Raw genomic sequence first — 137,185 nt, forward strand, 5'->3', positions numbered from 1 at the left:
GACAGAAGACCACCCTCTACCACGCTTATGGGTTCTGTGGGTCAGGACAAAGCACAGTGTGGATGACCTCGCTGCTCCACGATGTCTGGGGCCTCGACGGCAAGTCTTGAAAGCCAGAGTCTGGAATTTCTTGAAAGCCTTTCATGCGGGCAGTGGTGGCTGTCAGCAGGGGCCTCAGGTCCTCTCCATGGGGTCTCTTCGTGAAGCCAGCCTGGGCTTCCCGATGGCATGGTTGCTAGTTCCCAAGGGCTAGTGTCCCCAGAGAAAGTGAGCCAAGTGGAAGCTGCTTGCCTTTTAAGGCCTAGCCTCAGGAATCGCATGTAACTTCCGCCACTTTTTGTGGATTGAGGCAGTTCAAAGGGCATTCAAGGTCAATAAGAGGGACCGTAAAGAAGGAGGGTTCTTGAGGGGAGCGCATTAAGGTCACATTTCAGAAAAGCGTGTGGGATGGGGTGTGTGGGGATGTGGCCAAGTTTGGAATACCCAACGACGTATCACAGGAGCCTAGAGCTACTGCCGTCCTTAGTCAAATGTTGAGGCCATCTACGAAACGGGGCCAACACAGAGGAAAGCAGAGCAAAGAGAAGGAGAGCCCCTGGATCCAGTTGTACCTGAAGCTCGACTCACCTGCAGATGGTCTTTTTCAGGTAGTGAGCCAATAAACACTACTTTTCCTTTAGAGATCTGGGTGGGATTTCTATCATTTGCAGCCAAAAATGTCCCAAGCCACTTACAGACTGTAAGCACGAATAAGCTTGGCTAAGGCAGGACTCCAGCGGTTAGCGGCATGAAGCACTCGCCCGTGCTTTGAAATGACAGGTTTTCCTCTGCTCTTGGCTAACCAGAGTCCCCAGGCCAGCACCCCCAGTACGAGCCTGCCATTCCCTTTAGAGGGCAAGAATTGATGACAGTCCATTTTTTACTTGGCTCGGGCTTTCCCAACCAAAATGTTCCCTTTTGCCACGAGTGCAATACAGGGTAGCATCTGGAAAGTGCTATCCAAGTGACCCAGATCAAGGTGATGGTCAGCACAGGAGAGAGCAACCCTGGGGCCTGGAAAGTTCCTCCAGGCTGGTCCTGCAGGGAGATGCCAGGCCTCGGGCAGAGAATAACAGCGTTGTAGCCGGCATCTACTCGGGGCCAGGCACTGGTGTCTGTCCACCTTGCTCCCAATCTTTGTGGCAATCCTGCAAGGGAGGTCTCATGTTACAAAGGAGGAGACAGAGGTGGAGAGAAGTCGCGCAACTAGCCCGAGATCCACACCAGGAAGCTGTGAAGCCAGACGTGTGGGTTTCTGACTGCCTGAATTCTTTCATGCCAAGCTAGTGGGGCTGGGAGGAAACCAGCGCAGGGCCTTCTAGGCGAGGAGGACCACATGCTTGCCTCTGGGAAGGGAGGGAGGACCAGCAAGTCAGTCACGTGGCCAGAGCACGGAGGGGAGAGGCTGGTCACGGGAGCAGATGCTGATGAGGGGCTTGCAGGTGGTCAGAGAGGCAAGGACTGGCATCCTGCCAAGCCCATTCTTTGGTGACCTGTGTGTAAACTGAGGCCGGGCCCCTCTGAGCAGGTTTTCAGCTGCTGGTTGGCGGCTGCTGACCGGCTCCTGCTTGCCGGCCTCTCTGGCACTTGGCTGGATACACAGAAATGAGTCACACCCTGGTGCTGCCTGAGCCCCTCCCTCTTCCTGGGGCGCAGGCCGCCTGCCAATCCAAAATAAGCAATGCATGGCCCAGGGGTCAGGATCTGGGAGGGAAGGAGCCCTGGGATAGGTGCTAGTGCTGGGAGCGCCTCGAGTTTTGCAGGGTGGACCCCGGTGGGGGCCCTGGTCATCAGAGGCCTGTCCTGCTGCACAACGGCAGGGGACTGAGGTCCAGGGCCAGCCATGCCTCCAGTGAGCCATCTGACCCCGGCAAGTCCCTTCCTCCCGACTCTCGGTGGCTCCTGTGTATAAGATGGGGCAAGTCGACACCCGCAGTACGCGGACCTCCAGGCCCCAGGCTGCTGGTCGATCTTCCTCCTAGATCCTGGGCGCTGGGCTGCTCCCGTCTGACCTGCCATCAGGGAGCCATCCTTCCTTTCTGTTCTGCAAACGTGCCCGTCTCCACCCCGTGACCCCCACCCGGAACTCAACATGGCTAGCAAGCGTCAAGCCTCAAATCCAGGGTGACAGAGTGACCCAGACGGGCATCACGTGCTGGGATAGGACCCAACACAGGAAGTGTGGCCCAGAAGCACCCTTACAGTCGGAGTGGGACCCTTTCCAGAAGTGGGATGTGGCCTCATGTGTCAGAGCTGCTGGGGAAGGCAAGGCAGGATGTGACTAATGTCGGCCGTGGGTGTGACAGCCGCAGCCTCATTGTCAGAGCAGAACAAATGCAGCCCCCCGCCCGCTCCCCTGCCTGCTGCCTGCCCAGCCCTGCCCTGCGTCGGGTCCCCCTCCTCCCTTGGGGTGTACAAACCCACAGAGCCAGGCACTTAAAAATAGCATCCTACCCGAAACGTGGGCATGAGACGGAACTCCGGAAAAGGAGAAAGCGTCTCCTCCCTTGACTTGGAGCACGTGGACTAGGAGCGAGCGGTGCCTGGCACTGACAAGGGGCCTCTCTCCGTGCCTTCTGTTCCGCGTGGGGAAGGGAAAGCCCATGTGGTGAGCTCCCCGTCCTGAAGCCAGCACCACGATTCCATAGGGTGGGGTGTCACTGCTCCCGCCCAGGGCCACTCTGCACCCCAGCCAGCCGCGAAGGAGGGGCTGACCTTGAGGAACAGACACCGGGAGCTACTCATTTCCTACCTTCCTCCCTGACGGTCACCCCTGGTGGTGACCTTGACCTCTCCATCCAGCCTCTCCTGTTGGGTCAGTGACACACCTGATTGCATTTCCTGCTGTATGGGTTTTTTTCCCCTCAGCATTGTTGATGACACCAAGAAGCCAGAAGGAGCTAAAGCATTCAAAAATAGGGGTCAATCAAGGTAATTATGGCAAAGGCACCAAAGAATACGCCGTGGTCTTCCAGAAACATCTTCAGAATGCCCCATTTCTTTGAGTCTGAGACACTGTCATTTGTCACCGGATCACCCATCCCGTAACCCCCTTCAGGGGAGAGAGAGAGAGAAGCAGCAGCTGGCACGTTTCTTTTGACAATGATTCTAAAACACATCCCTATTTCAGAAACATCAAAGTGTGGGAAAATATGCAATCTGGTGAAACGGAATGATTTGGAGAAAATGTTCTCGATACATTTTTAAGTTTAAAAGAAGTGGGTTAAGCGACATCACGCCCAGTCCTCAGAAAAACGAGCACGCACATCCAGACGTACGCTGTGCTCACTCGGCAGTGATCCCAGTCTGTGAACCACGCGAGCCTACAAACAGGCCCGAGGGACACGGAACACAAGCTAACGGCGTGTGTCTCCGGGCACCAGGGCTGTCAGCACTGTGGGTTCTCTTCCTTGACGTTTTCTGCACTTTCCGATTTTCTGATCTCATAGTCACGTGACTAAAGTCCCAGGGGTTCCTGCTCCCTGCCACTGTCCACGGGTCCGCGCTTACCTCTGCTGAACTCCCTACATCGGGGACCCACTGGGGCTCATGATCACATGTGGCGGCAGGAAATCCTTCCTGTTGCCATTCTGCAGATTGGAAAACTGAGACTCAAGACAGACTGAGCAATTTTCCCCGCCGGGCTGGAGCCCAGTTTCAAGCTCTGGTTAGCGTGAGTCCAGAGCAGAGGCTCCTAACTGTTCTGTGCTGACAGGAGCCTCGCTGCGGCCCCTGCGTCTTCATGCCACGGGGCGTCTAAGGACAGTGCCACCTCCCCACTGGCCAGGAAGGGAGGCCTTCTGTAGAGCCCAGAGAGGGCCCCTCACGTGGCTACCGAAAGGCTGGGAGCTAGGGCCGGAGCCCCCCTCCCCAGCCCCTTTGGTCCTGAGCCACTAACGTGTTCTACGGGATAAAATGAACACAGTCAGGCTGAGAAAACCAAGACCCACCCCAGCAGCCCAGGACCGCAGGCCCTCTTGGAGGCAGATGTAGGAAACGGATGCTCCCACAGCCCCACGCAAGGATGCTTCGGCAAGCCCCCCGCACCCCTTTTCACGGTGTCTTCTCGTCTGGCTGAAAGGAGTCTCCAACCTCCCCAAGAGATAAACATTCCTGACATCACTTCTTCTCAGCTGGGCAGCCGAGGGAGCAGCTGGGAGCCCTCCAAGCAGGGGGTGGGACCGTGCTCATTGGCTGGAACTCAGCTGAGAACCCTTTCTCTAGGAGACCCCAAGAAACCGTTCCAAACAAACAAAAGGCTGCTGGGGAAACTGGTGGCCGGGAACCCAGGGCAGCCGGTGCAGCCCTACAGAGAAGGATGGAGTCAGCAAATCCCAGCGTCGCTGGTCCTGGGCATCGCCGCCACCCGCGGAGCTCCTCCAGGCGCCAGGATGTGCATCCATGGCAACCATCGCAGGGGGGCAGGATGGTCCCATTGTCCGGGAGATGGAAGCTGAGGCCCCGAGAGGTCAAGGACACCGCCACAGCCAGAACGCAGCCTGAGCTCCGAACGATGCTCTCCCAGCTCTGTGAAATGCCCCTCGGGCCTCAGACTCCTTTGGAGACGCCTTCAGAGACACCGCGGAAGCCGTATACCATCCGCTTTTTAAAAATGCGCACAGGCTTTTGTGCAAAATGTGGTGGGTCAGTTCAGGGAGGTTAAGCGCTCTTTGGAGGCCTTTGATAAGAATCTCCACCAACTGTCCAAACACATTCACCGCCACCCTCGCCTCCCTGGACCAGCACAGTGCTCAGGGACGGGGGAAGGATGCTCGTCTGCGCCTGCGACCGCAGCCTTGACGGGGAGAAGGACCCAGAACTGTGTTGTCCCTGTAGTGGCCCTATGCTCGCAGGACCAGGTCTTTGCCCAGTGGGACCCACACCTGCCCCCTGAACATTTCTGGTTATTGGGGGCCCCAGTCTCACCATTTCTAAACTTGTAAGACCCGTGTCAGACGCCGGACCTCTAGAATGCGGCAACAGGTATCTGTGTTGTCTTAAGCTCCGGAGTCTTGTGCGTTATTTGTTAGAACAATCACAGGGAGTGAAGGCACCGCCCCCCCGGAACAAGCATTTGGGGCTGCTTTCTCGGTTTCCTCACTCAGGGCGAGCAAGTGCACAGGCCTGGAAGCGTCCCCGGAGGACAATTTCAGCTCTCCTTCCAGAGCACGCCAAGATGCCAGGTGACCCCTAGGGGATCGGCGGGCTCCATGCGAACCCGCTGCGGCCGCACCGCCGCCCCCGGGAGAAACGGCCACTGCTCGTAGGCACCAGACACTTGCAGGCTGCTGTACCCACGGTCCCCGAGCCCCAGAGCAGCCCGTTATGCAGAGAGGAAAAGGGAGGTGCAGGGAGACGGAGTGGTGTGCCCAGGGCCGTGTAGCCGCGGACCAGCCCTAGCCCCTGGGCTCTCCCAGCGCGCTCTCGTTTCTGACACAGCCAACCGTGAGTGAACCCAGACACAACGACGGCAGCGCTGGCACCGTCACCACAGGGCCGAGGAGGGGCACGGACAGCGCCACGCGCATGCGCAGGGAGGGAGGAGGAGGAGGAGGCTGTCGTGGAGGCGTCGGCCCCTTGGTTGTCGGTGGCAATGGGCCAGTGACAGTGAGATAATCTCGGGGGAGGGCTCCCTTCTCACCACAGACAGCCCCTCAAACCTCCCAGAGGGGCTCACGGGGACAAAGAGCCAAGTCCCTTCCCTCCCTCTGGGAGAACCGGCCGTGGGGTTAGGAAGGCAGAGAGTGCCCGCGACAGGTCGCAAAGTCCATCCGCGCCGGCAAGGAGATGAGCGGGGCGGACGGGGCCTCGACAAGACTGGAAGGTGCCCAGGGGGTCGTCTGGGCTGGCCATGGGTGCCCAGCTGTGAAATGCCCGATTACAGAGCACAGATGTGACCGGAGGCTGGGTCTCTCGGAGCAGGACGGCCCCCACGAGGGGGGTCAAGGCTGATGACAGCCCGGTCTGTCGCGAGAGGAGCCCCACCCCGCCCTCCCCGCAGGCAGCATGGCCGCACGGCCTTGTGGTGACACAGCTGGGGTCGGACACATGGCAGTTAGAAATCTGGCACGACGGCATGGGACTGCTGACCTCCCGAGCCTCGCTGTCCTCCTCCACAAACAGAACCCTTCTCGCGTTCCGACTTCCAAACACTCCGCACGTCCATGGACTGCAGGACAGGCAGAAGGCATATCCTGATGGGTCAGGGGCCATCACGATGGCACTAGTCCCCTTGTTTGTGGTTACTTTCAGCAGGGACATGGGACACAACCTAGCCAAGGAGCCCAGGGGCTTCAGTGAAAGATTTCTTCTCCTTAAAATTGATACACAAAGGGGGAGCCTGGGAGGCTCAGTGGGTTAAGGCCTCTGCCTTCGCTTCAGGTCGTGATCCCAGGGTTCTGGGATGGAGCCCCATATCGGGCTCTCTGCTCAGCAGGAAGCCTGCTTCCTCCACTCTCTGCCTGCTTCTCTGCCTGCTTGTGATCTCTGTCTGTCAAATAAATAAAATCTTTTTATTTTTTTAAGATTCCTTTTTTTTTTTTTTAATTTGACAGGCAGAGATCAGAAGTAGGCAGAGATGCAGGCAGAGAGAAAGGAGGAAGCAGGCTCTCCGTGGAGCAGAGAGCCCGATGTGGGGCTCGATCCCAGGACGCTGGGATCATGACCTGGGCTGAAGGCAGAGGCTTTAACCCACTGAGCCACCCAGGCGCCCCAATAAATAAAATCTTTTAAAAAATTGATACACAAAGAAAGATCATCTTTCTCCTTCTGTTGGAAGCTGGATGTGATGCCCGGAACGGCTGCACTCACTTGTGAGCATGAGGAGAACCAGCACGAGGTCAAGGCTGGCGCCCCAAGAATGGCATACTATAAGGACAGAGGAGGCCGGGTCCCCAGTGGTGTCTGTGAGCCACAGCATAACCCACTCTGGAGCCTTCCTATCTCAGGACTTTTTGGCTTTTTAAGCTGCTAGTTAGCGGGTTACGTGGGTAACGCCACATGCTAATGTCAGAAGCATGCATGAATGGTGAATAGAACATATTACCATTAAACTTTATCATACACTTGATATAGAAAGACGTAGTCAAAGACAGGTGACCAGAAATACGAAGATGTGCGAGTCATACAACTGTTCTCTACGGTGGCCGTCCACTCCCAAAGGCAGGCTGGTACGTGGGTCGGCTGGGGGATCCCCAATGGCTCCTTTGCCTCTTTTCTCATCTTCTAATTAAGAAATTAACCTCATGTGACCCCCAAATTCTCTTCCAAATCAAGTCTTTCCCATCCTGGGGCTTGCGGTGTGTTCTAAGGAAATATTAACAATACTTTGGGAAAAATTCCTCTCCACAAGCATGAGGATAGAAACATAATTACACAAAACAGACCATCTCTGATAGACAAGATGCTGTACTAATTGGAGAAATTGGCGTGGTACCACCATCTTTACAGAAGAGAAGGGAGACCTTCGGACGAAGCATTGCAAAAACTTATTTGGGACGTCGGAACAACCATCAGCAAACGTTTAGCCAGTGTCTATGCAAGGCGTCCATCTAGAGCTGGAAACCCAAAGTTACAAACACGTATCAGACCCAGTCCCCGTTCTCAGGGAGCTTAGAATTTAGCTCAGGCTCTAACAGACGCGTGTCGGTGGGACTGACCTTCCCTTGGGATGTGCTAGCACAGCCTTTGCGCATTTCATAACCAGGCTCGGCTCTGATGGTTCCGTACAGATGTCCGTGTGGCGTGCTGTCCCTGCATGGAAGAGAGAAAGTCTCAGCGCCAAGGAGCCCATGCGTGAGGAGAACCACACACATGACATGTGGACCAGTGGTTTAACGAAACACCAGCTACAGAAACAACTCTTCAAACAAGACCGGAAGCGGGCGTCAAACACACATGGCACCCACAAGCGCGACACACGTGCGGTGGTCCACACGCGATGGTGAGGCTTCCACTTGGTCTGGAAACCTCTGACATGATTAGGGCCACACAGTGGCCAGGACGGGGGTCCGTGCTGCTGGCTGTGTGCAGAGGGAACTCAGCCTCTTCACCTGCGAAAGCAGGACCAGGAGAAACCATACAAAGTACCCAGCCTCCGGCAGGTCCCCACAAGGGCTGCGAGCTCCATGACACCAGGTCACCTGAGCCGAGTGGAAGGGACACTCCACGAGGACCTTCCTTACGATCGGCCTCCAGCTGTGCCATCCTGGAGGGGACAGGAGGAGCAGGACTGGGGACCAGGAAGCCTTTGCTCAGGTCCTGCTCTGGCAGCATCTGCTCTTTCCTCCAGGCCTGACGGCCTCCTCTGCCAGGTGAGGATAAGGATCTATTGATTTCAAAGGCATGTCACAGGGTTAAATGAGGCATGAAAGTGCTTTGTCCCCTGGCATTTCTGCCTTTCCTGCTTTGGGTGCCAAAACCTTTAGCTTGGCCGTGCTTGGCAGGAGGCACAGAGTGAGACAGCCTTGAGGCCCAGCTCCGCACTCGCTAGCTGCCTGTCCTTTAAAAGTGACTTGAGACTCTGGTCCCTGTGCACCAAACCCAATGGATAAATGACAGCAGGTGTGATAACATCCTGTTGTTTCTGTTCCGTGACACGGAAATGGCTTGGGCCAACCTGGGGATTTTCTGTGCTGTGCGCACACACACACACGCACACCACGCACACACCACGCACACACACACGCACACACACACACGCACACCACGCACACACCACGCACACACACACACACCACGCACACACACGCACATACTCACACCCGCACACACACGCACACACACACACACGCACACACCACGCACACACACACGCGCACACACACACCACGCACACACACGCACACACCACGCACACACGCACACACACCACGTACGCACACACACACACACCACGCACACACACACACGCACACACACACCACGCGCACACGCACACACACACCACGCACACACACACACCACGGACACACACACGCACACACACACCACGCACACACACACACACCATGCACGCACACGCACACACCACGCACACACACACACCACGCGCATACCACGCACACACGCGCACGTGCACACACGCACACGCGCACACACGCACGCACGCACACACGCACACACGCGCGCGCGCACACACACCACACGCACACGCACACATGCACACACACGCACACACACACCACGCCCGCACACACACCACGCACACACGCACACACACGCACACACGCACACACACACACCACGCACACACTCACACACGCACACACCACGCACACACACACGTACACACACACGCACACACCACGCACACACACACACGCGCGCACACCACGCACACACGCGCACGCACACACACACGCACACACCGCACACACGCACGCACACACACGCACGCACACGCACACGCACACACACACACGCACACTAAGGTCAGGGGCCTCACTCAGCATCAAGAGCTCGTTCAGAGTCCAGGCGACGCGCAGTCTTCTCCCGCTGGCCGTCCCCACTGTTTCCAGCTCCAAGCCTGGTGTGGGACCCCTACCTTCATCAGGACACAGGAGGAAGATGCTCCTACAGGGGCCACCAGCCCCCACTTCTTGACGCCCTGCTGAGCAAGATCTCCTCTCATTCCCCAGCCACCTTTTGAAGCAGAAACTTCTACCTCCATTTTGCGAAGGGAGGGGGGCACGGGAGACACACTGCGAGCTGCGGGTGAGAGCCAAGACGAGAATCTGCTCCCTCCGACCTCCGCGGCAGCTCCTGCCCTAAACCTGTCTGGTCCACCAGAGGGAAGATGGCTTTGGGAAGGCTTCCGTGGGCAAGCCACGGAGTTGGCTAGGCACCAACAAGGGAGAATTGTGGGGCGGGGGCTGCTTAAAATAGCAGAAAGCTGCTCTCTCTCAGCTCTGGAGCCACGAGCCCAGGGTCAAGGTGGTGCAGGGTCTGTCTCCCTCTGGAGGCTCGACGGGAGGTCCTTCCAGCTCTCAGGGCTCCTAGCCTGTCGTCACGTGACCGTGGCCTTGTCTCCTCTTCCGGAAGGGCACCAGTCCGTGGATTGGGACCACCCTCGTGACCTTGTCTCCGCCCATGAGACCTGCAAAGACTCTGCTTCCAGATAGAGTCACATTCACAGGAACTAGGGATAAGGACTCCAAAAACGTCTTTTTTGGGGGACACGACCCCTAACAGAGACTGTGTCAGCCTGCTGTCTCGGGGAGGGATTACAAAGGACCACACCTGCCCCCTTCAGAGGCACAAAGACGTCTTCTTCCAAGATCAGGCCCCACCCCCCACCCCTGCTCCCGTGGCCTCGGGTCAGCCTTGCCTCAGTCGGGGCCTCAGACGCGCCTTTCTCCTTCCTCACACCCGCTGTCCGCCAGACGCCGCTGACGCGGGGCCTCGTCTCTCCTCGGCCCGCCTGAGGGTTTTCTTGGACACATGAATCCCCAAATCTGTCAGAGACGAAATGGTTTCCATGAACGGCCCTGCTCCATGTGGACCTTACCTCCACCCGCAACCTTGCACTTGCCGCCCACGTGGCCCCTCAGCGCTCAGGGCTCCTCCCCGGCCCAGCACCGGCAGTGGTTATCTGTCCCCAGGTGACACACCTGTGCAGGCAGGGTCCCTTCCCTGGTCCTCACCTTTGTGACGAGGAAACTGCTCTTGGGGGAGCAGCCCCGGGGCAGGCGGCTTCACGGCATAGGGGTGGGGTGAGCTAGAAGAAACATTCCACCTGAGGACCCGAACGCCACCTGCTAGTGCTTACTGAGCACCTGCTACGCCCACCATCTCCGAGTCAACGAGGTAGGAGCTCCTGGCCCCCAAGCCAGGGGCACCTAGAGCAAAAGCCTTTGCTGCTTGGTTCTTTCGGGGGTGGGGGGCAGAATGCAATCTTCTGGGATGTCACTCTGAAGACGCAATTTGTTATGTTAAAGGACTTTAGCAAGATTGCTCCGGGTCCTAAAAACTTATAAAACAGCAGGATAAAATGTGGTTAGAACCACCTGGCTCCCTCGTCTTCAGTAACAGCTCGAGCACAAGAAGAGAGGACGTGCATCTGATTCCCATCAACCTCTGAAGCCACCGAGGACACCGCAAGCCGAGTTCATTTGGTGCCTCTGTGCCTTTGCAGGGGCCTGAAGTTCTCATGGGCGGGAGGCTGAATGCGCGCAGGAGACAGGGGAGGGGATCACGGCATTGTCCGACCCCACACCTTCATCCCCCTCATCATTCCCAGCATCCCCACCCTCAGACCTTCCCCAGGAGCAAAGGTATGTTAATTTGTGCGGCTGCAGAACCCATTACCCCAAACTCAGAGGCCGGAAACAGCACCCACGTAACAGCTGGCAGCTGCCCACGCCAGAAATCAGAACACACGCAGCCTAGGGTCTCTGCTCAGGGTCTCAGGGGCAGAAATCAAGGTGCCAGTGGCTGGGTTCTTGCCAGGGGGAGAATCTGCTTAGAAGCACAAGCAGGTGTGGCAGAATCCACTTCCTTGAGGCCAAAGGTCTGAGCTCCCTGTGTCCTCTGCCGGCTGGAGGTCAGGGCCACCTTTGCTTCCTTCCCTTATGGCCCTGTCTGCTTTACAAACAGTGCTGACATGTCCCATCCTCCTGACCCTTCTGACATCGCCGACACCCCCTTCTGCCACCAGCCAGAGAAAACACTCTACTTCTAAGGTTCACCTGATTGGGCCAGGCCCACCCAGATAATCTCTTCACTTAAATTAGTGTTTGGATAACCAGGGGCTGCGAATCCTGGTGGAGGGGAGGAAGGGGAGGCATCCTTGGAATTCTGCCTACCCTGGGAGGTCTTACAGGGAGAGCTGCAAGAGAGTCCCCTTCCCCCATCTCATGGCAGGGAAGGACCATCTTACTCCCCCTCTGGTATGAAATGGCACTTTCTGGGGTGCAGAGGAATTTGTAGAAATTCGCCCCTTACCCTGAAAGAAAAAACAAAACAGACCTGGCCTCCGAGGGGAAACACAAATATTTGTATTGAACAAGCCTGTCTTCTGCAGACTGTGGGGCAGGCCGTCCATTAGGTCACACTTGGTTGCCCAGATTTTTTTTTTCCTTTTTTCAGGGCATTTTAACGTGACAGGATATCAGAGATTTTCAAAACTGATCTTCTGAATGAAGCACAAGTGACCCAATATAGCAACTCTTCATTGCTGGGCGCAGATGACCCCAGCAGCAGCAGTAGAGCCCCGCGAGGGTCCCCACGCTCTCAGCACACAGGTTGTGGGGGCCCCAGACAGCACCACCTTTCCCTCACTGGTTTGGGCTGGTGTCCCCCCAAAACCCATGTCTACCTGGCACCTAGGAACGTGACCTTATTTGGAAATGGGGTCTTTGCAGATGTGTGCGCACTAGATGAGGTCCACTGGATCGGGCGGGCCCTGAACCCAAAGCCTGGGGGCCCTGCGAGACAACGGACACTTGGGCACAGGCATAGGAAGGCTACATGGAGATGGAGGCAAAGGCTGGAGTGGTATGGCTACAGGCCAAGGCGCACCAAGCTGCCCCACCGGCCCTATGATTCCAAATATCCAGCCTCCAAGGCTGTGAAAGGATCCATTTCTAAGGCTTCAAGCCACAAAGTTTGTGATAATTTATATATGCAGCCCTAGGAAACTAACACACCCACTGTGTGTGTTTATGTATGTATTTATTAATATTTTGGTTCTTTATTACAGAGAGAGAGATCACAAGAGGAGGAGAGGGGAAGGGAGAGGGAGAAGCCGACTCCCCGCTGAGCAGGGAGCCCCATGTGGGGCTCGATCCCAGGACCCTGAGATAAGGACCTGAGCCGAAGGCAAACGGTTCACCGACTGAGCCACTCAGGTCCCCCAGTGTCTGTGTGGTTTTTTAATATAATCCTGACTGGCTATAACCCTCCCTCTATTATATTACTCCATCCATCTTACTTTATCCTGACTTCTTTAGAGCATGTTAATTTGCAACCCTGGTGTAATTAAAAATAAAACTGGGCTTCAAAAGCAAACACCTCATATTACATGTAAGAATAAACTCCAGGGGTGCCAGGGTGGCTCCGTGTGTTAAGCATTCCATTCTTGATTCAGCTTGGATCATGGTCTCAGGGTCATGAGGTCGAGCCCTGCCTTGGGCTCTGTGCTGAGTGTGAAGCCTGCTTAAGATTCTACCTGTCCCTCTGTCCCTCTTCTCCCTGCTTGTGCATGAAAGCATGTGTGCTCTCTCTCTCCCAAATAAATAAATAATATACTCCAAATGGGTTAGGGATCTAAATATGAAAAAAATGAGATCCTATACATAATATAAGAACACACATGCTCTAGGGAGGGGTTTCCTAACTATAACTAAAAATACAGATGTAATAAATGATCATATAAATACTTTTTCAAGATAAAAACACCATAACTAAAGTCAAAAGCAAGAGACAAACTGGAACAGAATATTTTCAACATAAATCACAGATAAAGGGCTAGTAACTCTAATACATGAAAAACTCTTAAAAACTGATGTGGGGGCACCTGGGTGGCTCAGTCTGTTAAGCATCCAATTCTTGGTTTCAGCTCAGGTCATGATCTCACGGCTTGTGGGATAGAGCCCCATGCTGGGCTCCTCACTCAGCTTGATTCTCTCCCTCTGCCCCTCTCCGTGCTCATGCCCCTCCCCCATCTCTCTAAAACTAAATCTTTAAATTAAATAAATAAATAAATAAATAAAAATCAACAGAAACAAAGATGCAAAACCTGATAGAAAAATGGGCAAAAGACATGAACAGGCAACTCATTTCAAAAAAAAAAAAAAAAAAGATACAAAAATGGCATCCACATCTGGGTCTCCGACCCTTCCAAAGACTCTGAGTCCCTGCTGTAATTTAATAACACTGTTTCTGCTCAAACCAGACATAGTGGACTCTGCTGTTTTCATTTTGTTTCATAAGCAGAGGCTGTTTCCAGATATCAATCCACCTCAAAGCACAAAGACTTTCCCGCCTACAGCGTCTCCAAAAATTTCTTACACGGACTGTGGAGACAACGGTGTGGAAGAGGAGTTCATGGATGTATTTTCAGGCAATCACAGTTTTATCACAACAGGAGCACTACCTTCCGGGGTGAGCACCTTGAAGGAGGGAGCGCTACTTGATCGGGCGAGCTCTGGTGTGTTTGCTTAAAAAGAATCCTCCCATATTTTAGAGTTACCCCTCCTCACCCAGACAATAGGTTATCTGCCTTTGGAATGTGTTTTTCACCTGGACTTGAGTCTGGGTGTGTCCTGCGTCTTGAGCCGTCAAGCTGGGCAATAAAGCCTTGCCTGGGATGGCGCTGGGAAGAAATCCAGTTCCTGCACGTTAGCCCTGCTTGTGCTTCTCAGAAACACCCAGTGGATCTAGAGGAGGTAGATCGGGTTTCAGCCTGGTGCAAGGCCCGGGTGAAGCAGAACTGCCTTTCGAAACTCTATCAGCAAAGCACAGAAACAACCTGAATGCCCAGCTATAGGGGATTAGTAGGAAACATGGCAGTGCATCCAAACAACAGGATTCTGGGCTGCCCTTGAAAAACGGGACTTAGGAGAGAATCTGTGACATGGGAAGACCTCTGCGATATGTTGTTAAATGGAAAAAAGGAGATCGCAATGCGGAGAACAGCCCTATTTTTGCGGAGGATACCACTTCTGTAAAAACAGGTGTGCGTGAACACATGTGAATACAACAGTGTTTAGAGGGATGTGTTTTAGAATGCTAACGTTGGTTATGACTGAGAAGTGAGATTATTTGTGACTTCTATATTGTCTTTTAGCAAGATATAATCTCTATACAAGGAGTATGTATTACCCCATAATCAGGCAAAATAGCACTAATATATATGTATATTATGACTTATATGTATATAAAACCCTGAATTTATTTGCTTTTAAATAGTCCATTAGAAAAACGCCCCTGTGCCGGGGTGGTGTGAGAGCAACCGATGAACCATGGTTAGGGAAGCTGGGCGACAGGGACACAGGCAACCACTATACCAGTCAAATGACTTGGGTGTGCTGGAGAACTCCCACAGTAGACAGATAAGCAAAACACAGAAAACCAAAAGCAGCAGGGAATTAATTGTGGGCTTTTAGAGATATAACTGTGATGTGAGAACGGGGAAAATGTGAAAAATGAACAAACACACAAAAGAAATAGGGCTCGGGACTTAGCGAGGACCCACGAGTCCCTGGTGGTGTGACCTCTCTAAGTCTCGGCTTCCCCGGCTGGGAAGGAGGAGGGAAGGTCCCTGAGCTCGCGCAGGCCTGGGATCCGGACCTAAGCGATTATTGTGGGGGTTGCTCTTGGTCCAAAGAAGCAGGCTACATGCCTGAAAGCCAAACCTCTACTCCCCAACGTCATTTTCAAATATCAGGGTGACGGGGGTTACCCAAGAGCTAGCGTAATGCAGAGTCCCAGACCTCAGCCCCTGGGAGTCTGACTCCACACCTGGGGTCAGGCTAAGGAATGTCCATCTTAAATAAGAGCCCAGGGCAAGTCACCGCTGTGGAAATGCCGCACCTAGCCAAAGGTCAAAGACATCCAGGAAAGCAGGTCCTCCCTGGAGGTAAATGTGCAGCTGTGTACAAACCGCGCCAGGCACGAATGGGACGACCGCCCATTTACGACTCCAGGTGGACTCGGTCAGCAAAGTCCAGGCTGGGAGAAACCGGCTGCCACATATGCGACCAGTCTCTGGTGTGCAGAAATAACGAACAAATGACAGCTCACCTTCGGGCTTTCCTCCGGGACGGACAGTCTGGGCACCTGACAGGCCAGGGCGTGGCTCCCACACACACCAACGGCACGGCCCTGGGCCCATGGTGACTGGGCGGCATCTGTAAAATGGAACAGCAGCAGCTCAGAAGCCGGCTGAGAGCTGGGGCGATCGCACGAGGTGCTCAGGAGCTGAGACACCGGGAGAGGCTCCCGTCAGTAAGAGTAGGGACCTCACTTCTCAAGGCCGGCATGTAAGGGGCTTGGGGCCCTAGTCTTCTGTCTCAGAAAGGTGGGGCCTTGGACAAAGGAAAAATGAAACTCAGTAGGTGTCTCCAACTGGAGGCCACGCCCACCCCTCATTGAACCCTTAGGACCCCCGCACCCAGCCTGTGTGTGTATGTGGTCCCTGACTGTTCGGGGAGCTCTTGTCTTAAAGGGAGTCTCCACCCTAACCCTCTTTTCATTTTCCTATCACAACGTGGTCTCGAGGCTCCTGTTCTAGGGTTGGCTTGTGAACGAGTCACAAGGGAGAAGTGGGGTGACAGGGGCCCGGTGGGGTGCGGGCACTGGACCTGGAGTCCCGGCGGCCGAGCTCTGGCCTCAACCCTGGTCCTGCCGCTGCAGCAGGGTCACCAGTGTCACCGTTCCAGCCGCAGGAAGTCATCCCAGGCACATCACACCTTCATTGCAAAACTCATTTCTTTGGGGCATTTGGGGTGAACTCCCAGTCTCTCCCTGTCTCTCTTTCTCTAAAATAGTATTAACGTATATTCCATTCCAGCTCTACGGAAAACATAGACATACTGTTCTGCTCTAGACCTAGACCGTGAGCTCCCGAGGGCAGGGCCCACGGCACTGGGAGACCCCGGCTGGAGTTAGGCACGTGGTGGGTAAGTCCACTCCTGGGCGTGAACCTGCTCTTCCACTCAGCGTCTTACTGGGAATCTCTCCTGGTCTCAACTCGTGGCCTGCTTCCCTTTTACCTAGAACGCCTCTGATGGTGTGTTGGAACGCCGTGCTGTCTGACTTACCCCACGCCGGCCCTCCAGCCCCCTCCCATGGATCCTCAGGCCCCCCACTTTGAAGGCGGTGGAGAAATGTTCAAATCCCACTTGAAGCCAGGGGTCACCTTTTGCAGACAGAAGGAGAGAGACCAGCTCCCTCAGAGCTGGAGGCTGTTTTAGGGAAGGAGCCCAAGGTGGGAGGGAGGGCAGCAGCGGGCTAAGAGAACCACAGCCTCATGGCCAGCGCCGAGGGACTGTGCTGGGAGGGGCAGGCAGGTCAGCATCCGCTCTTGCCTCTGGGAGGCTCCCGGCTGCTTCCCAGGAAGAGGACAGTAGGCCAAGAGAAAGCTCCTGCAGGCGCGTGGGCTATCTGCTCTGGAGACGGGAGTGCAGGCCGTCTGTTCCTTAAAGCGGAGGAGCTGGGCTTCATTCCTCTTGGAGGGGCCCATGTCCTTAGCGGGGTCTGGTCCTGCAGGATTGCGATTCACCGTCCGTGGGGCTGAATCACACGGCGCTGCAGAAGCGTCCAGGCGGCAGCTGTGGGCAGCCGTAGCAAACGACCGCCGGCTGGGGTTTCACACGACGGAAGTGTTCTTCTGCAGTCGGACAGCCGCAGGCCTGTGCTCCCTCCACAGGCTCAAAGGGAGGGTCCTTCCTCCCTATGCCTCTGTCTTCCGTGGTGTCCCCCGTCCCAAGTCTCTGCTTGTGCCTTCCTGCTACAAGGGACACTGTCAATTTGATTCTTACCTAAAGTGTATCTGCAAAGACACTATTTGCAAAAAAAGTCCCATCCTGAGGTTCTGGGTGGACATGGCCTCTTGGGGACCTCACCGTTCCAGCCAGTACAGGCATTCAATAGCAAATAGCACACCCAAAAGTGGCAAGAAGGCAGGAGGAGGCCTCCTGGTACATGTGGCTCAGTTGTCCCAGCAGTCCAGAGCCCCTGTTAGCCCCTCTGACACCCACTGCTGGCTGGGAGTGGGGTCCTGGCTTCCTTCTACTGATGGAGGCCTGAGTGAGTGGCCGAGGTCCCACAGCTGGCCGGAGCTGGGACTGGAAGATGGATCAGCTTGATGACCTGGGGGCTTCACAGCCTGGCTGGGCTGTCACCTGGGATGTCTGGGGCTGTCACCTGCTTGCTGGGATGTCTGGGGCTGTCACTTGGGATGTCTGGGGCTGTCACCTGCTTGCTGGGATGTCTGGGGCTGTCAACCGGTTGCTGGGATGTCTGGGGCTGTCACCCGATTGCTGGGATGTCTGGGGCTGTCACCCGGTTGCTGGGGTGTCTGGGCCTGTCACCCGGTTGCTGGGATGTCTGGGGCTGTCACCCGGTTTCTGGGATGTCTGGGGCTGTCACCTGGATGCTGGGATGTCTGGGGCTGTCACCTGCTTGCTGGGATGTCTGGGGCTGTCACCCGGTTGCTGGGATGTCTGGGGCTGTCACCTGGGATGTCTGGGGCTGTCACCTGGATGCTGGGATGTCTGGGGCTGTCACCTGCTTGCTGGGATGTCTGGGGCTGTCACCTGGATGCTGGGATGTCTGGGGCTGTCACCTGGATGCTGGGATGTCTGGGGCTGTCACCTGCTTGCTGGGATGTCTGGGGCTGTCACCTGCTTGCTGGGATGTCTGGGGCTGTCACCTGGGATGTCTGGGGCTGTCACCTGCTTGCTGGGATGTCTGGGGCTGTCACTTGGGATGTCTGGGGCTGTCACCTGCTTGCTGGGATGTCTGGGGCTGTCACCCGGTTGCTGGGATGTCTGGGGCTGTCACCCGATTGCTGGGATGTCTGGGGCTGTCACCCGGTTGCTGGGGTGTCTGGGCCTGTCACCCGGTTGCTGGGATGTCTGGGGCTGTCACCCGGTTTCTGGGATGTCTGGGGCTGTCACCTGGATGCTGGGATGTCTGGGGCTGTCACCTGCTTGCTGGGATGTCTGGGGCTGTCACCCGGTTGCTGGGATGTCTGGGGCTGTTACCCGGTTGCTGGGATGTCTGGGGCTGTCACCTGGGATGTCTGGGGCTGTCACCTGGATGCTGGGATGTCTGGGGCTGTCACCTGGATGCTGGGATGTCTGGGGCTGTCACCTGATTGCTGGGATGTCTGGGGCTGTCACCTGATTGCTGGGATGTCTGGGGCTGTCACCTGCTTGCTGGGATGTCTGGGGCTGTCACCTGGGATGTCTGGCGCTGTCACCCGGTTGCTGGGGTGTCTGGGGGCTGTCACCCGTTTGCTGGGATGTCTGGGGCTGTCACCTGGGATGTCTGGGGCCGTCACCTGGTTGCTGGGATGTCTGGGGCTGTCACCCGATTGCTGGGGTGTCTGGGGGCTGTCACCCGTTTGCTGGGATGTCTGGGGCTGTCACCTGGTTGCTGGGATGTCTGGGGTTGTCACCTGGGATGTCTGGGGCTGTCACCTGGTTGCTGGGATGTCTGGGGCTGTCACCTGGGATGTCTGGGGCTGTCACCCGGATGCCTGCTCCTCTTGTCACTGGCTAAGAACCCCAGAGTGGCTCTGGGAAATCTGCCCAAGGAGTGGAGAGGGGTCATGGATTGGGAAGCACATTTTCTTCTTCTCCCTAGCGTGGCTCTGCAAAATCTGTTCAACCCTGAAGTCCCAAGGCTGGGGAAGGTCCGGTCCGGAAGTGCCCAGCGTCCTGGACCGTGTCCTGAAGAAATCGGCGCACGGATCCGGTCCTTAGTCCCGCGCGCTGCCGAGAACCCGGTTGAGCTCCGCAGGGCGGGGAGGGCAGGGCAGGGCGCGCCCCTCGCCCCCGGCTCACAGGGCTGTGAACCAGTGAGCCCGCGCGCGGGTCACCGACACCCGCACGCGGGACCTGCGGGCGGGGGGTGGGGTGCGGGGCTGCACGGGGCAGCGGTCTCCGCACGCACGGCCGCCGCCGGAGGGGCCCGGCCGCAGCCAGCAGCCCGCAGCCCGCAGCCCCGCAGCCCGCAGCCCCGCACCGGCCGCGGGCGCACCTGCGCCGCCCCGGCTCCCCGCTCGCGGACCGGCGGCTCACAATGGCTCCCCGGGGGCGCGGCTCGCACGGGCGGGCGCCGGCCGGCTCTCCGCTCACGACCTTCTCGCGAGCCCCCGGGGCGGGAAGGATGGCCCTGAGCTTCCGCGGGGACGCCCGGGGCTCAGAGAGGCCAAGCGACTCGGCCAAGGTCACACAGCGTCGCGGACGGGGCGCCGGGGCCCCACTGCAGCAGCTGCGCGGGGACCCTCGCCGGCTCCCGACGGGGACGCCCCGGAGTCGCCCGGGAAGGCGGGACGCCCGGCTTTCGCCTCAAACAATGCTCGGCGCAAATCTGCGGGAACAAAAGCGAGCGGGAATCCGGCCCGGGTTTTCCGGCGCGCCGGCCCCGCCGGCCGCCGAGGGGCGGGCCGGGGCGGCGCCGGCGTGATCGACAGCCCCGAGGAGGCGTGGCCGCGGCGGGGGCGACTGGGATTGGGGGCCCGGGACAATCACGGGCCGAGAGGGGGCCGGCCGAGCCAATCAGCGGGGGGGGCGGGCCCGGCCGGCGCGGCTGTCGCGAGAGGCGGCCACCCCGCCCACTTGCGCCTCGTCCCGGCGCCCGTCAGCAGCGAAGGCGGCCGCGCTCGGCCCGGATCCGTCCGCGGCGCGGGGAGAGGCCGGAGCGCGAGGCCGCGCGAGTGCGGGCGCAGATCCCTCCGCCGCCGCCGCCACCGCTGCCGCCGCCGCCGCCGCCGCCGCGCCCGCCAGTCCCTGCGCGCTCCGCGCCCGCCCGCCGCTCCCGACGCGCCCGCCCGCCGCCCGCGGCCTCCGACCCGGCAACGGCCGGCCGGCCCAGGCGCGGCGGCGGCGGCGGCGGCGGCGGAGGACGAGGAGGAGGAGCCGCGGCCGCCGCGGGCGGAGGAGGAGCGGGCGGAGGCGGAGGAGGGGGCATGGCCCGGGCGGCTCCGGCGGGGGGCGGCCCGCAGTGACAGACCCTGCGGCGCGGGGGGAGATGGGGGCGGCCGCCTCCCGGGCGACGACGACGACGACGACGACGAGGAGCGGCCGCCGCCGCCGCCGCGCACCGGCCGCCGCTGGGGACGGGCGCGGGCCAGGAGCCCGCCCGTGAGCGGGGGGCCCGCGGCCGCTCGCCGCCCCCGGCCGCCCCGGCCGCCCCGGGCCCCCCCGGCGCCCCGCGCGCGCCCGCCCGCCGGCCCCTGGCGGGGGTCCCGCCCGCGCCGCGCGCCCCCGGCCCCGGCCCCGGCGCGGCCCGCGGCGCCCGCCCGCCCTCGCCCGGCCCCGGCCCGCGCGCCCCCGGCCCCGGCGCGCCCCGGCCGCCCGCGCCCCCCGCCCGCGCCCGCCCGCGCCCCCGGCCCCGGCCCCGGCCCCGGCCCCGGCCCCGGCCGGCGGCGGCCCCCGGCCCCGGGGCGCGGCGCGGCGCGGGCGGCAGCATGGTGGAGAAGCGCTGCCCGCTGCAGAGGGACGGCGTGTACCGCTGGTTCTCGGAGCTGCCGTCGCCGCAGCGCGTGGAGTTCCTGTGCGGCCTGCTGGACCTGTGCATCCCGCTCGAGCTGCGCTTCCTCGGCTCGTGCCTCGAGGACCTGGCCCGCAAGGACTACCACTCGCTGCGCGACTCGGAGATCAAGGCCAACAACCCGGCCGACCTGGGCAGCCTCACCAACCTGACGGACGAGGTGGTGCGCAGCAAGCTGCTGGTGTCGCTGGCGCTGCTGGGCTCGGAGCAGCGCGAGGCGGCGGGCGTGCTCTACCGCACGCTCACGCACATCGACTCCATCATCCACAACTACGGGCTGCAGCTCAACGAGGGCCGCACGGGCGATGAGTTCCTGCTGCTCTTCACCATGGCCTCCAACCACCCGGCCTTCAGCTTCCACCAGAAGCAGGTGCTGCGCCAGGAGCTCACGCAGATCCAGAGCAGCCTGAGCGGCGGCGGCGGCGGCGGGGGCCACGGCGGCAAGAGCGCGCTGCCCACCTGCCCGGCCTGCCACAAGGTGCGCGACCCCCGCCCCCGCGTCCGCGCCCCGGGGCGCCCGGGCCCTGGGTCGGGGGGAGGGGGGGCTGCGGTCGGAGAGCGCTGCCCCTTTGTGCCTCTCGTTCTCGCGTGCTGTGGTTGCAGGCGCGGTGAGGCCTTTGTCCCCTTCCTCGGGCCCCGGGCGACCGATCCGTCGTGCTTGGTGTCGCCCCGGCTCTCCAGGCCTGGTGTTTCTTAGCGGGAAGGGAGGGCGCGGTGGGGAAGGGGGCCTCCGCGGGTGGCGTGGGCGCCGTGCGGGGCCCTCCCGGCCCGCCTGTCCTTTCCCCCGGTGGGCCGGGTGCCGCCGCGGGGCAGGGGGCAGGCCGCCGCACCCGCACAGAAACACGTCCGCAGCCTTGGACGCGTGCGGGCTGCCCGGACTCCCGGGGTGCTGGTCTCTTAAGGGATGTTGGGTTCAGGGCTCCGTCTCCAAACTAAACAGGAAGGGCCTTGTGGTCGTCCGCTTGGAAATGCGAACTTTTGGCTACATGTTTTGAAACCTTGTAAACACCAAGCGTTTGGGGCTCAAACTCCTTTTTCACAGCCCCCGGGACCTAGTGCCAAAATGGTGCTCAGAGAGAACGGGTTTCTCTGACCCGGTGTGGCCTGTGTTCAGATGACACTGGGACTCTGGGGGACAGCCTGCAGTCAGGACCCGTCGGGCTGAGTGCCTTTCTCCGTGTCAGAGCCGTTCTCCTGGAACCCTTGGCTCCTGTCCCTTTGCGCTGCTGGGGGTCAAGCTGTCTCAAGCCTGGGCCGTAGCTCTTCTCCTCCAGGGTTTTCTTCTGAGATGTGGCTGTGCCGTCGCACTGGTTTAACCTGTGTCTTGTCTTTCTCCGGCGAGGGGGAGCTCCGGGCCAGTGGCTGTTCTGTTCTGTTGTTTTTAGCGTGTGTTTAAATGCCGGTGTGCACCTCACGGTGTGCCCTGGTCGAAGAGCGGTGTTCCAGCTACCACAGAGGAGGCGCAGCGTCCTGGTAGGCCCTGTGGCTGGCTGTAGGGTGCCAGTGCCGTGTCCCCTGCTGGTCTCTCAGGCCCCGACGGTCAGCTGCACAAGCTGCCGGCCTCCTGTCTGGGTTTCCCTGCGCCTGTTCAGCTCTTGAAGGCGATTCTTTGTGTCTGCATGTCCACCCCTTACAGAAGGGGAACACGGCGATGATGATCTTGGTGACGTTAGACTGAAAACGTGCTTTATGGGAGAGCCCTTCCGTCAAGTGAGAAATCCCTCTGATGACCCCAGGGGCCAGCCTCCCCCTCACTCCTGCCCACGCACTCGGAACTGGTCACTGTGTGACCTTGGCCAGAGTCCCGCCTCCGCTTGGTGTTTCCCTGTGGAGTCGATGGCAGGTTCCCTGCCCCCGGGCCTGTTGCAGGGCGACTTGCCGTCTCGCGTGACGTCCCCAGCAGATGTGCAGGGGCTGCTCCCTTCTCTGCCAGGTCCAGCCCCTCTGGGTTTCTGTGGAGGAGTGCTGGCTTAGGCGAGGCCCGTCGTTACAGAATGGAATATTTATGTCTCAGAAGGTTCCTGTTTTCTAAATTGATTTTTGAATAGTCACTTGGAGCTGGCTGTGTTTTTTCTTCATCCCTGGGAAACTGGAGAATTCTGCCTGACCCTTACTAACGGCCTTACGGTGAGTAATCTTAGGGCTGTTCCTTCCCTGGTTCAGAGCAACCGCGGTGTCTAGCCCTCCCCACGCCCCTCTGTCCGTCTCGTCCGTGTGACTCGGTTGCTCTGGAGGCCTGGCGCCCCCTCTGCGGCTTCCTCTGCTGAAATCGAACGTCCGAGCGGCTTCCCTTCTCGGGCTCTCGGGGTCTCACCTGTGCGGCGCCCCTGGGAGAGCAGCCCCGTTGGAGCCCCGCTCGCGTCTGCTCTGGGGCCGCTGTCCTTCTGTCTGCAGCTCTGAGCTCAGAGCCCTCGTGTTTGTCCTTTAGGGATAAAGACACGGGGTCGATTTTTTTCTTCGCTTTGTTTAAAGCGATAGTTCTCATAACCATGTTTTCTGAGAGAGTCACGATTTGCAATCGCATCTCCCAACCCTCACTGTATTATTTGGTGATTTTTTCTGCTCGGCAGATGAGCAGAAGGCGTTTAGGGGAGTGAATGAGGTGAATACACGTTTTCACGTCCGGAGAGGGAAGCAGTCGGCGCGGCCAGGCTGATGGTAGACGGCGGGAGCGCGGCTGTGCTCGCCGGCGCACGGGCACCGGGTGCCTTAGCTACGCGGTTTCTCGGGGTTCGGTGTGAGCCTGTGATAAAGGTCGCCTGGGACTCTCCCTCTCTTCCTAGTTAAGTAAAAAACTATACTTTGGGGAAAAGTTTAACTTTACCCTTTGCAGTCTTTTCTTTGTGTAAACAATCATGGATTAGAAGTACATGCTCGTATTTTTTTCATTTTCGAGATTTTATTTTTTTTTTTAAAGATTTTATTTATTCATTTGATAGAGAGAGATCACAAGCAGGCAGAGAGGCAGGCAGAGAGAGAGAGAGGGAACAGGCTCCCTGCTGAGCAGAGCCCGATGCGGGACTCGATCCCAGGACCCTGAGGTCATGACCTGAGCCGAAGGCAATGGCTTAACCCACTGAGCCACCCAGGCGCCCTCGAGATTTGATTTTTAAAACTCATAAAACTCACCCTTTGAAAGTGTACATTTAAGTAGTTTTTAACGTACTGACAGACTTTTGTGACCATTCAACCGTGTCCTTCCGGAACATCCTCATCACCCCCCAGAGAAACCCCATACCTGTCCCTGACAGTCCCTCCCCTCCAGAGAAACCCCATACCTGTTGACAGTCCCTCCCCATTCCCGCTCCCCAGCCCCTGACAGCCAGTCCTCTGCGCAGTGCATTTGCTTGTCCCGGACGTGTCGTGGAAGCGGGCTCAGCCGGTGGGTGCCCTTCCGCGTCTGGTGGCGCTCTCAGCATCATGTTCTCCAGGTTGACTCCTGGGGTAGCGTGTGTCAGTGCTTCTCTACCTTTTTAGGGTTGAGTACTGTTCATGGTGTGGGTAGACCCCGTTTTGTTTCCCCACGTGTCCGTGTACGGACACTGGGGCTGTCGCACGAGCTTATTTGCGCCCCCTGCCCCCACCGTGGGTAATAGGCGCTTGCTCTCCTCCCTTACCCCGCACACGGAACCAGTCGTCTCTGGAGCGTCGTGCACACTTGGCCGTCTGAGGGACCTCCTGGCGGTGATGCGAGCCTGCCTGGGGGGTGCGGGCGCCGTGCAAACCATGGCTGTGGGTGGCGGGGAAGGCGCTGCTCTGACAGTCGAGGCCTGGCGTGGTCTGGGGTCCACATCGCGGTCTAGAGCTGGGTGGCCGCGTCCGCCGTCGGGCAGGGTGGCGGGAAGCTGCCCCCAGCCTGGTGTTTCAGGATCCTCAGGACAAGGGTCACAGCCGGACACCCACTCGAGGATCTTGCCGGGGTGCGGAGCCTCTCTGAAGGGCTGGTGGTAGGGGCCCCCTTGCGGGGGGTGTTCTCTGGTGCCCACGTGGGGCGCTCTGGGGTAAGCGCAGTGGGAGCGGATCCCCGGAGCAGGCAGCTAAGCAGGGCTGGCCCAGGGTGGGTGGCGCTCTGCGGATGGAGATCCTTGGGTTCAGAGGTGGAAGCCTGGTAGTTAGTGCGTGGGTTGCCATGTGAGGTCCGTGTGGCCCCTTCCGGTGCTGCCGCTGACAGTGCCGTGGCCCTCCCCGGGCAGGACTTTGTCTGGACCGCTGGTGTCCGGCTGGTGTCCTGGAGGAGCTGGGACCTCAGAGCACAACGGGGGAGCTCCAGCTTCAGCCCTTGTGCTCTGGCTGTGGAGGAGGGCGCGGGCCGGTGGGAGGACTCAGGCCTGCGCTCACGGCTCAGTCTGGCTGCCTTTGCTTCCTTGGCTTTGCTGATGACGCTCCAGGAGATGATGTCCTCCCGCATTCCAGATGCTTCGTTTTGGGCCGGCCTTTATAGGCTCCCGGACTGCCCTCTTTTGATGGTGCACACATGGTAAGATCGCGGAGACGCGCTGGCGTGCACGGTCGCTCGGTGCAGGGGCCTCCCGTGGTGGAGACGGCGCTCCTCAGCAGAGGTGCTGGGAGCTGGTGCCCACCGGAGGGGGAGCCGCCCCCTGTGACATCAGGACCCCCATGTGCGCTGGTGCACTAGGGCTGTGTCCGACTCTGCCGAGGCTCGCGCTCCCGCTGCTGTTCTGGAGCGCAGCGGTGGAAGCCACAGGTCACCTGTCTGCCTCTGCCAGGTGCCGTGGTGGTGTCCCTTAACGCGGTTAGAACACGGTTACAGACCCACGTCTGCGCTTGCCGAGTTCCTGAGGCGCTTGACCTTTACCTGGTATTGGGCTCGGGTTTGCACACTTCCCCCTCCCTCCTGCACACTTCTTTACCTGCCCTTTGCACCGAGGACATCTGAGATTGATACATATTTCCCCCCAAATCAACAGAGGCGTCTTAGGGCCTTAGCGGCAAGCTAGCAGAGGGGACGTTTTTGTTGTTCAGTTGGTGGCTGCCAACTGCCCTGCTAGTAAGGAACAATTTCTGTTACATTTAGGGAAAAATAGTTTCTATATAAGTGCGCTCTTTTTTTCCCCCCTGCCTTAGATGGATTACATTTCAGAAAAAAGATCCTTTGGAAGTTTCTTTCTTTTTTTCTTACTTATTTACTTACTTATTTTTGAGAAACCACCATTTAGGACACCAGTTCTCTTGTGAGTTTGGGACGCGTTGCCACCAGCTCTCGGCGAGTGCACAGGTCACTTGAGGGATTCTGGTTCTGGACTCTGGCCCGCCCTGTGCCCTGCAGGGATCAGTGCCCGCCAGGTGGCTCGCCCCGGGCTCCTTGTGGAGCTGCTTCCCGTCGTGGTGCAAAGCCGTAGTCAAGAGCCTCGTGGAATACGTTGATTCGTCTCTTCTCTTTTGCTAGCGCAGCCAGAGTTTGTTCTGTCACTCTTCGCTGGATGGATGGGCGTAAGATAGGTTCATTCTGAAAGTCTGTGTCGCCCTGAGTTAGGAGGCCTGGGGTTCTTCAGACTGAAGACCAAGGCGAGACTGAACACCTTTCCCGTGACAGACACGCTAGCAGCCACTTGCTAGCGGTGACCAGGGCTTAAGGAGGTGGGCCTTCACTCGCCGTGGGGCCCCCAAGGACTGGCACAGACTTGGGGTCCTATCCCAGCAGCGGCGAGGAGCACTCCGGGCCTTGGGGACGCTTCTCACCGAGTCTTGCCTCTGAGTGGGGTTTGGGATTTTAGGTGAGTGTTTCTCAGGTCCATAGGAAAGTCACAAGCCCCTGGAAGGTCTCGTGTGTGCCCTAACCTTCCTCCTTTCTCTCCCGGGTCTGAGACAGAGCGTTCTTTTGGTCGCAGGCGAGTCCCTCGGTCTCTGTTTTGGCCACATCTTCCTGTTTCCTCAGGGGCGGTGCTCGCTCAGGTGTCTGGACTTTGCTGTTTCCTGCCCTCCCTGCTTCCCCCACCTCAGTCTCTGACCTCTCTGTTTCCCACCTGGCCCATAAATACGGCCATGGTTCCTCCCTTCAGCGTTGTCCGCCTCTGTCAGCCGCTCCTGTCCCGTCGTCACCACGTCCTGCCCAGCCAACCTCATTCCTCCTTGCCAGGGGTGGTCCCGTTTTCACAATCTGATGTCTGTCCTTCTGACATTTTAATGCACAACCGTGGTTCTTCTAGAACATTCTGTGCACGTATTTAAATAATACAGGATCTTCTGACGGGTACCCTTGTGCAAGCTGCCCCCGCCCCCCAAAACGGTGCACCGGAGCCCGCTCCCCTTCAGCCTGTGCCTTGGTTTCCTGGAACCTGGTTTTTGCCCCCAACTTCTTGTTAAAGTCTGTTTTTAGTAAAGGGAACTCAATGATCTCTTTAAATTAAAAAAAAAAAAAAAAGATAATCAGAGATAAAAATTGATAAGATACAGAAGACTATTCAGTGAAACATCTCCCTTTCCCCCACACATTGGAGAAGCACGTGGGACGTTTCCAGGTGTGGGCGACGTTCTGTCCCTTTACTTGGGTGTTGGTTCCTGTGACATCACCTTTTAAAGAACGAGATCTCCCACCTTACCCCGGTTTGTCCCTCTCTTTGTTCCCTGTAGAACCTTCCGGAGAGACTTGCTTGGTATTTACAAATCGCTGCTTGGCGTCTTCCTCCTGACCCAGGTGTGTGCCCTGCTTTCTTGTCCTGACAGCTCTGCTGGACGTGCAGTCCGCGGCAGGCCGTGGACCGTCTTTCTTCTGGTTTCTGGCCAGCTGTTGAGGGAGTCCCTACCGGTGGACGTGTGGTTCCCGTGTTACTCTTTCGAACAACTCAGTCATTTGCAGATTATGTTTGTGTCACCTGTATGGCAGGGTGTGCGGCCTTCTCGAAGCCTGGAAGTGGGGTTCATGGTGGACCAAAGGGTGGGAGCCTTTGTAGTGATTTTGATTTTGGACACTGTGGGGGCCCTGCCTCCGGCGCCCCCACAGCAGCGTGTGTGAGTGCCTGTCGGCACGCCTCCGAGCAGTTCGGGCTGTGTGAGCTCCCGCGTCCCCGTCCCCGCCGGCGGCTGGCCCTGGCTGCGGGGGTGCCTCTCGGGGGCTGCGGTTTGCTTCGCGGCCCCGAAGAGTGAGGTGGGACGTTCAAGCTCTGTGTTTCTGGCAGGCTCCCCACAGCCTTCGCCCAGTGCGCTGGAGGTGCTGGTCTTTGCTTTGTTGTCAGGAGCTCGGTAAGTCTCAGGGAGATTGTCCTTCGCTTGTTGGTAGAAGTGCGAGAACTTCTTTTCCTGCCTGTCGACGTTACCGTGCAGTTCCTCTTTATGGTCTCGCGTGGCTTCCGGGGTGCGCGTCATGGTCACACACGTGTTCCAGCTCGGGCCTCGCGCAGGCTGCCGTGTGCGTGGTGGTCGGCCTGGAGGAGGCGTCCCCGAGCGCCGTCTGGCCCGGAGCTCCGGTGGCTCCTCATCTTCGGTTCCACAGACCCGTCTGGAATTTATCTGGTGGGAGGTATGGAGCGAGGTCTGTTTTCCAAAAGAAAACCCAGTTGCCCCAGTGCCACTTGCTGGAGAATCAGCCTTTTCCCTCTTGTGGCCGAGGTGACTGGACGGGCTCCCAGCTGCCTGGTCCACGGCGCGCTGTTCAGTCCTCCCCTCCCCTCGCTTCTGTGGGCTCCCACGCAGGGCAGTGCCCGGGGGGGGAGGGTGCTCTTCTCTACGTTTAAGCCAGTGTGGGTGTGGAGGTGCCTCCCCAGATGCTGGCGGGCAGGAGACTGAGCGAGGCCTGAGTGTCCGGCGCACAGTCCCCCCGGTCCGTGCCCGGCACTGCCGGTGTTGCTCTGGCTTCTCTGAGCGTTCTCAGGGGCTCTCGGCCCTCCCGCCCTTCGCATGATAGGGTTCTCACTGACGAACCCCAGATCTGCATGCCCAGCCAGGCCCGAGCTCCAGCGGGAGGGGCCAGGTGACTCGGGTTGTCCAGAGGCAGGCTCCCCTGTCCGTGTGCGCGGCGGCTCCCCCCCTGCCCCAGCCGGAAGCCCAAGCCTCTCCTCCGCCTGTCTTCTCTCCTGGTCCTCCGTTGGGTCCTCGGCAACTCTGCGGGCTTCTTTTCTGTTGACGCCACCACGACCCGAGTCAGTGTTTCCTCTCTGCCTGTCCCCTCTCTCTGTGTCTCTCCCCATCGCACTTGACATCATGGTCCCATATGTGGCCCACCTCTGTGGAGGCGGGCTTAGCTTTTGGGCCATGTGCCAGAGAGCCAGGGCGTAGATTAAAGTCGTTTTCAGGGAACAAGCACAGCTCTAGCCTCACGTAGCTTCATTCCTTCCCCCGAGTCAAGAACGCATGCTGGCCGGCGAGTGAGTGACCACCTCCTTTTAAGAATTAAGCTGATGTCATTGTTTAAGGTCCACAAGAAATAACTTGTAGCTGTTCTGTTGGGTCTTTTAATGAAATGATCCAGAAACTTTAGTACCCTAACTCTTAGAAATAACAGTGACGTGTCCAACTTCTCATCATGATCAAGACCCCTGGTCTGGCCTAGTCTGTTATGACAACCTGTCCCCCGGTCTGGGTCCAGTCTCCTATGACAGCCCATCCCACAGCATGGGCTCCATCTGCTCTGACACCCTGTCCCCTGGCCTGGGTCCAGTTTGCTATGACAGCCCGACCCCTTGGCCTGGGTCTGGTCTCCTAGGACAACCTGTCCCCTGGCCTGAGTCCAGCCTGCTGTGACAACCTGTTTCCTGGCCTAAGTCTAGTCTACTATGACAAGTTGTCCCCTGACCGGAGTCTAGTTTATTATGGAAATCCATCCTCCTGGCCTGAGTCTAGCCTACTGTGACAACCCGTCCCACCTGGACTGGGTCTCGTCTCCTACGACAAACCGGCGCCCCTGGTCTGGGTTTAGTTTATTATGGAAATCTGTTCTCCTAGCCCGAGTCTCGTCTCCTGTGACAACCCCTCCCCCCGGCCCTGCTCTTAGCCTATTGCAGCAGGTCCCATGGTGTCCCTGGAATGGTCTTGGTCTCCAACGTGCAGGTCTTGGTGTGTCCGCCGCCTGTCTATACTCACCCCGTCTGTGCCTGAGGTCCCTTGTGTTTGCTGTGGTCCCTCGCCCCCGGGTCTTGCAGGCCTGTTCTCAGACAGGACACCAGGTACCTGGGCCCCCCCAGTTCTTGGCTCAGACTTAGAAGCCTTCTGTGGCCGGCTTCTGTCCTAGACCTTGTCGTCATACTCCACTGAAGGTGGGTTTCATTAAATGTCCATCACTGGATTTGACTTACTTGGGGGCAGAGACGGTCTCTTTCAGTCCAGAGCCTCGCGGCCCCGGCCACCCAACAGGGCTGCGTCCTGAGCATCTACGGAAGCCGAGTGGGCAGGAGGTTGGGTGTTTATGAAAGGCCGCTCTAGGGGAAACGTCCAGCAACACCTGTTAGTAAGTGAGTCTTCTTATTGGCGTTTGTGCGTGTTTCTCTTAGCCTGACATGGCGTTGGGCTCTAGTGGGTTTTTAATATCCAGATTTTACTTTGTTATTTTTCAAAAGTTGGTGTGCGGATGCTTCCTGGGGGAGCAGCGCTCTGGGAGCCACAGTTCCCGTGGCGGTGCCCACGACACGGAAGCGCTCTGGGCGCTGGAGAGGCGCGGGCCGACCGGTGTGCGGGGCCCTGCCCCCGGCGGCCGTGCTGTGGGTGGGCTCCGCCGCCTGTGCCGCCGCACTCCCGTCCTCTCCTGCTTCCGGAAGAGTCGCTCGTGCTGAGCCTCGGGGTCCGAGTTGGCCGGGGAAGGTGACAAGGCCGGCAGGTGTTCCTCGTGCCGCCCGAAGTGTAGCGTGGCCGCCGGCAGCAGGGACAGAAGAGTGGTCAGGAGGGAGCGCTACGGCGTCGTGTCCTGACTGGGACTTGGGGTAAAAGCTTCAGTAGAATTGCTAGAAGGAAATTACATGCTCAGGTTTCTGCGTCACGGCGAGCCTCATTAAAATGTGCGCGCGTGGGAACGCCTTCTGCAATCACAGCCCGGACTAGAAGAAATTACCGTGCGGAAGGAGGAGCCTTGATTGACGGGGAACAGGGTCCCTCCTCGCCTCTCTTTTGGGCATTTCCGCAAAATACGAAATCTCAGGACCAGTGCCACCGGCCTGAGCCCGATCCGGTCACTCGTCGAGTGTCCGAGCGCGGGCGGCGCGTGCGTCCAGCTCGGTCACGTGGAGCCGCCACAGGGCGGGCGCCGGGCCGCTGGGTGGCAGCGGTTTGCTGGAGGTGACGCGGGAAGCGGCTGTTCTTACCACCGACGGGCAGCCAGCAGCTGCGTCCCAGCGTTTTCCCGTCTTTGTGAGAAGTGAAGGTGGGGCCGTGAGAGGGCGTCCGGGGCCCTGGTGGCCCGCGAGCCCCCGTGCTGCGCGGGACCGCCACGGTGTTGTCACTGTCCAGAGAGCCCGAGGGCCGCCTGCGCCGCCGCGGTGCCCCCTCCTGCCCCTCCAGCGGCCTGTGGGGGTCCTCGCCCTGGAGCCCTGCGCGCGTCGTGTGTATCAGGTCGGTTGTTTCCGTCTTCGGAGCGCGGTGAGCGTGTCGAGCGCCAGGACGCTCCTGTCCCTGCCTTTTCCTGGGCAGTTCCCAGCCCCCCCCCCCCCTAACCATGTTTTCCTCTGGGCGGTTGTTTCCGTGTCGGTGAGTGTCGCCGTGCTCGCTCCTCCCTGAAGTCGAGTCCCGCAGTCCCGCTCCGGCTTTTGGCTCCTGCGCGCCCCAAGGTCGGGTGTCCGCGGTGGCAGGTGTCAGCTCCCCATGGTGCACCCCCGGGATGAGCACTGCGACGTGTCGCGCAGTGACACGCGCACCGCGACCATCCGCCTCCTCTGGGCTTCGTGCTGTGGTCATCGCCAGCTCCTTGTGCACGCGACACCCCGGTGGGGCTGAAGCGCTTTCTGCTTCCTACGAACGTGGGTTCAGAGATGAAGAAGATACGGGCGCCCGGCAGGCTCAGCTGGGGACGCGTCTGCCTTCAGCTCGGGTCACGGTCCGGGGCTCCCAGGATCGAGTCCCGCCTCGGGCTCCCTCTTAACAAGGAGTCTGCTTCTCCCTCTGCTGCTGCCCCCGCTTCTGCTCTCTGTCAAGTAAAGAAATAAAATATTGTTTACAAATTGAGAAAATACAGTCTTGTGTTCGTCCACGGTCGCTCTTCTCGGCACGCTCCGTCCCTCACCAAAGAGCTGTTTGTGGCTCCGGCCCTTCAGTCCGGGAAACTGTCATTCAGCTTTTTTGGAGTCTGAGTCCGTGGCTTAGAGATTCCCTTGGTCTTCCCTCAGCCGAGAATGTTTTGCTTCTGCCTGTGCTGCGATGGGCACCTGCCCCGCCCGTCGGAGTCTCTGTCCATGGGCTTTCTCCGACCCTGAAGGGGGGGAGGCCGTGGCTCTCTGGTGGCCGCCGTCCACGTGCCTGTCCCCAGCGTCTACCGGCCTGGCTACGAGGCGCCCGAGTGCTGTGGCTTGAATCTGTCATGCTTGGTGTTCTTTGAACTTATTGGATCTGTGAGTTTATGTCTTTTACTAAATTTGAGAAATTTTCACTTAAAATTTCTCCATAGTTGTTTCTGTCTCAATGTCTCCTTACTTTTGGGACTCCCCCTGTAGGGATGTTAAAGCTTCTTCTGATACTACGCTACAGGTCCCAGAAGGTCTTCTTTCCTTCTCCAGTTTTTCCTCGCTCGCGCTCTCTCTGTCTATCCTTTTTTTTTGGATTGGATACTTTCAGTTGATCTGTCTTGAAATTCTCCGTCACCTGTTAATTCTAGACTGCTGTTCAGCTCATCCAGTAGATTTTTTTTAGTTCATACCTTTTTTTTTTTCATTTTAGAATGTCTGTTTAACTTCTTTTTTATGATTTAAGGCTTTATTTATTTATTTAGAGCAGTTTTAAGTTCATGGATAAATTGACCGCCGTGATCCACCAGAGTCTGTGGTGCCCGTCAGGTTCCCTCTCGCCGTCATCCGGGTTCTGGGTGCAGACAAACGTCCCCACCGTGGTCCCTCGTAGGGTATTTCACTGTCCTCACAGTCCCCCGGGCTCTCTACCTGCTCACCCCCGTCCCCCGATATTTCTCCGACTCCGTACTTCTGCTTTTCCCAGAGTCATCCCGGTGAGGTCACGGGGCTCAGACTGTCGGGTGCGCGTTGCGTTTTCCCCAGTGCCTCTCCGGGACCTGACGGCTCCTCTCCGGCCGCTGCGCCGCGTGCCTGCGTGTGGACGGACGCACGCGTCGGGTGTCCATTTGTGTGTCCCCGGCCGCGGCATCTCAGCGGCTCTGGGATCGCCGCGTGTTGAGAGTCTCCCTTTCTCTCCTGAGTGTCCGTTTGGTTCTCGGATCACAGATGGTTCTTTTCCTCTGCTGAGCTCTGTTTCACCGGCCGCGTCAGGCTGCTCGCCTCTGGTCCTGGCGTCTGACCCGCCTGGTGCCCGCCCTGGTGCTCCTTGTGCGGGTCACGCTGTTCCCTTACGTGTCTGCGAGTTGGGGATTGCTCCTTGAGTTCGTGAACGAGACACAGTGGAGACTCTGGGTTGTGTTTGGTCCTGTTTGCTTTAGCAGGCAGTGAACGTGGCCCGATTCTGACCCCGGAACTGCCTGCCTCCGCCGTCGGCCGCCGCAGCCTCTGCTGTGAGCCTGCCTTCTGGTCCCGCCCCACGTGGGCCTGTTTCAAGGGCTCACGCAGAGGTGTGGGCAGAATTGATATGCAGAATTACACGTGTTCCCTTTCTCCCCCCCCCCCTTTTTTTTAAAAGATTTTTATTTGTTTGAGAGAAAGCAAGAGCGTTTGCGGACAGGTAGGGGAAAGGGCAGAGGCAGAGGGAGAAGCAGACTCCCCACTGAGCAGGGAGCCTGATCTGGGACTCGATCCCAGGACCCCGGTTCAGGACCTGAGCCCAGGGCGGCCGCTGCACCGACAGAGCCTCCAGGCGCCCCAGGCACGTTCCCCTTCTAAGGCACTCTGGCGTCAGGGGCTCCTCCCTCACTCTGCTGCCGGTCTCGGTTTCCAGAATTCTGATCTCGGGCTCCTGGGATCAGCAGGACCATGGAGCTGGAGCCACGCTTCAGCTTCTGCTTTTCCTGGTGCGTCTGCAGTGCATGAAACCCACCCAGTGCATCTCTGTTTCCACATGTAGAGCTTCCTCTGGTTTCCGCCTGCTTTGGGTCACGTTCAGTTTCTACGTGGTCCGTAGCGTCTGGTCGTCCAGAGGAGGCTGGTCCGAGTACTCAGCCCTTCTGTAGAACCACGTGCTTCTGGTCCCCGCGTGTTGCGGTAAATACGGGCGGTGCACGGTAGGAAGGATGAACTCTCTGTAAGCAAGTATAGCTGGGAAGGAGGGTTTTACAGTAACTGTGACATTTGTCCTTACAAAGAATGAGGCTCTGTGTGGAGGAGAAACGAGCTGGCTTGGTGCCTCGAGATCAGAGGGCCGTCGGAGGATGTGAGGGTTATCGGGGTGGTCGCTGGCTTTTCTGGTCCGGAGTCGGGAGGTGCTGAGGCGCTGGGAGTGAGCCGGAGGGTGGAGTGTGGCAGGCGGCGCGGGCTGTGGTCCCGCTGCTGTCACAGGGCTCCTGTGTTTACATACCAGTTCCTGGCGGATACGGGGTTTTATATCTGCGGGAGGAGGTTAGTCTTTCCTGTCCGGTCCCGCTGAACCCTTCCTGGCCTGACCTTTCCCCGTGTGGCGAACCGTGGACGCCTCGTCTCCGACTCCCGGTGTGGCTCTGCCTCGCTCCTGATGCGGTCCGGTCAAGACTCATCACATGGACTCTGTGGCTTCTGTGGTGTGTGTTACTGATGCTCTCTGGACCTTTCATGCGCTCTTGCTCGCATCCACATGCTTTCTGGTCATTTCAGGCTTGTTTTAGTGCTTGCCCTTTTCCATCCTCGACATCTGGACACTGTCTGAACCGAGCTGTCATGGCCAGTGTCTCCTGGGGGTCCTAGAGAAACCGTCATCCTGCGCTGACAGCCCGGAGCTCCGAGCCGTCCATCTCAGCAGTTGTGTGTCACGTGGGGACCCAGAGTGGTCATCACAGCACTTACCTCTCAGTATTACACACGTGGCCAGTTTCTCAAAGAAAACCCCGACACTGAAACTCCTGTCGACCAAAATACACATCCCAGCAGCACTGGGCACACTTCCTCAGTGCCAGAGGTCTTGACGGTAGAAGCGACCTGCGGCCCATGCCTCCCGCTGCCCTTTGGAGGTGGCATGTGTGGAAACCGGGCTCCGCTTTAGTGAGCTCCGTGCGGCGGGGAAGGGGCTGCAGCCTGGGCACCCGAGGCTCGAGCTAGTGTTCACATCTTCCACAGCAGGCTGGTCGCACAATTTAAGTGTTTCTGGAAGGGACTGTCTGTATTCAGACACGGTGTTGCCCTCAAGGTTGTTAAGACTGGGTTGTTCCCATGCAGTTGTGCCTTTTTAGTGTCTGTCCCTTGTTGCTCCTTCCTCTAGTAACCACTGGTTTCTTGGACTCCCCTGTCCTCACCTTAAATCTGCTGCCTGTTCTCTGGAGAACACGCCGCACCTGTTGGCACACCATGTTTGGAGTGACCGAGATGCTGCTCCTGTGGCTGTTTGGGGGGAAGGGCCTTCCTGCCACACCTGCTCCCCAGCTGGGCCTCTGGCCTGAGTCCTGGGGGCTGTTGGTGGAGCACCTGCTACAGGACAGGCTCCTCAAGAGCCGCTTCCTAGGTACTAGCTGCTCTAACCCTGCCCAAGCCGAGGAAGTGCGTTGGGGTGCTGCTTTAACCCCTTTCCGTAGGTTTGCGTAGGTGAAAATACTGTCTTTGGCCAACTAGGGCCCTTCACTTTGAATCCAGGCTGAGTCTGCTCTGCAGGGTCTCTGGGGCGGGGGTTCTGGGCGCTTGCGGAGCTGTTTGGACCTGAGCCCTCCTCTCACCGCACAGGCTCTAGTCTGGTCTGGGCGGGGTGGGGGGTGCCCTGCGGTCTGAATCGGTAGGAGCTTCCCAGGTGGGCAGGTGGAGGGCCGGGAGCTCCAGGAGAGGCCGCCCTGCTCTGAAGGCTGCTGTTTTACAGTCACTGTGCGGGGCTCGTGTAGCCAAGTACTCGGTACCTTTGCTGAGGTTTGAGCAGTAATCTTTTTCTCTTTTTTAATGAGTACAGCTCCAGGGTAAGAAATTTTAAAAGGAATGTTTTTACGTGGAGAATGGTTTCTGGTTAGCACTGGCTTTCACTTGGGCTAAGTCAGCAAATAGCTTTCACTACTAAACTATCTATTTTCCTTTTCTGGTTTTCAGAGACACATAATTACTATTTTAGTAAGATGCTTACAAATCACTTTTCTTTTTGATTTCATGTATTTTTTCCCACTGAGTTAAAAGTATTTAACAGATGATACTCTTTCTTGTATGGAGGTGGGTTGCTTGGAAAACAGACTGAAAATAAATGAGTCCATGTGTCGAACTCTGGGGCTCAACACTCCGGAGCCCATGTCTGAGCCTGAGGGCCCAGGCCCCACTGCCCCTCAACGTTTACAAGCTTTGGGCAGGGAGGCCTTCTGCCTGGGGGCCCCACACTCTCCACCCGGTGCCCGGAAGGCCCTTCCTCGGCCTGGCCGGTTCCTTCTCCGGTTCAGCCTTCAGCCGAGAGACCCTGCATCATGGAGTCTGTGCCCTGCGCCTTGGAGCTTCCGTTGTTGTCGCCCGTTCTGTCCCCACAGCCGGTCCCCTGGCCGTGTCTGCCCCGCCCGCCTGGGCCGCTCAGCCCCTCAGCGTGAGCCAGTTGGTTCTAGAAGCCGCTTCTGTTTTCCTGTGTTGTGTTCTTTTCTCATAGGAAGTTACTTACACTGAGACTTAGTAGCCTCTAACTTGTGTTTCCAGTTCTGATAGTAACTGTTTCTTACAGAAGCATTAAACAGAAGAATACTTTTTAGAAAAGAACCCAAAGATAGTAAGAGCTGTCAGTATTGTGGTGTATTTTCTTCTGTCTTCAGTGCTTGTGCGCACGCACCAGTGACCCCTTCTGCCTCGTTCCCAGGATCCGAGTGTGAGCGTTCCCGGAAGCCTTTTGTTTTGTAAAATTATCTTTTAAAGGACACACAATGTTTAATCATATGGACGTAAGTTTATTTATGTGTTTAGATATTAATCTTACTGGGTATTCCCATCGTTTGTAGATACATATATTTTGCTATTTTAAAGCTAAAACGAACCTCCTTGTGTACAGACGTTTGACTGTATCACTGATTGTGTTCTTAGGGTAGATCGTTCCCAGATGGATTAGTCGATCCAGAGTTCCTGGACTGGCGTAATAAACCTAATTTGTGTGAAGAGTTGCCCCGTTTTGTCCTTGCTGGTTGGGGCTGAGGTTGCTTCCCCTGTAACAGTAGGAACATTGACTCTTACGAATGTTATGTCAAACTGTACTTGAAATGATACAGAATCTTTCCAGCTGCCGTGTGCTGGTTCTGGGATCGGCGATCACTGGTCATGGTGCAGTCCATGTTGCGGTGGCCTGTCTGTGGAGAGAAGGCAGACCCCAGCTTCCGGTAAAGGGCCATGGCAGGTGGTGGCTGTAGCCACAGACCGTTGACTGCTGTGTGCTCAGGGAGAGTCAGCCTTGAGGAAGCAGGTCTCTGCTGGGACATCGGAGGTGTGTGCGTCTCTTCCAGGTGTCCCCACGGAGCTGGTGTCCGCCAGGGCGCTCGTGCTTGTCCCAGCCAAACTGACGGCCCTGGGGACAAGAGCAGCCAGTGTTACGTTGAATGTTGACTGTTTGGTGAGCACACTCCTTCCAGTGCCTTTTTTATATGAGGTACGTGTCGTTATCCCCACTTTGTGCTGGGGGAGACTGGACTGGAGCCACATGGATCCTGGCCACCCGTCACAGCCAGTAGGGACTGCTGGAGCCGGCGCTGTGGCCTCTGTAGGCGGGCCCTGCTCTCCCTGGCTTTGGCCTGCAGCAACCACCGCATGAAGCTTAGTCCCTGCGGGGCTGCCCCTACTGGTCCCGTGACCTTGGGGAAACTCCTGGTGGGCCCTGTGGCTCCTCCTGTGCAAGCGGTAAGGATTGCAGGGGTCGGGTGGCTTGGCGTGGGTACAAGCAGATCGTCTCCGTGACGGGAGCGCTGTGAGGTGTGCTCACACTCTGGTCGCTTCCATCCGTTGACCTCTGTGGTCTCTTCCTGCGCGTTCACGTCCTGGGCCTTCCGCGTGCACCAGTGCTGTCAGCTGAGCTGCTGTCCTCACGTCCCCTTGCGGGCACAGCCCGGCTCCCCATGCCATTGGCGGCCCCGTTCGCAGCTGGGTGCACAGCGTCGTCTGTCGCCCAGCCCTCGGGAACGCGCTTCATCGTTACTGCGTGCCTCGCTGCAGGGGAGACCCTCACGGATGTCCTGTCGAGTGGGTTTGGGTGCATCTGAGGGTAGACTTTGGAACTGCTGACTTCATGTGGGGGCGCCGGCCGTCGTCTTTTGTAGGCGTTCCCCAAGAGATTGTTTGCAGGGGGCGCGCCGTGGAGAACCATGCCCTTGGGGATAAGTACCCGGGCTCTCCCGTTGCCCGCCGCAGTGCCTCCCGTCTCTTACCCGGATTACTGAAGGCTTGTCCCCACGGCGGCGCGGCTGGGACGCTGAGTCTTTGGATTTTCAGCAGAGTCACTGTTGCTCTGCCAGGTTTTCTTGAAAAGTCCCCAGTATTACCCAGATGTTGAACGTTTGCACGCTTGCTGTCTGCTTTGCCCTCTGCCTGCCTGTGTCCCACCGATGACTTTGAATGATCTTTAATGAAATCGATTTTTAAAACTGAAACCTTTCTGCTAACAGTTGTGGTCCTGGTCCCTGAGTCTTTAAGTGAGTTTTCAGCGCAAAGCCTCAGGCAGCCTGTGTTGCTTTGGTCTCTTTGGCCAGAGCCCAGCACTGAGAAAGCCTTTGAGGAAAGCACCTCTTTGAGGGAGCGGATGGACAGGCAGGAGCCCCGCCGCTGGCCCCCCTCACATCGCCAGGCTGACGTGGTATGCTTTGGTGTCTCTGTCCCTTACCCATGGAAGCAGCCTCGGAGCTCATCGGATCTAATCTGCGCAGCGCTGGGGTTCCGTTGCGCGTTTTGCCCAGGGAGGGGTTGTTGGGCCTTTGCACGTTCTGACCACAGCGAGCTGCTTCACCTTGAAGGTCTTGCAGGGCCAGCAGTGCCTGAGAGGAATGCAGAGTCTCAGGCCCGCCTGACCTTCTCGGTCTAATCCTGCATTTCAGAAACTGCGGAAGCATCGTGCACACGGCCGTGCCGGCAAGAGGGCTGGCGCTCGGAGCTGCGACACTGGCTCCTGGCATCCCAGGGCTGGCACTCAGGCCCGTTCCTGCTCACTGTGCAGCGGCTGGTGGGCCACGTCACTCCCTGGAACGTGTGCCTCGTGCCCCAGAGTGTGCTCCGGGGGCTGAGGGCGCTCACGCTCACGGCCCTGTCCGTCCTGTGTCGGCGCCAGCCAAGTGCTCTGCCAGTCGTGTCATGTGTCACTGAGAACGCACACATTCTGCTTTGGAGTACAGGTGCCGTTTTTGTCTGGTTCATCCTGATTTCGCTAGAACTTGGGGAGATGGTCTGGTTGTACAGACACCCGTGAGGCGCCTGTGTCATACCAGGCCCTGTTCCAGACGCAGAGGCTGCAGCAGCCAGTAAAACAGACAAGAAGTCCTGACTTCATGGAGGTTGAACAGGTCCTCACTGAGAAGGTCACACAAGTGTGGACGTGACATCCGTGAGGGGGCCATGCAGATACATACGGGGTCTGGGGCCGCTGCAGGCAGAGCCTGGCTGCCAGGCCCACCCAGGTGGCCATAGTGCATTCAGTGGAGGGGAGAAGGGAGAGTTGACAGGTCCCCTGTAGGTCGTGGCAGAAGCTGTCTGGCGGTGGGACGCTGGTCCGCTGGTCCCGGGGGCACAGGGAGTGTCCATCCGTGAGAAAGCCAGGAGCTCACCGGACCGAGGGCCTGGAAGTGACGGGAGCGGCTGGGCGGGGCCGGCGCCGGGGAGCATCTTGTCGTTTGCCCTTTTGGCTACGGCAAGAGGCGACATTTGGAACTGATCAGGTCTTTATTCTCGTGTCCATCGGGCTCATGACTGGTGCTCTGCTTGTGAGCGTGAGTCACGGAGCATCTGGGTTGAACGGCGGAGGTCACATGGGGCAAATTAACTTAACCAAAAATAACCCCAAACACAGCATTTCTGGGAAATGCAGGGGAAGACCGCTTTCAGTGTAAACAGAGGAGCAAAGTCGGGAGAAAGGCTTGTTGGAAAAAGTGAGCATCTGGAAAACTCAGAAGAGACGCTCTGGTATAGCACAGTGGGGTGAACACATGCTTCCCTCCCGCTGCTTATAGTCTAGAGTTTTCTTTGGCATGTTTGTGTTGTTGCCATGGCCTGGGCTTCCGTACTGTGGCTCCAAGGCTTTCCCCTTCTCCTGGGAGCCGGGGCGCGTGGACCTCCACCCTTACCTTCCCCGTCAGCCCACGGAAGGACGCGCTTCCTGCCCGCACCGCTGACACCTGGTCCTCACAGGGGCTGACCAGACCACGGGCCTCCGGTGCTTCACACCCAGGCCGAGGCGTCTGGTGCATGAGACAGAAGAACGCTGCGGCCGCTGTCCCGCTCTGCTCTGGAAGTGCTGATGGTTGGCGGTGGGGGACCCGCACTTGTGCCCGACCTCGGGGGTTCCGCACGCATCAGGGTTGAGAACCACCTGTCCCATGCAGCTGTCCGCACCTCGTAGGCTGTGCTTGCGGTTGGCGTCCTGGCTGGGCTCCCCTCTATCCCCACCCCTGCTTCTACCCCACAGAGGCTGGTTTTCTGTTTGGGGCTGGTTGGGGCGCTTTCGGCGGGCGTCGGTGTGCGCCTGTGTTTGTGCGGGACCGGTTTGTCACCGGGGGGGCCGGCGCTTTCATGGTTGGTTGTCCAGACAGCTCAGCCTCGCTGTCCTGCGGGCGAGGACTCCGCCGTGCTTCCCAGGGCAGCCCCGGGAGCTGGAGGCTCGTGTGGGCCAGGCCAGACCCGCTGGCCTCCGCTGTGCTCACGTTCCTCCAGGAGTGAGAATGTTAACCTCCTGGGCTGTTTTCCCAAAGTAATAGCTCCCGTTTGAAACTAGGAACCTTGCTCTTTCTGTAATTACTTGTGACTGTTGCTTCTGTTACCTTATTTCAAAGGAAAGAAGTTCATTTTTGCAATACTTAGACCTTTGGATGAAACCTTGCCAAATGTGAGGGAAATAATCCAATTTAGTTAAATGACAAAAGTAATTTAAAATTTTAACTGTCTTGATAACATCTTGGTAATGTTATCTGAAAAAATTGACTTTTATTTTTTTATTTTATTTTTATTTTTTTTTAAAAGGTTTTATTTATTTATTTGACAGAGAGAGAGAGACAGAGATCACAAGCAGGCAGAGAGGCAGGCAGAGGCAGAGAGAGAAGCAGGCTCCCCGCTGAGCAAGGAGCCCGATGCGGGGCTCGATCCCAGGACCCTGATCATGACCTGAGCTGAAGGCAGCGGCTTAACCCACTGAGCCACCCAGGCGCCCCTGAAAAATTGACTTTTTAGAGGAGTTGTGGATGGTTAGGATTTATTTCCTTGGGATATGTGAACTTCCACATTTAAGTAGACTGTGCTGGGCGGCTTTTCTTGTGTGGCGTAGGACCTGCCGTTCCTGTGCTGTGTGCGTGTGGGGAGGCTTCCTGCCGTGGCTCGGCCGTGCCGGGTGGTTGGGAGGAGAGGGGCTCGCCGGGGGCCCGCAGGGCGCTGCTGTCGCTGCGCTGCAGGCTGGCGGCCTATCCGGCCCCTCCTGCTGGCTCTGCCTCTGCTGTCCTGGCCCTCCGTGCCCGCACTGGGCTCCCAGGCTCCGACCGGCCGCCCTGTGCCTTCCAGGGAGCGAAGCCACGGATGACAACCAGGGGCCCGCGAGGCGCGCGTCCCCCGCGACCGCATCAGGACGGAGACCAGCAGTCACACTCATCTGCAGACCTTGCCCCTCCTCGTGTGTAGCTCAGTGTTTCTCACCCTCTCAGACTCACACCTTTCTTGATAAACTTTAAAATCTTAACTTTCCTTTGAAGTTTTTACATACTGAATTGTGACTGTGAGGAAGTCCGAGCATTGGCCACTTTCAGTCTTACAAGTACTAGATGAATGTTGGCTGTAAACGTTCTAGCTGCTGATCCTTGTCAAGAAGGAAACATGGAGGTTCTTGCCCCCGCCCCGGCTCCGGGGGTCTCGTGTCTCCTCCGGGGTCACCGTGGCTGACCGCCTGCCGTCCACTCCCAGCGTGTGTTCGAGTCGCACTGCGCACGGGCGGAGAGCGGGGGTCGGGGCAGCCTGTGTGAGCTTGGCGGGGTGCCGCAGGGCGCCGGGCACCTGCCGGCCTCCGTGTGGCCGCAGCTCTGTGCGCAGCTGTTCCGGGCTTTCCGCCCTCCTCCTCGCAGAAGCTGCCGCCGTGAGCACCCCCCGCCCGGACTCGTCTCACGTGTGGGAACTTTGTGGGACGGATTCCTAGACGTGGGGTTGTGGTGCGTTCGGATGTGTAGGATGTGTACCCCATGTCGGTCGAGTTGTAGTCCCTTCTTGACTGCTCTTTCAGAGCATTTTGTGGCTTGTTCAAGATTTACAGGACAGCGTTAGGTCCAGCTGCACAATTAATTTTATAGGGAACTCTTTGATCTGAAGAAATGAGAGAGAAGGTTGGGGATCAGGTGGAGGAGGTCTATAACTCACGGAGTGTGAGACTCCACCTGCCCCGAGCGGGCGCGCGAGGCAGCGGCACGGCCCCGCGGCGACGGGCTCTCCGCCTGGCTCGCTGTAAATCTCAGCGGTGAGCAGGAGACGGTGACGTTGTTGTCTTCAGCAGGGAGTGCTAATTGTTACATTGTCGTGTCAGGGAACGGTTATCGTGATGCTATCGTGTGAGTGGCATTTTATAGAAAAAGTTTTTATGTAAAATTGTTATATGCATGTTTTACGTGAAAATGGAAACTGTCAGAAGCCTCTTACTCCCAGGAATGCAATCATTGCACATGGACCGGATGGAAGAAAATAGGAGTTTCCTTGTCCTTCCAGGTGACGCCAAGAACCGAGGCCCCGATGGGCAGCGCGGGCGCCAGCCTGGAGAGCGCGCTCCACACGTCGGTCCACTGCACGGAGGACTCGCCGCCCAAGAGGACTGTGGGGAAACACGCCAAAGGTGAGCGCGTCGGTGTGAGGGCTCTGGGGGAGGAGGTGCACCGGGCCGGGGAGCACAGATGTTTGTGATGCTCTTTGGTTAAAGACTTGGAGAGCTTTCCTCAGCCGCAGTGTTTTTTTGTCAGGTTTCTCTACGTGGTGCACATAATATGTGAACATTCCTCTGCTGTGAAAGTCCCAAATACGGGTGTTTTCTCGGGGGAAAAACGAAGGTTGTTACACTGTCCTCCCTGCCTCACACCACAGAACTCCTAGGTTCCAGAGCAGCACTGTTCTGCGGAACTTTCTGCGGAGACCCGGGACGTTCTTTCGCGGTACTGAGTCTGTTGCCGTCAGCCACATGTGCCTTTTGAGCACTTGAAATGTGCCTCATGCAACCAGGGACCTGGCATTTTATCTGTATTTCCTTTCCAGTGGCAGCGCGATAGCTCTGCGTGGGTCAGGGCCACCCTCCCGGGCAGCGCGGCTCTGGGGATGACCGAGGGCATATGTCACACGAGGCTGAGTCTCCTTGGTTCCTGGGCTGGTGGGACAGTCACAGCGTCTCACTTACCATACAGTGTAGGCTGAGTGTCAGTGACGCGTGGGGCTCGTGAGGGCCGAGGTGGCCCCACCTGGGCCCTGGGATCAGGAGGCCTGGGGCACTGGAGGCCACTCACTCCCACCCTCCCTGGCCTCTGTTCTCCGTTTGTCCGTGTCTTGGGCACAGTGTGCCTCACGGGTGCCTCATTAATGCTTCGTTTTCAACATAAAGCCCCACTGTGACGAGATCACAGAGCCGGACGTCCCTGCCTCAGGTCCCGGTTAGCCTCCGCACTGCTGCCCTGTGCCCGTGTGAGGAAGCCCGCGCTGGAAACTGAAACCGAGTCCTTGTAGCTCAGCTCCGGGGTGGGGACGCCGTTGAGAGGACGCCCTCCCGGGTGGGTAGTTGTCACGCAGGCTTGGGGACTCTTCTCCCCCGACATTGCTCTTGTCCTTCTCCCTTAGACACGTCGCCCTGGGGCACAGTGTCCTTTGTCCCTCGACTGTCCAGCATGGGACCTGCATCCTCTTCGTGTCGGGGGAAAGGCTTCCTCTTCCGCACAGTGCTTTTTCCTTGAGACATAATTACCAGGACCCCCTCATTCTGTCTTCTAAATATAAGCGCAAGATGCGGGACTGTTCCCTCGGTCCTTCCCCTGTCCGCGGGCCGTGGGACGAGAGCCCGTGGGTGAGCCGGGTTGGCAGCAGCTGCGGCGAACCGAGCCTGGCGGGTCAGGGTTGTGAGTTGTCCTCCGTATTCTCCATGGAGTGGTTCTAAGTAAGAAGTTTCTTCTGCTCGGAATTTGGCGAGCACGTGAGGTTGGTTTTCTTAGTCACGCTTCTCGTGGTGCTCTGCCGGGCCTGGGCGGTCGCTCTTGGCAAAGCCTGAAGTCACTGCGAGTGTTATTCCTTTAGAGTTTTCTTGCTGTCTTTTCTGTATTCCACTTGGGGTTTGATTTTTCCCTGCTTCTTTGGAAGTCCTCAGCGAAGAGAGAGGTTGGACCGAGGTGTGAAAGTTCAGGGGACAGCACCGAGACCCCCGGAGTCTGACTGCTCTCGCCGGGTGCCGCTCAAGGCGGCGGTCGCCCTTCCCTGTGCTCTTCACTGTGCGGAGTTTCAAGCACGGGGGTAGAGGGACGAGGACAGTAGTTGCCAGCGTGCGGCTTCAGTAGCAGGTGTGGGCCAGCAGGCAGCACCGCCTGCCCTCGGAGAGCTCAGAGCTTCCCCCAGGTATCGCGGCCCACTTCGCAGACGCGCAGGGGACGCCGGTCACGAGCAAGACGGGGTCGAAGCCACTTCCGGTGACGCTGTCCGCGCAAGGAGTGGTGGGAGGGGTCCTGTAGCTGGGCTTTTGGGTCGGAGGAGGTATGTTTCCGAATTACCCCCGTGCGAGACTGAGTATGGCAGGAAGCGTAATGACGCCGCAGACCACTCTCCAGACCTCTGTCATTCCTAGCACTTCGGGATTCCTAGGAGCTTTTGTGTATGTAGGTTATACCTGTAGGTGTCTATCATATGAGGAGTTAAAGCTGGGATTTTTTTTCCCTAAATAAATGCTTTTTGTTGGGTGCCGTTGTGGTTTTGTGTTGGTCGTGTAGCAGCGTTGAGACACAGGGTAACATCAGGTCTTGTCCACCACGGAGAATTGGAGTAGGGGTTCTGGTAAGAGGCGTGGCAGTAAAACCTGGCTTCTAGACTAGTGGTTGGCTGCCTTCCTGGGGCAGCACCGGAGACCGAAGGTGCGTTTGCAGTGGAAGCGTTTGGGTAACTTTGTCCATTCACTCTTTCAACATTTTATTAAGACTTTGAAACCTACAGTAAAGTTCAGAGGATTTTACAGTGAACCCCTGTCTTCCGGATCCCATGATTTCATTGTATTTTACCTGCTTCTTCCCTTAGCTGTCTCTCCATTCATGAAGACTTTGCCTTTTTTTTTTTTTTTTTTCTTAAGACATTGCATTTTTTGGTCCATTTTAAAGTAAGTTGTCCTGTAGCCTTTTTTGCTATTTGCTTGCACCATTACTTTTTTGAAGACTGGTTGTTTGCAGCCTTCCTCAGCCAACAAGCTTCATCTGAAGGGCAGAACAAAGTTGTTTGAGTGATGGTTCTTTGTCCCCTGAAGACAGGGTGACTTGGAGAGGAGCAGCCCAGCTGACCATCCCACAATGGCTTCTTTCAAAAGCAGCTCTGTCCGTGTCTCCGTCGAGGAAGCATCCAGAGATGCGCATCTGTAACTTTTCAGGCCTTACCTTGAACTCCCAGCTGACCGCTTGATGAGGGGCACAAGAACTTGCCGTCTGCTCAGGGCTGTACCGAGGCCAGTGCGTGCTCACCAGCAAGGTCAAGGCTTTTAGCCTCTTGATAATCCGTGGATGGCTGGAAATCAGCTGCGGCAGGAGTATTTATACCTTGGAAGTGGGTACAGGCCGCAGACGAGGTGCTGTCCCACAGCCGGCCGTGACGCATTGTGCAGAGGTCCCCTGCAGTGGCCCCGCCCCCCTGCCTGTCCTGTCTGCTGCGGTTGTGTCCCTGCTGTGTGTGCCTGCAGTGCAGCACCCGCTGGGGGCTCTGGGAGGAACAGGTGGTGCTCTGAGACCTGTGAGCCCCGCACCCCAACTCTAGCGCCCTCCTCTCTCTGGCGGTCATGAGAGGTCACGACAGGTCAGCCTTCGTCTTCGCTTGGCTGACTTTCCCCCCCCCCACCACTACCACTCTGTCCTCTCTTGGTTTCTTTCCATTTTGAAACCACGGACCATTGTGCCTCCAGAAGCGCTGGGGCGGCCTGCTCTGTTGCTCCCCTGGTAGCGCACATGCTGGTTCTCCTGCCTCTTCGTCTGCTCGTTTCCTGCGAAATCCCCTCTGTCTGCGCCGAAACGCCGGTGCGGTCAGGGCTCCTTGCCGGCGCGCACTCACACTCTGTTCGAGTGTCTTCTGTGCCGCTGATGACTTTGAGATCGGAGCGATCTGTCAAAGACGGAGCGATCTCTGTCCCTTGCCCGGACTCCAAATCCCTGTGAATATTTCCATCAAGGTGGCCCGCTGGCGCTTCTGCCCATGTGTCCAGAATGGACCCATCCCTCCCGTAGTTTCCAGTATATGCGATTGTTGCCGACCTTCAGGCGTTGGGAGCCGCACCTGCAGGGCCACCCCAGCTCGCTGCCCCACACGAGCAGACGCGTCCTCAGAGCCCCGGCAGGTCTGGCTCTGCGGGCCGTTGCTGCGGCTGCCATCCTGATTCAGGCCTCCGGCCCCTCTGCCACCTGTGGGTTCTCCTGTCCACTCCGTCCCCTAGCAGGGACCTGCACTACAGCTGGACCACAGTGTCCTTACATAGGAAGCTTGTCACAGGGCTCCCCGCACTGAACAGCATGAGGTGCCCCTCCGTGTGTGTGTGCACCTCGTTGGTGTCACACAGGCCCGTGAAGTAGGGACCAGTCTTCCTTTTGTTCAGGGATCCAGTAACTGCCCAAGGTCACTAAGCTGGAAGGTGTCTCGTCTCTAACAGAACCCATCTGACAGCAGAGCCCACGTGCTCACCTTGACCTGCCTGGAGGAGGCCTGCTGTGGGGTTTGTGGTCTGGCCTCCTCCTGTCCTCGTGTCCCTGCTCTGGGCTCTTGTCACTCCTCGGAATTGGTGGCTCTAGCCGTGAACAAACTTCCTTAGACGCCCTGCGCTGTCCTGCCTGGGCCTTGATCACCACATCCCTCTGCCCGCATGGGCTCTTCCCTTTGAAGTCCAGCTCACATGTCACTGCTGTGAACTTTCTAAGTTTTGTGTCACTTTTGGTTAGTGCTGTCCCTAGCACATACTAATGTTGAATAAAATGTTTGCCCTAATATTTAAATAAGTGAAAACTCCTTGGGCCCTTAGGTTCAAGTGCCGTATCGCTAACCCTTCAAGTAGAAGATGCGTGTGTTCGTTTCCTGTCGTGCTGCTTGACGCGTGCCTTGTGTCAGCGTCACGTTTTCCAGATCACGCAATGCACTACTCGGGTTCCTGTTTATGTTTTTGGAGAATTCACAAGCCAATCAATGCAATGTAGCTAGATGATTAAAAAAAGTCAAAAACAAATCAGGGAAATCTTAAATAAAAGGTGATGGGTCTTGGGAAGGTAGCGGAGAGGAGGCAGCGCAGGCTGATCGGCAAGTAGCGGAGGCTCCGGTTTTAGCAGGAGCTGAAAAGCCGCTTCTGAAAATGACCCCCACTAACCCGGACAATCAGATGGAAGGGAGACGCCCGTCGGTATTTGAGGAACATTATTACTCAGCTGAGACTTTTAAGAATATAGTTTTACAGTTTTTAGATGAAAACTAGATCTTAGTTAAAAATTTAAGCAGGAAGCATCTTTTTTTTTTAAAGACTGTATTTATTAGGGGTGCCTGGGTGGCTCAGTGGGTTAAGCCACTGCCTTCGGCTCAGGTCATGATCCCAGGGTCCTGGGATCAAGCCCCGCATCGGGCTCTCTGCTCAGCGGGGAGCCTGCTTCCTCCTCTCTCTCTCTCTCTGCCTGCCTCTCTGCCTTCTTGTGATCTCTGTCAAGTAAATAAATAAAATCTTAAAAAAAAAAAAAAAAAGACCGTGTTTATTAGCACACAAGCAGGGGAGCGGCAGGCGTAGGGAGCGGGCAAGGCTAGCTCCTGCTGAGCGAGGATCCCAGTGCAGGAAGCAGTCCCAGGACTCTGGGATCGTGACCTGAGCTGAAGGCAGAGGCTTAACCCACTGAGCCACCCCGGCGCCCCTAAGCAGGAAGCATCTTAAATTATTCTGATTCCGTTTCTTTAAGTAAGAAGACGTTGAATCCTTCTGTGTAAGACTCGGGAGAAGGTAGAGTTTGTGCGGGGGCTGGTCTTGCATCTTCTCCCGCAGTCCTGACTGTGATGGCTTGTAGCGTCGTCTGGGTAGGTTTTGAAGTGGTTTCCTATGTGGGGCACATTGAAATTAAACTGTTCGACAGAAGATTTACTTGATGGAAACCAAGTAAAGGATCCATGGCAGGAAAGTGTCAGCAACTCCGTTTTTTCCAGAAGAGTGGAGGGTAGAAAGGAAGATGTTTCAGAGGAGTGACTCGTTCGTGGAACACATTGAAACTGTTATCTATAGGTGTCTGAGATCAACATGTCAGTGACTTCACAGCTTTTGTAAATCACTTGAAGATGCTTGGGGTGACCTTTAGAGCAGTCTGGACTGGGAACTCCCAGGACTGCAATCACAAGAGTGTTTCTGGTCCTGGTTTTGTCGCTGCTGGCTGAGAGAACTTTGGGTCTGGCTCAGCCCGAAACCATCTGCGACTTTTTACCAGCCCCCTCCCCCATTCAGATGCACAGTCCTGTTTCAGGATGTTTCGAACCCCTGGCTTGGACCGCTCGAGCAATGCCCGTGTCCTTCCTTCCCACGCAAATTCCCTCCTGCCTTTTCCAATTACATCAGCACGCTGGTTTTTGAAATTAGGTATTGATCCAATTATAAAAGTGGTCGTTGGGTGGAATTAGATGTTTTATTGAAGGCCGTGCGGTCTGACTTGCAGGACCGGAGGCGGATTGCTGGCGTGTGCCGTGCATGAGAGAAGAGTGAAGCTGAAACAAACGGTCTTGAAAGGAGACCGCCCGTCCGCTTTGCTCTCTCAGTTCAGCACGAGCGAGCAGGCCGGCCTGGACTCGGCTGCCCTTGCCTGGGCCCTATCAGTCCTTGAAAGACGTGCCTGCGTGCAGTCCAGACCCTCGCCTGTTTGCCCCACACAGGAGCCCCCCTGCCTGCTCCACCTTCCCAGTGCGCCTCTGGCTGCGGCCCGTCTCTCGGGGAGTCTCCGTGCGCCGTGCGAATCCCCGTCCCTGCCCTGTGGGTCGATTTCCGGCCCCCGCACCTGCCGTGGCCGCTTGCACTCTTCAGAAAATCACGAGACTTCTCTGTGCCAGGTGGATGGCCCTCTGAGGGACTGACCGGCGCAGCGTGAGGCAGGGCTCACTGTCCTTCAGGAGAGAAGGGGGTCATGAGCAGATGTTTGCGTGCATATGGGAACAGGTGCCCTTTAAAATCATGGAACTGCATGATGGGAATTTGGGATAAACTACTCGTACTTCCACCACCACGCACAGTGATTCTTGTCAGCTTTGGTAACTTATTTTTCAACTTTCTTTTGTATTTTAAATGACTCTAGCCATGTCACACATACGCTTTGTAATTTCTTAATTAATATTACAAGCTCTTTCATGTTTTTGTTCTTTTTTTTTTTTTTTTTAAGATTTTATTTATGTATCTGACAGGCAGAGATCACACGTAGGCAGAGACGCAGGCAGAGAGAGGGGGAAGCAGGCTCCCCGCTGAGCAGAGAGCCCGATGCGGGGCTCGATCCCAGGACCCTGAGATCATGACCTGAGCCGAAGGCACAGTCTTTAACCCACTGAGCCACCCAGGTGCCCCCATGTTTTTGTTCTTGAAATCGTGGTCTTTAACGTGAGCTCTAGAATCGAGAAGTGGCTTCACCATCTTTGAAGCCTAATGACAGGCCCCACAGCTCCACACTAGCCACTCTTGCCCCCGCATACACTGCAGGGCCCGTGCGACCACACGTGCCTCCACGGGGACAAGTCCCCTGCGGGCGGAAGAGCAGAGCCCCCCGCGGTGCCTGGCACCCGAGCCATACACACAGCCCACAGGTGGGGTGGTGGCGCCGGCCCATTGTGTGGCTCGCTTCGGTCACCGTCCTGGCCAGGCCTCCCAGACTGGAGCCGTGGAGTTCAGATGCCTGGGTTCCTTGCAGACGGCTGAATACGTTCATCTGTTTCCATACTCTCCTGTCCGAAGATGAGTCACTTCCGCCTTCAGTCCAGTTGGGGTTTTCTCTCTTGACTTTTTTTTCATAAACCCTAATATTATCCCGTCCTGGGACATTTAGGTTCACATCGCTGTCTCGTGCCAGGGAAAATGCTGACGACATTTTTCTGTGTTCGTTGACTTCATATATTCTGTTGTTAATAAAAAGGGGAAGATCTGGATTAGAGTGATGTTGCTGTGGGTCAGTTTTAAAAAAATACGGATTGGGAAAACATAAAAGCTATTTATTTGCTGACAGTCTGATGGAGGAAGCCAGACAGGAACAGCGAGTGGTTTCACTGAGTGAAAACAGGGAGGTGTGCAACCTCGAAATGTGTGTTCTTTGTTTTTCCAGAAAGGAAACAAACACCTTTTTTTTTTTTTCTTAAGAGTAATTCCTTCCTGTAAGGTGCTATTTTAAGCTTAAAATACTTAAAACCGAGTGGGTTCTTGTATCTCCCAGGATGCATATTGACCTCGATGCGACTTTACAGAGTTAGGGAGACCTAGGAGAGAAGAGTTTAGCAGGTAAAGGGTCTTCTCCAAAACAGCCAGTAACCTCTGTGCGTGCAAGGACCCATCTGTCACGGTCGCCGCTCTGTTCCCAGCCCCAGGAATTTGACCTTGTGCACAGTGGGAATCTGATAGGACATGTCGGTGAGCAAACAACTGTTGGTTTTAGACAAAGATTGCACATTTTTCCGCACAGGTCCAGATAGTGAATATTTTTGGCTTTGGGAGGCATGGGGTTTCTGGCACAGCAGCCGGGCTCTGCTGTCACGGGCGGACGGCAGCCGCTGACGATACGTAAACAAATGGTGCGGTCGTGCGCCAGCAGAGCCGTGTACACAGACAGGCCCAGGGCAGCCTCCCGTCTGCCAGCGCCGCTTCGCCTGCGCTGTCCAGGGGAAGTCTCGCCGGTGATGGAATGTTCCATGTCTGCTGCGCGGCACGGTGGCCACTGGCCACATCTGGCTGTGGAGCACTTAGGCTGAGAGAAGCACAACCCGAGAATTAGATTTTTAATTCTGTTCGGTTGTAATTAATACACGCATAAAGAGTCACGTGTGGTTAGCAGCAGCAGTGTTGGGCATGGCAGGGTTAGAACCTTCCCTGGAGCGCGTTGCCCAGAGCTGTCTGTCGTTCTGGGAGTTGTGTACACAGTAGGGAATAAAGAGTTCTGTGGCCCAAAAAACTGGTGAATAAGAACAGACTTGTGTCTTCAGGACTGCAGGAGCCTCTAGGATTCCGTTGTGCCCAGTCTCCCAGGAAGTCTTGGGATTTTGCCTCTGAGCTGCTTGACAGTGAGGCTTTCGAGGCGTGTCCTTGAATGCCGTAGAGCGCCGGCATTCTCGGGGAAGACCTTGGGAGACGCTGGCCTGGCAGGCCGGGATGCCAGCTGTCTGCAGGACATGGAGCTTCATGGTTTCAGGGGTCCTGCTGGGTGCTTGGACAGTTAGATTTGGAAGGTCCGTGGGACTCTCTGTAGTCCGTGGCCCAGGGTTATCTGGGACCGGGAGCACTGACATGGAGCAGGACGTGTGTCACATGCATGTTCTGAAGCGCCTGGTCTGTGGTGGGCTGTCCTCCGTGGCCGCACGGGGTGACTCGACTGCCCATGTCCACAGACAGTGTAGACGCGGCGGGAATCCATTCCCTTAGCACGTGAGAGACGTTGTCATAACGTGCACACCTCAGTGTGGCTGGGCAGCTGGGAGCCCGCACCACCTTTGTAAGGGGCTGTTCTCTGTTCAACGGGAGTTTGTGCTCAGGCGTTTGCGCTTTCACCCCGATCTAAGTGCCGGAGAACTTGTTCGCACCCTCCGAGAAGTTCTGAGGGGCTGCCGGAGGCGGCCGGGTCGATGCTGGCGGTGGTTCACGTCCGCCGGCACCAGTGCCCCCTGCCGCCGCTGCCTTGCGGGCTGCCTGCACAGTTATGGGACGGTGACGCCATCGCTGGGGACAGGAAGCTCCCCCGAGATGCTGTGCGGGGCAGTTTTGGTGAAGTTGGAGCAGATCCCCTGGTCTGCCCTCATCGCCGGGGTCTGTGCCGCAGCGCTGCTGTCCCCTCCTGCTCTCTTTCCAAGGACGCTGCTCTTCCTTCTCTGTGATTTCTTTTGATGCCCAACCCGTTGTCCCTGCCACTCCCATCCCTGCAAGTGACGACCGTCTGCTTCCCTCTCCAGCCGCCCCCAGCGAGCCTCGGCAGAGGAGAGCCAGCGGCGCCGGCGTCCGAAGCCTCGTTTTGAAAATTGCTAAAATGTCAAATGCTAACGAATGTGTACTTCAAGGTTTGATTTCATTTTTATAATCTTGTTTGTTGTTGTTGTTGTTTTCTTTTACAGTGAATGTCGAAAAGATAGACCTGAAGGGGTTATCACACACAAAAAATGACAGAAATGTTGAATGTTCCTTTGAGGTAAGATGCCAAGTTTTTTTTCCCTTTTCTCCTCTAAGGGGCAGGAAGGAAACATTTGCTCTGAGCAGACACTTAGAATGGTCTGAGTGGAAGGCAGGCCGTCTTGCCGAGCCAGTGCCCGTGCCCGTGCCGGGGGCGCAGAAAGCCGGGCCTGGGTCCCGAGCGAGCCACCTCCCACCTGTGTGCTGAGGGGTGTCTGCACTCGTGTGTTCAGCTGCCGCTGGCTGGTCACCAGAGTTGGCTGACGCAAAGACACTGCCTGACAATTGAGACACACTGTGATTTTGGATTGGAGGTCCGCAGGAAGCGTGGCTTGTCGGCCTCACAGGGGGCCGGGAGCTAGGCTCTGTGGCGTCCTTGGGGGCCCGGGCTCCCCGCCGTTGAGTGCTTTGACACCCCTGGGGTGTGTGCCCTCAGCTTCATGGTCCAGGGGAGCAGCCAGGGTGCTGGTCTTCACGTTTGAATTCCAGGTAGCAAGACACAGGATGAAGAGGAGGGAAAACTTTACTTATTCTTTTAAGAGAGAAAAAAGCGGCCACTAGACATTTCCACTTATGTTTTGTTGACCAAAACTTAGTTTCTTGATTCTACTTAGCTGCGGAGGGAGCTGGAAAATGTATCCTGGCTGACCATCCCCCGGGTTCTGTTCCACGGCTGTCCCGTGGCGTGAGGCTGTCCTTTGTGCGCCGGCCTGAACCCTGAGTGATAAGGAGCACTGCTTCCTGCGCTCCCAGGGAGGGTTCTCAGGAATCAGCTTCTGGTTCGTACCTAGTGTCCGTGGTCCGATCCCGTGTGTGGTTCACTGACTTTCCAAATGTATGGCTGCATCAAAATACTTCAAGTACTTTTGCCACCGAAAGGATAACCTCTTCATTTGATTCCTGAGGGGGACCGCGTTGTGAGAAGCCCTGTTCACTGTGCCTGTGTCTTCAGAATGTACGGGAAAGCTTGCAGGCTGTCGAAACTTGGGACCAGCACCCAGGTCTCAGCACCTGGAGAACCTTGGATTCCTGATATCTTCAAGGCCTCAGAGGGGTGGAAGCCTTGTGGGTATCCGGGACCCCGAGCATATTGGTCCCCTCCGCCACGCTCTGCATCTCATGTCCGGGCCTCCCCTCGCGTCACCACCTCCACAGGCCTGAGCCGTTCTGGGGGCTGGGCCCCACTCAGCCCGTCTGGTCTTGCCGGGCTTTGACCCGGCCCCGTCTGTGGGCCCACAGTCTGGGCTTGTACAATGTGAGATGTGGTGACTGTGGCTAATGTGACTACCTTGTAGCTTCTCTTTGAAGATGTGAGCTTTGGCAGGATAGACGCTTGGTCTCTTGTGGTCTCTCATGCCTCTTAGGAGGAGATGAAGTTATGGTCAGGAATGGGGAGACAGCAGGCTGATGAGAACGGGGCATGGTGCCCTGAGTCCTCGGCAAAAGGAGCCTGGAGCCCTGAGCTTGCAGCGCCAGACTCAGGAGTGTGGCCTGGTGTCAACGCTGTCACCCGGGGGGGAGGTGTGTGGTTGAAGACCCTTCTGCCCCGGCAGGTGAGCCAGCGTGTTCTGAGACTTAAAGCCAAAGCTTCGGTTATCTGCAGATCTTACTTTTCTTGAAGCGATAACTGACAGAAGTATTCTCGTATTTAGGAAAGTGAGAATTCTTCTCTCCTCTAGAAGTCCAAACTTTTTTTCTTTTGGGGGTACTTTTCAAAAAGATTTTGCTTATTTATTTGAGAGAGCAAATGAGTGGGAGGAGGGGCAGAGGGAGAGAGAGAGGGAATCTCAAGCAGACCGTGCGCTCAGCACGGAGCCAGGCCTGGGGCTCAGCCACTGAGATGGTGGCCTGAGCTGAAATCAAGAGTCGGACACTCAACCGACTGAGCCACCCAGGTGCCCTTTGGAGTACTAACTCGATGTGCCCACGGGGATTCCCAGCCCAAACTGAGTTTTTGTTGAATGGTAACTCCAGGCACAAAGGAAAGATAGGATCAGCGTTAAAAAGATTGTTACTTTGTTATTACAGTAGTAACACTGTTCATTTACGCAGCTGAAACTGTGTGCTTGTTTTGTGCGGGGCTGGTGGGAAGCTGCTTGTGGCTGTAGTACAGGGGTCAGGCTGGGGACTCCTGTCACGCAAGGAAGGGAGACTCCTCGGGGCTGTGCACCTTCGGGAGTGTAAGTGCGGGTGGCCCGCCAAGTGCTGCCAGCGCCACGCTCCGGAGAGAGCACAGCGGCGAGCCCACCCTTCTCCCCCACCTGCTGTCGTCTGAAATGACTCCTCTTAAAAATAAGCCCCAGTAGGATTTTTCTGTCTTAGAAATGAACAAGCTAGCCCTAAAATATATACGGAAGGAACGAGAGAGCAGTCGAAACAATTTTGAGAAGAAGGATTAAGTTGGAGGCTGCCCATTGCCTGTCTTGGAGACTCGCCATCAGACTCCGGGGACACTGGTGTGTCGGGTCACCGTGAGCATGGGCCACCTGTGAGCGGGTTGGAGAGAGTCCAGAGTTAGACTCACAGGTCAATGGCCGACTGATGTGCACGCGGTTCAAGGAAGAAAGGACAGTCTTTTCAACAAATGGCTCCGGAACCCTTGACCAGACCTCTCACCTCACGTAGTAAACTAAGTCAGAACTGATCATAGTGCGAAATGTGCAACCCAAGACGATGAAAGTTCTGGAAGAAAGCACGCAAGACTGTGGCTCGGCAGAGGTCCCTTTGCTCCAGTACCCAGAGCATGACCCACGAAGAGCAACAGGAACACGCGAGCTTTGATCAAGTGTCAGACTTGCTCCTCTAAAGGCCGGGACATGGCCGAGCAGGGTGCCGTCTGGGAGGTATTTGCACATTTTGTGCTCGACAATTTTCATCCCAAACGAAGAACTCTGACCCCTTGGTAATGAGAGAGCAACCAGGTAAAAAATGAGCCGAAGATTTGACCGACACCTTAGCAGAGAGTGTTCAGAGGGTGCCTTCCCACCCGAGCGGATGTTGGGCCCCCCTCGCCAGCAGCAGGATGACCGTGAGAGGCACAGGGGGACGCCACAGCGTGCCTGCGGGATGGCCGAGCTGGGGACCCTGGGCCGGCGGGCTGCTGGCGGGGGTGCGCGTGGCCAAGCTGGGCCCTCTCCAGCGGCCGACGCTGTGCTCTGGCTGCGGCCTCGTTGCAGAGCTGTCTGGGAGTTTTATAAAAAGCTAAACGTTTCCCTGAAGTATGTCCCATTAGTCCCACCAGCAGGTACTGATGCACTGGGTCACACAGAGACTTGTGTGCGACCGTTCACACCACTTGAATGTGGACCACCCTGAGTGGCCGTCCTCAGGAGAACGGATCAGCGCGGCGGTTCCAGAAATACCGCGGAGGGACCGCCCGGAGCGGAGAGCTCTGAGCCAGTGTTACACGAGCAGTGTGGAGAAAACTCAGATGATTACAGACACTGTGTGAAAAAACCAGACCTTTTGCCAAAAAAATGTATGGTGTGGGCCCATTTACATAAAACTAGGAAAGGCAGACTGTGTCCAGCGACAGAAGGCACACAGTGGCTTCCTGGGGGTGTGGGACACGATTGTGGCATTGATGGGAGTGGTGGTTTCCTGGACACAGACACAGGCCTAGACTTAGCACTCTGTGCCCTTTAGGTGGGTGTGGTTTATGGTCTGTTATCAATCAGTAAAATTAAAAAAAAAATAGTTACCTGAGGATTAAGCCTTGCCTTTTGTCCACAGAATCCCAACAAATGAACATTATATAAGTTGTCCTTTAAGGGAGGTGTCTTTTCTATGTGGAAATAAACAGCTACCCTTCCAGGACCGGAGCCATCAAACGCCATTCTGGGCCGCGGTGGGACGGCCGTGCTGGCTACGGACGGAGACTCAGAGAAACCGTGCCTGCCGGCTTCCCGGGCTCCGGGGGGCCCGGTGGCCTCTGCCCACCTTCCTCAGGCCCGTTTATCTCTAGTTCCCCTCCTTATGGACCAGTGTTTTCCAGGATACAAATGAGAGGCTTCTCGTAGCGGAAGGAGATGCTCTGCTGCGCTGGCAGGTACCGCACACGGGCGTCCGCGCTTCCGCTCACTTCCGTGCGGTTGGTGGGTTTTCACGGGCATTGGAGCTGCTCCTTCTTGGCTCCTGAGGGGTCAGATCTCAGCGTGCCAGGAGCCCAAACGCAAAGTCTGCGCGTACAGACATGCGTGGGGAATGTCCACGTTTTACCTGTTTTCCCATATTCACTGTTGAAGAACTGGAAACCGTTGAAAAAAAAAAACTTTAATAAAAAGATTTCTCGTTCCAAGTGAAGGACAGAGAGGGAAAAGACCATAAGATGAGTGCAGACCTTGCGGCGCCTCCTAGCCTGCAGCGTGTCGGCAGCGCCGAAGGAACGGTCGACCCGGCTGACGAGAAGCTTTCTTTCCTAAGAGCCCACGCATTCATGTTTCCTTTAGTGCTCTGTCTTTTCCTTGAAAGATTTATTTTTCTTTTCAAGATAATCTTATGTGCTCTGAGTATCTTACTGCCATTAGCAGAGAGGAGTCCTTTTCACCAGCTGTTCTCGCAGAGTTCAGAGCCCGGTAATCCTGCGAACGTGGCCTTGAGCAGCTGGCAAGTGTCGGGACGCGCACTCCGGCGGCTCTGCGGTGCGGCTCTGTGGTGTCCGCGTGCTGTGGGAGAATTGCTGATCCCGGAGCCGCGAGGTGCGCGCTCGGGCTTTCCCTCCAGTCGTCTCTTTGTGTTTGCCGGTTTGTTTCTTGCTTGGGAACAAGTACTTAAAAAGGACTTTGCTCCAAAAGTCCTATGATGATCTGCGAATCCCCCATCTTGTGCTCTGACAGGCCCGGAGCCCTGTTGGCTCCGTCTCAGAGCTATGGTTCTGCTGCCACGTGCTCCGATGGTCCTTGGTGAGCCCCAGATCTGCCCCTCATCCCCACCCATGTGACCCGCCCCTCCTTACAGGCACCATCCTCTGTTCTCAGGTCTTCTGTCATCCTCTGTTTGGTAGCTGCTTGGAAAGGGCACTGGGGAGGGTCCGCCTGTGAGGCCTTCCCTGTGTGCCTGTGCCTCCTACCTCGCCCTCCCCGAGTGTGACCGAGAGCACCGGCGGAGCTGGGCGCCGCTCTTCCTCGGGGGCCGAGAGCTCTGCTGGCTTCCCGCCTACTGATCCTGAGCTCAGGCACTCGTGCCCGTTTCCTCGGCCCTGGGTGTTTGCGTGCCGCTCACCCGTGCTTGGCTGCAGGTCTGTCTCCGTCACTGTGCTGGGACTCGGTGGGCCCTTTTAACCTGAAAGCTCACATCTGTAATCAAGGGTCCCGATTCGAATCCTCCTCTTTGATTTCCTCTGCGCTGTGTCTCTTGTCCTTGCTTTGGGACTCCTGCTCTCTGCGTACTGGGTCTCACGCCTGGTCCTTTGTTTGATTTCTTTCTCTGTTTTCTTCCCCTTTGATGTTCTGATCTACTCGATGGAGGACTCTGTTATCTCCCCCCTTTGTCAGTGGGATTTTTCACTCCTGTCCTGGTTTTGATTTCAAAGAATACTTGTTCTCTGACAATTCTTTCCTCGTAGCATCCTGTTCTTGGGGATGGTTTTCTTCTCTTAGATCCCTGAGAATATGAACGATAGCTCTGAGTGTTCTAAAACGCTTTTCTTCTCCCCCCAGCGTCTGTGTTTCTGCCTGGCTGCCTTGAGCTCTCCGCGCCTGGTGCTGGGTTTTCAGGCGCTGGGCTGCCGGCTCACGGCCCAGGTGCGGCAGGAGCCGTGGGCCGCCGGGCCTCTGGCCGGGCTTCTCCCCATGTGGCGAGAGCATTCTGCTCCGCACGCCCGAGTCGGGTGCCGGTGGGGACGTGGGGGATGGAGCTGACCAGTGAGTCAGAGGACTGAGATGTAGCGTGCTGTAGTCCTGGGTGTCTGTCTGGGGTACATTTTGATTTTTGCGTATATTTAGGGCATTTATGGTCCGGCTTAGTGAGGCTGTGTAGCTGTTGGAACAGGTACAAAGGACAGGAGGCCACCGCGCCGTCACGCGTCGGGCCAGTGTCTCCTTGGTGGCATATAACGTAACGGGGTGGCCTCCGTTTGGTGCCGCCTTGGTGGTGATGGGCCGTGTGGGCAGCATGTGGCTCTAAGTTCCGTGCCCCCCCCGGGGCCTGTGCCCCCCTCTGGGGTGGAGGCCTGGCCTGGCGGTGAGGCTGAAGGTGAGCGTGAAGGAAGCCTGCGTCCACTGCGGAGCCCGGCGGTGCCGTGGGCGGCCCACAAGTGAGCCTGTGCTCGGTCTGCCCTGGACCGGAGCTCCCGCGCCTCTGCGGGGGAAGCGTAAGGTGTCAGGAGCTGACGGCCTGCGGCAGCGGCACCTGCGGGAAGCACGTCATCGGGGAGGCGCGGGTCTGTGTCCGCGTGACCCGACGTGTCCGTGCTGCGCGTGTCGCTGGGGCATTGGATGTTGTGTGTTGGGCTTCACGCCGCATTCGTGCCCTGTGAATGTGGACAGCGAGAGAATCGGGTTTGCTCTTGGTGTGAGAGTCACCAGGAAAGGGGGTCCTGCAGCACGTTCTGCACTGTGACCAACCAGGACGTCGCCTGTGCTTTGGGGCCGACGTGGGAGGGCCACGGAGTTTCCGCCTCTGTCCTCAGATGGAGCTGCTGGTTCATTGGGTGGCAGCTTGCCCCACACAAGCAGGTGGGGGTCTGCAACTTGGTGCAGGTCCCTCCGCGCGGCGAGGAACGCGGGCGCCTGCCTCGTCAGGGAGCCCCGGGCGCCGCACCCCTTTCTCCCCGGTCTGTGAGTCCCCGGAGTCCGAGGAGACGGCCCTCTTCGCGGTTGTTCTATGGTGCACCCACTGTGGGGAAGGAAGGGTCGTGTGGGCTTCCGCAAGGGAAGGGGGGCGAGCGGTCCGGCGGCAGCCGCAGTGGGCTGCTGGTCAGAAGGCGCAGGCGGGGGCGGGCGCAGGGGGTCTTCGAGACCAGCACGCCGCATCAGCTGCATCGCTGAGAATACAGCGTTTTCTTTTTGGTCGTTTGACTTCCTGACTTGAAACCCTCCTGCAGCTTCTGGATCTGAGGGCCAAGTTCCTGCTTCATGGCCTCACCCTTCTTGTGGCCCTCCCCCCGCACCCCTGCTCACCCCTCGCTGGATTCCCTATTCCCAGCGCAGCTCCCCCCCTGCACCCGCGTCTCTGTGCTGCTCTCCCTCCTCCCCCACGGTCCCTAGCGCCCTGCCGTGGTCAGGAAGCACTGGAGAAGCACTGGGAAACCAGAGGGAGGAGACCTTCCCCTAGGACGCCTGCAGTCCACCTGGGGGACGGGCTGGGACACGGCGATGACACGAGGCTGCCCGCCTGCCCCATGCAGTGTGGACATGCGGCCGTGTGCGGCTCGGGTCTCGGGCACCTAGAGCTGTTTGCTGAGCCCTTCCCACTGCTCCGTCCCGGCCACCTCCCCCGGCGCCCCCGCTGCTCCCCGAGCGCTGACCACCCTCCGGCCCCCTGTTCTGTTGGGTTCCCGAGGGCGGGGCCTGGTCTCGTTTCCAGCTGCGAGGAGGTGCCCTTGAGGATGGTGCGCCTGGCACACACAAGCCGTCGTGATTGTCAGTGACTGTGTGCACCTCGGGGGGCCAGGCTCCGCTCGGGGCTGTTGGCCTGATTGCACAGAACAGGAAGTGACGCCGTCAAAGACCAGAGTGACGTGAACTTTCTTCTCATGCGTCGGGGGCTGAGTAACGACCCCGTTCAGCAGGTGCTCCCCGCGTGGGGCTCGCACGCTCACGGCACCTGTGCCCGCGAAGACTCCGCACAGGTGTGTTGTGAGGGACGTACGTGGCGTCTGTTTTTAAGGTTTGTTTGTTTGTTTGTTTTTAAGGTCTTGTGGTCTGATTCTTCAGTAACATCAGTAACCAAATCTCCCTCTGAAGTGACTGAATTTATTTCAAAGGTAAGGTGGTTCAGGGCTCCTCTGGAAACCCCAAAGGCTCTGTGTAATACCGCAGTGACCGGATGGCCTCCCTCAGCCGACAGAGTGGGTGGCGCGTGCGTGACCGCCCGGACAGGGCCCTCGGTGCCGCGGTCTGCACCCCTTGCCATTGCTGCCGGTGAGAAGCGGCAGGACGCTGAGGCCGGTGCAGGCGGCTGAGGGCGGTCGGCCTCGGTTACCCTGCGGACACGGGTGGAGTCCGTTCCCGGCGCCATCTCTTGTCCATACGATTCGTTCTCAGGTTGCTTCTGCAAGTGCCATCCAAGCGCAAGCTTCCGCTGCTCGGTAGATGCAGACCCCGGCCTCCCCGCACAGGCACGTGCGTGGGCACCTCCACGGCTCACACGTGTCTGCCGCCCGCTAGCCGGGCTGTCGCGGTGAACCGCGTCTTGAGCGTCTTTGTCAGTCCTCTGTGTCTCATAGGGTGACGTGCTGAAAGTGTCTCCAACACGAGTGTCGGTCTCTGCGCTAGGGTCAGGACGCCGGCCGGTGGAGGGTCCGGTTGGCAGACCGTGCCTTGAGGGCTTGGGCAGGAGTCGTTTGCTGTCGCCTGTCCTCTGGCCTGTCAGCCGCGCTCTCTGGAATGACTGACCCCGCGCTGGCACTCGCAGTTCCCTCTGTGACACTGAGAACGTGGGGTGTCCTCCCTGCGCGCCTCTCCACCTGTGGAGCGTCCACGGCTCCGGGCTGCGCTGGCGCTGGCGGGAACACGGAGCCCCCCGGGCTCTGACGGTGCGTCGCGCTCCCCTGGCTTTGCCCTCTCTGAGCTTCCGGAGAATCTGGTTCCTGGTCTCTTGTCGTTTCAGAGAACTCTGCCCGTGGGCTCCTCAGACGCCTCCATCCGCCTCTCGTCCTGGGACTTGAGCTCTCTTCGCACCTTTGACGTTGTTCACAGCTCTCGGTGCCCTTTCGTGTTTCTGGTTCTTTCCGCTGTGTGTTCTGGTCAGACGATTTCCACTGCCCTGCTCTCGGGCTCCCTGACGTCCAGCCCGCGGCTCTGCCCGGGCTCATGGTTGTGTGCTGAGTTCTTCATCTCTGGGACGGTGGTTTCTGTTTTTCCTCGGTTTTCCACTGGACACGTCGTCCAGCAGAGTTTGCTCTCTCTGCTGAGGTTTCCATTCGTTGTCCTGCGTGTTGTCCGTTTTTTCACGGAACCCTTCAGTGCGCGAGTCGCGGTCGCTGACCGTCCCGGCCTGGGGGTGCCCGCAGGCAGTCACCTCCGAGCCGGCCGCTGGTGATATTCGTCACAATGCTTTTCATTCCCTCTTATTTTTTTCTGCAACGTGTAATTTTTGATGGATTAGACATCATGTTTAGAAAACACAGAGGCGGGGGGAAAGGGTACCTCTGTCCGGAAAAGGGCGTGCTGCCGCCTTTCCCAGCCCCCAGTGGGGTTCTTGATTCGGTCTGGTCAGCGCTGGGGCTGGGGCTGGGTTTTGTCGCTGCTACAGTTATGTCCACACACACCACCCCCCGGCCCTTGGAGGTTTCAGCTTCCTCTGGTTGACGGTAGCAGGTACCTTGAGCCTGGGGAGAAGGGCCTGCAGTGTCAGAAGTTCCTCTTGGGGGTCCGGCCTCACCTTGGCCCTCAGCTGTTTTGTGTCCATGGCCTGGAGGGGCTCTCCTTGTTCTGTGGGGAGACGGCAGTCACTTACTGCCTCGTGATAGACTGGTGCTGGGGCTGAGACGCTCTCCATCCTCCTGGTCCAGGCTCAGTCCCGGGCACAGGGCGCTTGGGCTTCTCTGCCCCTTTCTTCGCCAGCAGCAGCTGGCCTCCTCTTCGTACTGAGGCCGTACCCTCAGCCCAACAGGGCTTTTGCCCTTTCTTCGGGGCCGGCGGGCCGGCTTGTTCCTTCCCCCAGAAGCAGGGCATCTTTGCCCATGGCCTGGTGCCGGGAGGACCCCCTCCCCACCCCTGCCGCACGGAGGCAGGACAGGAGAGCTTTTGGCTCATCTCCAGAAATGGAGGGTTTGCTTGGGCCCTGGGAGCAGGAGCAGTCCTGTTCCTCCCCGGCTTACGGGCTTCCGTCTTGCATTTAGAGAAGGCTCCAGGGAAGGCGTAGGTCAGGCACCCAGGAGCAGCCAGCCGCCACCCCTGCTGCCTTGGAGGCTCTCTCCAGTCTCCTGTGGAAGTGGGCCTGGGAAGGAGGGCACGCTCCCCTGCATCTGGGGCTCTTGGCTGACCGACATCTGGCCTTGCTCAGCCCGTGGGAACTGTCTGTCTTCTGACCTCTTTGCCTGCTGGCTTGGCTGCACCTCTTCCTCGTGTTGCGCCACAGCAGACAGGGTCATGGTCTTGTCTCTCCGTGGCGGGGCAGGTCCCTCTCGGAGTTCCACTCACGTGGTGGCCTTGCGGCGGCGTGTCGGTGGGCCCACGGATAGGTACGGTCGTGTCGTCTGTGGAGGTTTTTACAGATGCCTTGGGGGGCGTGATGTTCTTTTGTGGCTTTCCACGTCCTCAGTGGAGGTGGAGCCCGGACGGCTGAGAGCAGGGCGGGTTGTAGCGTCCCGCAGGTGTCCGTACCTTGGCGCCTGCCGTCTCTCAACCGGAAGAGGCCCGTGTCAGGTGAATTTTGACGACGTCCCGTGCTTTTCCATCTGTTTCAGTTACCCCAGCTGCACCCCGAGGACAACCTGGACAAGTTCACTCCTTGCTTAGCCGGCCCGGATTCCTTTTACGTCGAGCGAAACCACGTGGATCTGGAAGCGGACCTGAGGTGAGGCCACCTGCACTTGCCCGTGGGGTGACGTGGGGCGGGCCGGAGCGGGGCTGCACACCTGAGCTGCCTGGTCATGCCAGCAGTCTGGGTCCCGGAGGTGTCCCTCGGGGTTTCCCTCACTTACGGAGAGCCTGGTGGAGCTGCCGCACAGGCAGGGCCCTGAGGACGCGCGTGGAGCTGCCCAGCGCACTCCTGCTCCCTGTGGTCCTGACCGTCGGAGGGAGTCGAGTGCAGTCACTGTCTCTGTTCTGCCCTGGAGACTTGAGGCTGCTGCGGGACAGCAGTGGGGCCTGGTGGAGTCCCCTAAGCCCATGCCTCCTGGCCGTGGAGCACACTGTGGACAGGGCCAGCCTGCTTCCTGGGTCTGGGCCCCGCGTCCCAGCCCCAGTGACGCACGCAGGTGCAGCCTGGCGGCGCACGCCGCGGGACACAGCCACGGGCCGACCCTGCCCTCGTGCCAGCGCACCGCCCCCGGCCGCCGTGCGGTGTGCGTCGGGGATCGGAGCAGGGAGGACGCCCGGGGCTCCCAGTCACTGTGCTCTCCCGCGCGGCGTCCCGTCGCTGAAATCAGACTCGGGCTCCCGGTTCGTTTTCGGTAACAGCGATTCTAATGCCCACAAACCCCTTTGTTTCATTTTTAGGTATTTGGCTTCATTACCTCCTCACGTGCTAAAAAACGAGCAGGTCAGGAAATTCTTCAGCTCTCCGTCTCCCACCCAACAGCTTCAAAGTCCAAGTGAGTGTGCGACGGGGTGACGTGAAGATGGAAACCTCTTGATTTCCTGCATATGTGATGGCCTTTATCTCGACTTGCAGGTGCCGGCACCCCTTCCCTCTCTAAAGTGGGCACCGTGCTGGGCGCGTCCGGAAGGTGAGGCGCCTGTGGCAGCTGCATGTCTCAGTCCGCGGAGAGATGGCTTGTCACTGCGTGGCGATGATTGTTTGTACAGTGAGGCCGTCCTTGCTCTTAGTCTTGATACTGTCGTGAGGGCAGTGGGACGGACACTCCAGTTGATGATCTCTCTGTGTAAAGAAAGTGGTTCTCTGAGCCCCCGGAGTTGGAAGTCCCCAGGACTCTTATCGCAAAAGCCAATTTCCGGGTCCTGCACACCCTAGAAAACCAGAATTTCAGAGACTCTTCATTTTTATAGGCTCCCAGGGAGCAATTGTGCCCATGAAGTGGCAGGGCCACTGCTCCAGGGGTCCTCCGTCAGCAGGAGGCCTGACGGTGACAGTGGCGGTGCTCAGGTGACAGGCTGCCGTTGCCGTGGGCCGGCCTCGCAGAGAGTGACGCGTGCGCACGCACTCTTGAACACGGGGGCTTCCAGAGGGCTGCCTTTTCTCCTCACCGCGGCCTGCGGTCTCCCGGGTACACTGTGAATGTGGGGGTGTGCAGTCTGGGCTGGAAGGGCCGAGGGCAGAAAGCAGGACGGCGAGCGCTCCTTCCAGTCCGCTGCTGGGACGTGCACTCGTGCAAACGTTAAAGGGTCAGCGGTCAGGTGCAGTTAGGATTCTCAGTATCCTGCTCAGACAGAGTAACAGACCGGGCAGCTCGGTCCAGAGTCCGGTGGTGACACAGTGGCACACGTCCCCACATACAAACACATGCACACCTGCAGGGGATGGTGTTGGGGGCAGTGGCAGGAAAGGACAAAGGTGCCGCAGTGGGCGTGGCCTCGGGTACGGCCCAGCACAGGGAGCCCACTCCGCCCGTGTGTGGGGGGCTGCAGTCCTGGGAAGACCACCTGTCTGCTGTCCCCACAGGCCTGTGTGCGGCGTGGCCGGCGTCCCCTCGTCTCAGAGCAGTACGCAGCACCACCTGCAGCATGCGGCCAGCGCGGCCGCCTTGCCCCACTGCTCCCACACGGGGGGTGCGGGCTCGGCGCTGGCCTACCGGGCCCAGATGGACTCCTCGCCTGCCATCCTGATGCCCTCCGGGCTGCAGCCCCCTCAGACCCAGGAGCAGAACGGAATCCTGGACTGGCTTCGGAAGCTGCGCCTGCACAAGTACTATCCCGTCTTTAAGCAGCTTACCATGGAGAAGGTATGTGCGTGAGTGCGTGGGCTACAGAGGCGGCGTCTGCACTGCCCCTGATGGGGAATTACCGCCGCCTGGTATTCAATGCCTGTATGTGTGCCCCGAGTCCTGCATGCCCACCGGGGCTGGGGGGTGGCCCTGGGTGTGCATTGGAAGTCCTCTTGCTGCTGAGGCGAGGACTCCAGCCGGATGGGTTGTGAACAGCTTTGTTCTTGTTTTTTTGTAAGAGAGGCTGGGGTCTTCGTGTGATAGGTACTCTGAGTGATAGGAAGGCCACTGTGTCTCCAGCAGCCGTTCCCATAGACTTGGCGAGCTCCAGGCACACGCACCCTGTTAGATGCCCTCTGCCTGGGTCGTGCGTGTGCGGGACCGCGGTGCCCGAAGGGCCTGCTGTGCCCGGCACCCAGGTGCTTGCCTCCAGAGAAGCTGCTTTTGGTGATCAACTGATTGACGGTCACACAGCTCCAAGGAATAGATGAGTTTTATATGTCTTTGAAGCAGTCCTACAAAGATTTTTTTTCTTTTTTTAAGAGATGGGGGCAGGGGGCGGGGCAGAGGGAAACAGACTCCCTGCTGAGCGCGGGACCTGATCCAAGGACTTGGAGATCACCTGTGCTGAAATCAAGAGCTTAACTCACTGAGCTACCAGGCGCCCTGGAAATTATTTTTTACAACAGAGTTCTAATGAGCATTTTTTTGTTGTTAAAGAAAATTCTGGAATTTCTGAAGTCTTGGCGTCACTGAGCAAACGGAGTTTGACCCATGGCCCTGTTTGAGCTCTGATGCCCCTGCTGGACACAGTCCCTTGGTGCTTCTATCTCTGTGAAAATCTTTGTCTGAAAATCTGCAGTTGAACCTGGAAGTCAAGCTTTTAGAACAAAATAGGCAGCTTCTAAGTACATTTGTAATACTCTTGGCTTAAGAATCCTAAGAAAACAACAGATACTGCTTTAATGGAATGTGGGAGTTGAACATTAGCCGTAAAAAGCGCGGTGTGAGCTGTGGTGAGAACCGGAGTGTACTGTTGGCTTCGTAGAAGACGCGCGGGTCAGTCGCCCGTTCAGTCCCGGCGGCTCCGGCGCTTCCCGACCACTTGCTTCCCAGCTGAGTTGCTTTGCCCGTGAAATGAGGGTGATTTTCACACACAAGAGCTGTTGGGGCTCCCCTGTTCACAGGAGGATAAATGGCTCGCGCCTGAGGGGCTGGGTCCCTGGACAGGAGAGGTGCACCCCCACGGATGCAGGAACTGCGAGACGTTTTCTTGAGTCCCCCGCACAGCGCGGCCCTTCCTGCTGCCCTGTCTTCTTCAGGCCGCGTGCGGAGGGCCCAGGGGACAAGGCCTCTGAGCCTCATATGCAAAGGGAGCGTTCCGTATTTTGAACAAGGGACACCATGTCTTTAGCAGTGGACTGTTGTGGTGTTCCCATGGCCTTTTTTTTCTCCTAAAGATTTTTTTTTTTTAAGATTTTATTTATTTGACAGAGATCACAAGTAGGCAGAGAGGCAGGCAGAGAGAGGGGGAAGCAGGCTCCCTGCTAAGCAGAGAGCCCGATGTGGGGCTCAATCCCAGGACCCTGAGATCATGACCTGAGCTGAAGGCAGCGGCTGTGACCCACTGAGCCACCCAGCTGCTCCTCTCCTAAAGATTTTATTTATGCATTTCACAGAGAGGGTGAGCAGGAGAGAGATCAAACACAAGCAGGGGGAGCGGGAGAGGGAGAAGCAGGCTCCCCTGAGCAGGGAGCCCGAAGCGGGACTCAATCCCTGCCTCATGACCTGAGCCGAAGCAGATGTGTCACGACTGGGCCCCCAGACGCCTGACCCCCAAGGCTTTCCTTACCCAGTTAGAGTTGGTCTGTCTGCATACGCTGCTGGCAGGGTGTAGTTATTCATATGGCAGGTTCTTTGTTTTCAAGTCCTAATTGAGTCTCAATAACTTTGTAATGTGTTTCTTCTCTGGAAGTTTCTGAGCCTCACGGAGGAAGATCTGAATAAATTTGAGTCCCTCACAACGGGCGCAAAGAAGAAGCTCAAGACACAGCTGGAGCTGGAGAAGTGCGTGTGATGCCGGACGCCCCTTCCTCCCCGCGGGATCCGTGGCTCCCAGTGGGCTCCTAATCGGATGGGGGCCCCCGTGGGGGTGACCTTCGGGTGGCCCGGGAGGCGAAAGACTTCACCGGAGGTGGAACCCAGGGGACAGGGTGCTGAGGAGAGGCTGTCCGCCGCAGGGGTGGGGCTTTATGGAAAAGGGGAGGGGGACAGTGTGGCTTCTCCCCCGTTTTTGGGACCCGTGCCGGTCGTAAGTCACCCAGGGGCCGTCTGGAGTCTCGGGGGGTTCTGAGATGGGTCACCTCATAGGCCTGCATTAAGCCCGAGGGTCATTCCAAAAGCCCCTCGGTACTGAGCCGGGGCTCACAAGCACTTCCCGCCAAACGCCCTGGATCAGACGGCCTGGGTTGGGGATGGAAGCTTCACTCGTGATCACAGTCACACGGTGTGGTTGGGTCCGCCAGGAAAGGCCCTTTGCATCCACCAAGTCAGAGTGCATCGTGTCCCACCTATGAGGACGGTTAGGGGCGGTCACCTTGCTGTGGCCCCTGGGCCCTGCTGCAGAGCCGGGGCCACGGGAAACACTTTTGTGGCCAAAGACCCAGATGCTCACCTGTTCGCACGCTCTCTTGTGGCACAGGGAGAAGTCGGAGAAACGGTGCCTGAACCCTACAGCCCCGCCCCCAGTCACCAGCAGCGGCGTGGCCCGTGTCCCCCCCACCAGCCACGTCGGGCCCGTGCAGGGTGTGCGAGGCCCCCACGCTGCAGGTGGGTGAGGACTGGGCGGCCTTGAGCAGGGTTAGGCGCTTCCTTCGGAGGGGAGTTGTCAGCGCGCGGCACGCGCACCCTTTCGCCACTTGCGTCTTTTGAGCATTTATAGTTTCTGTTGATTATTGTAGCCTTTATCATTCCCACTGTGAGAGAATAGGAGGGACGTTTGGGTTAGAAGCTGGAGACCAGTGATTCAGCTGAAGTCGTAGAAGTGTAAGAATTAGATCCAGAAGCTGCAGCGCAGGAGGGAAAGGAGGGGGATCCCCGAGCAGATGAAGATTCGTTTCCTCCCTGGGAGGGCGCAGACGGGCCCCGTGTAGGTCCCTGCCTCGCAGGTCTGTGTCGAAGCACCCAGGCTGCGTGTGCGCAGCTGCCCCGTCGCGGGTGCTCGGAGCCACGGGGCGGCCTCCGCTCCCTGCCTTCACCCGCACGGTCGGGGCGCAGGGCACCCTGCACGCCTGGCAAGCATCAGGGCAACGGGGCGCCAGGGAGCGAGACCCGCAGTGTCTTTACAGTGGTTACTTGACTATAAAGCTCTTCTGTCCCTTGGCCTCCTAAAATGGGGTGTCTCTCGGTGTTGGAGAGGACTTCTTCTGCCCGTGGTGGCCGGGGACCCTTGTCTCTTCCTCTGCGGCCTGTGAGCCGGGCAGTATTGCAGCCCCTGGCCGGAGCCTGGCTGTGCCCACGCCTGTGAGGAGGCAGGCGCGGGGCCTCGGGCTGCTTGTTGCTCCCGCATCCCCGGGTCCCGTCACCCCCGCCTCCTGGGGCCGGCGCAGGGCTCCGCAGGACGGTGTGCCGGGAGGCCGGCGGGGAGGGCACGGGAGCCGTGGCCGGCACGACCCACGCCGGCGCCCCTTTTCCGCAGCGCTGCGGGTGGACGTGGAGCCGCCGCCCCAGCAGACGGCGCGGGAGGGCAGCTCCTCCGAGTGCTCCAGCTCGTCACCCAGCCCCATGGGGCTGCAGGCCCGGGACGAGAGCTCGGACAGCGCCGAGGAGAGCGACAGACGTAAGGATGCCCGGCCGGCCTGGGAGCACTGTGCTGCCCCTGCCCAGGCCCGGGCGCCGCGTTGACCGCTCCATTTCCGCCCGCAGGTGTGGACGTGCACGGGGAGGGCTCGGAGAAGGAGAAGCCCGTCATGCTGCTGAACCACTTCGCGTCGGGCTCCACCAGACCCACGGCCCAGGTTCTCCCCGTGCAGAACGAGGCCGGCTCCAGTCCGTCGGGCCACCACCCCCTCCCCACCCAGATGATGGCTGCGGCCTCGCACCTGGCGCCCATCCGGATGCTCAATTCCGTGCACAAGTCGGAAAGGGGGGGCGCGGACATGAAGCTCCTCCCGCCCTCTGTGCACTCTCTGCTGTCTCTCGAAGAAAGGAGTAAACTCTCGGGACCAAGAGGCGGGATCAAAGTGGACAAGAACTTCGGCCACGCCGTGATCGACGCGGCACCCACGCCCACCCCCCAGCAGCCCCTGCAGGTTCTGTCTGCCCTCGCCGAGAGCAGCTCTGTGTCACCCACGGTCTCCTTCGGTCCCCGCACCAAAGTCGTGCACACGTCCGCGCTGGACAGGGTGATGAAGTCGGCTCCGCAGCCGGCCCTGGCGGGGGAGGCCAGCACTGCTGTCGCGGGCACGTCGGGCGCGGTGTTCCACGCGGCCCGGCCCCCCATCAAACTTCTGGTGTCTTCATCTGTCCCCGCGGATTCCGCCATTTCTGGGCAAACTGCCTGTTCGAATAATGTGCAAATAAGCGTGCCCCCTGCAATAATAAAGCCGCGGGCTGCCGTGTGCGCCGCCAGCACCAAAGCTGCCTTCTCCGCGATGGGCAGTGTGCCCCTTGGGCCCCTGCAGGCCAGCTTCTGTGCGAGCAGCAACACTGCCTCTTCCAGCAGCCACCCCTCTGCGTCCTTCGCCAGCATGGCCACCGTGCCCAGCTGCCCAGCCCCCAGCTCCAGCCCCGCGCTCTCCTCGGCCCCCGAAAGCAGTTTCTACAGCAGTGGTGGCGGGGGCAGTGGCGGCGGGGCCGGCGGGGGCGGTGGGGGCTCCCCCGGGAACCTGCCCGCCTCCAGCCAGAACCACCACCACCACCACCACCACCAGCCGCAGTCGGCGCCCCAGCAGCCCGCGCCCGGCCCGCCACCCGGCTGCGTCGTGTGCACGTCGTGCGGCTGCAGCGGTAGCTGCGGCTCGGGGGGCCTGACTGTCAGCTACGCCAACTACTTCCAGCACCCGTTCTCGGGGCCGTCCGTGTTCCCCTTCCCCTTCCTGCCCTTCAGCCCCGTGTGCGGCAGCGGCTACGTGGGCGCCCAGCAGTACGGCGGCGGCGCCTTCCCCGTGGTGCACTCGCCCTATGGCGGCGGCGTAGCCCCCGAGCCGGTGCTGGCCGGCCAGTCCGCCTTCGCCGTGCCACCCATGCCTGGCTTCATGGCGGGTGCGGCGGGCGTGTACCAGGCGCCGGGGCTGGGCGGCGGCGGTGGCTCCGGCCACAAGAAGAGCGGCAACCTGTCGTGTTACAACTGCGGGGCCACCGGGCACCGTGCTCAGGACTGCAAGCAGCCGTCCATGGACTTCAACCGGCAAGGTAAAGGGGGCGGCCACCGAGCGGGCTGCGCTGGGGCACGGAGCACCCCCGTGTGGGGACACCGTGGTCCACAGGCTGCCTCTAGAGCACAGATGCTCCTGGCAGAAGCGTGTCCTTGTCGCTGGGCTGGCCGTGAAGGCCTCCGTAAGGGTCGCGTGGTCTCCAGCTGCCCGTCGCTGCAGCCTGCTCCTCTCTCCGAGGGGACTGGCCAGCCATGGGAGGACACGCTGGCCCTGCGAACCGGGCAGCCCGTAGGGTTGACGGAGCGCCCCGCGGGCCTGGTGCAGGGGTGCGGGTGCTGCGGTGGGCTGTCCTGCTGCTGCTGCTGTGCTGCTGCTCCTGCCCGGGGGACCCGGCCGGTGGGGCGAGGAGGCTGCGTGGTGTTCCCTGCGGCCACACACTCCATCCCCCCACCCCCCATTTTTACTTCCACTCGCTCTCTTTTGTCTCTAGTGCGGGTCCGGTGTGTGTGTGATGTGGGGACACGGGCGTGTTCTCGCTGTAGGCTTGGGAAGGGAGATGAAACCAGGCAGGAGGCGTCTCTGCCAGCTCCGTGGTACTCACGGCGCGGCCTGGGGTAGTCACCTGGGCTCTGTAGATGTTTGATGGTTGCCCCAGACTTGGGGTTCCACAACCCACCTGTGCATGTGGTCAGCCAGAGAGCGTTCGAGGCGAGCCAGCTCTGGTGGCAGCTGGGGCGGGCATCCGTGTGCTCACCGCGTGGCCGGCTCCCGGACCCGTCAGCCCAGGCCTCTGGCGAGGGTCAGGCCTCCCCAGCCCCCTGCCCGGCCGAGCTCTGGAAGCAAAAGAGAAGCGGCCCAGGGACCGGCCGTGTTACCCCCAAGGCTGATCCACCTGTACGGCTTAGTTTTGGGGGCGGGAGCGAGGAGCGGGGAGGGGTCTGACAGGGAGTCCGGACTTGCCGCGCCTGCCTGTGGACAGACTCCAGCAGGAGCTTTGGGCAGCTCGGTGGTCGCAGTGATTCAACTCTGGTCTCTTTTCCCCCTCTCTCTAGGTACTTTTAGGTTGAAATATGCCCCTCCAGCAGAAAGTCTGGACTCCACAGACTGATACTTTTCTCTGGCAACAGAACACTATTAAGCCATGGAGACATAAGGAAACTTAAATACAAAACTGAGAAGTCTAGTTGCTGTTGAGCTTAATATTTTTAATCCAAAGGTGCTTTACTTTACTAGACTGGGTAGAAAACCTAGCGTAGGAGTGCATCAAACTCAGTTTTATTGCCAAAATCCTAGATTGGAGCTTGACGTCAGGACTCGCCTGGTCGGGGTCCCGCCGTGGCTGCGATGCGAGACCTCCGTGTCCCGAGGAGCACTGCCGCCGTCGGTCCTTCCAGGCTCACACGAATTCCCGGGCAGCTACGCAAGATCGGAACCGAGACCTGCAGGTCGGAGCGCTCCGCGCGGAGTTCCAGCGGTCGGACTCTTGATACCCCTGCGTGAGGGAAAATGTCGCCTTTGTTTTGTTTTGTTTTTTTGTTATTTGTTTTGTTTTGTTCCTCAAGTGGTTGGACACTAATCTCTCTGGGTTTTTTCCGGATTGCACTACCGAAGAATGTAAAAGACGTCACTCTCTGCCGTTCTGGGAGACAGACTCCCCGAGACCAGTCAGTGCAAGACACTCAGAGAACCGTTTTTAAGGAGTCGGCACCAGCAGGCTACGTGACTGGGACACAGCAGAGATTTTAGCATTTCCTTCCCTCCTTAAGACACTCGTAGCAGTTTCAAGTCTTTAATTTTTTTTCCCTGCAAATAAATTTAAACTACGTTATTAAGTAGAAATAGTTACTCGCAACAACTTAATGTCTAAGGGTCCAAGTCCCAGAGAGTCCCTAGTTGTCAAAGCCTTGAGAATCCCTTCGTTCCCGGCCCTGCATAGCTTGAAGTCCTGTTGCCGTCCACCGCGACGAAGCTCTCGCAGAGACACGGTGACCGCTCGGCCTTCGTGAGCTGGCTCTGAGGGTTGCTACACGCCCTTAGCAAAGTTGGCAAGTTCTTCCTCTCCACACGGATCTCCCAAGGACCCCGAGGCTTACTGCTAACGGATTCACACTCGAGACAAACATTTCAACAGTGATACAGTCCTATCATTACGAGCAAAAGATTTGAAATGTTCTCCTGTCAACTTCTTTTGTATTAGGCTGTGTATTAGTGGTTAGTTCTCTAAAAATTACCTGAAAACTACAATAGAAAAGTGGTAAGACTCTGAAAGAGCCCACACCAACAGGACAGAGCTCCAAGATCTGCAGAAGTCTAGTTTTATCCGAAGTGGGAGATCAGGCCTCACCATACAGCTCTGTTTCATCCCATGACCATGAAAGCTTCTTGGTCCAAAATTTAGGGACTTAAACCTTTAAAGCTAAAAGGGAATTTTCTGCTCAAATATTACTGCTTTAAACACTAAAGCCTTCAGTATTAAAATGTTGATTGGTAAGGCCTTGCCCAGGGATTTCGCAGTTGAATCTTTATTTAAAACAGAGAAATGCAGTAATATTCAGACTTTTCTTAAAATGGGACAATCAGCCTCATGCCTAATTGGTGTAAATCAAAAGAATACCCTAGAATTTGAGACTCTGTGATGTGAGGCTTCAAATTTTATGATCACTTTCCTGGCTGGAGGGAGACTAGAGCAGAGTTGTTAACTTTTTTTTTTTTTTTTTTTAAGGCTTTTGGTAGAATTTTTTAGAGCTTTATTTTAGTAGAGTTTCATTTCTATGCAATGCAGAATTGACAGACCTCTGTATGCTTCTCTCTCTTCCTGGTACACAGTATTACATTACAGTTTTGAAGTGATGGTGATGCTTACAACAACTTTTTTGGGGAATGTTACATTGATCTCTTAATTATAAACACTACAAAATGTCAAAATAACGAGAACTGACACAACTTTGCCTTAAAGAGTAGGAGCCTGGAACTTGTCATATGATGTTAAAAGAAGACTTGGGAGTGTCCACTGATGTTTACGATTTTAATATTTCTGAAGGCCGTTATGGTGGCCTGGACATGTGCTGAAAGCCAAACTTTTAAATTTTTTGGTTTTTTAAACAAAGAAATATTTTAAATAAATCCTATTTCAACACAGTGAAATTGTTGAAAACTGTCTCATAACAAAAGAAAAAAAAAATCATATTTAGGGTTTCTGTTTTAGTGGTCAGTATCCGGGAATGAAAGTGTCTGTTGTTACCCTGATGACTATTTTGATAAATATTAGAGCTTAGTGTGTTCCATACTACAAAAAACAAAAAATTAAAATAGGAGCTTCGATTCCAAGTAGGACATTCAGATGGAGGTGAATAAGTCCAGACATTGTGCGGCTGCGTTCCAGTCATCAAAGGTCTTAGCAAAATTCCCACTTGTCTTTGAACGTGCATGTGCGGTGTGATGTCGCCAGTGAGGCCATTCCAAGGTGAGAACTGAGAAGCGTGAACAGGAGACACACGGGACACAAAGCCTGCAGCTGCGCATCCGTGGGACTCTTCCCAGGTGAGCGCTTGGACTTGGGAATGTTTGCCGGCAGCGTCATCTCTGATACATTTCTCTCCAAAAGCAACCAAAGTCCGTAAGCCTGAAGAGCAATTTTGCATTTCCTCAGATGTCCTCATCTTTTTAGAAACACAGATCCGACTGACCCTTTCAACTACGTAGTCCTTTCCCTGAAATCATGGGCTCAGTTGGCAAAGGCTGTAGCAGCCGGTAGGTGGGGCACAGCCACTTTGCTCTGTGTTGTCTGTCCTATATCAAAGTTTCTATCCCCGTTTTCTCGTCTCCAAGAATGGGGGAAGTGGAATACGATGTTGGGATAAAAGAACTATTGAATCTTTTTTTTTTTTTTTTAAGCACACACTCAGTTTTCTACCTTCTTTTCTAATTTTTATTTCATGGGAATATTGAAAATTGGAAACGCGTTTCAGTGTTAACACTTGTCATTGCTGAAGAGCACTGAGGAAATGGGAGCTAGCACTTACGACAACGACGACAAAATTACTTTCTTCGAAGCCGGTATGTGTGATTGGGTATGAAAAACCACCACCACCAACCAGCGTCATCTGTGATCTCCCGATGACAGGAGTCGGCTTGTGAATATAGTAGCTAGTAGGTTCAGTGTTTTAATTCACTATTTAGAAGTCACTGTAGCTAGTTTGCACTACACCGTGCGGGGGCACGGAGGCCCGGTAGCAACCCTGCCCAGCGTCCTGCAGCTGCTGCGGCGCGTCCCCGCAGGGGCACCAGCCGATCTGATCCATCTGGATCAGACCGAGGCTTGCTCTGGGCTCGCTCCAGTGTTGCTGGGGAGTGCTGGCCCAGTGGAATCGGGCTGCGTCCTCCTCACTCTGTCATTTTGTACTCTTCCTGCTTCTGTGGTGGGTTCTTTGATGCCTTGCTAGTTTTACGTACTGGTTAGCGATGGCGTATGTATTGAGTCTTACGGATGGTAAGGGAAACCGTGTCCCTCCCAGAGCATGGATGGGCCTGTGGAACCCGAGCAGGCGGATGTCCTTTTCAAAGTGCAGATGACTCCCAAAGAAAGAGTCAGGGGACGTTTAAAGCCGTGGGTTCTGAAGAGGCTCAGTTTGCAAAATCCTGAGGTTCTTGAACGAATTTAGTCAACACTCACAAAACCACATACTTGCTGGTGAGGCCAAAGGTCAACTTGACTACACTGTTCTTGGGGGAGGGGAGCTCAGTGTGGCTCGTCAGTCGGTCCCGGGGATTTTAAAAGCCTCTCACATGCATTAAGTTCTTACGTGCACAAAGATGAAGGCTTTGGTACTGAAACCAGAGACCTCGCGTACTCGAGAATCTTCACAGCTAATCTTGGACAGATTTTCTTTTTAGGAATGAAGGAAAATTCTCCCATTTTTGAGCCATTCTTTTATGTCAATTCTACAAAATTGCATGTAACTTTATAAATATTTTTAAAAGATATAGTTTTGTAAATATTTAATATTCTGCTAATTTGATTTTGAATTGTAAATGTTAAGTATTGTTTTTGAAGTTTTTATGTTTTATTATACTTTGTTAAAAAGGAAAAATTGTACATTTTTAGAATGTTTTTATGAGTAAATTTAATGTACTGAAAATAAAAATTTAAAAAAGCGGTTTCATTTTACTAGGTCTTTATCTCCTAGAGTACGAAGCACACGTCCTTTCAAATAAATCACCAGATCGGGATCGGCAAGCCCTTCTGCCTTCTCCGCTTGGCAAGAGAGATGGATGGTTTTAAATCCATTCTCTGTCAAGTTTCCCTGGTTTTAGAGGATATCCTTGCTATGACCAGAAACATTAACTCTTGATTTGGGATGTTCCAGCTCGAGGTTCCGTAGGAAGTCAAGATTTGGCACAAACGGATGTGAAGTTTCTCTGGCATGTTTCCAGACACACGGTCCACGTGGTATGAACATGCCCGGGCACTTAAAGCTCTGTCCCCTCGCGATTTGGGATGGTGGTGGTCCAGTGAGCGAAAGCTGGCGCAGGACCACGGTGTTCTCATGAGCCCTGCCAGACACCAGAGGGAGAAACCTGGTGCCTCCCCCAACCCCCCCCCCCCGAGGTCCCCAGCGCCTCTTGTCGGGCCTGGGGCTACCCAGAGGGAAATGTTCTTGCAGCCCCCGTGACTTGCTGTTTGGTCAGGCCAGACCTCTGAGGATGGGGGCCACGCACACCAGAGCTGCAGACTCGGGGAAGCAGAACACCTCGTCTTGCCCCCACGTGCTCCCACAGACAGCTGAAGTGCCTGCTTAAACTGGGAACGCGTGGAGTTTTCCCAGTGAGTGATGCCGGCCACTCAGCTGACGTCTCTATCTTTCCCCGCCACAGCGTGGCGGTTTTCTAGTCGCTTATTCCCACGAAACACCCAGGTCCCACAGCCGTCTGCTCACTTTGTGCCACGTCTTTTAGTTCTCAGGAGAATTTACTTATGCAAAGACCAGACCAGCTGGCAGAACCTTGACCAAGGTGAGCAAGGTGCCTGGGACAAAGCAGAGACCTTCAGAGGTGAGTGCCCCTGCCCCTCCCGGCCCCTGCCCGCCCGCACCACCTGGCGTGGGGTAGCACAGATGGTACACGGCGTGGCACGCATCCGACACGGACCCATTAAACTGAGCTTGAAGACAGTTTTTAGCTGTGCCTTTATTCACCTTAGTTCATTAAAAATGTACTTGGTTCAGAGAGCCTAGTGACCACCCACTGAAGTGGGGTAGAAGTCACCCCTCCCTGCAAGGTACTTGTGTTTTTAAAAAGCAGGATTTCTTCTAGGAATCTTACTGGTCACACAGCAGTTACAAGAACGTAAGCTAGAATGATGTGTACAATCTAACAAGACAGGCCGATGCGGAGTGCACATACTGTGGAAGCACACGTGTTCCAAGGGAGCCACGCGGACAGACGCATGCAGCGGGAAGGTCGGGGGTCGAGTGCGCGCAGGCAGGACTGCGGCTTCCCCCCTCCGTGAGGAAGTGACGTCCACGGACGGGAGCAGGTGCGCCGCGCACGCCGAAGTACACAAGCCGAGGCGCGGCCTGCTGCGGCCCAGTCGGCAGCGGTCCGCGGGCTCTCTGTGCTCCTCCCAGAGACGGGACTCCGGGGCCCCGCGCAGGCCGCAGGGAGCGCCGGTTATTCCAGCTGAACTCGGACGAGGTCTGCCGCCTGACACTCACTGTCTGAGAAGAACGCTCGGTCTCCTTTGGCTGCTGGTTTCGTCTGACATGCGCCCGGCGGCGGGACGACCCGCAAGGACAACAGAAATACTCTTAACACGCGGAAACTTGATAAGAGTCACACACACACACTTAACACAGAACACGGGTCATCTACAGCTTTAGGCCAAAAGGTAGAGGGCGCGCGTCTGGACGCGAGCGCTCGGTCCGGCCCGCGGTGGCCGGCACTGTCCTAAGAACGAAACGGACAGAACTGCTGGTCCCCTTACGGACGAGGCGGCGGTCGGACTTCAGTGTGACCCCACAAACCAGGAGAAACGCCGCACCTTCCTTCGCTGGGCGCTTTGAGAAACTAGACCAAAATTTTAAAGGATTCAAGGTTCGTACTAAGTGGTGCTTTTCTCCGTTACCGTCTGGAAAAGAAAAGGAGTTTGCCGGCACGGCGAGAACAAGAGCTCGGGCACGCGCACACTAGGAGCGGGAACCCGGGGCAGCGGTCAGCGTTTTCCTGCCCCGTTTTCCCTGCTTTTTGCCCACGACTATGGCCAACTGGGTGGGGGGGGGGGAGGCAGGACAACTCATGCTCACAGATCCTCTCACAGGTACTTCCCCCGTTCAACAGAAACCCTCACAGAACGTCCGCTGGGTCTGTGAACCTAGTCAAGAATGCGTCTCTGAAGGCTTAAGTACAGGCTCCTAAATAGGGGAAGAGCATTAAAATAATGTGAAGGTCTGTTTTATTGGCAACTTAGAATGCAAAGTGTTTTATTTTTAAACTTCTAAATTTGAAAACAAAACAGCCTAGGTTAAATAATAGAGTTTTCCAAAGCTGGATGTGCTCACCGAGCTCAGTTTTTCTGCTTGTGGTACAAAACAACTTCCTAAAACTCCTAGGCAGGAACACTACTGTCTGGATGATCCGATCAACCCTCAGTTGCTAATATCCCCCCCCCCTTTTTTTTCCTTGGTAAGGGTTTAAAAAATTTCAAGAACAGATGCATTTTTCTAGTCTTACACAGACGATTTCACTCCAAATGTCTCCTGAGAGGCGTATACCATATACAGGAACCCGTCTTCGTCCTTCTCACTTTCGTACACTTCAGAAATCGGTGTGGACACACTCACCATGCTGTGTCCGTTCACTAACAGGAAGAAGGCCTGATTAGCGTTGAGCTGTAAGCGCCTCCTGTTGTAAGAAGACAACGTGAACAGACACCAGGACGTCAATTTGCAAAAGGGAAATGTAAAAACATCACGTACCCCCTTTGATACAAAAGTACAAAGCTTCTGGAAATGCTGCTTCTGGCAAAATAATGCCTGTGCCTACAGACTGACTGTCGGAGCTACAACTTCTCATAAAGCGCAGGACATTTCTAGCATCATGTTGTGACCGGTAGTAGTGGGAATGCTTACATTATCCTGTGACCCCCGGGGCCAGCTTTAAATCAGTATGCTCTCGGAACAGCCCCGACTGTCCAACGAGAGAAAGAGTTCAAACTATAATTTACAAACTCTTTATTACGATTCTACCAAGTGTGCATTGTCTTTTACTAATTTTGCCATACAAAACTCATCTAGGGGGCGCCTGGGAGGCTCAGGCAGTTACGCCTCTGCCTCTGGCTCAGGTCATGATCCCAGGGTCCTGGGATTGAGCCCGGCATCGGGCTCTCTGCTCAGCCGGGAGCCTGCTTCTCTCTCTTTGCTACGGCTCTGCCTACTTGTGCTCTCTGTCAAATAAATAAAAATCTTGGGGGAAACAAAAAGCATCTACACTAGATGTTACGATGAACAACATCAGAGGGACAGAGATCCAGCGGGCGAGAGAAGAACTCAGACAGGAAGGAAGCGTCTTCAGGTTTTATTAAGCTTGCGGAGATGTTCGTGGGACCTGGAGCTCTATCTGTAAGTCACCCAAAGAAACAGGAAAACAGTGTTTAAGTACCTGATGATCTTGATGAGCTCACTCATGTTGACATGGTCGGGAACAAGGAACTTGGTCTTGTCCAGGACAGGAAGCTGCTTCTCCCCCTTGTACCGCTCGATGATCACCTGGACAAGCAGCCGGAGGAGAGATTTTAACATAACCGTTAGCAACCGTTAACAACGAAGAGAGGAGATACTTCTGTGTCGGACCCGGCACACACCAAGTGGGGTCTGAGACCGAAACAGCACGCGCCAGTTCCCCACAGATCTCCTGTGAAGAGCGATCGTTCACCCCCAACCCTCACAGAGGGAGCCTCCAGGGAAGGGAGCAGGGGCTGAAAGGAGCCGCTCTACGTTCTCTGTTATCTGGAGCCATGAAAACACTGACTGGTCCGAGAAATACAAGCAGATGCCGGAGCCAGCTTGGATCTATGTCAGCTGCGGAGCCACGGTCTCCGAAGCACGAGCAACCGCGATTCCGCAGTCCACCCGCTGCTTTCACAGGAGACGGGTTTCTCCGCCTGATGTGGAAAAAGTCCTGAGTAAATATCTGGTAAGTAGAGACAACAATCAGCTGGTTCTGGAGACAAACTCTGTGCAGAAAGGCTTGAAGATCCTTTCATTTTGACAAAATACTCCTAGTATTTCCTTGATGAGTTTTGAGAGTCAGTCTTGCACGATGCAGGGAACAAAAATACTTCTGCATCAGGAACGGAAACAAACCCGTGAGCTCCTTGCCAGGCTTCCTCTCCACAGAGGACAAACAACTTCTACTTCTTAGCCACGATCAACGCTGGCCCCGGGGTGTTGACTGCCCGTGCCTCCTCATGTTACGGAATACCGGAGACACTCTTCTCCAGGTGAAGCGACTCTCCAGCTCACCGCAACAATGACAAGTTGAGAGGAGGGAAGTCTTCGCATCCTGTCTCTCTAGGAAAGGGGAAGGTACTCGTCTGCACCTTGTTCCACCGTATGGGGCCCACAGAAGGTTCTGTACGGCCAAATCAAACCGCGTTCCCTTCCTTAGTAAGACCAAGGGCTGTTATCCATGGGGTGTGTTCAGAACATGGGAGCCGCAAGGGGGATTCACTACACGGACTACTTTTGCCTGGGTGTGACCAGCATCAGAGCTCAGAGGCAATACAGAAATCTTACATTACTGGCCCAGGAAGAGCAGAAGCAGAAAGAGAAGAGAATCTCCTGACCTTAGACCGTATTCATTAAAGGAAGACAAGGCAGCAGCCTTGAGACAAAGGACAACATGGCCCTGGGCACCTCCTTCCCCCTCTCCGGTGTCCCTGACTCTCCAGTGCCGCTGAGCTCCGTGAAAACAATCCCCGGTATAATGACTGGTTGACTTTTCGGTTATTTTTTCTTTTTCCTGAACTTTAATTTGGGAGAGAAGTCATGTTAAGTCCCAAGTAAGGCATCTGGCTAGACCTGAAAAGTGCCTTGTCAAGCGCTACGGACAGGATCGCAGAAGACAAAGCCATCCTCGGGGAGTGGAGACCAGGGTCTGGAGAGCCAGCGAGCTGCCCTGCCTTCTCCGTCTGGCTGTGCTATTCCTAGGAAGGAGTGCCTCTAAAGCTGTTCAGTGGCCAGAAGCACCCATGGAAGTACAAGCCTGTGATTTCTGCAAACCCCTGAACCGCCAGCAGAAAGGAGGGCCACTAATGTTCGCAGATAATCACGTTTCAAAAGGAGACTGCAGAAGCAGAACAAATCCTAGCAGACCGCCGGGCTTTTCCAACGGCACCGAAAAGCGAAGACAACCTTAATGAGGAAAACCCCCAGGCCCTATGTTGACCCCAAATATAAGGAAAGACTGAAATTTCTAAGCTGTCCAAGGAAAACAGAGACGTGTCTTACAGCAGAGTTCTACAGCTGGGGGAATGCTGGGCAGACCCATCTTCTCCTTTCTGAGCCCCTTACAGCCCTAAGCCCTGGACCTTCTCTCTTTCCTCAGTTCCATGTGAGAGGACACGTCAGAAAGCCAAACGGGAAAGCTTCTACAGAATTTCTAACAGTGGAGTGTCTTTCTGAGTGGGCTGCGGCATTTCGAGAAGGTAACAACCGTGGACGCAGAACTAGGCTGATCTTTCCAATACTGTGTGGGGTGGGAATCTCTTCCCACCTTACAGATTAGGACGTGGCAGCCCGTTTCAGAATGTCAGAAATGAGCTCAGCATCCCTCAGCAACCCTGAACCTAACTAAGGCCTGAACTCAGCCTCCACCTGAAACCGGAAGCTCCTCTTCCCCACTGCTCCCAGACCTGGCGCCTCAGCAGATACGTTTTAGAGTCTGTCTGCAGAGACTGGGGATAGAGGCGCTGCTGCCTGGGCACAGCAGGAAGCCCCTGAGCCACACACACAGGACAAGGAAGAGCAGTGTTTCTCCTCCGTCTCTGCAAAGCAGCCAAGCATAGCAGGCCTCTGCGGGGCACCCAGAGCCTGGAATGTTCATTCCCACTTCAGTCCGGAATGCTGCTTTTCCCACCACAGTCCCCCTCCCTTTAGCAGAGCGGACCACTTCCTCCCACTGAAGAAACACCAGCAGTGCCAGCCCCTCACCCCGTTCCCCCAGATGGATGCGTCTGACTTGTGTGTAGCATTCAGGCAGCCGACTCGGACTCGGGAGGACACAGAATGTGAGCAGGTCAAAGAACTGCCTGTTCAGACATCTCCACGCTAGGTCATGAACCGGACACGGGGCGTTCCTTATCTGAGGAGCTCTGCGGAGACCTGTCCCACGGTCACACGCCGCGGCCCTGTCCTGGAGGACTTGAGCAGTGCTGTCCACTGCGAACATTACCAACGACTGAAACGCAGGTGCTGGAGACTACCTACTGGGATTTTGGTAGGATGCTGCTCTCGGATAAGCCGGACGTCTTCTACTCTTTGTTCTGCAACGAAAAGGAAGAGACACAGGCATTATTAAGGGCCAAAGTGTAGCTTCTTTCCTGCATTTTTGCTGGTGGTTTCTGTATCTAAATTCAGCTCTCCCTAGCTATGGCAGAACAGTAAGGACATCTTCCCTCGAACTGAGGGGAACCACACACTGGCACTTCGTTTCTGGCATAAGCTGATATTTAAGGTCAAATGCCATTTCCGTGTAAACCAACATGCAATGACACAGCTCTCGTGGGTGGTAAGACACAAGACCAAGAGTACAGAGCTCCTGGTTTCAGGGGTTTGGGACCCCAAGCTTGCAGCCAAATGTAAACAGCAAATTAACAACATGGTGTTACCAATCTTTCCTCTCATGGTTCCAACAACCTGTCAATTTTGTGAATTTTCCAAAGTTTAAGTTGGTATAGGAATCTCAGATAAAACATATGCTCTTCAACGCGGTTTTCTCTTACGATTTCCTGCTTTTCAATGATACAGTGCTTACTGGAAAAGAAACTGCCCAAAAGAGATGGGGGGTGGGGAACAATGCTCTGTTTGACTTTTAAATAGTTTTGCTCAGGGTCGCCTGGGTGGCTCAGTCATTTAAGTGCCTGCCTTCCACTCAGGTCACGATCCCAGGACCCTGGGACTGAGCCCCACAGCAGGCTCCTTGCTTAGCGGGGACCTCCTGCTCCCCTCCCCCTGCTTGTGATCTCTCTCTGAGAAATAAAATCTTTAACAACCACAACAAAAAAGAGTTTTGCTCAATGCCTGCCGCCTCCAAGAAGTTGTTGTTGTTAAGATTTTATTTATTTATTTGACAGAGATCACAAGTGGGCAGAGAGGCAGGCAGGGAGAGAGAAAGGAAGCAGGCTCCCTGCCAAGCAGAGAGTCCAATGCAGGGGCCCAATCCCAGAACCCTGAGATCATGACCTGAGCCGAAGGCAGAGGCTTAGCCCACTGAGCCCCCCAGGTGCCCCCCCATCCAAAAAGTCTTAAGCACAAAGTCTGCTGCTGAATACTTTTTTGGAGAGATTATCTCTGTACTCCTCCCCTTAGAATAATCACTTATATGAACAATCAATGTCATGGACTTCCTGAGAAGTCCTGGTGGCTTCAGAAAAAAAGATAATGATCTATATGAATATATGCTACCATTGCCTATTTTTTTGGATCTAAAAAAAATACCACTTAGTATCACGCTTCATAAAAGTGACTGACATAACTCCCATGTTCAAATACAAGCATACAGCTTCTATTTCCATCTGCTCACCCAGCATTTCCAAACCGGCCTCTAAGATAAAATCACCAACGAATCTGCTGTAGAAGACCGCAAACTCAGGCCTATTCGGTACGTGAGAATAGAGATAAATTTAGTTACTGTTAACAGAAAGCTTAGCCTAGTGGTTCACAATGCATAATAGAGAGATCACTAACAAAAAACTATGTACTTGGTCCTGGCAGAGCTTCCAAAACCCTTGGAATTTTCTAAATGCCAAGAGTGGTACTGATAAGGGCCGTCTCTTTTTGTTCATGGCAAACCCTAACCAACCATATCAGAGTTTATGTTAAATCCAGTAACTCCTGGAAAGCTCCTAAGGATGGGGGACTGGTTGCCATGGAGAAGGAACAGTGCCTTGGGGTTTGACATGTTTAGACCCGCCCCAAACACCAGGGAGGGGAAAGGGGCGCAGAGGAGGAAGGAATCCCTGATGGCCAGTGCTTTCGCCAGTCCAGCCCATGGGATGAAATCGCCATCAGAAGGATGGAACTCGGGGCTTCACGGTGCTGGGACAGCGGCACATACCAGACTGCCCAGGAACAGAAGCTCCTGAGCGCAGGACTCTCTCGAGCCCACCCTGCGCACCTTTCATCAGGCCGTTCGCTGGTGTGCGTTAGTGTGCTTTAGTATTCTTCGTAACAAGCGAGTAACCTAGCAAATAAACAATTGTCCTGTGAGCCAGGGCAGCACTAATTAACACGAGGGGGTCACGGAACCTCTGATTGACAGCCTGCTGGTCAGAAGCACCGGCACTCAGTGTTTGCCGTGGGGGATGGGGAGGGCAGCCCCCGAGGCTATCACCAGGCAGACAGAATCGGAACGGAGTTACTGTAGGACTCATCCATTCGATCTCGGGGCTGCGAGTTCCAGCCTCACACTGGGTGTGCAGGGATTACTCAAAAAATAAAATTAAAAAAAAAAAATTTTTTTTTCAATTGTGGAACAGCCAGCTTGATTGCATGACTCTGAAAAACCCCCACTCCAGGGTCCAAAGTGAAGCAGCTGATTAGGAGAATGCGGAGAGTAGAGAAAGCCGGGAGAAGGCGGATTTTTTCCGTGGCGCAATCCTTCAAATCCTCCAGTATTTGTGAGGGTATCACTGACTCCCCTGCAGGGCTCCTCTTAGCTTAGAGACCAGTCCCTAGGTCTGTCCTACCCCCCAAGAAAAGGTGCTATGCCACCTAGACTTCGCTATCAACCCTCTTCACAGCAAAACTCTCCATTCTGTCAAGGACGTTTATTTCAGAGATTAGACGAAATCACAGTTAATTCACTCTAGCACATGAATGATAATTCCTTAATATACCCTGGACTCTGCTTCACACTTAAAAGCTTCTCCTAGGGGCACCTGCGGGGCTCAGTGGGTTAAGCTTCTGCCTTCAGCTCAGGCCATAATCTCAGGGTCCTGGGACTGAGCCCCACATCAGGCTCTCTGCTCAGTGAGTAGCCCGCTCCTCCCCCCCCCCCCGCCTGCCTCTCTGCCTACTTGTGTAAATAAAATCTTTAAAAATAAAGAAATAAAAGCTTCTCCTAACTGGGGCGCCTGGGTGGCTCAGTCGGTTAGGCATCCGACTCTTGATTTCCATCCTGGTCACAGTTTCAGCATCAGGAGACTGAGCCCTGTTAGTGTGTGCACTCGGCGCAGAATCTGCTTAAGATCCCCACCCTCTCCCTCCCTCTCTCTCAAATTAAAAAAAAAAAAAAAAAAAAAAAAGCTTATCTAAAAGGTAAGTGGAAACATTCAGACAGAAGGGGGAGTTTCTTTTTAATACAAGGACACAGGTTTGTTTTGGCAAGTGGAAAAGGAAATAAGCAAAACAGGGTTTAGATGTGAGGCTTCAAATCAGAATCTATCATTTCTGTACTGTTATCAAAAGCTTATTCTGATTTATCCCCAAAATATGGCCCAAAAAAGACAAAATCATTATTTTCATTAAAGGTGGAAAACCCCAAGGTATGAAACGAGTTACTTCCTTGAGATAAAATCAAGTAATACCGAAGTCATGGTACGACATCAGGACTGTCCTGAGTATCCTGACCAGCTGCGTGAAGACCCCGTGGTAAGCCCGGAGTAACCGAGCGAGTAAGGTGTGCACCTGTGCCACACTCTTGAGCAGACACCTACTTCCAGAGACTGACAGTATATTTAGTGAAAACATTACCAACAACACAAATCAAAGGCTCACAGGAGCAATTCTTTTACTCAAGTTTTGTTGTTGTTGTTTTCTTAATTTATTTGTCTTCTCCAACAGTGTGCCCCTGGCAGCCAGGACCTGCTTCTAATTGTCTCTGCATTTGCCAGGGGCTCAGCCCTGCACACCCAAGGTGGTTAATGAACAAATTAAAGTTGTACAATGGAAATAAACACTCGTCCAAACGTGTGTAAGATACACTTCCTAGACTCCTTTTCTCCTGTCTCTGACAACCCTTGCAAGACTTACAAACCTACGGGAGGAAAGCAGTCCAAGGTGTCTTATTTTTACCAACAGATCATTTGCAAAGCTAAGTAGAGACCCCCCCAGGGCATTCCGAGTAAACTTTATTTCACAGAGTGAATGGAAGCACAACAGATGCTGCCCCACCTGTGTGTGAATCACAGACCTACAGCAAGGAACACGCTGCGGTCCGCGGGGCACTGCCTGTTCTGGCATAACCCTTGCTCTACTGTCCACCTCTCGGAGTAGTCTGAGCTACTTGTTTTTTTTTTTTAAGATTTTATTTATTTATTGGACAGAGAGATCACAAGAGGCAGGCGGAGAGAGAGAGGGGGAAGCAGGCTCCCTGCAGAGCAGAGAGCCCAATGTGGGGCTTGATCCCAGAACCCTGGGATCATGACCTGAGCCTATGGCAGCGGCTTAACCCACGGAGCCACCCAGGCGCCCCTGAGCTACTTATTTTAGACCAACATATAAACTTCCACCAAGACGTGCTGACTTTTTTGATATTAATGGAGAAGCTTAAACCTGCCACCCCTAAACCACAGCAGAGCAGTGTTATTAAGTAAACTGGGGCGATCCGGAAGCTGAAGCACATTACTCCACGTGAGCACACCAAGTCCAGAATTATTTGCTCGAACACAACTCTGGGAGTTCACGAAATTGTCCCACACACCTGCAGACACACACTATGCCTCCGGACTTGGTGTTGGCCATCTCATGCCCGGGAAATGAGGGCCACCTACGGGAGGCTGGGCGACTGCCCGGCAGGAGTGGACGAGCAGGTCCAGACACCTGCCACTAGATGGACCTTGATCGTCCCCTCTCTGGGCCCCACCCAGTTCTACAAAAAGGGGCTGTGCAGGGTGAGCCCCAAGGCCCACTTCAACCCTCTCAATCCTAGTAGAATCAGCAGAGATATATTCGATTCTGGATAAACCTAAACTCATTAGCTTGGAAGAGAGAAAGAACCGCTCAAGCTAAGTGCGGCCGCTCCTAGGTTCTCCTGAAGAGGTTCTCTCTCAAGAATTGATTTCCCTCGTTTATTGGGCTGCACATCAGTGAACATGGTCAGCACGGGAGCACGGAAAGGCAGTACCCATTAAATGATATTTGATCCTTTGCAAAATGACAGATCTTTTTCAAAGGGGGGGGCACCCTAGTGGCCGGGTCTGCCTCGCTCAGGCCATGATCTCAGGGTCTGAGGTGAGATGCGCACCGGCTCCCTCTCCCTGCACTGCTCCCCTGCTTGTGCTCTCTCACCATCAAATGAACAAAAACAATCTTTAAAAAAAAAAAAAAAAGTGGGGGAGGAGGAGCCAAGGTGAGCCAAGGGGCAAGCCCACCAACGCGCAGGTAAGGTGAACTCCTGGGAGAAATGGGGGCACCCCTGGTTTGCTCAGGGCCACGGCTTCCTGGTGAATCACAATACGTCACTCTCACTCTTCTCACTCTTACGATCAACTTCAGATATTGTTCTAGAAAAACCTAAAAGCACTCTAAGCTAAAGGAAAGTATATCCCGGTCTCGAGAACATGCCATCTTTCCCACACAGATGTCCCCAGTTAACGTCTACCTTTTCTTTTCCCCCTAAGTTAGTTCCATGCCCAACCTGGGGCCAGAGCTCACAAGCCCAGGTCAGGTCACATGCTCCATCCACTGGGCCAGCCCCCGCCCCTCGGCGAGCTTTAGGAAGCCAGACCCAAGAGGAAACTGCTTCCGAGGCGGCTCTCAGGGCTGCGCAGACCCAAACAATGCTGAGTTCACAGAGGTCACCGCGGCAGATCAACACAACGCACACCCCGAGGGGCGGAGGACGGCGGTAGCTGCCCGCGACAGGGCTACAACCCACGGCCCGCTGCGGACGCCCAGCTCCGGCAGACCTCGGGCGAGGGGGGACGGGGCCCCTGGGCGGCGGGAACACCCCGACGGCACAGTGCGGCTGGGGCCCGCAGGGCTCTCCTGCTGCTGCGACCCCGGCCACTCGGAAGTACTGGGCGAATGTGACTCAGTTGCACCCGGGGCTGGGAAGCTCAAGTGCGTCGGGTCTGAGCCCCAGCCCCCGACGGCGGACCTACCGCCCCGCTGGAGCGCCCGCCCGGAGCGCTCGGGGCAGGCCAGAAAGGCACAGCCCGGCCCTCCCTCCGCGCCCCGCCCGGCCTACCCCGGAGGGTGCAGGGGTGCGGGCGCCGCTCCCGCTCGGGCCACCAGCGCCCACACCCCTCTTCTCCAGCAAAAAGCGCTGGCCTGTCAGCCGCCACGTGCGACCACGGCCACTTAGCGGCACGCCGGGTCCTCCCTCCGCAGGACCTGGCGCAGCAAGGCCTGCCGGCCGGCCGCCCCCGCGGGCACCCTTCCCACGACGGCCTGCGCCTCCCGGGAGCCAGCGAGCCCCAGGGCCGCAGGGCTGCCGCGAGAGCCCAGCAAACAGCCGGGCCACGGCCGCAGGGGGCCAAAAAGGTGATTCAGCAGCTCGGCCGCGGCGCGTCCTGGAGGAACCTCGGCGGTGACCGGCCGGGGAGAGGGCGGCCAGCCGTCCCGGGTCGGGCCGCGCACTGGCCCCGACCGCCACCACCTGGACGGAGCGCCGCGGCCGGCCGGGACACGGTCGGGGTGAGGGGGGTGGCTACCAGGTCACCGCGCTCAGGCCCCCGGCCCCGACCCGCAGCGGACGCACCGCAGCCCGCACCCAAGACCCCGCCCGGGGAGGAGGGGGAGAGCTTCCCGGGCTCGCCAGCGACACGGCCTCGGTGTTTGGGGGGCTCCGCAGGCCCCACCGCGCAGGCCCGCCCCCGGCCCCGACCCCATCCCGGAACCGACAGCCGCCCTCGCCCGACATCGGCCCGGGGCGGGCTCCCCGGATTCGCCCGCGACTCGGCCGGCGGGGAGCGCCCCCGGCCCGACAGCTCCGGCCCCCGTCGGCCCCCGGCCCCGGCCCGGAGCGGATGGCCGGCCGCCCTCGCCCCGGGACCCCGCCGCCGGAGGGAGGGGGCTCCCACGGTCGGTCCCGCGCAGCCCCCGGGCCCTCGGCCCCCTCAGCCCTCCGCCCGCCGCACCACGCCGTCGGCCGCCGGCCCCCCCGCCCCGCTCGGTCCCGCCGCTGCCCCCGGCCCGGCCGCCGCCATCCGCGCCCACCGTGGGTCCCCGAGCCCCGCCGCTCCCGGGTCGCCGCCGGCGCAGCCCACGTCCAGCCCCGGCCCCCGCTCAGCCCGCCCCGGCCCCCGCCCCGGCCGTCGCCGACCCCGGCCCCCGCTCAGCCCGCCCCGGCCCCCGCCCCGGCCGTCGCCGACCCCGGCCGACCCGGCTGCCGCCTCCGTCCCCTGGCCCCCCCCGCGGCGGCACCCACCGAAGGTGCGGCGCTGCTTGAAGGTCTTCTCCGACGGCATGGCGCGGGCGCGAGGCGGACGCAGTGAGGCGGCGGGTCCGGGGGCTGCAGACGACGGCGACGGCGGCGGCGGCGAGAGAAGACCCGACTGAGCGACGGCGACTTCCCTTGTGTCTCTTCAGCCCGCAGCCGCGTCAGGTGACCCGCGCGGCGTCCCGAGGGGCGGGGCCAAGGCCGGCTGCCTCCGCCGCCATGGCGGGCGTGGCGGAAGCGAGGCCGCGCGCATGCGCAGCGAGGCGTCCGCGGTGCGCAGGCGCGCGGGCCGGGGACCGGCGCCCAGGTCCGGGAGCGCCCGCGGGCGGGTGGGCTGGGGGCTCCCGCCGTCCCCGCGCCGAAGTCCCGCGTGGCCCGGCTGCTTTGGCGGACCCCGCGTCCCTCGTGCGCCCGCTCCGTGTGCCGAGGCCGAGAACGCTCAGCCCGAAAGCACGGCCGTGGGGCGCTCCCGCCGCGGGTCCGGGGGCTGCGGGTCGCTCGTCCGCGTTGCGCCCCTGTCGCCGTCGAGCGCGTGGGCAGCGGCTCCCGGGCGGCCCCCGCTCACGGCCCTCCGGAGCCTGGGGGTCGCGGGCGAGCGCGCGGGGGACGTGCGGGGCCCTCGGCCGCCGCGCCGCTGTGGGGCCGCCGCCCGGTCCGCAGGCCGCACGCCGGGGTCCGCTGGCGGGTGTCCGCGCGCCCGCGCCCGCACCCGCACGCGTCCGGAACGTCGTCCTCGGGGCCGGCACAGCGGGGCCGGCACAGCGGGGCCGGCATTTCGGCCCCGCGGGGACGCCCCGGCCGGAGCCGCGGGGTCAGCGGCGGCGCGTCCTCCCGCGGCCGACGGCGGTGTCCGCGGGTTTCCTCCGGCCGCGGTCCTCCCCGCGGGGTCGCGTTCGTCACCTCGCACAGCCCCGAGGCGGCCGCGCGGAGGGGGGCCTCGGTCCCACGGGCTGTCTGCAATGTTTCGTGTTTAGTCCCTGAAAACTGGGGGAAAAAAAGTCAGTCCGTGCGTGTTACGCACCTTCCTTCTGCCGAACGAAGTGGTCAGGGTTGAAGTCTTTTTTTTTTTTTAACTATTTAATTTATTTATTTGACAGATCACAGGTAGGCAGAGAAGCAGGCGCGGGGGGGGGGAAGCAGGCTCCCACCCCCCCACCCCCCCGGAGCAGAGAGCCCGATGCGGGGCTCCATCCCAGGTCCCTGAGATCATGACCTGAGCCACCCAGGTGCCCCAGGGTTGGAGTCTTAAAGAGCCCTCGGGGGCCCCTGGGGGGTCAGTTGGTTGGCCAGGGGACTCGACGTTGGCTCCTGTCATGATCTCCTGGTCGTGAGATCCGTGTCAGGCTCCCCCGGGAGCAGGGGGTCTGCTTGAGAGTCTCTGATTCTCTGTCTGCCTCCACCCCCCTCTTTCTCTAAAATAAATCAATAAAACTTAAAAAAAAAAAAAAAGAAGAAGAAGAAGAGCATGGACTGTGCTGCTTTCTTTTCTGGAGTTTTGTTGTTTTTACTAAGGATTGACCGATCAGCTGCTTTCTTGGCTTAATGGCTCTTTTGTAAGAAATGGACTTTTCGTTCTCTCGCTGCACAGTTGTTCCAAATGCAAGACGGAAAAAAAAAATCAATTATCTGCATATGGAGTTTGGGGGAAGGGAAGGAGAGTTTCATATTTCCCCAGTCCCTTGGGCATCCAGAAAGCTTTACCAAATTGCCCAAGACCTTGGGTTCACAGCCACAGAGGGATAGATTTCAAGGGCTGTGCTGGTGATGGGACAGGATCACTGTGGCTTTCAAGTACTGACGTCCGCATTTACAGTGACTACTAAAGTCATCCTCTAACCTTGAATTTCCGCTGATCTGACACCCCATCTCCCTGTATGTTTCTCAGAAAATCATCCAAGGCTGGAGGCAGGTAAAGGTGTCTCATACACATAATCTCCATGTAAGAATCGCATATTCATAATATATATATTATATCTCTAAAGTTTATTAACTTACATTAACCTATAGATTAAAAAGTAGCTTAGAAAAATTTCGTTTGCCCTCGGACTGCAGTTTCATAGAAGTCTGATATAGTGAATAATTTTCAGAGTGGTAATATTATTCCTGAATTATTTTAATCTCCTTAATATAAGCATAGTATGATGTATTTTTAAATGAATAACAATACCGTTTCTTAAAATAATCCACATAAAGCAGGAAAGCAAGAACACATCTTTAAATTTATTAAATGTTTTCTCCAGGAATCTCCTGGTGCCTTTAAACTACCAGCATATTATTCTAGAAAGCCGTATGGTGTCAGTTTTTAAGTAACTCGACCCTCTTCCCTTTTCCATAATAGGAAATGACCATAATTGTGGACAAAATAAGGTAACCTGAAAACTGAACGTGCTGCCTCCAGCCTTAGTGACCTACCATGGCTGTAAATCGTGATGTCTAGCTATTTCTACGAATCTGTTAAACGAGGCACGAAACATTACGCGCAGTGCAGGACATATTATTTTTGCCACACACGACATGGAAGACAAGTCAAACCAAGAAGCTGTTCAGCTCCCCTGGCCGGCCTGGCCTGTCCCACCTCTCTGCCCTCTGATAGGAAGAGATAGTCCAGCCTTGGGGACGTCTGGGCAACTATTGGCCCGCTGTCCTATCAGTCCTGTGTCAGCTGCTCCTTAGAACAAGTACACAAACAAGTATTGCTCAAGAGCGAGCGGGGGGCAGGGGCTATTCTCAGAAAGGATTTGGTCAGGAGGATTGTGAGGCCACCCCTCGTGGATGGCCGGTCAGAGCAGCGTCTCCGCTGGGTGCTGGATCCTCGCAGGCCCTGTCCGCAGCAGGGAGAGGCACCTTGGGCAGCCCGTCCTCTCCGGCGAAGCTGGGTCTGATGGACCTTCAGAAACCTGCAGGCAGTCGCAGGCAGGAAAGCCATCCCCAGTCACCCACACAGCCTGGTACTGTTTCCGAAATGAGCATGAACAGCAGACTTGGCATTGCACAGGTTTTCCTTGCAGCTTAATTCTAAGCAGACCCTCCAGGTCGATCCAGCTTTTGCCCATATATGGGACTGTTACGGGAAGCATCTCTTGAGTGTCTATGGCCCTCTTGTTTGGCCTTTCAACATTTTCCTTTCCTCCCATTACCTCGGCTGTTTCTTCTGAGCAACGGGTAGGACGTCACTCTTCTCATCTGGGTTGTGAGAACCACAGTGGGTAAAGTTAACAGTTTACTCAGCTCCCGGAAACACTAGTTTCTGGCACTTCCGGGGAACCCACTGAGAAATAGCCTGCCCTGTAATCTGCTCATCTCCTTAGCCACCATCACTTTTTCATAACAAAGAGTTCATTATTATAATCCCATCTAGTGTTAACCGGTCGCTTTTATCTAGTTTTTTTCTCCTTTTGCTCTAACCGTATCGTCCTTAGTGTTCTTAGTAGGGGATGTGTTATACATAAGGGACTATAAAAGTGTTCAGGACACACAAAGCTTTCGGGGTTGGGTGTGTAATAATTATCTGCTACCCAAGACCTTTCCCCTTGGGTTCCTTCTTGCCTAGGGGTTACCCGCGCTCCCACAGCTACGTTTCTATCTGGTTAGCACGAATTCAGTCCTTCACATCTTGGACTGGGTTATTGTACACGGCCTTCTGTTAGTCCTGCTCTTAAGGATGTATAGGTCTGCCTACCTGTGTAGTTGCATAATCCAAACCATAAACAGAATAGTTTAACCATTTGGGGCACCTGGGTGGTTCAGTTGGTTAAACATCTGCCTTTAGCTCAGGTTGTGATTGTGATGCCAGGGTCCTGGGGTAGAGAGAGCCGTGGGTCCAGCTCCCTGCTCACCTGGGGAGCCTGCTTCTTCTCCCTCTCCCTCTGGTCCTCTCCCTGCTTGTGCTTTCGCGTGCATTCTCTCTCTCATGAATAAATAGAATCTTTAAAAAAATAGTTTAATGATTCTTCTGATGAAAATTAACCAGATTACTCTGTACAAGGACTCTAAGCTCCTCTGGGAGAAAACTGCCTACTTGGGGGTGGACAGAGTTAGAAACCAAACCAAACAAAAATGTAATAGTGGCAAGGATTATCCTTTAGAATGTATAGATCTACGCGGAACAGAGCACACAGGCAGGCTTGGCGGGCATGCTGCAAAAGTTTATCACATGAGTTCATGCATTTCTGCTCACTGAAATCCTTCCGAGCTTGGGTGATAACACTGTCCCACCAGGCTTCTTTAAATCTGTTTGGTTCATGTTTCTCACTTTTTAGTCTTTTAAGCCAGTTTTTTTTGTTTGTTTTTGTTTTCACTCAGCATTTAGTAAACACTCCCTGACGGCTTGGTGTGTGTTAGCATATCTATCACGTGACAAGGGAGATATCTAGGGAGATTGGTACAAAAGGCAGCAAGTGTTTACAATAAAACAATGTGAAAAAGAGAACATCCTTCCTAGGAAATGCCATCTGGGGACAAGGAGGAGGAGGGTTGGCTTTCTAGTGGCACAGGGTCAGGAGATGGGTCTTCCTGGTAGAGGAGACGTGACTTGGCTGACGACCTTGAATTATCGGATGGCTTCCCTGAAGAGATGGCTGTGGGGTTAGGCCTGGAGGGCACACTGGGCAATGATGTGTGACGTGATAAGGAGTCAGTGGGGTCATTAAAGACCTTTAAATAAGTAAGTGTCACAAGGAGTCTGCTTTTGGGCCTGTGTCACTACCAGCTTGAGTGCTGTGAAGCCGGTGGGGAGGCCGGGCCGAAAAGCGGGCTAGGTGCAGAGAGGTCAGGTAGGTGTTGGCTTTCAACTGTGTGGACCCAAGCGGGTCAACATTCTGTTTTGTCATTTTTTAAAATATTTTATTTATTTATTTGACAGACAAAGATCACAAGTAGGCAGAGAGGCAGGCTGGGGGGCCGGGGGAGCAGAGAGCCCCATGTGGGGCTCAATTCCAGGACCTTGGGATCATGATGTGAGCGGAAGACAGAGGCTTTATCACCACTGAGCCACCCAGGCGTCCCAGTTTTGTCATTTTTCTTAGAAGTTGTGCTTCCCTAACTACTGGATTTCCTCCCCACCTTGAGATCTCCCTAAGGAGGCGGTCCTGACTACTGAGCAATTTGTGGGAGCCGCAAGGTCATTAATTTCTTATTAGCAAGACCGCCAGCCACCCTTGCCCAGAAAACACTGGGCACTGGCCGGGCATTCTAGGCCTCCCTTTAGACTAGGGCAGTCCCTCCGGGCTTCAGGGCCGTGTCCCTCGGGGCTTCAGAGCTGTGCTGGAGAGCGGTTCCCGTACCCACACCCACCGTCGGGGCCTGACTCTCTGGAAACAAGTAGTAAGGACGGGTTCTCGTTGCTGTGAGCTATTTAAGGCAAGCCGCGGTCACGAGACGGCGGTACAAGTCTCTCCGGTTGGGCCGCGCCTTCTGGGACACACGTGCCCTGGGTCGCAGTAAGCAAGGTCACCGGGGCCACCGAAGACCGCTGGCGACGAGGCCGGAGCGCGTGTCTTGGTCCACAGCCCGATTTCCCCCTCATTGCAGCGCGGGTGGAAACGAGGGCACGTCGGGTCGCAGAGTCCGACGGGCAGACTTCGGGCTTCTCTCCGGCCTCACCAGGTCCGGAGCGCTGGACAAGCCCGCCCCGCTGCCCTGGACTGGCCCGGGCGCCACCCTGCGTAGAGTCCTCGCGGCTGCGGTGCTAGCGCTCTCGGGACATCCTCCGGAGGGGTGCCGGGGGTCGGGGGCGAACCTCCAGGGGGTCCTCGGGGACATTCTGGGGAGTCCCGGGGGACCTCGGTGGGGTGCTCAGGCCGTCCTGGGGGTGTTATGGGGGGAGAGCGTCCGGTGGGATCCTCGGGCCGTCGTGGGGGGGGCTCTCGGGGGACAACCTCGGGGCTCCTCGGGCCGTCCTCGCGGCGTCGGTCACGCGGGCCGGGCGCACGGCGCCGCGACCCCGGAGCGCAGGGGGGAGGGCGTCGGCCGGTTCGCTGCAGGCGGGGCTGTGTTCGGTCGCACACGTCGCCGGTCGGGAGGGGGCTGCCGTCGTGCGAGCTGGAGCCGCCGCCGGTGAGTCTTCCCCGAGCCGCGCCCAGGCGCGGGACCCCCGCCCGAGACCCCAAGGCGTCAGCGGGCGGCTGGGCAGCGGGGAGCGGAGCGGGCCCGCTGCGCGCGCGGCGGCGGGCGTGGCCGACGGGGCGCGGGGGCGTGGCCCCGGCTCGTGGGCGGGCCCGGCGCGCCCCGCCCCGCTCGCGGAGGCGGGGCTCGGCTCCCCGGCGGCGCGTGCGCACAGGCGGCGGCCGTCCCTCGCGCCGGCATGGCGGTGTGCGCTCGGCTCTGCGGCGTGGGCCCGTCGCGGGGGTGTCGGCGCCGCCAGCAGCGCCGGGGCCCGGCCGAGGCGGCGGCGGCCGACAGCGAGCCGGACACGGACCCCGAGGAGGAGCGCATCGAGGCGGGCGCGGCGGCCGCGGCGGGGGCGCCGGGCGGTCGGGGCGCGGGCCCGCCGCCGGCGCCGCGCTGCTCGCTGCTGGAGCTGCCGCCCGAGCTGCTGGTGGAGATCTTCGCGTCGCTGCCGGGCACCGACCTGCCCAGCCTGGCCCGCGTCTGCACCAGGTTCCGCCGCATCCTGCACACCGACACCATCTGGAGGCGGCGCTGCCGGGAGGGTGAGCGCGCCGGCCGCGGGCCCGGGGGCCGCCCACGACCGGGGCGCGGGGAGGGGCGCGGGGGCCGGGGCGGGCGTCCCCGGCTGTGGACACCGCCCGGCGACGCGGTGGCCGCCCCGAGCTGGGGCTGCGTGGACGCCGCCGCCGGTCCCCGGGCCTCGCGGGGCGGCGCAGAGGAGGGCGGGGGGCGCGGCCGGCGGCTGCGGGCGGCGGGGCCGGGAGTGCGGGGGCCCGCGGGCGGGCGGCGGGGTCCCTGCGGGGGCGGCGGGCCGGGAGGAAAGGGTTGCGTCGCCGGCCTTCGGGGCTCCCCGCGTGTGCGCGCCGGTGGGCGCCGGGGTCCCTGCGGCCCCGCGCCGGGTGCGGAGTCGGGGTGCTCGGGGCCGGCGCGGCCGCGGAGACCCGCTCGGGACGCGCACGCGTGGGGTCGGCGCGGGTCGTCGCCGTCAGCGGTCCCCGGACCGCCGGGGCGCGCAGAGCTCGGGGTCCGCGGCGTCCCTCTGCCCCGGAGCGGCGCCCGCGGACCCCCGAGCGCGCAGCGTCTCCGTCGCCGGCGGCTGTGCGGGCGGCTGTGTGCGGGGACGGCGGGGACGGCGGGGATCGGCTGCTCCGTGCGCGTCCTGCGAGAGCCCGGCCCGCCGCGGCGGGAGCCCGCTGCCCGGCCGTCGGGATGTGCGTCCGCAGGCGGTGCCGAGCGGCCTGTCCGCCCCGACGCCCCCCGCGAGGGCCCGGCCGTCCTGTGGCTGCGGCCGGGCTCAGGGCTCAGGCGCCGGGTTTGCTCTGCAGGCGGCCCCGGCGCCGGTGCTTGAGACGCTGGACGCGCTTCGCCGCCTTCCCGGGGCTGTTTGGGACGTGCTGCTTCTGCAGGGCCGCGTGGCTGAAAGAGCACAAGAAGCGCTCGCCCCCTTACTTGGAGACTTCTGGCCGTTTTATTGCATCTCTTGGGACTCCTTCTTTGTGTGTTGTTAATGCGTCTTTTTTAGGGTCTTTTTGTGTTAGAAATTTGTAAGACGGGCGGCCTGGGTGGCTCAGGTCATGATCTCAGGGTCCTGGGATCGAGCCCCGCACCGGGCTCTCTGCTCAGCCGGGAGCCTGCTTCCTCCTCTCTCTCTGCCTGCCTCTCTGCTTACTTGTGATCTCTGTCAGATAAATAAATAAAATCTCAACAAAAACCCACCCACAACAAAACTCCTTGGGGTTAGAGTTTAGGCTGAATTCTCAGGGGCTAATGGGAGCGTAGGAAGTCCTGATGAAGGTGTAGAAGGAAGCGGGGGGACAGATTCAGGACTGCAGTCCTTACCTGTGGCACTTCGCAGTCCCGTTTTCCTGGGGTAGGAGACAGTTAGAAGCAAGGTTTCCTGTCCACCATGGTGGCCAGGCAAGCTAGGAATATTTCCATTTTGAGAAATTAAAAAGGGAAGAAACACAAAAATGATAAGACAGTCATATTTGTAGTCACCCCAATAAACGTTCATTCTTTCATTATATTTGTCTTTGATTCCTTTACCTTTTTAAATTTTTAACGCTTTTAGCTTTTTTATGTTTCTAAAGACTTTATTTAAATGAGAGAGAGCACTTGTGAGAGCGAGCTCAAGCAGAAGTGGGGGTAGAGGGAGGAGCAGACTGCCCTTGAGCCGGGACCCTGAGATCATGACCCGAGCCAAGGTCCCACGCTTCGCTGACGGAGCCCTCCAGGCGCCCCCTCTACCCTCTCATCAGCGCTGCCTTTCTGAGAAGCGGCCGGTGTCTGTGGGTTTAATTTAGTTGTGTGTGCATATGCCTGTGTACGTCCCCAAATACAACATTTTGTCATGTGTGATTTTTAGAAATAACTCATGCTGTAAGTCTGTGCATCTGCTTTTTTCCTTTGTGAACTTGTGTTTGTTCTTCCCATGTGAATGCATCTAAGTCTGGTTCAGTCTTTTTAAATGCCATGTGGTGGTTCGTCATTGGAAGGGACCACCCTTTTTCCTGCCCTTATTTTTATTTATGTGTTTGTTGTACTCCGGGAACACTGGGCAGTGTCCCTGTCTGTTGGATGGGGGTCGCGGACATGCGGAAGCACGGCGGCCGGAGGGGAGGCGTGAGCCCTGCAGTTTGACTAGGTGCTGCCGAGGTACTGGGAAGCTTACCCGCCTGACACGAGAGCATGACCAGATGAGTCACGAAAGGTGACACACACACGTTTGGCATGCACGGTCTCATCACCAAGCAGCTGTCATTTCTGGTCCAGCTGCCCAAAGTGACCCCATTAATCCAGTAACTGCCCAAATCTCTCTACTCTGAACGACCCATCTTTAATTATTTCCGTTTGAATGTGTTCAATGACTGGGGAGGGAGCACATTTAAAAATATTACTGGCAGTTTCAGGGTACCTGGGTGGCTCAGTGGGATAAAAATATTACTGGCAGTTTGGGTTTTTCTTACTTGCTTATCCTTATTTTTTGTTCACTTTCTACCCTATGTGTTTGTTTGTTTGTTTGTTTTTCTTGCTAATTTGTTGGTTTTTTTCCACCTGGATACATTTCTGTTTAATATTTCAGGACATATCCTTAAAAGTCTATAGTGATAAGCTGGTTAACCTCATTTCAGATGACTTTCATGAAAGTTACAGGTTTTTTTTTAGATTTTATTTATTTATTTGACAGACAGAGATCACAGGTAGGCAGAGAGGCAGAGAGAGAGAACGGGGGAGGCAGGCTTCCCGCTGAGCAGAGAGCCCGATGGGGGGCTGGATCCCAGGACCCTGGGATCATGACCTGAGCTGAAGGCAGAGGCTTAACCCACTGAGCCACGCAGGCGCCCCAGAAAGCTACAGAGTTAGTCAAACTTAGTGTTTTGGGCTTAAGTAATGATTTTTGTCGGAAAGTTAGGAAGCTGGTTGCTAGGTCTTTGACTTCACTAGTTTGTTCTGGTAGCCCCAGTTTCCAGCTTGGCCGGCTGCCCCCTCTGGTATTCACAGATGTCTCATAGGCTTAGCCTCATTATTGTATGAGAACCATCAGCTGTGGGACAGGTCTGGTCTCAGTTCTCTTAGCTCCCTTCCTTCATCTTCCTGATCTAGACACGGGGTGAAGGTGAGCTGATGTGGCCAAAGCCCCAGGTCCATTTAGGTAAAAACCAAAGCCCTCCCAGCCTTGGTGGGCAGGAGGCCGGATCTCAGGCTGGTTGAGGGGTGAGTTGGCCCCTCACGTGTCCTGGAGTGCAGCCTCTGGGTCTGGTCTAGCCCTGATGGGTATGGTGGCTCCATTTTTTAGTTTCTTGGGAGAAGGAGTGAGACTCATTAGTGTATTTGCTTGTTTACGTGCTTGCTTTCTGTCTTGTGATAATTGGATTTCCCAGGACTGAAAACAAGCCACAAAATTGGGAAGTGGGAAAGAGAATAGCACACACCTGTGTTTTACTACTTCGAAGAATTTGGGGCCATGATTGACTTCCAGGGTGCAGACGATGCGTGTGTGTTTAAGGGCCGATCCTAAAACGACAGGATGAGTTTGGAGGGTGGGGGGTAGAGCTCGGAACTTAAAACCAGGTATAGCTGTGTTTATGATGTTTGGTGAGAAGCTCACAATTTCCAGTGCCCTAGCAATGAATCAGTTATTTTTGTAGGACTTTGGCCTGTCCTGTCTGTTGCATACCGGAGTTGTTGGGTTAAATATTTTCTAGTGGCGTTTCTCTAGGGCAGTAGAGGTGGCTGCTGAGCGGCTGGGTCGGTCGGCTGAGTCTGCGGTCCTGGTTTGGGGCAAGCTTGGGGGGCAAGCGCCGGAGGACTAGGGGATACTTATCTCCCTACAGGAACCAACCCAAACCCAGCCCAGCCCCCAGGGCAGGCCCTGGCCAGGGTGAGGGTAAACACTTTTTTGATGCATCACTCCTTTGGCTGTGGGCCGCCTGCAGTTACTGGCGTGTGGGGCTATAAATAAGTCATCATTTCTCAGACTTCTGAGGGTAGAAGCCAAGTGCGTTATTTTATTTTGCCTTTGACCCTGACAAGGCTTTTTTGCGTTAATACCTCACATTTACTCGGTGAATTTTGAAGTCTACATTCAGACCGTAGTTCTAAATCAGAATATTCAAGCAGTAACAAAAGAAAATTAGAAACAAAGGGAATGCTCGTCTGTGTATATTCTCCTTCCGTACTGAGCTTTAAGTATTCAGATGCAAGGATTTTATATTACTCAGCTCAGTTCCTGTCGATGTCTGGTTTTGAATTTATAATATATAATACTATAGTATTATATAGTATATAATACTATAGTATTATATATTATAATACATAATATATAATATATAACTTGGTCATTTCTGCTCTTGATGGTAAGTTTTTTTTTATACAGAACATTTGTATATAATATCTTGATTTGTTGTAAAGTGGGATTACATTCCATCATAATTAGGAATAATTCTTTTCCAAAATAAAAGAATAATCTTTTTCTAATAATGTATGGTTTTTATGACAGAAATGGGGATTTAAAAACCAGTATTTAATTCTGTTTTTGCAAACAAAAGAAAATGTTTCTATTCTATATGATTCTGATTCAAAAAAATAAAAAATGTGTTTTTTGTTAAATACGACTGAAATTGGAGGATTGTTTTGGGAAGAGGTAAACTGGGCAAGTTGTTCATTTTAAGTTTGGCTTTAGGGATTTCTATGATTCCTCTAAAGCGGATCCTTGCTCAGCCCACTGGTTTTGGCGGTGGGGAGGGCGGGTTGGCAGGTGGATAAACAGACTGTCCAGGCAGTAGGGACACGGGTCTTAACCATGGGAAAGAGAAACCAACCCGCCTGTCCTAGGATCTCAGAATTTGAGGGGGAAATCTTTGTGTTTTTCTTCTGCTTTGTCCTTTGGAAGGACAACAGTTCTCTGTACTTTGGCATGTTGAATCTGTTAATCTGGTTTATAGAGAAACCTCTTCCTTTCCCTTAGCAAAGCAGGAAAGGGTGAAGCGCAGTGGTGCCTCACAGGGAGCATTTTTTCAGACTTCCTTTATTTCAGCCCTAAAAAAGTAAGCTAGAAGGTGAACCTGGTACGCAGAGAGCATCAAGCAAAGCTTTCCCCCGGCCATATTTAATCGGACAGTGGTGCTTTGCCAAGAAGAATGGATTGGTTGTTAGAGGTCCAGGCACGGCCATTGTCACTGTTTTCCTGTGCTTATAAGAGGATTACGTAATGCACTGAGGCTCTCGGTTTGTCTTTCTGGCTGCAAAGGGCATGTGAAGACAAGGGTGTCTTTGGGACTTTGGAGAGAACAAGTGTCCTCTCGAGAACGAAGGCCCTTTCCGGAGATGGGCAGGGTTTGGAACACATGAGTCAGCAGCCTGTGCCAGCGATGCCCTCGGTGTCCACCCGGTGGCGATGGAGAGGCTGCTACACCTGACCGGGCCAGGGGGGTGGAGTTTTAGTGGAGGAGCAGGGACCTGTCGGAAACTGCAGACCAGGTCCAGGGGGAGATGGTGGCAGAGTCAGGCTCACAGGCTTCTCTCCTGGTCTCATACATGGGCAGTGGGACAGTGGGTATGCAGCCAGGAAGGGTGGGTGTCTCAGGGTGACAGGGGCCTTAGTAGGCATGGGCCTCCCCTGGCCAGCAGGTGCATGTCACGAGAGCTGGACTGCGGTCAGAGTCGTCTCGCTGCGGGAGTGCGGCTTCTCACAGTGTCCGTTGGCACAGGGACTGTTTATCTTTACGTGGCCTGGACTCGTTGGGAACGAGTCATGCTGATCTTGTAGGCGGTTTCCGCCGTCCTGGGGGACTGTTTGTTCTGCCTCCCAAGTGTTCCCGGTGTTTATCTGGAGACACCTGTGGGCCGTGTCCAGATTTTGAGTTTTACAGTCTTGCCTCCTAAGAAGGGGTGGCTGCAGAGTGTTTTTCCAGATCTCCTACATTATTTAAAAAAACAAAAATTTCATCCAGTTACGGTACTAGCTAAGTAGAGCGGTTGAGCTCTGTGGGTGGAGGGGCGTCCTTGGGTGCTGGCCCCGACAGCTGTGCTGGAAGCCTGGGCCTGGTTGCCAGACCCCTGCCCCGCCTGGTGGAGGGCCCCCTCCCCCAGCCCCCAGCCCTGCCTTTGACTTCTTGTTCATCCTCCGAAGTAAAAGTGTGAACCCTATTTTACTAAGGAGTATAGTTACCCCCTAGTTTAGTGCAAACAGAGTTTTACTTAGAGCACAGCAGGTGGCGGGGAGGTGCACCCCACGGCCCTCCGCCCTGGCTCCGCGCTGCTTGCCCGGCACCACGTCTGGCTCACCGTCTCCGTTCCTCCGGCCTCAGACATACCCAGTGGGGCAGCGGCCTCTTTGGACCCCCGCGCCCCCACATTTCCTGGTATAGCGCTGCCTGCGTGGCAACCTCTGTCCATACCTGAGACCTTTCTTGTGGACTCCTGTCTGTGCCACCCAGCTCCCCGCAGTGCTGGGGGAGAACCTCCCTTTCCGGATGGATCTCGTCTGCCCACAGACTCGCAGCAGGTCGTGTCTTAGTGCCGCACCCGTCCGGCGTGGCGGGGAGCCCCCCTCAGTGGCGGTGACCAGGTGACTGGGACTAGGTCCCCGCTGTGGCGGCCTCCCGGGACGACTCAGGGCCCCGTGGAACAGCGCCCACTCTGTCAGTCACATTCTGCTCCGCGCGTGCATATCCCAGCCCCCGCGGTGGCTGCCTCTCCACCTTCTCGGGGGAAGGAGCCTCGGGAGGCTCTGGGAGCCAGAGCCGGATCTGCCGGGTTCACCCGCGGGGGGCGGGAGGGGGAGCGAGCCCACTCCCACCCGCAGACTCTGAGCAGACTCGGCATGTTCAGGAATGCGCCGTGGGGCCGGGGAGTTGCTGGTCTGCCCCCCCACCTCCCCCCCCACCCCCCGGCCTGAGGTCACAGGGCCGGAGGTCACAGGAGGCTGCCGGATGTGTTGATCCTACTCTGCCCAAGTACACGGCTTTTTCTCCCTCCTGGCAAAACGTTTTTTCAGATAGCTCTTCGGAAATTTTCCGATTGGAATGTTTGAAGTGACAGTTTAATTTTTTGTTATGGTAACACATACTAAGCAACAGCGGCTGTTCGGACCGTTGTAAGCGTAGGGCCCTGATGGTCCGCTGTTCGGTAGGTTCACCTGGACCCCACCCGCCCCCCTCACTCGCTGGTCCTGCACACCTCGGCTCCGGCCCTCACACACCTGCTCCCTGCCCCCTCCCACACCCGCTGTCCCGGCTGTCTCTGGTGCCCCATACCCTGGTTTTTCCCTGAGCACGGTGTCCCCAAGGTTCATGCCTACTGCGGCAGATGACGGAGTTTGCTGCCTTTTTTGGGCCGCGTAACAGTCCATCGGGTGGGTGGACCACGGGGTTTGGTGTGCTTAGCTGCCCGTGGACGCTTCCATCTCTTGGATGTTGTCCTGCTGCGAGCCAGGGCGCAGCCGTATCTGAGCCCCCGCTCTCAGTTCTTGGGGGCTGGACCCAGAAGCAGAATGGTAGCTGGATCCCTGTTCTGCACAGCACGGCCGGTTCATTTTGTAAATCCCCCAAGTCTGGCTGACCCATGTTTCTCCCTTCCCAGATTTTTGTTGTGTTTTGTTTTTGCTGTCTTCGGAGTAAATATTTCCAGAAAAGAATTGCTTAAGCTCCTTTATATAATAGACTAGCGAGGACTATTTTTTTTTTTTAATAAGTTTTTATTTACATAATCTCTGCGCCCAGGACCCTGAGCTGAGGAGGCCCGCTCCACTGAGTGAGCTGGCCGGACGCCCTGTCAGGGGAACTTTTTGAACCGACAGCCTGGAACACCAAATCCAGCGTTGGCTTGAGAAGCGCCTGTAGGCAGCGCGGTGGCATGCCCGCTGGCCGTCAGCGGGGACAGGACCTGTGTCAAAGGGCAAAGTTCACACTTGTTGTTTTTCTGGAAGGAGACACGGTGCTGGTGAGTACCCGGGCCTTCCAGCTATTGTAAGGACCGGCTCCCTTGAAGACTTATGGGAACGTGGATAGAACAATCAGAGGGTTGTTCTGGTGGTGTTCTGAGTCCCTCTTTAAAAACAAAAGTTTTCCCGGCAAGTGGAAAATAGCAGACAATTCTTGTAGGAACGGTTGGGTCAGAGTGACATTTGTGGATTTAGTCTAACTTTTCGGGAACATTAAGAAGAACCCACCGAGGACCGCTTTGTCTGTTAGCACCGCACCCTAGTTTTTGCTTTCCTTCTGGTTGTTGGAGGTGTTTGTGGTTCCCTTATCTGCTTGTGCAGCTTTAGTTGCCGTGCCGCATGAGCAATACCATTTCTTGACACGTGCAGAAATTTATTTATTTATTTATTTATTTATTTATTTATTTATTTGAGAGAGAGAGCAGGAGCAGGGGGAGAAGCAGAGGGAGGGGAGAAGCAGGCTCCTCCCTGAACAGGGAGTCCCATGCCGGGCTCCATGCTGGGACCCTGGGATCATGACCTGAGCCAAAGGCGAACGTTCCACCAGGTGCCCCATGTGCAGGAATTTATGATGAGGCGGCAGTCCTGGGTACACCCTCACAGCCATTCAGAAGCATCGTTCCTGTCAGGTTGGAGTGTGTTTGGCGTTTGATTCAGAAATCGTAAGCCACGTCACCAGTCTTCACCGCCTGGGCCCAGAGACGTGCCCAAGCACCAAGAGCAGTGCCTCATGGGCCTGGCCGTGGGCCTCAGGTGCCGTCAGCCACGGGAGCACACCCAGGTGCGTTTTTAGGGCTCTGACCCGTATCTGACCGTTTGCACCGAGAGTCACGGTGTCTTGCCTGCAGCACTACACACATGACAGGAGAAGACCCCTGCCCCCTGCAGCCACCCCCTTCGTCACCGAGGCAGTAAGAGAGACCCGGGGGTGTCTGTTCCTGGCAGCACCAGCGGCCCCTGGAGCCGAGAAAGGCCGCTGTCCGTTCAGAACCCCCCCCCCAACCCCTGGGAAGCAAACCCGGCAAACCTGCGGGCGTGGATCTTGTTACGCAGTAACAGGTTTGAAGTGCTTCCTTTGCACAGGAGAAAGAGAGTGGCTATGGGGAGCCCAAGTGGTGGCTCCGCCCAGGTTTTCCGGGGGAGCCACCTGGTCGCCACGGGCAGCACAGAGCCAGTGGCAGGCGGTGAAGAGAGCTGACGGAGAGCAGAGCGCTTCTCAGTGAGAGTGGGGTAGACCGGCTCTTCCGGTGTGCTCTGCTGACCAGAGCGAGAGTGGCCCGTTTGGCCGGTCCACGGGGGGAGCAGGACTTGGGACAAGCTGTGGTCTCTCATGCTGGGGACCCCCTTGGACGGGGGTGTGTATTCCTCTGCACGTGCTCTCAGGTTCCTCCACTTGCATTGTCCTGCGGGAGAGAGTCCATGTTCTTGGCAGCAGGATGAAACGCATCTTTTTTTATCTTTTTGCCTGATCACCGCAAGGCGGTGATTTACATATTAGGAGTCTTCAACTTCACGTCTCCCTGCCTCATGACGAGGCTCCCTGGGAGGCCTGCGGGGAGAGACTTGGCCGAGTAGCTCCCTCGCCCCAAATACCTTCTGCCCTCTGTGCCTCTGGAGCTTGGCCTCCAGTACTGCTGGACTCCGTCAGCGTGTAGATGCGCTCGGGCTGATAACATCCACATAGGCACCATCCGGAGTGACATCATGAGGGGACAGCCCTCGGCCACTACTAGCCACGCTGCATGAACCCACGGTTCAGACAGACCACTGAGCTTTCCGCCTTGCCCAGCCTCGGCGGCCCTTCCTGGGACGGGCAGTGGCTGTGCGCGAGGCCCCGGCTGGGCCCCAGCGCCCCGGATGAGCACCGAGTCCTGGTGGGGAGTGTGTGAGGCTTGGGCAGTGGGGCCGCTGAGCATGCTTCCCGCCCCCGCTGTGCTCACCCGTGAGCGGCGTCCCATCGGGGCTTTGCTCTGGGTCCCGCACCACGACCTCTGCTGCTTTGTGCAGTCCCGGGCCTCTCTGTGCGTGTGTTCTCCTCGCTGGCGTGGACGAGGCGGTGGCCGTGCTCAGGCCTGCCAACCAGGTCGGATACAGGGGTGCCTGGTCTGCGCAGAGGCTGGTGGTACCAGGCGGGCTGGTCGCTGTCAGCGCTTGGCCCCCTGGCAGTTCTGGATTCGTGGTGATGAGCACCGTGTGGTGCTTTCCTTGCAAACCCTCGCTGGGACCTGACCCCAAGGATCCGAGGTCTCAGCTGGGAAGCTGAGGTGGGTGACTTGGGAAAGTGGGGTGGGGTAGGGACAGGGAGGAGGAAGCAGGAAGGCACCGTCAGCTAGGCGAGGCCGGGGAGGCCGGGAGGGCATCCAGGGTCTCCGTCGCGGGTTGAGGTCGGGGGCCGGTGCCGAAGGGGTGTGCTGCAGCCTCCTCCTCAGGCCTTCATCCGGCCTCTTGCCCCGGGCTCCCCTCACAGGCCCGCGGCTTTGTGTAATAGAGCCGGCGGCACGGGGAGCCGCAGTGCAGGTTTGGGGGCCTTCGTGGGACCCTGACACCAAGGACAGTCTCATTGCCACGGCAGTGTGCTGTTCGCAGACCCCCGAGTCTGTGCCATACGCTTCATGAGCTGGGGATTGTGTGATTTGGGGTTTGTGCATTTAAGCTTCTGGAGGTTCTTGGGATAGTGTGGATTGTTGCTTTGTCCAGTGTGGTCTAAGCACAGGATGAGGGCCTCGCTGGCGAGTGTGGGTGCAGCGGCGAGGGACGGACTCCGGCGTGGAAGACAGGACCAAGGCTTCGGCATGCACCTTCCCTCCCTGCCCCCAGCCTGTCTGTCTCTCTGTGGCCTCGTGACTTCTGGCCTGTGATCTCCAGCACATGTTTCTTGTTGCAGAGTATGGCGTTTGCGAGAACCTGCGGAAGCTGGACATCACGGGCGTGTCTTGTAGAGACGTCTATGCCAAGCGTAAGTGAACCCGTTGCCCGCCACAGCCCCCTTCGCTCCAGAGGCAGACGTAGGGTGAGCACCACGACAGGAGTGCGGAGAATATGACCCACAGTTCCCTCTCGGACGACGGCGCTGGGAGCAGCAGCCCTCCTACGAGGGGCTCTTCCTCCCTTTCCGGGGGTGTCTCGTCCTTGTTTTCAGCCCGTCACATACAGTGGTGTCTTCTGTTAGGTGTGGAGAAGCGTTGGGTGTGAGAAACTGGCTGCACTGGGGCCAGACAAGCCTGGGGGGCTCCCGAGGTTCCCTTTCCTGGATCCTGGGCCCGCAGCCCAAGGGGCACGTGGACAGCAGCTTCACTGGGAAGTGTGGCCCCTTCTGTAGGCGTCCTCGGCCACCTGCCTGCAGCCCCACGTCAGGCTCCGCCTTCAGGGGCTCCATCTACAGGCAGCCTCCCAGCCCCATGTTGAACACTCCGGTCCCCATTTCCTGTTCTCTGCTCGCTGGCTTTTCCGGGGTCACCAGGGACACGCCCCGAGTGCTCTGACTCCCCCCAGCCCCACATGTCTTTCCTCAGTGCCCCTTAGCGTGAGGCTCTGAAGATCTGTTCACACAGACACTGCCCAGGAGCTGTGGCCCGGCACCAACCTGCAGGGAGCAGCCGGTGGGTTCACCCCTGGGCGGCGGTCTCATGCGGTGTTAGCTCCCCGGGGCTGGGGATCAAAGGACAGAGTCAGAGATGATGGGGACCATCTTTGGCTAAAGTTGACTGTTCACTGCCCTGAAAGGACCTTAAGGGGACGCCTGGTGGCTCAGTCAGTCAAGCGTCTGCCTTCCGCTCAGGTCATGATCTTGGGGTCCTGGGATCGAGCCTTGCATTGGGCTCCCTGCTCAGCGGGGAGCCTGCTTCTCTCTCCGTTCATGCTTGCTCTCTCTAAATAAAATTTAAAGAAATAAAAAGGATCTTCAAGTTTCATTTTAAAAGAGTCTTGATAGATTTGGGTTTTCATATCTTTGGAAATGTATCCATTGAAAGCAGAGCAGGTGCTGCCCCTTCCCAGATGCCTCACGGGGAGCAGCGGCCACCGTCTGACTCAGGACTGAGACGGAAGCGGGTCTCTGAGAGCCGCCGCAGTGCTGGCAGCCCCCCCAGGGTCTGCGGCGCGCCAGCCACTGCCTCTCTCCGTGTCCCTGTTCTTAGTGGATCTGTCACTCAGGCTCTCCCTGAGATGTCCCCCCTTCTTGTGGCTGTCGGGGAGCGCGGGGTTTCCACGTAGGGCTGGCTCTGTGGGGGACGCGGGCCGTGCTCCCTCCTTGGATGTGGCCGGTTTTGCCCCGTCCGAGGCTTCCCTCCGCACCGTGATCCATGGCAGCTTGGGGCGTGCGGTGGTTGGTGTTCTGAGGGGACTCGCCCACATTGGGGAGCACTCCTGTCAGCGGGCTGGAGGTTCTTCATGGACCTTCCTCAGGGGAGCTGGTGCGCTCACGACTTGCAGAGCTCGTGGGGGCTCCGCTGGGATGTCTGACCCACCACCTGCCTCTGGGAGCCCTCTGCCTGGCCACGCCCGGTACCCCGCTTTTCCCTGCCTTCCTGAGGCCTGGGCTTCGTCCTGCCCCAGCTGCCCCGCCCAGCTCGAAGTTGCCTCCTGAGCCCTGTCCTTGGGCTCGGCCCCAGTGCGAGGCTGACAGCTTGGGACCTGTCAGCTCCTCCTCCCCTGTGCTCGCTCAGACTGGCTTTTTCTCTTGCCTCTGTTCCACATTCCACCAGCGCAGGAAGACACGTCTCTGGGGACACGGGTCTAGGGGGCCCTAGTGGTCATGTGTCCTGATAGCCCGAGCTCTTCCTGTCTTTCCATCTCCGCAGCCGGGCCGCGCCTGCTCCGCATCCCGCAAAGCCTAGAGTCCAGAGGCAGAAAGCCAGCTCTGCGCCTGCTTCCCGCCCTCCATGCCATGGGCGCCCACATGGCCTTGGCTCCAGCCTTGGTTCCTCCGCGGCTGCCCAGAACTCAGCTCTTAAATCCGGCCAGAGCATGGAGTTGCAGGGACTTGAAGTGGCTGTCAGCCTTGGTGTTGGAGCAGGACCCGGTTCCGTCCACAGCAGTCTCTGTGTGCGCACATGAAACTGCTATCCTGGCGTTCCTGGATGGTCAGCTGGCTTCAGGGTTTTATGACCGGACTGCCTGAGTTCGTTAGGTTTGGGATATCAGATTGGGTTGGATGTTGGACGATATCACCTGAAAGGCACTTCAAGGCAGAGTTCTCTGCAGGAGCTTAGGAGTTACCATTCCAAACGGCACCTGGACGAAGGCGGGTGCGGACACCTGCCCGGTGTGGGGGCAGATGTGGGAATAAGGCCCCCACGGAGCTCAGCTCGGTTATGCTGCCTTGTGGAGCACAGCTGGGCAGTAGCCGTGAGCAGCAGGTGGTGTGGCCGGGCGTAAGCTGGGGGTGGGCGAGGGACGGGGCCCGGGTGAGGGGAGCCGGCTCGCCTGCACATCTGGATGGCTGGGGACATGGACAGGCGCAGGACAGCATCTGGAGATTTCTTTTCATTGCTGATTCTTGACCCCTTAAAAATGGTTTCAAGATCCAGGGAATGATGACCCTTTTCAGTGTCTGGAAGTGTTGATTCTGCCCTGGTCAGAGCCAGTTTCAGTTTTCATGCTCATGATGCGAGAACTGTGTTTCTGTGTTTGCTCTGAACGCCTTACCAAGGAGAAAATTGCTTAGCCTCTGGAACGCGTGGTGGAAGAAAGTCGGGGTTGGTTCCTGGCATAGACGGGTTCGGGGGGGAGGGGCCTGAGCTAGGAAACATCACCTTTAGAAATAAAGCCAATGCAGAGAAATCAAGGGGAAAGCCAGGTGTGCACCCGGCGAGGGAGAGATCGGAGTCAGATACAGGGGTTCCCCCCAAACATCCCCTGGCCACAGCCTTGGCTTCCCACCTCCGTGTGCTCCCTTGATCTGTGGCGGCAGAGAGAGGAGGGTCCCGGGCTTGCCCACCTTCGTGAGTTTCTGGTGTGGCTTCACTGGTTAAAGGAAGGTAGGTCACCCCGGCGAACACTTGCACCCTGCGGTTCTGGGGCTGAGTGTGCAGTGGGAGATGCCCTTCGTCAGTGAGGGAGCGTGTCGAGTCACTGAAACCGACCGTCCCGGAAGCAGACCATCTTTACCTTTCCCTGCTGTGTCTGTTCAGGTATAAACCCTCGCGTGAAGTCGGGACGTTTCATGAAAATTCTTCCCGATTACGAGCACATGGAATACAGAGATGTTTACACCTGCCGTACGTACCTGCTGCTGGCTTTGGCTTTGCGGGCACGCACGGCCGAGAAGCTGCATGGAGAGGGATTTCTAACTCCGGGCACGAGGACTGCTTGGGTGTTAAAAGCGAGCTGCCCTCCTTGGCTTCTGCTGTTTTCTTACCTTTGCTGTTTTCTGTAGCTTGGCCACGCCTGAGCCGTGGCCCTGGGTCGGCTGCACACGTGGGCCGGGATTCCGTAGCAGCTTTGGGGTTCTTGGGTAGTACCAGCAAGACCACTCCGTTGGTGCACATTTTAGTATTTATTGTTTGTGGGGCTGAGAGGACAGGGTAGAAGCCTTAAAACACTTGTGCTCCAAAATGAAGTGTATGCGGTTGGCTTCTGGATTTCGTTAGTCACATTGTAACAGCATATGTGAATTAGAAAAAACACTGGGCAGAAGTGAGCAGAAGCACTTGATTATTTAGAACCTGATTCCCCTCTCCATGGGTGTTACTTGAGTCTGGAACTTTCCCTGAGCCGTACCGCACACATGTCCACGCTCTTAGGTTGAGCTGAGGCAGAGAGTGGGTATCTGTTGTCACGAAGACATTGCACGTGCCTGCTTGTGCTAAGAGGGGTGGTTCTGTTCCTGGAAGCACACGGCCCATTCCCGCATTCCTCCCACCCCTGAACCCTCCACGTGTGTCGCCTGCCTGGAGCAGACCCGCTGCTCAGTCTCATAGACACACAGTTTCTATCAAAACCTGTGGGAGCAGAGGAAACCGAGTTGCGCACGAGATCTCTCCTAACCCCCGTCTGATGGTGGACACACAGCCGAGGCGTGTTTGCTGGTCCTGTGGAGACCATCCCGGTGCCAGGGCCCCGGTTAGCCTGCTTCGGGGGTCGCAAGGGTGGGGCACAGCTCCTGACCATGCCCACCCTGCTCGGGTCATCAGGCCCAGAGCTGAACGGGGTGGAGGCGGGTGACCAGGGGCCTCATTGGGAGCGTGTCCAAGCCGCGTGGGAGCTGGCTGGGCTGTCGGGGGCTGGGAGGCACGAGTCCTGTCCTTGCTGAGCGCTCTGGGAGGTCGCCTCCGGCACTTTCCATCCTGTGCTGACCCACCCTCCCCGTGAGCACCGGTGAGCACCGGTGCCTCATTCAGCCCAGCCTTCCAGAACTGTCCGCACTGCCTGGCGTGTGAGGACCTCGGGGCCTGGCACCGTTCTTTCCCATGCCCACTTGCCCTGTTCCTAGAGCTCCTGAGAACCCCTGTGCCCTGGTCCCCTGGTCCCCTGGTCTCTGCTGACCAGAGAGGCTCGGCAGCCTCAAGCGGACGACGGTGTCCGGGGAGAGGCCAGCCGGCCCATCCAAAGCGAACCTCCGAGGAGCTGTGTGGCCCCATAGGAGCTTCGGCGGCTCACTTCTGCGTACTTGGTCAGGCCGCATGCTGTCGGCTGACAGTCTGGCTCGTCCGTGTCTTTGAGGGCGCGGCAGCATCTCGCGGGGAACGCGTCGTGCTCACGGCATAGCGAACGTGTCCTTGTGTGTGAACTGAGAGCGGCTATCTGTGACCACGGGGCTCTGGGTTCTGAGGTCCCCGCCTAGAGCTCTGGCGCTGCTGCAGGTAGCTCCGGGGGTTCGGTGGACCATCACGCACCCCGCGGCGGAGAGGTGGAGAGGCCACGTTTAATGCTTGGGCGCAGGTGACAGGGTGTTAGGCTGCACGGGGAGAATCTGACCGGAAGGCTCCTCCAGAGTCCAGTGGGCTGGGGGTGGGGGGGCCGGGAACGCACCAGGGGTGTGAGGAAGGGGGAGACCCCTGGGAAATCTGGAAACAGGAAGGTGCCTGTGGAGGGGGCAGGGGCCCTGGCAGGAAGTGCAGCTGGGGACGGAGCCCACCTGCCCATCACCGGGCCGAATCCTGGAGCCCGTGGGGTCATCTTCCTGCTCCTGCTCTGGATGTCGATTCTGGTCCTGCAGCTTGACTCGGTTCCGGTATTAGTTCCGCGGGCTTTTCCACCGACGGTGTCACGTCGACTGCAGATGGCAAAGGATTTACTACTTTGTTTCCAGTCTGGATGCCTGTTACTGCTTTTTCTGACCCGTTGCTCAGGCCAGGACCTCCAGCATTGTGTAGGCTACAAGGGGCGAGCAAGCTCTCGGCTTTCCCCGCTGTGCGTGACATTCGCTGGGGGTTTCTCACCTGTGGCCTTGTCCCGTGGAGGCACAGCCCTTCTCGACCCTTTTGTGGAGCGCTTCTGTCCTAAGTAGATACTGGATTTTTTCAGATGCTCTCCCTGCATCTGTCGAGGACGTACGATTTTTGTTCTTGATTTTGTTAAGGTGCTGTCAACTGCTTGGATTTCTGGATGTTGAACCAGTTTTTAATCCCGGGATAAACCGCATCTGATGACGGTCAGTGACCCTTGGAATGGACTGTTGAGTTGGATCTGCTTGTGTTTGGTTGAGGGTTTTTGTATCCACGTTTATCAGGAGACGGGCCTGCAGGTCTTTGTCTGTGTGGCCTCCTAGTTCCGGTACCAGGGTCGTTCTGGCCTGATGAGCTTGGACATCTGCTCTGATTTTGTCTCTAGGATGATTTTGTGGACCATAGTGATGTGCGGGAACCTGTCACCCAGAAGCCCGGCTCCCCAGCCTCAGATGTGGTGGTTCAGGCACGAGGGAGGGCCGTGCTGGCGGGGTGCCGGCTGTCTGCGTGCAGGCCACGGGGGAAGAGAGCCAGCTCCCCGCCCACGCCATGCCGAGGACAGCAGGATCGTTTGGGTTTGGTGTTGTCTCCTGTGCCAGGAGTTTTCTGCTTGCCTACTCTATGGCCTTCCTGCTGGTAGATGAGCGTTCACTGGCACTGACCAGGAAGGGCTGTCTTCCCGCCAGCGCTTGAGCGGGGAGGTCCCTTAGCCAGCTCAGATGGTCCCCCATTTTGGGGAACGGAGGGTGGTGTCCTAGAGCTGGGAAGGTTTTTCTGAGTATGGCCACACTGACCTCGGGGACTGGTGGTTGGAACAGCCTGCCAGCTGCCTTGTTTGGAAGAAACACAAATTATTCTGAAAGGCCTGCGTCCTGCCTTGTGGGGTGGAGCAGCGCGTTTCTGCTGTTGTCTCGGGTAACGGGGTTTTCCTGTGTTCAGGCTGTCTCCGCCCATGAACTGAAGTTCCGTAGTGTCCTAAAGCCCATGACAGTAAAGTACCTGAAGGGCCTAACACAGTCGCCTCCACATCTCGGGTCTCCTGCCCAGTCTCTGTAATTGGACCCCTGGTCAGCGGCTGTTTGGAGACGTTGCAGGGAGGGCTCTGTGAGCTGGGGGTCTTCCTCTGGGTCTGGGGAGTGCCTTGTGCCAGGACATCTCAGCCAGCCCCCCCCACCCCCCGCAGCCTCATGCAGGGCCAGGCAGAGGGTCCAGGGGGAGCGCGAGGGAAAGTGCATGGACACGTGCACTCTGCTCGTCTCGTTCAGGGGTCGGCTTTCCCAGCAGGGCCTCGGGCATTAGACGGTAACAGCGCGGCCCCCTGCCGGTGTGGACACCCAGTGTTTGTGTGACTCAGGTAGACACTGTCCGTCTGGAGGCGCCCTGGGCTCTTGCTGGACCCTGTTCTGGGTGGTTGTAGTTTGTAACGTGTCTGCCCTAAAACACAGACCTTACCTGCATGAGGAAACGGCTTGTCCGCCGAGGGGTCAGCTCAGAGGTCCTGCTTGCAGCCCTGGGGGCGATGCTGGGCTCCCGCTCTCCCTCGGACCGTCTCGAGGGTGGTCCCAGGCTGAGCGAATCGGTGTCATTGCATCCGCGGGAGCCACGGAGGGCACAGTGATTTTTCTAACGTGTAGAGCTCGTATGTCCAGAGAGGGCCGCCACGCCAAGCAGACACGTGGGGGGCAGTGTGTTTACTGCAACAAGCTGTAGCTTCTAAAGCAAAACAGGGAACTCTTAGAATCGCCAAGAGTCTCGCATGTTCTTGGAGCCGTCCGGGGGCTCTGAGATCATAGACTGGTTTGGAAAAGAGCCAGACCCTTGCTGGCAGTCAGACTGAGGGCCGGGGGGAGGGGCGACCGGAGGGGAGGCTGCATGGGCCCAGGTGTCATACTCACCGGTGTTTCGTCATGAAAGATTTAAGAATCGACAAGAAAGAAACATGGGCGGGATCACAAGCAGCCACTTAGCATCACCAGATCCTACCACCCTCGGCAACACGTCACATCCCACAGCTGTCCGTCCGCCATCTCTCCATGTTTCCAACTTACTTTTTTGATACATTTTAAAGTAAGTGCCAGATACTATCACATTTTACCCCGAAACCCTTGAGCGTACATGTCACCATGGAGTTCGTTATCTGCTGAGCTCCTGCTTGTTTATTAAACACAGAACTAACAGGGTATGACCTTAAGATAACTACACTGGATTTCCTGTGCCGCTTGTAAACCGACTCAGAAGATGGCGCGCAGCACGGACGGCAGGTGTCTGGGAGACAGTACATGCTCGTGTAGGAACTTGTGTTCCTAGGCTGACACCTCGGGTCTCAGCGGTCGCCGGCCCCCTGCCCGCGTACTTCAGAGGCCTGGGCTGCTTCTGGCCTCACTTTCCTAGTCCTTCTACCCCAGACCAAGGTGGAGGAGGCCTGATAGCTGCCGTCCCGACTCTGTCTCTATGTCCCACTTGGCGCTGCCGGCCGGGGCCCCCTCCCCTCGGAACGGAGTGATTGCGTGGCTTCAGCGCTCCAGCCCGTCCCTGCTCCCCGTGTGCTCGCCAGGGTTCACCTGACAAACAGAACCAGTTTTCTTGGATGACTCTATCATAAGGAATCGGGTCCTGCGGTTAATACAGGCCGAGGAGTCCCAAGACCTGCTGTCATTAAGCCGAAAACCCAGAAGAGCCAGGGGTGTAGTTGGGGTCTGAAGGCTGGCGGGCTGGACAGCTTGGAAGAACCCACGTTTCCGTTTCAGATCCTAAGTTAGAAGGGACTGATGTCCCAGCTCACAGAGACAGGCAGTCCCTGCTTGTGGAAAAGCCTTTTCTTTCCAGGCTATCAACTGATTGGACGAGGCCCACCACACAGGGAGGGTAATCAGCTTCACTTGGTGCACTGATTTAAATGCTAATCTTACCTGGAAACACCCTCACAGGTACACCCAGATGTGTGACTGGATGTGTCATCATGGGGCGTGGTGACACCTGTTGCCAGGACAGGGCTGTCGGGCTTGTGTGCCCAGCAGAGCGAGCCGTTCACTCTAGTGATAATTTTTAGTCTGATTGCTTTAGAGACACACTTCATGGGCAGATGCAGGTCCCAGCATTAGAAAAATCTCATCCTGGCCATGCTGAGGAAAGTGGTGGCCCAGTCTCTGACCCCCTCACTGATGGGAGGTTCACCATTTCAAAAGGGTGCTCACTCTGTGTCTTTCAAGGCAGCGCCATTGGTGCTGGTCACTTAGAGCCTGGGTTCAGAGTGGCCCTGTTGCCTGTTTTATTATGGTCTCGAGAGACATTTTCCTTCTTAAGATTCGTGAGAAACTTTTTGAACGATCTGCTGAGATCCACGTTTATGTCCAAGGCTCTGTCCCCAGCCATCACGAGTAGTTTGTTGGCGGTGCCCGCCGGGTCACTGTGGAGTGCAGACCGGCCGGCCCCAGCGTGAAGACCTGCTCTCTCTCTCCCTGTAGTGCTCCACCGGTACCGACACATTCTGGGATTGTGGCAGCCGGACATCGGGCCCTACGGAGGACTGCTGAACGTGGTGGTAAGTCCGAGAGCGAGAGCGGGCTGCCTGGGCCTTCGCAGGCCTTTCCCAGAGGGGCTGTCGCCTGCGGATGGCAGCATGATTGTCAGGGGCCCGAGGCTGTTCTGTGATTGGTTCGCAGCCTTCTTGCTGCGTCCCTGGACTTTGTGGAGCTGCGAGGGTGTTTTCCCTCCTGTACCCTGGCCCCTGCCTCCTGGACACCTGGGGCCCTTGCGCTCACGCCTGTGGGGCCCTCAGGGTTTGGGGTGTGCACTAGTTTGTTGTAAACGAGGAGCCCCAGGAGCCCTGGACACTTACCCTCAGGCCCTCCGGGCCACATGGAGTCATCGCAGCGGCCCTGTCACTGAGCCCCGGGGCGCACCCCAGCTGTGACTCACCGAGCGCTCCTTCTGTCATTCCACTAACACGTGGGAGCACTTGTCCTGGGAGGAAGACACAGTTCGGTGGCTGGGGAGGCACGCCAGGCTGTCGGGTCAGAGTGAGTCACTTAGCAGCCACAGCGGCCTCACGCCCAGGCTGGGCCTCAGAGCGACGTCAAACCCCGGTTTGAAATCTTTTCTCACCCACTGTAGTAGTACTGGGGTCAGGCCCGTGTCCTTGGTGGGTTGGGGCACCAACGGTGGACAATTTTTTGGGGAAACGTGGTTGCCACCATCTGAGGGCATCTCCCACTCACTGTCTTAGCGTCCAGCGGCCACCGTACCAGTGACCACAAACTGCGTGGCATAAAGTGACAGAAATGTGTTCTCTCTTCTGGAAGCTTGACGTCAGTGTGTCCGATGTTTTCATTGTGCCCAGCGTCCTCCGTGTGCCCGACGTCCTCAGTCTCTGTGCCCCACATCCCCTGTCTGTGTGCTCCCCGTCCTCCCGTCAGTACTCCCGATGTCCTCAGTCCGTGTGCCTGACGCCCTCCATCAGTGTTCCTGGGCTGAGACCAAGGTGTTTCCGGGTCACCATGCTCCGTCCGAAGACTCCAGAAAAGGATCCTTCTGCCTCTTTCAGCTACAGGGCCTCCGTGGCCCTTCTGTGGCCGTACCCTGTACCTCTGTCTCCGTCCTCACGTGGCCTCTCCCCTTCCATGTGTCTCAGACCTCTGTCCACCGCCCTCTCAGAGGGCTCCAAGTGATGGATGGCGTTCAGGGCCTGCCTAGATGAGCCAGAAACCTCTGCAGATCCTCAACGTCATGTCTCTTATTAATTTATTTATTTGACAGACAGAGATCGGGAGTAGGCAGAGAGGCAGGCAGAGAGAGAGGAGGAAGCAGGCTCCCCATGGAGCAGAGAGCCCGATGCAGGGCTTGATCCCAGGACCCTGAGATCATGACCCGAGCCAAAGGCAGAGGCTTTAACCCACTGAGCCACCTAGGCGCTCCTAACGTCAGGTCTCTTAATCCTTTCTTTGCGGTGTAAGGTGATGACGTTCACAGGATTCCAGGGATTAGGACAGGGACTTTCTTGGGAGCCATTATTTAGTGATCAAGATTATAGGGAGGAAGTGGGTCCTTATTGGGGAGAGATGTGGCCAACAGTACCCATCCTGAAGATCACATTCACTAGCCAGCAGTAGGACTCTGTTTTGGGCTCCTCCTGGTTTCACATGAAGCACAAGCCCCACTTCTCTCCATCGCTTGCGAAACACACAGAGCCCGAGTCTAATCACGGGGACCTCTTCACACAGACAGACCCCGAGGGTCTGGCCCCAGAGGCTCTATCCTCTGCCTTCCGAGTATCAGGGTCACTGGAGGCTAGGAGGGCTGCTGAGCTAAGAGCCGTGGTCCTGGTAACCATCCCCAGTGTAGGGGGAGAGGGGGCTGGGGCCCGCAGACAAGGACCAGAGGGGTCAGCCTGCCCAGTGGGAGTGGAGGCTGCCTTGGAAGCAGGTGTCCGTCCTGCCAGCAGCCTGACTGACGTCCCATGAGGGTACCCCCCCACCCCGCCTCTGCTGGGAGCACGGTGTTTCTGGTTTCAGCCGCCGTGTCTTCCTGACTCTGGCTGTCTGCTGCTTCCCCGGCCCCTGTGCGCCTGCCCCTCTCCCTGCGGTGGTCGACGTTAACGAGTTCTGAGCTGGATGACTCCTGTCCCTCAGGTGGGGTTAGTCTGGTCAGGCAGACAGGGTGTTCTGGAGGACCACTGGGCCTCTTAGCGATGTGCTGTAGCTCTCTGTCTAAGGTCCCAGTGCTGGGGGGTCCCCCTGCCCTGCCCTGGGAGTTCTCTGAGGACGCCTGCCCCGGCTTCGCAGAGCCGGGCGGTGTAGCGTGCTGCACAGCTGGCACTGGGCTTGGTGAGTGGTTGGAACCCGGGTCCCTCGGCAGATCTTGGGCTCTGTCTCTGCACAGCTCCTTCCTTTCTGGGACTCAGCCCCCACACTCCAGCCCCGCCAGCCCCCTGAGCTCCGGTCTTTGGTTGCTCAGGTTGGAGCACTGCCCGGTTCTGCCTGGCCTCTGAGACCTGGGGTCTGGAAGGTGCCTCTGGCAGGAATCCAGGGGGAAGTGGGGATCACAGCCCTGCGTGGCCTGTTGTCTAGGGTCGCCTTGGGCTTCACGGCAGTCCCTGTTAGTCCACTGTGGTCAGGATGTAAGTCTGGCTTATTTTTTCTGTTTTGGTGACCTTTGTTTTCCTTATTGTGTCTTGAATGTATCAAAGTTCTGTATCTCCGGTTCAGTTCACAGCTTGCTTTTACCCTCTGGGTTTTCAGGTGTGGCCGTGGGGCTGCTAGTACGTTTGCACACGCGGCTGTGGACGCTGCTGCCGCCGGAGGGTGCCTGGCCTCTGGCCTGGGGTCCCAGCCAGCGGCGCGCCTGGCCCCGACCAGGTGTGGTGAGGGCCAGTCTCATGCCTGGTGGCCCCTCCACAGCATGTCCCCAGGGGGCTGGGCGCCTGCCGCTCTCCAGGGCCTGCGTTTCCGCTCCCGGGAAGGGGTCCTGCGCCCCGTCCTGGCGGGTTAGCGTCTTGGCAGCGCTCTCTGCTTGGCTTCTGCACCTCCCGCCCCTCACAGGTTGGGACCCAGAGCTGTAGACACTGTGGGGCCCTCTTCCTTGGGATCCTGCCCGAGAGCCCTGGCCTCTGTGGCGGCCTGGGGGTTCAGCACCCTGCAGTCGGGGACCGGGGGCAGAGGGCTGGGAGGCCCTGCCTTCTTGGGCTCGCCTCAAGCCCAAGGCTCTTGGGCCTGTTTTCAGGCTCCCACTGAGCGTGCCCCCTGGTGTCTTCAGGAGTGTTCGGGCTGCGGCGTGGGCGGCCCTCACAGCCCGTGGCCGCAGGCGGGGCATCCCGTGTAAGACCCTGGTTCTCAGCCGGAACAGGTCCTGCTGTCTCGTGTGTTGATTCTGCCCAGTTGCTTCCCAGCCGTGTTTTGAAAGGTAGATGCTCCTTGTTGGTGCTTTACGGGCACCTGGACCGTAGGCACGTTGTCGGGTCTCTGGTGCGGCCATCCTCACTCCACTGGCCTGCCGGGGGCTGTCTGCACAGAAGCCCTGGGACGCGGTGTCCGGGAGCCTGGCCCCATGTCGCTGCAGCCGAAGGCCGCTGGGAGTGAAGCCTGGTGCCATGTGGGGAGCGCTGGCGTTCTGGTCTTGCTCTTCTCTGGGCGCTCGCCCCTCTGTAGGCCGGAGGCCCTAGTCCGCGGGACTGGCCATGAGTGCGTCTCACAAGCAGCACGTCGGGGCCTCGGTGTGGGCCTTTCCCAGCTTGCCTCGCGCGGGCGCCCGGGGACCCTGGGAGCTCGGACACTGTGGTGTGCCCACCGGGTGGGGTTTTGGACGGGGATAAGTACTGCTTCGTGTTCCTTATGATTGGCGGAAACCCCCGTGACGAAACACGCTTTCTCTCTATGTCTGACATCGCAGGGGAGAGCCTTGCGTTTAGAGCGCTCCTCGCAGGACGAGCCAGACCGCGCCCGGCGTGGGCAGGCTGCCTTTTGTGCTTTAGGCGGGAAGGGTGATCGTTGTTTTTCTCGCTCGCGGTGACTAATAAAGTGACAAGAAAACACTGAAGCTTCTGAAAGCAGGGGATGATCATGGGAAACCGAGTCACGCCAGAACAGTGCCAGGTTGCACTCGTCAGCTCGGACCGGATCGCTGTGGAAGTGGGTGAGACAGCGCCAGCTGCCAGACACCCAGGTCCCCGACCGTGGGGCTGGCCCTCTGGCCTCGGGGAACGTGCCGTGTGCTGTGCCTGGGGACCACTCCCCACTCTGACCCTACGTCCACCACGGCCACCCCGTCGGGTGCCTTGGAAGACTGACGGCAGCGTGGACGCCTCTGTTGTCAGGCACGGCAGAGCCCGTGGGACCTGCTTCCTCCCTTTGCCTCTGATTTCCAGGGTTTTTAGAGCAGATCCCAGGCCCATGGCATTTCGTCTGTTCGTACTTCTGTGCGGGTCTTTAAGGGGCGTGGGTGTTTCCTTGCGAGTGGGCCTTGTCCCTGCCCCGCCCTGCAGATGTGGTGGGGACACTGTGACATGGCCTGAGGCCTGGTCTACATCGTCTACCGGACGGCTGCAGAACGGCCTGTGCACGGCGGCTTGCTTGGAGCCGGGTCTGCAGTGCCGGTGTGCGGCATCCGTGTGTGCCTCACGGGGCTCTGCTGCCCGAGGCAGCCCCCTGATCCCCCGTGTTTGGCGGGTTTGGTGCTTCCTGGGCACCTCCTGCTGCGGTCCAGCGCCGACCGGCCTGTCCCTCCGACTTCAGACCTGGCCCTGCTCCCCACGAGGCTTGCCTTTAGGTGTAGGTTGAACTACTTTTTTTTTCCACCTTATTTTTCAAACAAAACTTGCTTGTTTTTTTCTTTCGGAATTTTATTTTTTACTGAGGCGTGCTGACCTCGGCATTACGTGAGTTTCAGCTGGGTGACCTGGTCCGTTAGCTGCGCTCACAAGCGCCGCCGACTTCCCTGTGACCTCATCCCGCAGCCAGCCGCCCGCCCTTCCCCTCCCCTTCGCCCATCTTGCCCGCCGCACCCCGCGCCCAGGGACCGTGTCTTTGTTCTCTGTGTCTGTCCATCTCTTTCTGCTGCTTTTGTCCGTCTTGTTTCTTAAACTCCCCGTGTGGCCGAAACCCGTCTGTGTTTGGCTGACGCAGTCTACTTAGCACACGACCCTCTAGGTCCATCTGTGTCATCGCAAATAGCAAGATTTCGTCCCTTCTGACGGCCGAGCGGCGTGTCACGGTATATACACCACGTCTTTGTCCGTCTCTTTGTCGGTGGCACTGGGGCTGCTCCCGCATCTCGGCTGCTGTAGATAAGGCTGCAGGCGTGTGTCCCTTTATTTCCCGCGGGCAGGTGGGGTGGTAAGGTGTGTGACGAGCCCCTCACCGCGGCTGGGATCTGTCCCCGCTGGGCAAGGATCCCTGCCGCCGGCGGGGTTAGCGCGCCCGCCCCTCCTGCTGCGGTTCTGTCTGGGTCACAGCACGTAAGTCCCGCTCTCCCAGGTCTTGGTGTCGGCGCAGTGCTGTTGGCGACCGTTGCCCGGTCTCCAGGCATTAACCACTTCTACTTACCGGGCGCTGGGTAGGTGGGCCGTGCTGGTTGTGGTGACCAGGTGGTCTCCTGGCCCCGAGAGTCTCTGTGGGGCTGCCGCGTGGAGGCCAGGGTGGTCCTTGGGGAGCTGGTCCTGTCCTGGCCCCTCCTCCCGAGCCCTGCGTGGACTCATGCCCGTCGGCTCCCCGCAGGTGGACGGCTTGTTCATCATTGGCTGGATGTACCTGCCCCCCCACGACCCGCACGTGGACGACCCAATGCGATTCAAGCCTCTGTTCAGAGTCCACCTGATGGAGAGAAAGTCGGCCACAGTAGAGTGCATGTATGGCCACAGAGGGCCACACAATGGCCACATCCAGGTGAGCGGGGCCCCCGAGGCCTGGCAGCCATGTGCAGGCGAGGGGCCGGGGTCCTTCTGTCCTTCCCGGTCCCAGGGGCAGGCGGGGGGCGGTGCTGGTTGAGCGGCGGTGGTGTTCCCAGCTACAGACTTGTGTCCACACCGAGTGGTGAACGTGGGAGGAGGTGGGGCTTGGTCCACCTGGGATGCGTTTCCCATGTGTGTGTGCTGTGATGCCCCTGCCCCCCGGGATTGTGTGTTCAGCTGGAACCGATTGCTGTTTTTGTCATGATTCCAACCCCTCAGGGCTCCTCTTTGCAAGACCATGAGCTCGCACTAAGACGCTCTGCCCTCTGGGAACAGTCTGGCACACAGCCGCCGCAGGAAGCATGGGTGTTGCCTAACACATGACGAAAGCACCAGGCCCCCTTTCCTGCCGTAGGGTGTCCTCCTGGGAAGACGCATGTCACCTTCCCCTGGGAAGGATGTGCGTGCTCTGGGTGGCTCTGAGCTCCCTTCTTTGCATGGGCCGCTATTCGGTGGCCTCTCGGGCTCCGGCACGCGTGTGGGGGGCGTGGGTGTGGGAGAGGCTGGCCCTGCTGCCCGGGGCTGACTTGGTCCTCTCTCCTCTGCGGCGGATGCTCAAGATCGTGAAGAAGGATGAGTTCTCCACCAAGTGCAACCAGACGGACCACCACAGGATGTCTGGCGGGAGGCAGGAGGTGAGTCTGTACCCCTTCTGTTCACGGGGCACGGGCGTGGGGCGAACGGTGTCACATCGCCAGTGTGCGCCCAGCGGAGGGCCGTCTCCCCGGCTCAGCCCAGTCCGTGCGTCTGACTCTTCGTCAGGGCGTCCCGTGCACGTGTCCACGCGGACCGGCGTTCATCCCGCCGCCCCGCGGATCGATCGAGCCCGGGAGGAATCGTTCCCTCTGATGGGCGCTCCTCCTCCCTGTGGCCAGCGTGCCCGTGCCCGCGCTGCTGGAGGTTCCTTCGTGGGTGTGCGGTGGCGGCGAGCCTCTGTGTCTTCCCCACGGACGGGCTTGGGGCTGACTCCCGGGTCTCGGCGGTGCTGCGGGGAGGCTGGTCTCTGAGCCACACGCGCGAGTTTCTTGGGATTTCCTTTTATCTGCGTGGGTGCCATCTCCTCACCTTTGAGTTTGCCTTTCTGCAGGATCCAGGTCACACCTAGGGCCATTCCAGAAAGTTCTTCAGAAAGCTGGACTTTGGGGGCGCCTGGGGGGCTCAGTGGGTATAGCCTCTGCCTTCGGCTCAGCTCATGATCTCAGGGTCCTGGGATCGAGCCCCGCATCGGGCTCTCTGCTCAGCCAGGAGTCTGCTTCTCCCTCTGCCTGCCTCTCTGCCTGCTTGTGATCTCTCTCTGTCAAATAAATAAGAAAGCTGGACTTTGGAAAAGCAGGGTCGTTGTTGAGCTGACAGTTACTCGTTGGCTGCGTATTTCTCAGGTTCTGAGTCCGACAGCTTCCCCGTGAGCCGCGGAATTGCAGGGAGGCACGAGGTAAAGTCACACACACGTGTGTGTCCGCAGAGAGCACACGGGCTCGTGGGAATCCCTTGAAGGGAGACGAGGCCTGTGACGGTGACGGCCGGGGCAGACGCAGTTTTCCCCCGCGACGGCTGGCACGGTTGTCATGTAGGCGGGTGCTCTAGGCCGCGTTGCGGTGGAAAGGGCCAGTGTGTTTTCTGAGAACAACAGCCCCTCAGCTGTGGACTTAAAAGGCCGTGCAATGTATTTCTGGAAATACACGCACCGGGATCGGAAAAAAGTCTTGCAAGCCGTGTCTGAGCGGGCTCCCTGGCTGTGAAGCGGATTGCTGTTGTCTCTGGCCGCAATAGCCCTGACCTGAGGCCTTCATGGAACATAAGAGCATGTGCAGCCCGGGTGGAAGCAAAGCTCTGCTGGTCTCGGGACCGTGGTGTCCGTTTGCATTTCTGTGACGGGGACCGAGGCCACGGTCGGGGCTTGGTGCGGGGCTCCCTGCGGCTGCTCCTCTGGGACGCGCTTGTTGGGAAACCGCCTCGCGGCTCTGGGTGCTGCTGTGTTTCTGGTTGATTGATGGGAGCTCTTTTCCTCTTAGAAAATCAAAATCAGGCATGAGTTGCCAGTATTTTTCCTCATGTTTTGTCTTTTAGTTTGGCTTATCGTATATTTTTATCCAGGAGTTTCTCTGTTTTTGTTCTTCTGTAGTCAGAGGCGTCTGTCTGTCCTGCGGAGTCCGTCCGGGGAGGGCGGGCTGGGAGATGCCGCGTCTCCAGGCAGAGCAGAGGGAGAACTTGCCATCTGGCCCTCCGGTCGTTTTGTCCATCTCCGCTGCCCCTCGCCTCTCGCCTGCTTTTCTCTCTGTCCCTCCCCTGTCTTGCCCCTCAGCCGTCTGGGGAAAGGGTCTCCTGCCACTTCACGAGTCCGCCAGAAATGTCTTCACTTCCTCGCGGAGTCTTTGGGACCCAGGGGAGTGGTGTCAGGCCCCAGGGAGAGAGGACAGGCCGTGGGGGGACAGTGCCATGTTCCGGATCGCTCTGCACACTGAGCTAAAAGGCTGAGCCCTGCCCTATGACTCCTTGTGCTCTGATGGCTGATGGTCATTTAAAATTCTGGGGCCACATGGCGCCCCCAAGGGAATGGAGGGCTCTGGCGGCCAGCAGGGCTAGCAGGGGAACAGGAGGGTGAGCGCAGTCTCCTCCGCGGAAGGAGGGAGTCCTCTCATGCCCCCGGGAGCTGGCCCGGTGCTGTGCCCTCCTCCAGTCTCCGTGACACTGTGTGACAATCCCCTCTGGAGGCCATGTGCCCTGAGAAGTGCTGGCCCCAGACCCGCTGGGTGTGCTGCCCACGAAGGAGCCCGCGAGTCTCCCTCCCTTGCCCTGTGAAGGCCACAGCTGCCCTGCAGGTCTCTGGCTGACACGCCCCGTCTTGCTCACCGGCCCTCCCGCTGCTCACCCCCAGCTCCAGTCCCGGGCTTTCTGCTGCCGTGTCCAGCTCTGAGCGCCGGTCCAGTCTGCCGTGGCGTGATCGGATGCTGGGGCTGCGGTGGCCTCGACTGCCCTCACGCTGCCTCTGGGTGACCTGTGTGCTTTCACCGTGCAGCCCCTCTGTGGGGCTCCCCCAGGCCTGCCCGGCCTCGTCTTCCCTGGCCTCCTTCCCAGGGACGGCAAGGCCCAGCTGGCACATTCCCTGCCCACCCTGTGCCTGTCCAGCAGAGCTGGGAAGAGTGGAGGGAGGGAGGATGGCAGGCCGCAGCCCTGCGCTCGTCCCTCCGGACCGGGCCGTGGGCTTCTGCTGGCCGCGCTCCTGCTGCCTCTGGTGCCTCTGTATTCGGTCATACAGAGAGGCTGCGGCACTCCACTCCTGTCTCTCTGTCTCATGCTGAAATGATACCTTCTCGCCCTGCAAGGTAACTGCAATCTAACTGCATCTAATTTGAGTCTTTTTTGTTTAGTTTTGTTTTTAAAGCTTTTTAGCGCTTCCAGAAGTATTTTCCAGTCTCACTAGAATTCTTTACCGTCTTCATTTTTAAATCACGTTCCATCTGTTATCCGTGGGGCGATGGCGTGAGTGAACCTGCTCTCCTGTGGCCGGACATGGGGTTTGTGCTCCCCCTGCTGCCCTCCTGACCTGCCCGGTGACTTGCTCTCTGAGAGCCTCAGTCCTCATCTGTGAAACGGGGCCATGCTGTCACCGGTGGCACGTGAGGGGTCTGGAGGACTGAGAGGACACGTGAACGCCTTCACACCATGCTGACCGCCTGCAGGTGTCCCCCCTGTGGCCCCTGCACTCTGCAGAAATCTTCCCTGGTGTTGGACCATACGGAAGTGGAGTGGCCAGGGAAAAGGCCCTGAAGACGTTCCAAATTCTTGTCACGTGGTGTTCGTTTCCTGGGCCTCCTCGACCACCCACCAGGGTGGGTGAGCCCCGGCCTCCTGAGCTCCGGCCGGCCTTCGTGTTGGCCTTGGCCGAAACAAGCCCACTTAGCCCGGGGCCCGGGGAGTAGCTCCGACTGCCATGGGCCAGCTGGGTTGCTCAAACTGTAGACCAGGGAGGGTGTGCGCACCCATCTTCTGGGCCGGTGCGCACACGCAGGTGGTGGTTCCACGGAGCCGGCACCCGGTGAGCGAGCTCGGGTCGATGTTCTTCCCGTCTTGTGTGTTCTGGGCCCCGGTGATTTTCCCTGGGCATGCGACGCTCAGGAGATAATTTCGTAATGAACATATCTCCGAGGTCTGTGTTCTGAGTAATTGGGTCTGGTATTTGGGTACTGGGTAATTGGTATTTCTAATGCCTCTGACCTTTCCGGGGGAAGTAAATAAGATGATGACTCCTCACAAGCCGGGCTTGGGGCGCGCAGCGTGTCTGCTACTCCACACGGGCGCGTCCGTGACTCGCTGCGTTAGCTCCCTTCCCTTCCTGGCTCTTCCTTAGCCATTTGGTTTTCGGGGCCTTGCTCCATCTGAGTGGACGGATTTGAAGTCTAATGTGTTAAGTTTTTTCTTGTATGATTGTTGGGCTGCAGAGTCTCCTCTTCAGAAGTTGGGTACCTTCGTGCTGTGTCTGCGTCCACAGTCCACCCGGAAGTACTTCCTGTGTGTGGTGTGAGGCAGGGATTGTGGTTCCTTCTCTCAGTGTGGATGTCCAGCTGCTGGAGCATCATTTGTGGAAGAGACTTTCTTTCCCACGGGTGGACTGGCTGTATTTGTCGGAAGGCAGTGGACCAGATAGCGGGGTCGGGCTCTGGGCTCTCTGTCTCGTTCGTTGGTGGTTACTGACCCCGGTGTCGGTACTGCTGTCTCAGTTTCTGCAGCTTCAGAGTGAGTCAGAGGTGATCTCGGTGCGGTTCCTCCAGCTTCGTTCTTTTGCATGATTGTTTCGGACGTTGTAGGTTCTTTTCACTTCCCTAAGAATTTCACAATTGTCAGTTTGTACAGAGACCCTGGTGGGACTGGGGCTGTCATGGCGTTGAGTCCTCGGATGACCTTGGAGAGAACTGCTGGCTTGGTACCGGGAACTCCGGTCCACGGGCACGTGTACTGTGGGGTGTCTCCGTTTCCTTCCGCCAGGCCCGTGGCTGTCAGAGAAGGGGTCGTGCATAGGCCTGCTAACACGTATTCCCAGGTCATAAGTTGTTGGAGGCTGCTGGAAATGGGACGTAAAACCCTCCGTTGTTCAACTTTGTGCTGCTGCTATAGAGACGTGCAGTCAGTCGTATGTAACGAGCTTGAGGCTCCAAAGCTGTGTGCTCTTGTCGCTGTGCTGAGGGGTTTCCGTGTGTGGCCAGGGTTTGTGCGGGAACACACTAAAGGAACCTAGAGGCTGTAGCTCTCCTGGTTTGTCGTTGTTAAATCACGTTTGCTTCTGTTCGTGGAGCTAACTCAGGACGGTCCTTAGAAACACTGTATGGAGCTGGGAACCGAGCTGTGGATTAATTACAGATTCGTAACTGAGCTTTGGGGACACGGTGTTTGTACAAGCTCCCTTGTCACAGATCAACTTCCTGAACATGTCACATAACTGGGAAGGCACGTCTGCCCCACCCCGCCACCCCTGCCATACCTGTTTTGTTCATCACAGGGGCAGAAAGCAGCTCTGGCCCATGAGGCCAGCACGGGGGTCAGCGATGAGAGTCCTGCTGTGCTCCCGCTTTCCTAGAAGCCCCTGAACCAGGCTCGGTGTAGACACCGCATGTCCTGTGAGTGGCCACAGAAGTGAGACTCCTGTGGCTGCTACCTAGGAGCCTGGACACGGGCTGTGGCCCCAGCCTTGCCTGAAAGGATCCCACGGTCCCTGTTGTTGCCTGTTGACATCTGGGCCCGTGTGCTCTGGCAAAGCGGGAGCGTAGCCCCTCACCTTCCTTTGGTGGCTGACCTCCCCAGGAAGGAAGTCAGGGACTCGGAGAGCAAACTGTGGGAGCCCCCGTCCTGTCTGCCCCGCTGGGACATGGGCACTGCTGTGCCTGCGGCATCACCCCAGCTGTAAGAATACTCAGTGCCACAGTGAGCAGTCCTCCCTGCTGGTCGTGGTGTTTTCGTGACCTGTGCTCTTTTGGAAGGAATTCCGAACGTGGCTGCGGGAGGAGTGGGGGCGGACGCTGGAGGACATCTTCCACGAGCACATGCAGGAGCTCATCCTCATGAAGTTCATCTACACCAGTCAGTACGAGTGAGTGCGGCCCCCGTGGTCCCGTGGCGCAGTCCCTGCCCCCTGCCGCCCCCTCGGTGTCGGGTTTCTGTCGGGTTCTCATCGCCTTCCAGCTGTGTGCTTGGACCGGACCAGCCCGTGTGCTGGGGCCTCGGGGTGGTTTCCCCACGTCTGCGGTGGGGGGAGCCCTCCTCTCTTAACTGCTCTCCCTGCCTCGGCCTCTGCCCCACGCCCTCTTCCTGGGACCCATTGAAATAGGCCTTGCGCGGTGACCGTGCCCTTTGCCGTCTCCGGGGCTCCTGTGCCAGGCCGGCAGAGCGGGAGCGGCAGCCCCTCCCCCTTAGAGAGCGCCGCCCACCCCAGTTCCCTTGCCGTGTTGGTAGCGCGAGTGTGCACCCCTGCTCAGCCCTGGTGGGATCCGAGCAGGTGTGAGATGGGCCCTGCAAGCGTTCAGAGGGGGCGAGGAACGCGGGTGCCCCGCTCCGCCCGGCTGTGCTCGGCTACCCTGCCCTGCCCTGCCCGCCCTCCCTCACCGGCAGCTCGGCGAGTGAGCTCCGTACTTGGGCCTGCCCGCCGAGCCGCTCTCACGCCACCGGTTCCCCCCACAGCAACTGCCTGACCTACCGCCGCATCTACCTCCCGCCCAGCCACCCGGATGACCTCATCAGACCCGGCCTCTTCAAAGGCACCTACGGCAGCCATGGCCTGGAGATCGTCATGCTCAGCTTCCACGGGAAGCGTGCCCGGGGCACAAAGATCACGGTGAGTCCGGGCGCTGCCTGGCGGACCCCGCTCTGTGAACTCAGTCTGAGCGGCTGCGCGGTATCGAGGCTCAGGCTGCGCCCCGGCTGCTCAGGGTGGGCTCTGGACCCCTGGCAGCCTGCATCGGGGAGTGGGCTGGGAATGCTGATTGGGAGTGCGCCCCGCCCCCCGCCCCCCAGACCCACTGAACCAGAATTTGCATTTCACAACCCCTCCAGGGGACTTGGAGCATTTCTAGGGTGGTTTTATCTGCGGCTCCCAGTCCGGGCCACACGCAGAATCCCTAGGGATGTGAGAAAACCCTGAGGCTGAGTCCCTGGAGACTCAGGGACCACGGACCATGGGGGCCACACTCACTCTGATTCAGTGGGGAGGGGCTCCCTGAGCGCCCCTGGTGGCCCTGAGGTGCGACCCCGTTGGAGACTGCCCGCACTGTTACACGGGCTCCCGCGGCCATCCTGGCCCGGCAGCTGACCAGCACAGTCGGAGGGCTGTTGAACAGAGTAGGGGTCTCGGACCAGCCGGACACCGGGCCTGCTCCGGGGGCCCCGCCCACACCGCGCTCACCTGCTATGTGCATACTTGGGGTGTGTTTCTGTCCGGCACACTCATGTGTCCCGGGGCGCAGTGCCTATTCTTTGTTCTCAGGGAGCTGTGCTCTTGGACTTGGGTTGGCAGGGCCCGGCACCCTGGGACGGCTCCTTGCGTGGAGAGCCCAGCACTGGGGCCCCCAGTGGGGCTGCTGGGCCTGCAGGTTCTCCCAGGTTCAGGCTCAGGAGCATTTGCGTGTCAGGCGGACAGGTCAGGGCCTGCGTTCAGGTCTGCCCTGCCGTCCCTGGGAGGGTCTGTGCCCTTCTCTAAGCCCCAGTGTTCTAGAATGGGAGCTGTCACACACCAGGAGGTCCCAGGTGCACATGAACCACTCCGCCGGGTGTCTGTGCGCCTCTCGAGGTCACTCGGGTGCCGTCAGCCCCTAGTTTCGAAGACGCCCTCGCAGACCAGGTGTGCGCCGTGGGCACGTGTTTTTTGAGGACTTCTGAAATGTTCTTACATCAGAAGGGGTGCCGCTAAGTCCGTGGGAAGGCTGGAGTGAGCTCGCAGGGCCGGGAGCATGATCGTGGCCGGAACCATGCAGAGTGTGTCGCTGCCATTCCCTGAGCCCCGCTGACGGCTGCGTGCTCGCTCCGCAGGGTGACCCGAACATCCCCGCCGGGCAGCAGACGGTCGAGATCGACCTCAGGCACCGCATCCAGCTGCCGGACGTGGAGAGCCTGCGCAACTTCAGCGAGCTCTCCCGCCTCGTCCTGGACGTGCGGGAGCGGCTGCGCCAGGAGCAGCAGCAGGAGAGCGGGCTGGAGGACGGCGGGGCCGGAGGCCGGCAGAGCCCCCGAGAGCCCCAGCAGGGCCCTGCCCAGCCCGGTGCGGAGCTGCCTGCCGAGAAGGTCGGGGAGGCCGGGGGCGCAGAGGCCGCGGGTGCCCAGCCCGGGCAGGGGCAGCCGTTTGTGTTGCCCGTGGGCGTGAGCTCGAGGAACGAGGACTACCCCCGCACCTGCAGGATGTGGTAAGAAGTGGGGGCGGGGCGCAGTGGGCCTTCCGGGGGGTCCTGCCTCTCCTCCCGGCATGGAGACGGGCTGTGGGGGCCGGCTCGGCACTGGCCAGTGTGGGGCTCCCTGCACCCGGGCGGGGGGCCCCGACCGCTCTGTGTGGGCCCCAGCGTAGGCTCGAGGACAGCGCCCCTCCCTGGGCTGCACAGACTTCGGAGGCTCCTGACCTCTTCCCCCCGGGGCTTACTAGAACCGCCGGGCTGGAGGCCTCCTCCTTCCTAGTGCCTTGTGTTGCCTCAGCGGTCAGGTGAAGGGTAGGCAGGCGAGCCTGCGGGTGGCCTTGAAAGGGGCCAGTGAGGAGGGGGCCCTTCTGCACCTGTTCCCCGGGGAGCCGGCTTGAGTTCAGCTGGATGTCCTTGTGGGTAAGGCCCCGCTGAGCACACTCAGGGTCAGCCGTCCGAGTCATCTGTGGTTTCTCTCCCCACAGAGGGCTGGCGGCGCACTCCTGCCCCGGGGCCGGCCTGCTCTTGGTTTGACCGCGGCTCTTACGGTTTTGTTTTGGGCCACTGTTCTCGGCCGCTCAGGCCCCCTGCCCCAGCCCTCTGCACTTCGGGGCTTCTTAGGTGTCGACGAACCAGAACAAAAGAAACCACAGACTCGGGTCCTCTGTCGCACTGGCCACATTTCAGGTGCCAGCAGCCACGTGTGTATTTGGACAGTGCAGGTCTAGAACATTCCGTCCCTGCAGAAATTTCTCCTGCACAGTTGCCCTAGGGGATGTTCTGAGGTGATGACCTGTCTGTCTCCTGGCATCATAGCTGCCTGGCCTCCGTGTCTGTCCAGTACGGCGGAAAGGACTATTTCCTTGACTTCCGAACTGACCGTTGGCTCGTGCCGGTGCTGGTGGTCTGACTGGCGCGTCACGTGTGGCATAAGTGTGGCCGGGGCTCTCACTCCCGAGGGAGGATTTAGGTGTCTGTGTGGGCTTGCTGGGTACACTGGTTCTGAGTACCCGGTGCCAGTTCGGGGGGTCCCCCCACACCAGCACGCAGTTCTCCACGACACCAGCTTGGTGTCCGGCCAGTGGACTCAGTCCTGACACTGCCCCCAGAGATGGTGTCAGACCCGGCAAGACTGCCTCTGTCCCCTCAGACACCGAAACGAAGTCGTCAGCCGTGCTTGTGACCAACCAGCTTTATGTCGGGGGTCCCCGCGAGCGGCTCAGGTTCAGTTCATGTGCTGGGGCAGCCCACAGAATTCAGGCAAACACTATGTCTGCCATTTCGTTGAAGGAGCTGAGAAAGGACGCCGGTGGACGGCCACAGGCGGAGATGCGTAGGGTCCCGCGTGCAGCAGCTTCCACCCCCGGGGACTGGGTGCACGTAGGGGTCCCCCACCTGGGAGCTCCCCGAGCCCTGTACTTGGGGATGTCACGGAGGCTTCCTCACAGAGGCCTGGCCAGTCGTCAGCTCTGTCTCCAGCCCTTCTCCCGTCTGGAGAAAGGCAGGGCTGCTCGAGGTTCCAGGCTTCCGTTCCTGGCCTGTCCCCTCCTAGTCGGTCCCCTCCTAGTGTTCCTGTCCCTTAGGACTCTCGGGTTCGGGAGCTGGTGCCAGGCCCTGGGGCAGAGGTCAGCACACGTACTCTTCCGTGATCTCCCACCGGGGAGATCCGTGCCGTTTTCCCTCATGTTACACAATTACCACAAAAGTGGCTGAATTCGGGTTTTCCTAGAGGAGGCATATAGGTGGTGTTCCAGTGTGATTCCGACTGTTGCGAGTGGTCATACAAGAGAAGGGCTCTGCTGTCCTCCTGAGACTGGACAGCTTGCGGTGTCTCGTGGCCGGCCTGCTGTCCTCCTGAGACTGGACAGCTTGCGGTGTCTCGTGGCCGGCCGAGAGCCCCGTGGGCTCCGTTGGGTGCTGTCAGGCCCGCCCTGCGGTGAAGGCATGGGGTGGGCTGCACACTGGCCTCGGGACCTGGGAGGGGTGTGCTGTGGCCCCTTCCCTGCTGGATCTGAGTGTCTGCGAGGCCTCGCCGCAGCGCGGATGGGGGACATGGTCGTCCCCAGTACGAACCTCAGCTGCATCACTGGCTCCCTGTGGGTTCTGGTGCCACTTTCCGCATGCGAGAGTCCCGTGAACCACACACGCTCAGCACAGGCCCGTTCCCCGTCCTGCCCAGTGGAGCCTGGGCGTGGTGGCTGGAGATCGGGGTGCTGGGTGCCGTTCTGTGTGCTGGGAGATCGGGCCGGCTCCTGGCTTCTCGTTCTCTCTGTGAGCCCCAGTTTCGGGGCAAGAAAGACAAATGCGTCTCATCTCAGTCCCACGTTGCTCTTGAAACCTGAGCCTTGGCCTTACGGGCGTTTGAAAGTCCTATAGTGCACGACAGTGACAGTGACAGTGACAGTGACAGTGACAGTGACGCGCCGGTACGTCTGTGGTGACTGCACTGGAGTCGTGGACGTGCTGATGCAGCTGTCCTGGGAATTGAGGTTTCGGTGCTGGGGCCGGCTTTACGAAGCCAGACTCCGGAGCAGAAGTACACGGCGGGGTTGCCCGAGGCCCCTTTCCTTGGGCTGGGTGAGCTGGTGGGAGGGCGGCGGGCGGCAGGTCGGCCTGACCCCGGCCCACGACTCCGCGCACGGGCGCTTCGAGTCGCTTGCCGGTCCAGACCATGGGCCGTCTGGGGCTCTGGGACGTGCTGCTTCCTGCTGGCGGGGCGGAGGGCCGGCCCCGGTGTGGGGGCGCGGCAGCAGGGGCCGCGGGGGCAGGACGGGGCCCAGCACGCTCCTTCCGGCGCTCACTCTCCTCCCGGCGCTTTCCCTCTTGTCTCGGCACAGCTTCTACGGCACCGGCCTCATTGCCGGCCACGGCTTCACCAGCCCCGAGCGCACCCCGGGGGTCTTCATCCTGTTCGACGAGGACCGTTTTGGGTTCATCTGGCTGGAGCTGAAATCCTTCAGCCTGTACAGCAGGGTGCAGGCCACCTTCCGGAATGCAGAGGCGCCGTCCCCGCAGGCCTTCGAGGAGATGCTCAAGAACATCCAGTCCCTGACCTCCTGACCGGCCGCCCCGGACCCTGCGCCTGGGAGAGGAAGCAGCATGCACTTTGGAGAGTCGGCCTCTGACCAGAGCGCCCACGACGGCGGAGTCTCGGCCCAGCCCCCCCCGGACTCTTTGTACAGAGTGTGTGACGTTCGCGTGTGTCCTGTCCGGGGCTCGTGGGAAGGCTGACTGAGCGTGTCTTACGGAAAGAAAGAACCAGAAGAGGACCGATGGAGACGCCGGCTGCAGAGTTCTGTGAACAACTCAAGTGGAGAAGCTGGGTTTGTCCTCAGCCTGCGGATTTCAGGGACAGCCCGAGCCACCCTGGGGGCTGCACAGAGGCATCGTATGTGGGGACGTGCCGCTGGAGGCAAGGGACAGGGCCTGCAGGCTGGCAGGGGCCCGGGGTGAGGGCAGTCTGGGTGGGGGCAGAGTGTGCACAAAGGTAGCTCCGGGGAGGGTCTGGAACGCTGGGCCAGGACCCTGGACTGAGTTCCCATTTCTCTACGAACCTGCTTGGATTTTAGACAAATGCGGTTCAGCTCTGACGGGTCTGGGCAGCAGCGCAGGGGGCCCGTGATGCGGGCCATAGGCAAGGGTGGCTTGCTCGCCCTGGTCTCTGCAGCTTTAGAGTCAGGACCTTCGCCCCAGCCAGTCCCACGCAGGTGTTTGTTCGCACACCCCCCACCCACCTCCTGCCCACGCGCTGGCGTCAGAACCCCGAGCTCAGCTACTTGTCCCAGGACCTGCCCCAGAACTCAGCAGGGCCACGTCCGAAACAGCCCCGCGTTCCCCATGTGCAGGGCGCGCCCGGTGCTGCTGTTCCCAGGCCCGAGCAGCAGAGCCGGTGATGCGCAGAGGACCTGGGCCCCCTCTGCAGGGCGCAGGGCAGCTTTCTAGACATCACGCCCACGGACGGAATGCGCTGTAGACACCAGGGCCTCTTGGGATCCTCCAAGGCGGGGACCCTGACGACAGACGCTCCTGCGGGTGCTGTGCCTGTGTGTCCCGCTGACACCTGCTTTTGGGGCCACCGTAAGGTCTCTGCTGATCTTAGCGTCCCCTGAGAACAGAGCCCGAATGCACGCGGACCCCCAAGAATTCGTTGCAGCTCCGCCTCTGGCCTGCAGAGAGCTGTCCCCACGCGCACCTTCCATGGGGGCGGCTTCACGGGCGAGGCAGACCGCCCGTCCCCCTCTGCGATGTTCATCCTTGCTGGGCGGACTGCGCCGGGCCCCCACACTGGGGGCGAGGGTCCCCAGGGAAAGGGGCAGCTTTGTGGTGCCTTCCTGTAGAGACCAACGTGAGATGTCCCATGAAACCTGTTCTCCTGACGAATTTCTCCCTGACTGGCCTTTTTTTAAAAAATAAAAAGTCCCTATTGCTCTAGCTTCAGTACTTTTGGCAACTCTTGGACTCCTTTTGCTTCCCGGAATCGTAGAGTGGGTGAGCTCTGGGCATGTCCCTAAACAATGGACTTGCGAGGAGGTTCTTCCCGGCCTCCCGACTCGGGAGGGAGGCGAGCCGAGAAGGGGGTTCCCTCTGGCCGGCTGTCGGAGACACCATGGCTCACGTCCCACATCCGTCCAGCAGGGCCTGAGGCGCTGTCCCAGTTTTCGTGTCTTCCGCAGGACTGAGCCTCCAGGCGCTGTCACCCCACCACCCTTGTGGCTGTCACTGTGTGTCCTGTGGCAGGCATGGCGTCGCCGAGGCATGAAGCCTCAGGGAGACCAGAGGGAAGGCCAGCGGGGCGTGCAGTGACCGCACTCCACGCCCCAGCCTGCGGCCGCTTGTCTGTTCGGCCCACTCAGACTGAAGATGAGCCTTTCTGATGAAAAACTCATCTTGAACCCAGACGGTGGAACCTGCCTCTGGAGTGCAGGCCTCTCCATGGGTTCCGCTAGCAGAGGCTGTTGGCTCCTTTCCCGTGGGTCCCTGTCTCTGGCGTCAGGCAGGGCCCCAGGGACCTGTGGGGCCGAACGGCTCAGCAGTGTCCCGGGTGAGGGCCTCTCCCTGCACAGCCGGGCATCCGGCATACGTGGTTTCCCACTTGGAAACTGTTTGCAGTTCGGTAGGGGAGCGCGCAGAGCCCGTGCAAACCAGCCCCATTGGGTGTGCCTTAGGGCAGAGCACGCAGCCGGCCCACGCGGGCAGCTTCCAGCCGGGAATTGGTTGCAGGTGAGGATTGGGAAAGACAGAGATCGTGGTTGGAAGCCTGGAGGCAGCTGGGGGGTGGGTAGCGCATGTCCCCATAAGGAACATGAATGACCCAACTTAGGGACTGTCGTGCCCATGTGGTGCTTGATTCGGGGCAGCTGGCGGGGGACCTGGATGGGTCTGGCCGTCTTCCCCTGCTCGGCACCTTACTGGCCACTGTGCTGCTGTGAGGTGGGGGAATTCTGGTGCGGACGAGCGGCAGGAGGGGAGCCTCAGGTGCGCGTCTGCACACCTGGGCACGGGCCGTTCGGCGACTCGCTAGGGAGTGACGTGATCGGAGACGGCGGATGTCACTCTGGAGATTCTCATGCACCGGGGCAGCGTGGGCCGTGCGGGCAGCTTTTGCAAGTGACCTTTTTTCTGGCTCTGACTCAGGCCTGGCGGTCTGTCTGGTTATGTGGCCTGCCCAGCTCAGACCGGCAGTGTCCGCTGCTGGATGGGAGCAGGTCAGGAGGCCTCGTGGTGGTGGGACTTCCAGATCCTCCCTCCCGCAGCCCAGACTGGGCCTTACTTCCCGGCCTCGCCCCTCGGCCCCTCGGTTGGGGCAGGGCTCGCTGTGGCTGGTGCTGAGGGCGATGGCCTCCCGCCGCTCCCTCCCTCACCTCCTTCCCCAGCCCGTGCGGCTTAGGGGGGTGGGGGGAGCGCCTGTACCCCTGGCATTCCTCCTGGGGAAGGAGGAGGATGGGCGTGTGCCCGGGGTGGGCTAGCTTGAGAAGCCGGCCAGGCCTCCATCCCTGACTTACGCAGAACATGCTCTGAGCTGGAGCTGGCCTGTCCGACGTTCCCTTTGCCCGAGAACCTGGGGTGTGCTGCTGTGGTCTGGCCAGGTAAGGCCCATCGCTTAGCCAGCCCGTCCTGTGGCCCCGGCGTGCAGCGGTTGCGGGCTGGTGTTCAGATGGTGGGTGGCCCGTGTGGTCTCACGCTGCCCTCGTGCCCAGAAGTGGTGACGGAGAGGATCCTGCTTTAGTCCCTCACCGTGGTGAACTCGGTCACGGGGATCTCGGAATTTCTGAGCGTCTCGTGCTGCGCTGTCCGGTGTGTGGGAGAGGAGCTCCCCTTGGAGACCCGGTGCTTTGAGGAAGCGGCCCTGTTCCGTCTTCGTGCGCTGAGGAATGCTTACAGGAACGTTCTCAGCCCTCCCTGGCTTGTAGCGAACGGGAACAAGACGGTGCCCACTTACCGAGTGCTCCGTGTCACTTACGGCTCAGGGGCCTGCCGGCCAGCCTTCGGGAGGCGTGGGTGACTGGCGGTGACCCTGGGGCTTGGAAAACAGCCCCCCTGCCGGGTCCTTTCTGCGCTCACAGGGACGCCCACCAAAACATGGAAGGGGTCA

The 137,185-nt window shown here is 57.8% G+C and overlaps 3 protein-coding genes and 1 long non-coding RNA gene across 14 annotated transcripts; 2 read left to right on the top strand and 2 right to left on the bottom strand.

The window, feature by feature from the left end:
* Positions 1 to 7,078: 7,078 nt before the first annotated feature.
* On the bottom strand, positions 7,079 to 17,875 carry LOC309853392. 7 transcript variants are annotated; one of them, XR_014305644.1, is made up of 6 exons: positions 16,901 to 17,875; positions 15,784 to 15,890; positions 10,808 to 14,417; positions 9,584 to 10,493; positions 7,698 to 7,791; positions 7,079 to 7,595 (listed from the first exon to the last, which is right to left on the bottom strand). It is a non-coding gene; the product is annotated as an uncharacterized lncRNA (long non-coding RNA). The 7 variants fall into 7 exon arrangements; XR_014305645.1 differs by having other exon boundaries at positions 10,683 to 14,417; XR_014305647.1 differs by having other exon boundaries at positions 7,079 to 7,344; positions 7,425 to 7,595; positions 9,584 to 14,417.
* Positions 17,876 to 21,121: 3,246 nt separating this feature from the next.
* Positions 21,122 to 76,337, top strand: ZCCHC14 (zinc finger CCHC-type containing 14). 2 transcript variants are annotated; one of them, XM_082711601.1, is made up of 13 exons: positions 21,122 to 21,742; positions 43,308 to 43,431; positions 53,109 to 53,182; positions 61,016 to 61,087; positions 63,734 to 63,843; positions 64,488 to 64,582; positions 64,663 to 64,717; positions 65,611 to 65,890; positions 67,848 to 67,939; positions 68,574 to 68,701; positions 69,570 to 69,710; positions 69,797 to 71,284; positions 72,300 to 76,337. In XM_082711601.1, exons 1-13 carry the CDS (start codon positions 21,182 to 21,184, stop codon positions 72,353 to 72,355), a joined length of 3,276 nt encoding a protein of 1,091 aa, XP_082567727.1. In that variant the 5' UTR covers positions 21,122 to 21,181; the 3' UTR covers positions 72,356 to 76,337. The 2 variants fall into 2 exon arrangements, with proteins under 2 accessions (XP_082567727.1, XP_082567728.1); XM_082711602.1 differs by lacking the exon at positions 61,016 to 61,087.
* Positions 76,338 to 78,695: 2,358 nt separating this feature from the next.
* Positions 78,696 to 90,041, bottom strand: MAP1LC3B (microtubule associated protein 1 light chain 3 beta). Of its 2 annotated transcripts, none has more exons than XM_082711604.1 (4): positions 89,836 to 90,041; positions 82,731 to 82,786; positions 79,903 to 80,009; positions 78,696 to 79,146 (listed from the first exon to the last, which is right to left on the bottom strand). In XM_082711604.1, exons 1-4 carry the CDS (start codon positions 89,873 to 89,875, stop codon positions 78,972 to 78,974), a joined length of 378 nt encoding a protein of 125 aa, XP_082567730.1. In that variant the 5' UTR covers positions 89,876 to 90,041; the 3' UTR covers positions 78,696 to 78,971. The 2 variants fall into 2 exon arrangements, with proteins under 2 accessions (XP_082567730.1, XP_082567729.1); XM_082711603.1 differs by lacking the exon at positions 89,836 to 90,041 and adding an exon at positions 84,580 to 84,713.
* A 6,092-nt stretch (positions 90,042 to 96,133) lies between these two features.
* FBXO31 (F-box protein 31) lies at positions 96,134 to 135,024 on the top strand. Of its 3 annotated transcripts, none has more exons than XM_082711620.1 (9): positions 96,134 to 96,497; positions 107,283 to 107,354; positions 116,250 to 116,326; positions 121,992 to 122,159; positions 122,785 to 122,859; positions 128,197 to 128,306; positions 128,894 to 129,047; positions 130,238 to 130,608; positions 133,431 to 135,024. In XM_082711620.1, exons 1-9 carry the CDS (start codon positions 96,149 to 96,151, stop codon positions 133,651 to 133,653), a joined length of 1,599 nt encoding a protein of 532 aa, XP_082567746.1. In that variant the 5' UTR covers positions 96,134 to 96,148; the 3' UTR covers positions 133,654 to 135,024. The 3 variants fall into 3 exon arrangements, with proteins under 3 accessions (XP_082567746.1, XP_082567747.1, XP_082567748.1); XM_082711622.1 differs by lacking the exon at positions 96,134 to 96,497 and adding an exon at positions 99,553 to 99,571; XM_082711621.1 differs by lacking the exon at positions 107,283 to 107,354.
* Positions 135,025 to 137,185: the final 2,161 nt, after the last annotated feature.

Source organism: Mustela nivalis (genome assembly GCF_964662115.1).
Source record: "Mustela nivalis genome assembly, chromosome: 18".
NCBI lineage: Eukaryota > Metazoa > Chordata > Mammalia > Carnivora > Mustelidae > Mustela > Mustela nivalis.

Coding starts and splice junctions, on each gene's coding strand:
- ZCCHC14 (XM_082711601.1), top strand. CDS start 21,182: ATGGTGGAGAAGCGCTGCCCGCTGCAGAGGGACGGCGTGTACCGCTGG. Junction 21,743..43,307: donor CCTGCCCGGCCTGCCACAAG/GTGCGCGACCCC, acceptor TTGTCCTTCCAG/GTGACGCCAAGAACCGAGGC. Junction 68,702..69,569: donor GCGAGGCCCCCACGCTGCAG/GTGGGTGAGGAC, acceptor CCTTTTCCGCAG/CGCTGCGGGTGGACGTGGAG.
- FBXO31 (XM_082711620.1), top strand. CDS start 96,149: ATGGCGGTGTGCGCTCGGCTCTGCGGCGTGGGCCCGTCGCGGGGGTGT. Junction 122,860..128,196: donor TGTCTGGCGGGAGGCAGGAG/GTGAGTCTGTAC, acceptor CTCTTTTGGAAG/GAATTCCGAACGTGGCTGCG. Junction 129,048..130,237: donor CCCGGGGCACAAAGATCACG/GTGAGTCCGGGC, acceptor CTCGCTCCGCAG/GGTGACCCGAACATCCCCGC.
- MAP1LC3B (XM_082711603.1), bottom strand. CDS start 84,646: ATGAAAGGTGCGCAGGGTGGGCTCGAGAGAGTCCTGCGCTCAGGAGCT. Junction 80,010..82,730: donor AGCATCCTACCAAAATCCCA/GTAGGTAGTCTC, acceptor CTGCTTGTCCAG/GTGATCATCGAGCGGTACAA. Junction 79,147..79,902: donor GAGCTCATCAAGATCATCAG/GTACTTAAACAC, acceptor TTCTTACAACAG/GAGGCGCTTACAGCTCAACG.